This window comes from Takifugu rubripes, chromosome 15 (assembly GCF_901000725.2).
Source record: "Takifugu rubripes chromosome 15, fTakRub1.2, whole genome shotgun sequence".
Lineage (NCBI taxonomy): Eukaryota > Metazoa > Chordata > Actinopteri > Tetraodontiformes > Tetraodontidae > Takifugu > Takifugu rubripes.
This window is the reverse complement of record NC_042299.1, coordinates 1,360,317-1,496,017: the sequence shown is the minus strand read 5'-3', so window position 1 is coordinate 1,496,017 and position 135,701 is coordinate 1,360,317. Positions and strand designations below refer to the sequence as shown.

At 47.4% G+C, this 135,701-nt stretch overlaps 10 protein-coding genes and 2 long non-coding RNA genes across 19 annotated transcripts; 9 read left to right on the top strand and 3 right to left on the bottom strand.

Moving 5' to 3' along the window:
• Nucleotides 1–1,423: 1,423 nt before the first annotated feature.
• LOC115252691 (uncharacterized) lies at nucleotides 1,424–2,493 on the top strand. Its single transcript, XR_003891012.1, has 2 exons — nucleotides 1,424–1,559; nucleotides 2,036–2,493. It is a non-coding gene; the product is annotated as an uncharacterized lncRNA (long non-coding RNA).
• Nucleotides 2,494–40,130: 37,637 nt separating this feature from the next.
• prdm15 (PR domain containing 15) lies at nucleotides 40,131–48,595 on the top strand. Its single transcript, XM_011617546.2, has 24 exons — nucleotides 40,131–40,382; nucleotides 40,901–40,940; nucleotides 41,025–41,118; nucleotides 41,230–41,383; nucleotides 41,754–41,906; nucleotides 42,006–42,120; nucleotides 42,203–42,286; nucleotides 42,447–42,644; nucleotides 42,797–42,985; nucleotides 43,091–43,185; nucleotides 43,262–43,349; nucleotides 43,626–43,793; nucleotides 43,865–43,959; nucleotides 44,033–44,164; nucleotides 44,586–44,726; nucleotides 44,833–44,996; nucleotides 45,155–45,234; nucleotides 45,472–45,591; nucleotides 45,659–45,790; nucleotides 45,861–45,944; nucleotides 46,045–46,220; nucleotides 46,310–46,390; nucleotides 46,636–46,842; nucleotides 47,131–48,595. Exons 1-24 carry the CDS (start codon nucleotides 40,170–40,172, stop codon nucleotides 47,647–47,649), a joined length of 3,522 nt encoding a protein of 1,173 aa, XP_011615848.2. The 5' UTR covers nucleotides 40,131–40,169; the 3' UTR covers nucleotides 47,650–48,595.
• Nucleotides 48,596–49,851: 1,256 nt separating this feature from the next.
• ripk4 (receptor-interacting serine-threonine kinase 4) lies at nucleotides 49,852–57,909 on the top strand. 2 transcript variants are annotated; one of them, XM_003976582.3, is made up of 8 exons: nucleotides 49,852–50,435; nucleotides 52,525–52,816; nucleotides 54,775–54,923; nucleotides 55,110–55,159; nucleotides 55,279–55,437; nucleotides 55,530–55,636; nucleotides 55,958–56,198; nucleotides 56,286–57,909. In XM_003976582.3, exons 1-8 carry the CDS (start codon nucleotides 50,254–50,256, stop codon nucleotides 57,551–57,553), a joined length of 2,448 nt encoding a protein of 815 aa, XP_003976631.1. In that variant the 5' UTR covers nucleotides 49,852–50,253; the 3' UTR covers nucleotides 57,554–57,909. The 2 variants fall into 2 exon arrangements, with proteins under 2 accessions (XP_003976631.1, XP_029704405.1); XM_029848545.1 differs by having other exon boundaries at nucleotides 49,853–50,151.
• A 4,071-nt stretch (nucleotides 57,910–61,980) lies between these two features.
• Nucleotides 61,981–65,986, top strand: c15h21orf91 (chromosome 15 C21orf91 homolog). The gene is made up of 6 exons (XM_011617547.2): nucleotides 61,981–62,104; nucleotides 62,311–62,356; nucleotides 62,975–63,108; nucleotides 63,953–64,420; nucleotides 64,573–64,635; nucleotides 64,732–65,986. The coding sequence occupies exons 1-6, from the start codon at nucleotides 61,996–61,998 to the stop codon at nucleotides 64,944–64,946; spliced, it is 1,035 nt and encodes a 344-aa protein (XP_011615849.2). The 5' UTR covers nucleotides 61,981–61,995; the 3' UTR covers nucleotides 64,947–65,986.
• Nucleotides 65,987–66,300: 314 nt separating this feature from the next.
• c2cd2 (C2 calcium dependent domain containing 2) lies at nucleotides 66,301–74,122 on the bottom strand. Of its 2 annotated transcripts, none has more exons than XM_011617549.2 (13): nucleotides 73,297–74,122; nucleotides 73,130–73,225; nucleotides 72,197–72,316; nucleotides 70,510–70,611; nucleotides 70,287–70,403; nucleotides 70,042–70,150; nucleotides 69,636–69,744; nucleotides 69,484–69,548; nucleotides 69,277–69,395; nucleotides 69,002–69,170; nucleotides 68,404–68,645; nucleotides 68,037–68,301; nucleotides 66,301–67,430 (listed from the first exon to the last, which is right to left on the bottom strand). In XM_011617549.2, the coding sequence occupies exons 1-13, from the start codon at nucleotides 73,576–73,578 to the stop codon at nucleotides 67,210–67,212; spliced, it is 2,016 nt and encodes a 671-aa protein (XP_011615851.2). In that variant the 5' UTR covers nucleotides 73,579–74,122; the 3' UTR covers nucleotides 66,301–67,209. The 2 variants fall into 2 exon arrangements, with proteins under 2 accessions (XP_011615851.2, XP_011615853.2); XM_011617551.2 differs by having other exon boundaries at nucleotides 69,277–69,392; nucleotides 73,297–74,121.
• Nucleotides 74,123–74,152: 30 nt separating this feature from the next.
• atg101 (autophagy related 101) lies at nucleotides 74,153–75,502 on the top strand. Its single transcript, XM_003976580.3, has 2 exons — nucleotides 74,153–74,835; nucleotides 74,909–75,502. The coding sequence occupies exons 1-2, from the start codon at nucleotides 74,584–74,586 to the stop codon at nucleotides 75,311–75,313; spliced, it is 657 nt and encodes a 218-aa protein (XP_003976629.1). The 5' UTR covers nucleotides 74,153–74,583; the 3' UTR covers nucleotides 75,314–75,502.
• Nucleotides 75,503–75,854: 352 nt separating this feature from the next.
• On the bottom strand, nucleotides 75,855–82,168 carry zbtb21 (zinc finger and BTB domain containing 21). Of its 2 annotated transcripts, none has more exons than XM_003976585.3 (2): nucleotides 82,044–82,168; nucleotides 75,855–80,717 (listed from the first exon to the last, which is right to left on the bottom strand). In XM_003976585.3, the coding sequence occupies exon 2, from the start codon at nucleotides 80,713–80,715 to the stop codon at nucleotides 77,698–77,700; it is 3,018 nt and encodes a 1,005-aa protein (XP_003976634.2). In that variant the 5' UTR covers nucleotides 80,716–80,717; nucleotides 82,044–82,168; the 3' UTR covers nucleotides 75,855–77,697. The 2 variants fall into 2 exon arrangements, with proteins under 2 accessions (XP_003976634.2, XP_029704404.1); XM_029848544.1 differs by lacking the exon at nucleotides 82,044–82,168 and having other exon boundaries at nucleotides 75,855–80,426; nucleotides 80,597–80,707.
• On the top strand, nucleotides 81,478–92,095 carry umodl1 (uromodulin-like 1). Its single transcript, XM_029848543.1, has 18 exons — nucleotides 81,478–81,487; nucleotides 83,792–83,956; nucleotides 84,148–84,390; nucleotides 84,474–84,632; nucleotides 84,905–85,032; nucleotides 85,190–85,373; nucleotides 86,669–86,809; nucleotides 86,913–87,149; nucleotides 87,829–88,083; nucleotides 88,251–88,363; nucleotides 88,447–88,666; nucleotides 88,844–88,981; nucleotides 89,080–89,519; nucleotides 89,611–89,771; nucleotides 89,944–90,180; nucleotides 90,266–90,422; nucleotides 90,515–90,602; nucleotides 90,706–92,095. Exons 2-18 carry the CDS (start codon nucleotides 83,881–83,883, stop codon nucleotides 90,891–90,893), a joined length of 3,165 nt encoding a protein of 1,054 aa, XP_029704403.1. The 5' UTR covers nucleotides 81,478–81,487; nucleotides 83,792–83,880; the 3' UTR covers nucleotides 90,894–92,095.
• A 796-nt stretch (nucleotides 92,096–92,891) lies between these two features.
• Nucleotides 92,892–98,492, bottom strand: map6a (microtubule-associated protein 6a). Of its 3 annotated transcripts, XM_029848561.1 has the most exons (5): nucleotides 97,453–98,492; nucleotides 96,599–96,800; nucleotides 96,277–96,476; nucleotides 94,544–94,654; nucleotides 92,892–93,313 (listed from the first exon to the last, which is right to left on the bottom strand). In XM_029848561.1, the coding sequence occupies exons 1-5, from the start codon at nucleotides 98,127–98,129 to the stop codon at nucleotides 93,181–93,183; spliced, it is 1,323 nt and encodes a 440-aa protein (XP_029704421.1). In that variant the 5' UTR covers nucleotides 98,130–98,492; the 3' UTR covers nucleotides 92,892–93,180. The 3 variants fall into 3 exon arrangements, with proteins under 3 accessions (XP_029704421.1, XP_029704422.1, XP_029704423.1); XM_029848562.1 differs by lacking the exon at nucleotides 94,544–94,654; XM_029848563.1 differs by lacking the exon at nucleotides 92,892–93,313 and having other exon boundaries at nucleotides 94,544–95,055.
• Nucleotides 98,493–99,133: 641 nt separating this feature from the next.
• mogat2 (monoacylglycerol O-acyltransferase 2) lies at nucleotides 99,134–103,165 on the top strand. Of its 3 annotated transcripts, XM_029848569.1 has the most exons (7): nucleotides 99,213–99,331; nucleotides 99,408–99,473; nucleotides 100,196–100,374; nucleotides 101,388–101,592; nucleotides 101,686–101,860; nucleotides 102,391–102,590; nucleotides 102,668–103,165. In XM_029848569.1, the coding sequence occupies exons 3-7, from the start codon at nucleotides 100,351–100,353 to the stop codon at nucleotides 102,820–102,822; spliced, it is 759 nt and encodes a 252-aa protein (XP_029704429.1). In that variant the 5' UTR covers nucleotides 99,213–99,331; nucleotides 99,408–99,473; nucleotides 100,196–100,350; the 3' UTR covers nucleotides 102,823–103,165. The 3 variants fall into 3 exon arrangements, with proteins under 3 accessions (XP_029704428.1, XP_029704429.1, XP_003970757.2); XM_029848568.1 differs by lacking the exon at nucleotides 99,408–99,473 and having other exon boundaries at nucleotides 99,134–99,331; nucleotides 100,254–100,374; XM_003970708.3 differs by having other exon boundaries at nucleotides 99,216–99,473.
• A 5,464-nt stretch (nucleotides 103,166–108,629) lies between these two features.
• On the top strand, nucleotides 108,630–115,256 carry dgat2 (diacylglycerol O-acyltransferase 2). The gene is made up of 8 exons (XM_003970711.3): nucleotides 108,630–108,836; nucleotides 109,452–109,580; nucleotides 109,737–109,844; nucleotides 110,044–110,114; nucleotides 112,231–112,435; nucleotides 113,135–113,309; nucleotides 113,774–113,976; nucleotides 114,091–115,256. The coding sequence occupies exons 1-8, from the start codon at nucleotides 108,797–108,799 to the stop codon at nucleotides 114,243–114,245; spliced, it is 1,086 nt and encodes a 361-aa protein (XP_003970760.3). The 5' UTR covers nucleotides 108,630–108,796; the 3' UTR covers nucleotides 114,246–115,256.
• Nucleotides 115,257–121,778: 6,522 nt separating this feature from the next.
• On the top strand, nucleotides 121,779–123,547 carry LOC115252702 (uncharacterized). The gene is made up of 3 exons (XR_003891023.1): nucleotides 121,779–121,806; nucleotides 123,122–123,223; nucleotides 123,494–123,547. It is a non-coding gene; the product is annotated as an uncharacterized lncRNA (long non-coding RNA).
• Nucleotides 123,548–135,701: the final 12,154 nt, after the last annotated feature.

Genomic DNA, 135,701 nt, shown 5'->3' with positions numbered 1-135,701 from the left:
CAGTCACATGTTCATATATCCTGATGTTCATCTGTTCAACAAAGGGACAACAGGATGTGTGTCTTACCTGTTTGGTCCACTCAGACATGACGTGCGTGCTCGGCGTCCTGAAGTGGAGGTTGAGGACGACCACACAGTTCAGCACCACCACCGTCACCACCACCATGATGAACATCAAATATCTTCAACACACAAACACACTCAGATGTTTTCCATTTTTTAAATCTCAGCCGGTTGTCACCTGGTTCTGCAGCCCTAATGTATATATAGTTTGGAGAAGCAGAATATATCTGATTCAGAGTTAAAGTGATGTGGAGTAAATGGTGCGTTTACCTACTTCACAATAAGAGGAACGGACGTGGATGTTTCTGGAGCCTTTGAGAGATCAAGAGTAGGAAGACAGACTGAGCGAGCAGCACCGAGATGGACAGTGTCATCTTCTCACCACCTACACACACACACACACATTTTTATTATCCTTTTTAAAATATATTCTGGACCTGAGTGGGAACCAGCTGAAGGATTCAGGAGTGAAGCTGCTGTCTGATCTTGTAGAGAATCCACACTATGGGCTGGAGACATTGAGTCAGTAGCTGGTTGAAGCCAGTCACCTCCCGCTCATCTGCTGCATCACTCACTGACCACTGGTGAAGAGCATCTGTGGAAACATCTGCCGTCTACTCCCTCCATAGATGAAAAATTCCGTTTTTAAAAAGCGCTGGTGGACTTTCAGGAGATCAGTCGATGGTCGACAAAGCAGAAGCAGCTTCGCCTTGAAGTTAAATTAGTTCCTGGTATCACACAATGCATCTTTATAAAGTTCTAAATGGCTCCTCGGGCACTCTTAGAAGCATGGAAACATTCTCTTAATTGTCTCTTCAAATGTCTGTATTATACGTTACTATTTATCCTCTTTCATGTTATTAAGTGATATATTCATATATCCTCTTTCGTGTTAAGTCATATGTTCATATATTCTCTTTCATATGTTATTAAGTCATAGGTTCATATATCCTCTTTCATATGTTATTAAGTCATATGTTTATATATCCTCTTTCATGTTATTAAGTCATATGTTTATATATCCTCTTTCATGTTATTAAGTCATATGTTCATATATCCTCTTTCATGTTATTAAGTCATATGTTTATATATCCTCTTTCATGTTATTAAGTCATATGTTCATATATCCTCTTTCATGTTATTAAGTCATATGTTCATATATCCTCTTTCATATGTTATTAAGTCACATGTTCATATATCCTCTTTCATGTTATTAAGTCATAGGTTCATATATCCTCTTTCATATGTTATTAAGTCATAGGTTCATATATCCTCTTTCATATGTTATTCAGTCACATGTTCATATATCCTGATGTTCATCTGTTCAACAAAGGGACAACAGGATGTGTGTGTCTTACCTGTTTGGTCCACTCAGACATGACGTGCGTGCTCGGCGTCCTGAAGTGGAGGTTGAGGACGACCACACAGTTCAGCACCACCACCGTCACCACCACCATGATGAACATCAAATATCTTCAACACACAAACACACTCAGGTGTTTTCCATTTTTTAAATCTCAGCCGGTTGTCACCTGGTTCTGCAGCCCTAATGTATATATAGTTTGGAGAAGCAGAATATATCTGATTCAGAGTTAAAGTGATGTGGAGTAAATGGTGCGTTTACCTACTTCACAATAAGAGGAACGGACGTGGATGTTTCTGGAGCCTTTGAGAGATCAAGAGTAGGAAGACAGACTGAGCGAGCAGCACCGAGATGGACAGTGTCATCTTCTCACCACCTACACACACACACACACATTTTTATTATCCTTTTTAAAATATATTCAAAAATCTGTTGGGGAGCTAATTAATGTTTCTCAATTAATGGCGGCCCCTCAGCTCCGCCCACTACCGATGTTTGCTGCTTTATTAGCTGTGTTGTCCCGTGCTGACGTGATATTCAGCTATAATGTCTGATTCTTTGGGTGCTGTTGAAGGTTAACTCAGTTCATGTAGTTGTGATTCTGAAAAGGTCCCAGACTGTTCATCTGCCTGACGCTGGCTTCAGTACGTTCTGTGACTCTGCACTGACTGTCTGCGGGCAGGTAGTAGACCAGCGAGGGAGGAGGAGATGAGCACGCAGGGGATGATGATGTTGACCACGTAGAAGAGAGGTTTGCGTCTGATGACCAGGTAGAAGGTGATGTCCTGATGCTTGTTGCTCTCCATGGGAATGTGTTTGTAGGTGTTTCTCTTGGCGGGTCGGTGGATGATCTCCCACTCACCATTCTCTGTTGGTCAAAGCCAGAGTTCAGACACAAGTGATGAAGTTATGACTGTCAGTCTGGTTGGAGCTGCAGCCAGTCTGAAGGCTCAGGCTCTGGGGAAAACAACTTCTCTGCATGTATCAACAGCATCCAGTACACTGAAAGTCCCCAACAAGCTCCAGGACTGTATGCAGTAAAAAAAATAAATTACTTGTGAAGAGAATTGTCTTTATTTTATTAGCATGTGTTGTACCATATGTTTCTGTTTTCTGTTATAAGCACTTTAGAAGTTAGGAATAGTAGAATGTTTAATCAGTGGAATAAAGATAAGTAGTCAGTTGACCCTTCCTTGACATGAATGTTGTTTAGACAGTTGGAGCCAGGAGGAGACAGTCAGAAGGAAAGTGGTAGACCCCCATCGTAAAACGTGACAGAATTGTTTACTGGTGTTGATAAGTTCCTCGGCAGGAATGACCTCTGACCTGGCTATCTGGGAAGACAATGGAGAAGAAGGACTGCACCAACACCAAATGAGGCGGGAAGAAGAAGATGAGGTCATCCAAGAAGAAGGACTGGATTGGAGTGAATTAGCATCAATAATTTACATATATTGTTCTATAAAAGACTGGGCCAAGGGATAGTTAGGCGGTCAGACTTCATGCCCTGACAATTGACTCTGTTGTTTATAGGGTTATGAACTGGCCCAGAGCTCTGTAATATTTGTATCTTGAAATAATTTTATTGTAAATACATTTTGAAATTGGCATTTGTTTACTTGAAGTCTTCATTTAAAGAACACGCGGATTGGCAGTGACACACAAGAGGTATTGCAATCCAACATTTGGTTACCTGTAAAGCTTGCAGGATCAATAATGATCCATTCAACCGTCCACTTGGTTTCAATGACTATGTCTTCCTTCAGGAGCAACCTGATCTCTTTGGCATTGTACGTTAGAGAGCTGCAAGGCAACATGGGAAATGCAGTTCAGAATTTAAAAAGCCTTTTTTCCTACTGGGAGAGTTTAGCTGCACCGTGCATTTTATTTTTGCACCTTTTTCTCCTCTCATGTGTTTAGATTCTATAAAATCTTGACTCAGCTCAGTTTAAAACATCATGTCAGAGTTTGTCTGCGTTTCAAACAACAATGAAAAATCCTGCCCGTGCATACGTGAATTTGAGCGTGCAGTCCTGCCAGTCAAAGGGGAAATATTTGACGCTGATGGAGCAGGACGATGTGAAGATGGCGGGTGGTGACCAGTAGCAGAGACCTGCTGAATCCACCAGAACGTTGCAGTAGTAGGCCACGTTGAATTGGGCATCGTTGCTGAGGAGGTGGTTGTACACACACGGAAATGTATTAAACATAACGAATTCAAGTATAAATAACAGGACACGTGATACTTGTTCATTGTTATGACTATTTGATCATGTTAAAGGGGTTGAAACCATATTTTGAAAGATGCAGGCGGTGTGTGATTAGAAACTCTTTCTGAACTCTGGTGCTCTGAAACATCTCCGCTTCCATTTTCAGCGGTATTGATAATAAAAACATTATCAACAACGTCAAATCATTCATCCATCCAAATCGTTGTCCTGTTGGACCACCAATGGACAAACACTTTCCATTTAGCACGGACAAAAAACCCCAAATCCTGTTTAGCAATAAAGCTCGGCTCCATTCTCAGGTTTGTAGGTGTAGCATGAAGTCAGGCCCACTGCTGCTTTCTGCAGCTTTAGGAGAACAAGAATAGATTTATCAGCAGACTGTGAGAATAAACAAGTGGAGTTTGTTCCTGATTGTAGCAGGAACCTCTGCGCAGGTAAAGCTAACACAACCAGCTGGATCAAATTAGAAACACAACAGACAGTAGATGGGGCCAAAGAGTAAAGATGCTTTTTGTAAAAATAATAATAAAAATAAATAAATAAACGATACAGCTGAGGCTGAAAGTGTCTGAAATAGTCTAATAGTTTAATTATTTATCCCTCTTCACATTAAACAAGACTTTAAAATTCCTCTTCTGTGATTAAGAAGCTCACCCATTTTCCACATGTCAAGCTTTGCCTCCGTTCAGAGGTTCTGGCTTCAACCATAAACTATTCTAAAAACAGAATAATTCAAATAAGAAAAAGAATAATCTTAGAATAAGCAAGGGATTGCGAAGTACACAGTCACAGATTCTCAATTTAATTTTTATGCCTATTTTTGTGAATATATTTTAGATTTGATATTTTTTTAAATTTGAAACTTTACTGTGTTTCCTTATGTGTTTATCTGCTTTGTGTTATGTGACTGAGGATCAAAACATTTTTACATGTACATTTTGGCATAAGTTAAAAATACATTTGTGTAATTCTAATAGTTTAATATCATACTGTCGAAATATTTGCATGAGGAAGTTTATGTAGAGACAGAAACTACATTTTGGGTATAAATAAAGTTAATGATTCTTTATATTTTCTGTTAAGTTTAAATGTATTTTTTATTTGACTCTTTATTTGCATATTTGAATGAAACTTGAACGCAAAGTTGTCTGCTCCTTTGTTTACTTCCGGTTCCTGTCGCTAGTTTCCGGTCTCGTGAGCTCACTCTCGCTAGCTTGTCACTGACGGTGGTTGTCAGCGCAGCATCAGCGAGTCTCCAGCCCGGACGCGGCTCCTTCGTGCGTCCACAGAGGCTCCGTCTGTCTCCTACTGACTTGTATCTCTACATTTTGTCGTCGCTGCTGGTTGTCAAACGTTTGCTGGAACTTGTGGCGCTCGGCTGCCGGCGACGGCAACTATATCTGTTTTAAAGAAGCGGAGGAGACCGCGGAGGAGGTTCCGAGGATGAACCCTCAGTGCGCCCGCTGTGGGAAGATCGTCTACCCGACAGAGGAAGTGAGCTGCCTGGACACCGTGAGCTGGATGACCCGGAGAAGCGTCCTTTTAGTCCGTTTTTGCGAGGATGACAGAAACGGGAACCTTTGGGCAGGTCCTGTGAAGTTGGACACGTCGGTGATTGAGAAGTGGAAGGAAAACGACCCTTAAATAGCTTTTTAGGACTTAAATGGCAAATATCACAGAAAAAGAGCTCATCAATAACTGTAAATGAGCCAGACTTGCTGGTCAAACCAGGCTTTTGGAGGAAATCTGGCCTCCTTTTAAGTTTTTTAAATGCATTTCTTTAAACTCTTAGAACACAGAGGAACTCTTTTATTGGGGGCAGAAAAGGTACATTTTTACCTGGTAAAATTCAGTCAAAAGAGCACTAAAAGCATGAATAAACTCAATCATGTAGATTCTAATGACATAAGCTGGAGCTCCTACAGTTACAGCCCATAATGAGACTGCAACTGTTTCTGTGAAAGGTAACTTTTATACAGTTTACATTCTGCAGATTTCTGTCCAATTTCAATGCAAACATTCAGGTTAATCGATATAATAGAAATCTGTTACACATCATGGATCAGTCAGTAATCTTGGACAACAGCAACGTTTAATCCTGGATCACTGCTCCATATATTTAAATGAACAAAGACGGCTGATACTGATTTAAGACAGAATTTGTGCATTTTGATGATCACATTCATCGGATTTTTAACCACTGATGGAAACATCCTGATTCATTTAAATCAGGGGTGTCAAAGTCAAGTGGACGGAGGGCCAAATAAAAAATGTAGCTCCAAGCCGAGGGCCAGACTGATCCAATGTTCATTGAAACATTTTAAAATGACTGCATGTAGTCTAGTGCAGGGGTCACCAACCTTTGTGAGACGGAGAGCTACTTCCTGGGTACTGAATCATGTGAAGGGCTACCAGTTTGATACACACTTCTGAAATAGCCAATTTGCTCAATTTATCTTTAACTAAATGTCATTATTAATAGTTAATGATATTCATCTCTGCAAAGACACTGATCATGTTAATGATTCCTCACAATCAATATCAACAATGATTTAACAAGATCAGGAACAGATAAATATCAATATGCAACACTTTATTTCTATATTTTGTCTTAGTGCAAGTGTTTTTCAAATAGAAATAAATGTTCAAACCATTTTAAAATGATCACTTCTACAACAGTCCTAGGAAATCACAATGTCCCATTTTTACCAGCCACTGACATTTTTTAACAAATCATGAATTACTTTGCACCACGTTTGTACAAATAATAAATCATGTAAAATACAAAAATAAACTTTCAGATTTTAAAATAAATCTGATTACGTTTTGAACTTCACACTTCAGTCTGCAGATTTTTTCACATGAACATTTTAACATGAACAATTGTTCCATTTTACAAACACATTTAACAAATTCTGAAGGAGACACCAAATCTGGTGTCCGTTTCTTTGTCCGTTGGGGGGAAGCCTGGCGTTGCTGCGGTTACCAGTGTGTTGTCCTCTGGTGGGGAACTTGACAGTGCAGCTCTGAGTGAGTCTGGCAGATGTGCATCAGGGAGGCGTCTTCTGTGTTGGTTCTTGATGAAGTTCCTGTCAGAAAAGGCTGATTCACAAAGAGAGGTCGAACCAAAAAGGCTTGCAACCTTCATAGCTGCTGTACATACACCACTGTACTTTTCTGTGTCAACAAGGCACCAAAAGTTTGGTGCAGCCTGAGAGGCTTTGAGCTGCAGCTCATTTCACAATGTTCCAATTTCAATTAGCATCTGTGCAGCATCCAGGCTGAAGGTTGCACTGAACTGCTGAGCAATGCCTGATATGTCCACGTTCATGAAAGGGTTAGAAATGAAGGACACACATGGCTCAAGCTGATCCAGGTCCCAAAACCTGTTCTCAAACTCTTGCCCAAGTCTTTTTATGAGCTGAGAGCACTTTTCTGCGCTTTAGTCCAAAGCCTCACATGCAGAAGCGTTGTCTCTCAGCACCATCTGCACAGAGGGGAAGTGCAGCACCTTTTGTCTGTAAATGCACAGAGAAAATGTTCATCTTGGCTTTAGATGCATTTACAGCACTGATCCTATCAGCAACAGTCTCACCTTTGCCTTGCAGCTCCCAGTTCAAACTGTTCCGTTTCCCAGTAATGTCCGTTAAAAATGCAAGGTCCAGTGTCCAGCCAGTGTCCTCCAGCAGGGCGGCGTCTTCCCCTCTGGACTGCATGAACTCTTTTATTTCACTCAAAAGGGACAAAAAAGGAAGCAAAATCCGTCCCCTGCTGAGCCATCGGATTTCTGTGTGTAGCAGCAGGTCACCATATTCAGTTGGCAGCTCCACTGGGGACACTGGGGAACAATTTGAAAATATCCTGTTGAAATTATTCTAAATTATTCTGATTAAAAATCAAATTGGCACGCTGATTCCAAAATTACAGTCATTTCCCCCCCAGCCCGTCAAGTTTTGAAAGCTTCTCCTCCAGATCAGCAAATTTCCCCTAATGAGCTGGAGTCAGACTGGCCAGCTGATGACAACTGGATCAGCTCCGTTGGTGCCGTCACCATTAAGAGGTGTGTGCAGCCCCCAAAAGGTCAGTACTGTTAATATCCTATAGGGGGCACTTTGAACCAGAGGGGATCCTATAGATCAAAAAGTTGACCCAGTTTGATTCCGCACCCAAAAACGAACATCTGTCAGACGAACTCCAGTTGTTTCCCAGTATTTCAGTTCAAACGTGGACCAAATTGTTCTGAAGAGAGGCGCTTGTGCTGGATATGACGCGATCCAACCACAAACACGTGACGTGTAGAGGACGAAGAAGCGAAAGTGAAAGTTCTCAACTTCGGGCTCCATCTTGAGTGACCGAGCCCTGATGGAAAACCTCTAATATTCAGGTAGCATTTGGTTCTTTCACTGCTGTCGTCTCGAATCAATGTTCCGCTGCGAGATGCGGCTTAATAAGCTGCGTGTGCGCAATGAGCGTGCGCGTGTTTCGGACGCACATTGCGGCTGGTCGACGGGAATGTTGTGACGGATGATCAAACTTTGTAGCGTGTTTCCTCTAACTGCGTTTTCCGCTAACCCTGAGCCAACATTTTAGAGGTTGAGGAAGCACATTTTAATACTCACAATAAGTCACAATATTATTTGTTCGTGGAAAAATCCACGGAAAGAGGGACACAAACGCGGAAGTTTTAGCCTCCTCTCTTTGTCCCTCCACCAGGGGGACAATCAATCCTTTATTTAAAAAAGGAGAGTATGGAAAGAGGGAGAGATCAAGGCATTCCATTTTATTGTTTTAACAACTGGTTCTTTGTGGAATATGAATTTGTTATTATGGATTTATGAAATGTGTTCTGTTTTGAATGAAGCAGTCAAGAAAACGAAAGGAAACCTAAACCCATGGTGTTTTGATATTTTTGGTCCTGTACATGTGGTCAGATCAGATCAGTCTGAGCAGAATTGGGTGTTTTTTGCCCTTTGCTGTGTGTCATCTATTCTATTCAGCATGTTGGGTTGCTTGACTTCTGTTGGGTCGTGGCAACTTGATCATCACTTCTGAGATATTGACACACCTTTTTCCTGAGGCTGGCTCCAATGCTGCCAACACACCTGGCCATGGATATGGTGGGACTTCTGTGATGAGTGGGGTCAGAGGTGGTGGACAAGCTCTGCTCCAAAACAAGCTTGCTAGATATGTTTGGGATCTCCTCCACCACAACCAGCAGCTGCAACTAGTAGCTGTGCACGCCATGCAGAGTTTTGACCTCTAGGTCAGGCTACAAATGTTTTTTCCAGCACCATCATGTGTTCGTGAGAAACATGATGCGCCTGATCAAAAAAAGCTGCTTGTAATCTGACAGACGAGCCATGATGAGATGTCAAGGTGCGTTGTTGAAAATGAAGATCCTCTTCTTGGAATCCTGTCTGAGAGCACAGAAGATGATGCTGCATTTGACCCACTTTGATGATGTGATGACGTATTTCTGTTTAGTTTTGAATGCATTCTCATCTTATTTGTTGAATTTAATGTTGAGAACTGACATCTTGAAAGAATTTAGGTTTTCTTGTAAACCATAACCAGATAAAAAATGATTTAATTTGTATTTGTGTGCGTCCGTCTGATGCCACCGCACCTTGTGAAACACCCAGGAGAAACATTTTTTCCACAACTATTTTATATTTAACATGGTGTAAACTTTTAAGATGTCCCAAAACTTTTTTCCAATATATATGTGGCCTGTATGATGTACAGGGTGACATCATATAATAGATTTGGATGTGAATGAGCCGACAACACGTCATTGGACAGACCTCTGCTTGTCTTCATGCTGAGAATCATGTTCTTTAATCTTCTTTTCTGTGTCAGCAGACTGTTCCTGCTCAACCATTTAGACTCACATTTAAAAATGAGCGAATGTGTGATGGAAGAGGAAGAGAGAGCAGAGTCCACAGTGCCCAGCTGTGTGTCCATGAAGAGCGACAGGTCCAAAAGGGAACCCTTAAACTTCGGTATCAGACCTCAAGGCTCACCTTCAAAGTAAGGTTTTCTGAACCACATAACTCTGCCTTAGAACATTTCACAACCATACAAAACATCATTTTGTAGGGTATTAGCCTCCACTATCGTGAAAAATGAAATTCATCAGCTCTTTAAAATGAAACGGTGCACGGTCCTTTCACCATGTTGGCCTGTGGAAAACCAGTGTTGTGGGCCCGATGGACCAGCGTCCCCGTCGTTGCCGGACCACCGTTGGCCACCAGTTGGGTTTTGGGATCAAAGTGGGGGCGTTTCCTGTATCCGGTTCTCCTCACGGATCCATGACTACAACATGTTGCTGCAAGTGCAGAGACGTTTGCTCTGGAAAGAACTTTAGAGCACATTCAGTGCTGCAGGATGAGGGGCTGGAAAAGGTGCCAGTTCTTTTCTCACTGCAGGGAACAGTTAAAAAAGCAGCTTAAACTCTGAAAACATGAAAATTATACAGATACATCATTGATTTATTGATTCAGTTGTTATCCAGAATGTATTAGAAATGTTCCTGTTTGATAAAAATGCAGTGAATTGGGATTTTTAACTCCAACCTCTACAGATTATTTACCTTCATCACAGTCTCATCACTATTTCTGATGTTTCCTCAGGATGGACGAGGACAGAGCAGAGTCCACAGTGCCCAGCTGTGTGTCCCTGAAGAGTGACTGGTCCAAAGGTGGAATGATAGACTTCAGAAGTTCAGAGGAAATGTAAGAAAACTAAAGCGTGATGATGTGTTTGTGTGGCAGCTGTTAGTCACATTAACAGCAGCAGGTTGTGAGTTTATTATTGGAGATGTTTAACACTTAAACCTCAGACAGTCATATAGTTACAGACTTAATGTGAATATTGTTGATTAGAAACAAGAATCATGTTTAAACTGAAAGATGAATTCAGACATAAATGCTGGAACAATATTGAGTCTTGATCAGGTTCTTTCATCCTATAAATCAAAGGACTAATAGAGATGTGTTTCATAGTGAGAGGGGGGAGCACATCCTATCAAACTGGGACCAGTCAGCTCCACCAGGAGAGTCCTCTTGTTCACAATCTGGAAGCAGATCTGGAGATGCTGAAATGAAGCCCAAACAAAGTAAAACTGTTCAATATGAGATTTAATTTGTGATGTCATGAATTTGTAGTTGTGTTGATGATTTATTATAGATGGAAATCATTGGTTCACTTGTGTTCAGGAGGTGATCTGCAGGAGGTGATAGAAGGTCATAAGATCAGTCTGAAGAGAAGATGTGAACATGTGACTGAAGGAACTCATGAAGCAGGAAGTGGAACCCTGCTGAACAAGATCTACACTGAGCTCTACATCACTGAGGGACAAAGTGAGGAGGTGGACACACAACATGAGGTGAGACAGCTTGAGAGAACCTCCAAGAAGAACATCCAGGACACTCCAATCAAGTGCCAGGACATCTTCAAAGTCTTATCTGAGCAACAGAGACACATCAGAGTGGTTCTGACCAACGGTGTCGCCGGCGTTGGAAAACCTTCTCAGTGCAGAAGTTCAGTCTGGACTGGGCAGAAGGTTTGGAGAACCAAGACATCAGTCTGGTGCTTCCGCTCTCATGCAGGGAGCTGAACTTGATCAGAGATGAGCAGCACAGTCTTCTCTCACTGCTTCATGTTTTCCATCCAACATTACAGAAGATCAGAGCAGAAGATCTGAAGACTGTCTGGAAACTTCTGTTCATCTTTGATGGCCTGGATGAAAGCAGATTTTCACTGGGTTTCAACAAGCATCAGGTCATCTCTGATGTCACACAAGTATCGTCAGTTGAGGTGCTCCTGGTGAACCTCATCCAGGGGAACCTGCTTCCCTCAGCTCTCATCTGGATCACCTCCAGACCTGCAGCAGCCTATCAGATTCCTCCCTCGTGTGTTGACAGGATCACAGAAGTACGAGGCTTCACTGACTCCCAGAAGGAGGAGTACTTCAGGAGGAGGTTCAGTGATGAAGATCTGTCCAAGAGAATCATCTCACACATCAAGGCCTCCAGGAGCCTCCACATCATGTGCCTGATCCCAGTTTTCTGCTGGATCACTGCTATAGTTCTGGAGGACATGATGACCAGAGACCAGAGAGGAGAGCTGCCCAAACCCTGACTGACCTCTACTCACACTTCCTGAGGGTTCAGATAAAGAGGAAGAAGCAGAAATATGGAGGAAAGCAGAGACCAGGGAAACTGACTGAGGATGATAAAGATCTCCTTCTGAAGTTGGGTCGGCTGGCGTTTGAACATCTGGAGAAAGGAAACATCATGTTCTACTCAGAAGACCTGGAGCGATGTGGACTGGACGTCTCCGAGGTGTCGGTGTTCTCAGGAGTTTGTACAGAGATCTTCAAGAGAGAGAGTGTGATCTTCCAGAAATCAGTCTACTGCTTTGTTCATCTGAGCATTCAGGAGTTTCTGGCTGCCGTCTACATGTTCCACCGTTACACCAGGAAAGACACAGCGGTTATAAATCAGTTCCTAAAATATTCTGAACCAGTCACATCTCTTGATGACTTCCTCAGGCGAGCACTAATGAAATCTCTCACAAGTGAAAATGGCCACCTGGACTTGTTTGTTCGCTTCCTTCATGGTCTCTCTCTGGAGTCCAATCAGAGGATCTTGGGTGGACTGTTGGATCAGACGGAGAACCACCCAGAAACCATCCAGAAGGTCCTCTACAACCTGAAGGAGGAGAACAGTGATGAAATCTCCCCAGACAGAAGCATCAACATCTTCCACTGTCTGATGGAGATGAAGGATCAGTCAGTCCATCAGGAGATCCAAGAGTTCCTGAAGTCAGAGAAGAAATCAGAGAGGGAACTGTCAGAGATCCACTGTTCAGCTCTGGCCTACCTGCTGCAGATGTCAGAGGAGGTTCTGGATGAGCTGAACCTGTGGCAGTACAACACCTCAGAGGAGGGACGACGTCGCCTGATTCCAGCTGTGAGGAACTGCAGGAAGGTCGAGTAAGTACAGATTTCTGGGGCCGGACATCGGCGTTTAAATCAAGCGAGTGGATCATGTCAGGTAGCAATACCCCCTCCAGTGGTCATTCCTTCAATTCTTTATCTCCATTGCAGCGTCCATAAATTAAAAACAACAACAATTCATCCAGAAATGTTCAACACTGGCTGGATATAAGTTCAAAGGTCAATCCAGACAAACCAACATAAGGCAGGAATAATAGGAGCCACAAGTTAACTGACTATCATGAAATTACTGTCATGTCATTAAATAACTTTTGTTTGTTTGTATACATCGTATTCTAACGACAGAAAAACACATTTTAACTAATGACACGTGACTATTTTGCTTCATTTGTTCAACGTAAAAACAGCCGGCCTCGTTGGTTTAAATGGGTGTTTTAGGTCTTTGTGGCGGCTCCGTTTGGAGCCTTTATGTGACCCACAAAGTTGTTTGACCCTTTCCACACCCGTTAGGTGGCAACTTCATCACTAGCAACAAAAGGTGCAGTGAAAATGATTTGAAGGGAAACAGGCAGATAAAACAGAAGCTGAGGGCAATCGATGCAACCAGAGACTCTGATGTCATCGATTGGATCGCTGAATTAAGACTTGACGCACGATCGTACAAATTGGATGAAATGCAAAATATCCAAAGAGCCGATAGACAGATAAAAAGATGCACGTTTCTTTAAACCATTTGCTACAATCATTTTAAATATTGAGTAATTATGAGCTGTTCTAAAATAAGACAAATGTTGAGAATAATTCAGTTGCATTTCAGATCTGATGGTCGTTCAAACTGTTGCTCTATGGTGTTGAATTTAGCTTTTCCAGGAAATGAGCTACATTTGTGTTGAGGTAGATTCTCAGATAAGTTGATGAGAAATCCCAAAGTTTGACTCACTATTTTTGTTTCATACACAACAGACTGCCTGGTAGTTTTCTTTCAACGAGTCATTGGGAAGTTGTGGCCTCAGCAATGACGTCAAACCCTTCTCATCTACGGGAGCTGGACTTAAGAGAGAACAAAAGCCTGACAGATGCCGTAGTAAAGTTACTGTCTTCTGCAATGATGCATCCAAACTGCAGACTGGAGACGCTCAGGTCAGGAGGCCTCTGTTGGTCTTTTCTAAATTTCTTTACATTTTCTGCTTTTCTCTTCATTTTCAGATTTAGAAATGTGTTTTTATTTGCCTCATTTATTCCTTTTCCAGGCTGTGGGACTGCAGCTTATCAGAGATCAGCTGTGACTCTCTGGCCTCAGTGCTGAGGTCCAATCCCTCCCATCTGAGGGTTCTGGAGCTGAGTAGGAACCAGCTGCAGGATCCAGCAGTGAAGCTGCTCTGTGGTTTTCTCCAGGATCCTCTCTGTGAGCTGGAGACTCTCAGGTCAGTCAGAGATGATCCAGTACTTTCCCAGGTGTAACTAGTTAGACAATAAATGTTTCCATGTTTGATCTTTGTTATAAACGTAGTGTTACAGTTCTCAGAAAAAAGACCACACAGGACAGATTTGCAGTATTAAATTGGTTGTGGAAATCTGTCCCATGTGAGGATGGTCATCAATGACTAGAAAGGAAGTATCAGTTGTAGATTTGTCTTGTTTTATTTTAGGCTGGCCACAAAACCGCCCCAAACATTCAGACCAATCAAAAATGGTTCTTCCTGTCTTTTAAAGATCAGAAGGAAAACTAGCAAACCCCAAAAAGAAAGCTGCTGCAGTGTGCCATGCCCCTTCTCTACTGAGAAAAGCCATCCCAAAAAGAGAAAAGCCCAAGTGTGAAGTGAGCACCCTGTTAAACCTTGGGACCGAAAGCCTGCAGTCATTCTCATCTTAGGTGGCTTCATTCCAGCCAGAAGCCCCAAACCTGCCTCCCTCTTAAAGGGGCAGCAGGTCAGTCCAACCACAGAAACCTTCATGAAGATCTGAAGCTTTCAGCATCCACAATTGTTGCACCTCACTTCCATTGGAGTCCAAATCAGAAGTCAACAAGTTGATTCTACACCGATTCTACACAATGCAACCATTTTAAAAAGGTTTCCATCCATAAGTTTTCACAAATATTTAGATAAATCTGTTTGTTCATCGCCTCCTTCTGTTGTAATGGTCATTAAAGAAAATAACCTTATTGGAGTTTTCTCCTCACAAATATGACTTTCTATGAACGATGCAATAAATGCAGCTTGCAATCTAAGACAATATGGAAGTATGTGTATATAATAGTAGTGGAAGTAGCTCATAAAATAATACATTTGCTCTTCTCATCGAATCTTTGTGTTATTAAAGAAAAACCTGCTCTTAGTCAACAACATCTAAGACATCAACCAAAAATCCTAATTTTATACAATCTAATATAAAACAGTAGAGAAGAGTCTTTCTGCAGAGACACTGGTGGCAGGAATGCAGAAGTATCACCTGCTCAACTTGGAAGGTGGAGCAGAAACCACCAGCTGAGAAGGTCCTCAGCGAGAGGAAGTGGTGGAGAACCATGAAACTTGCTAAGCTCCACCTCAGCTCCAGAGACGGGCTGAGCTGGAGCTGTGGCACCAGGTATCGCCCAGAAGAGCCTCCAACAAACAAGCTCTTCTCTTGGGAGGAGAGGGCTTTGAATCTCAGCTCAGTGTGCTTGTCTCTAGTAGGTGGCAGCTGCAGCTTTTCCTGAGCTCCTTGTTGATGCCCTGAGGTTAGTATGAATTTAAATGAGCTATTGAAAGTCAATTTTATAGATACTTTTTAACTATGTTGTGCTGTACTATCCAGTTCATCAGTGGGGGGCCAGAGCACTAACCCTAACCCTAGCCCACAAGCTATCAGGAGGGGTCGCTTTGGTCCAACTCCTGACAAGAGTTGAGTGCTATTGAGAATGTGGTCTCACAAACTTGGAAGGTATTTTGACCTACACACACTTACATACGGTGTAGATCTTGTCCCAACCGCCCTGAAAGAACCCAAAATATGAACATACAGCAGATAAGCGGTGCAGGACCAGAGGTTTTGTTGCTTGTAAGCTGTGTTTTGCTCTGGTACATGTTGATTTTTATTTGACTTCTCTCAAAATAATTGTTATTTTAGACTAAAGTACTGCAGTTTATCAGAGACCAGCTGTGATTCTGTGGCCTCAGCTCTGAAGTCCAACCACTCCCATCTCAGAGAACTGGACCTGGGTCAGAACCAGCTGCAGGATTCAGGAGTGAAGCTGCTCTGTGGTTTTCTCCACTTTCCAAACTGCCGACTGGAAACTCTGAGGTAAACACCATTCTCAAAAATGTCCATTATTCCATCCGAGGGTCCTCACACTTTCTGAGTGTGTGTGTTGTGCCCAGTTCCTTCAGGAGGGAGGGCCACACGGGGACCACTTATTCATGATAAACTGATTTAAGGACAATGAAAAAGCCGACAGATGGTAACCAAAATTAGACAAAACTAGGTGAGGGTGCCTGGTAGACACCAGCCAACGAGGAGGGAGATGGTGAGGGGGACAGGAAGTCATCTAAGACAGGTTGTGCCTTTAAAGATGAGCCACAGGTGAGATGGATCTCCATGATGAGATGGGAGGGAAAGAGGTGGGAGAACCTGGGAAGAGTGAGGGCCAGAACAATATATATTCTCCTCTGGAACAGTGCAAACCTGAGAGGTTGGAATTGTGGTAATTACATATTACTATCATTTTTTAACCTGTAACTAAATTCAATATTTACAGATCATGCCTTTGATTAACCTTTCAGATTAATACTGGTTTCACTTATAACCTTATAAAAGTTTCCCTTCTTTATTTAGATTAAGGGGCTGCAGCTTATCAGAGATCAGCTGTGGCTCTCTGGCCTCGGCGCTGAGGTCCAATCCCTCCCATCTCAGAGAACTGGACCTGAGTAAGAACCAGCTGCAGGATTCAGGAGTGAAGCTGCTCTGTGGTTTTCTCCAGGATCCAAACTGCCGACTGGAAACTCTGAGGTAAACACCATTCTCAAAAATGTCCATTCTTCCATCCGAGGGTCCTCACACTTTCTGAGTGTGTGTGTTGTGCCCAGTTCCTTCAGGAGGGGGGGCCACACGGGGACCACTTATTCATGATAAATTGATTTAAGGACAATGAAAAAGCCCACAGATGGTAACCAAAATTAGACAAAACTAGGTGAGGGTGCCTGGTAGACACCAGCCAACGAGGAGGGAGATGGTGAGGGAGACAGGAAGTCATCTAAGACAGGTTGTGCCTTTAAAGATGAGCCACAGGTGAGATGGATCTCCATGATGAGATGGGAGGGAAAGAGGTGGGAGAACCTGGGAAGAGTGAGGGCCAGAACAATATAGATTCCCCTTTGGAACAGTGCAAACCTGAGAGGTTGGAATTGTGGTAATTACATATTACTATCATTTTTTGACCTGTAACTAAATTAAATATTTACACATAATGCCTGTCGCAAGGATGAACGGCAGTGGAGGAGACAGAGGGAGATGGGAGATTCTTTCCTCCAAAAATGTATTTTAATTTACCAAAAATAAAGCGGCGTCAGAAGATGCCAGGCTAAATCCATACAATACATACCGACCCTGCACACTCTTACACCCCACCACTTTAACTTTTTTCCAACAATTTTCTTTTTCCTCCAAAACAATGACCAACCAACTCAACAACCAACAAGAATACATTTACAAACTCAAAATTACAACCGAAAAGAAATACAAAAAGATGCGTAAAACTTCCAAAACAAATTTCCACCACCAACAACCACCCAGTGCACAGTAAAATACATGTTCAATTTACCCCAATAAAACACCCCCGCTAAAATAGATTGTGCCGTAGCACCTCGCGAAACCCCTCCATATATACAATCATGGACCAGTCCTTCGGTTTCCCCAAACGAGGAAGTATGTCCTGCTGGTGAGCTATGGTAAAAAGTGGTGTGTATGAAATGCTTAAACCGAGTAACCCTAGACGGAACAGAATGGAAATGAAATGTTTGTGTGTGCGTATGAAGTGTGTGCGTAAGGGGCACGGCTCACTCCGTGACAATGCCTTTGATTAACCTTTCAGATTAATACTGGTTTCACTTATAACCTTATAAAAGTTTCCCTTCTTTATTTAGATTATGGAGCTGCAGTTTATCAGAGATCAGCTGTGGCTCGCGCTGAGGTCCAATCCCTCCCATCTCAGAAAACTGGACCTGGGTCAGAACCAGCTGAAGGATTCAGAGCTGAAGCTGCTGTCTGATCTCGTAGAGAATCCACACTATGGGCTGGAGACATTGAGTCAGTAGCTGGTTGAAGCCAGTCAACTCCCGCTGATCTGCTGCATCACTCACTGACCACTGGTGAAGAGCATCTGTGGAAACATCTGCCGTCTACTCCCTCCATAGATGAAAAATTCAGTTTTTAAAAAGCGCTGGTGGACTTTCAGGAGATCAGTCGATGGTCGACAAAGCAGAAGCAGCTTCGCCTTGAAGTTAAATTAGTTCCTGGTATCACACAATGCTTCTTTATAAAGTTCTAAATGGCTCCTCGGCCACTCTTAGAAGCATGGAAACATTCTCTTAATTGTCTCTTCAAATGTCTGTATTATACGTTACTATTTTACATCATGCCTTCAGAATCTTTAGGGTTTAGTATTTACTGTCTCTGTGACATGGAGCATTGGAATATTTCAGCTGCAGCCAGCAAAAACCCATCAGAATGACGGCTATCGGTGGGAACCGCAGGTCATTTGACTTTAGTCAGTCTGTTCAATGTTATAGGATTTATTTATTTATTTATAATCTAATAAAAACTATGAATAAATGTGGGAAATAGGAAATAAAAAGAAGCAAAATGACCAAATAAAACTCCCATGAATACTGTAAATTTAAAGATGTCAAGAATGGAATATCATCTTAAATTTAATCAAACATAAAGTGAAAAGGCCTCCTTTAAGTTTACTGCAAAAATAAACACAAAATCAAGAGCGACACGCGCCAAAAACGTCTCATTCTCTCTTCTGTCTTCTCTCATTCTTTTATATTCTCTTAAGATAATGGGGACGGGGTCGTGTGATAACAAAACAACCTAATTGGGGACTATATTTTTGTTGCAAGAACTTTGGCTCTTCAGAAGTTTCTATGTTGGCTTCCACAGATTGTGCATCCACTAGAAACCCAGTGTTTTTGAGGAACTACCAGGAGTGGCTGGAGTGGAGGCCAATGACGCTATAGCTACATATAGCTACATATAGATCACCGTTTGTCACAGCTCCATTTCCCCAGTTCCCTCCTGTCCCCCTGCCTCTGCTCCACTCTACCTGCCAGCCACTCCCACCTCAACTCCACTCACCCTGCAGCACAGCTGCAGCTCATTCCCAATCAGCCCTGCTATCAGCCTCCCCTGCACTCTCACTCTTTGCCAGATTGTTTCTTCTGCCTTGATGCGATACTTTCCAGCGTTATTTCCCTGCCGGATTACGTGTTACCGACCCTGCCTGTCTTCGTTCTGCCTGCCTCGCCTGTTCCCTGGACAACCTACCTGCTTTCTGCCCCTGACTACGACTTCTGCCTCAGCATTTCTGGTTCCTGTCTGCTCACCTGGTTTTGACTTCTCCGCCTGGCCCCGACTTCGCTGCTGCTCGTCCCCAGTCTGCTCCGCTACATCGTGAGCCTCCTCTCCTGTAAGACCCTTTCTGTCACTCCTGCCCACTGTCAGCAGAACTGCACGGTTCCGAGGATTTACGTCCTTCCCCCTTGGTTCCGCATTCCATCTCTGCTCGACCCATTCCCCGAGCCTGCAACCCATAGACTTTGTGTGGGCCCTGAGCCTGAAGAACGGACTATTTCCTGTGTTTCCTTTGTGTCTGCCTGAGTTCCTGTTTGCCCGTGTGCTAATAAGTCATTACCAGAGGAACTCTTTTATTGGGGGCAGAAAAGGTACATTTTTATCTGGTAAAATCCAGTCAAAAGAGCACTAAAAGCATGAATAAACTGAATCATGTAGATTCTAATGACATAAGCTGGAGCTCCTACAGTTACAGCCCATAATGAGACTGCAACTGTTTCTGTGATAGTGAACTTTTATACAGTTTACATTCTGCAGATTTCTGTCCAATTCCAATGCAAATATTCACGTTAATCGATATAATAGAAATCTGTTACACATCATGGATCAGTCAGTAATCTTGGACAACAGCAACGTTTAATCCTGGATCACTGCTCCATATATTTAAATGAACAAAGGCGGCTGATACTGATTTAAGACAGAATTTGTGCATTTTGATGATCACATTCATCGGATTTTTAACCACTGATGGAAACATCCTGATTCATTTAAATCAGGGGTGTCAAAGTCAAGTGGACGGACGGCCAAATAAAAAATGTAGCTCCAAGCCGAGGGCCAGACTGATCCAATGTTCATTGAAACATTTTAAAATGACCGCATGTAGTCTAGTGCAGGGGTCACCGACCTTTTTGAGACGGAGAGCTACTTCCTGGGTACTGAATCATGTGAAGGGCCACCAGTTTGATACACACTTCTGAAATAGCCAATTTGCTCAATTTATCTTTAACTAAATGTCATTATTAATAGTTAATGATATTCATCTCTGCAAAGACACTGATCATGTTAATGATTCCTCACAATCAATATCAACAATGATTTAACAAGATCGGGAACAGATAAATATCAATATGCAACACTTTATTTCTAGATTTTGTCTTAGTGCAAGTGTTTTCAATTGAAATAAATGTTCAAACCATTTTAAATGATCACTTCTCCAACAGTCCTAGGAAATCACAATGTCCCATTTTTACCAGCCACTGACATTTTTTAACAAATCATGAATTACTTTGCACCACGTTTGTACAAATAATAAATCATGTAAAATACAAAAATAAACTTTCAGATTTTAAAATAAATCTGATTACGTTTTGAACTTCACACTTCAGTCTGCAGATTTTCACATGAACATTTTAACCTAAACAATTGTTCCATTTTACAAACACATTTAACAAATTCTGAAGGAGACACCAAATCTGGTGTCCGTTTCTTTGTCCGTTGGGGGGAAGCCTGGCGTTGCTGCTGTTACCAGTGTGTTGTCCTCTGGTGGGAACTTGACAGTGCAGCTCTGAGTGAGTCTGGCAGATGTGCATCAGGGAGGCGTCTTCTGTGTTGGTTCTTGATGAAGTTCCTGTCAGAAAAGGCTGATTCACAAAGAGAGGTTGAACCAAAAAGGCTTGCAACCTTCATAGCTGCTGTACATACACCACTGTACTTTTCTGTGTCAACAAGGCACCAAAAGTTTGGTGCAGCCTGAGAGGCTTTGAGCTGCAGCTCATTTCACAATGTTCCAATTTCAATTTGCATCTGTGCAGCATCCAGGCTGAAGGTTGCACTGAACTGCTGAGCAATGCCTGATATGTCCACGTTCATGAAAGGGTTAGAAATGAAGGACACACATGGCTCAAGCTGATCCAGGTCCCAAAACCTGTTCTCAAACTCTTGCCCAAGTCTTTTTATGAGCTGAGAGCACTTTTCTGCGCTTTAGTCCAAAGCCTCACATGCAGGAGCGTTTTCTCTCAGCACCATCTGCACAGAGGGGAAGTGCAGCACCTTTTGTCTGTAAATGCACAGAGAAAATGTTCATCTTGGCTTTAGATGCATTTACAGCACTGATCCTATCAGCAACAGTCTCACCTTTGCCTTGCAGCTCCCAGTTCAAACTGTTCCGTTTCCCAGTAATGTCCGTTAAAAATGCAAGGTCCAGTGTCCAGCCAGTGTCCTCCAGCAGCGCGGCGTCTTCCCCTCTGGACTGCATGAACTCTTTTATTTCACTCAAAAGGGACAAAAAAGGAAGCAAAATCCGTCCCCAGCTGAGCCATCGGATTTCTGTGTGTAGGAGCAGGTCACCATATTTAGTTGGCAGCTCCTCCAACAGAACCAAAAGAATCTTTATTTTATTCGGGCAGTGCCTGGGCAGCTGGGGAGGTCCTCGGGCCCTATAAATAGGTTTGGCGGCCATTGTTTCTTCTTCTTGGTCTGTTGTATTGTGAACTTTTGAAGAAGGCAGCCAGCGATGCGTTGATGCCCATGCGGCATGCAAGTAATTTCCTTTGAGTTCAGATGGTGATTTGTTTGCATTAAATGTATAATTTAACCATTCTGTAAACCTGAATCTACATTCTTTGATATCTCAGATACCCAAACTTGACTGCCTTTGTTATTGAATAAAGCCACTGAGTGCACTCTCCTGCTGTCCTGTCACTCTCTGACCGGAGCGCCCACTGCAGATGAGGAGACTGGCAAATTATTGGAGGGATTCTCATCATTTGCACTAAATCCCTCACAGGTAAAGCAGGAGCCCCGTCTGTAGTGGGCCGCTCTTAGCGGGAGCCCCGTCTGTAGTGGGCCGCTCATAGCGGGAGCCCCGTCTGTAGTGGGCCGCTCATAGCGGGAGCCCCGTCTGTAGTGGGCCGCTCATAGCGGGAGCCCCGTCTGTAGTGGCCGTAAGGGCGTGCGCGCTAGTTGGCACTGGGCAGGTAAGGCGCAGCAATGCGCGTCACTGACTCCCCCACTCACTTAGTTGATAAATGGTAATGGGGCTGTTCTCGCTGCAGTTGGCTGCCGGCTGGTGTCAGTGGGTCGCGATGCCCCAGCGGGAACCCCTCATGGAGTAGATTACCTCGCTTACTGGACCCACTGCTGCTTTGGCTCAGTCCCGCTTTAGGGACTCTCTCCTGTTCGCTCTCGCGCTCTCTCTCTCTCGCCCCCCTTCGCTCGGGGGACGGCGCTGAGACGTAGTGGTGCCGCCGAGGCGACCACGGAGCGATTGCTTTCATTTTTAGACTCTTAACAGTGTGTGTAAATCGTATCAACTGGCATTTACTCTTTTAGGTTTTGTTCTGTTCGTTTCTTGTTTGATGTGGTGGTCTTGTTGGTCACAATTTATTTGCCTGTCTGTGTGAGGTGTGTGTGCGTGTGTGCTCGTCGCGTCAATTGTTACCGCTGGAAATTTAATTGTTCTCTTTTCTTTGTGGACAGGTGCTGCGGGCCACGGCGGGGACCCAACCCCTGGTGCAGGGCGTTTTCCTCACCCCTCGTGTGTAGTTTTGTTTGCAGTAGCACGGGTGTTTTTAGTTTGGTTATCTCCCCTAATTGCGTTTTACCTGCCGGTGGGGCCCCAGCCCTGTCCACCCCCTTTTGTTTGACTTTTGTACAGCCGAGTTATTTTTGTGTTGAGTTGGATTTAATAAAATTGTAGTGCCTAACCCTCAATCCTGTCTCTGCCTCTGGAACCGAACCTTATCTGCGCGTGCCTGTTTTCCAGTTAATTCCTGGGGTGAAATTCCCCAGGTGGCGTTGTCGTTGACCGTTCCACCTCTCTCCACCCCGCCACATCTGCAAAGTAATGAAAGGAAAAGATGTGACCATCTACACAGACAGCCAATATGCATTTGCTACAGTGCACGTCTTTGCTCAGCACTGGAAAAACAGAGGAACGGTGACCTCAACAGGTCAACCAGTAACTCATGCAGCTCCTTTAACTAATCTGTTAAATGCAGTACAGCTGCCGAGACCAATAGCTGTCTGTAAATGTGCAGCACATACATCAGAAACAGACAATGTTTCACTAGGCAACGCATTTGCTGACAAAACTGCAAAAGTAGCAGCAGCAGGACAAGTTAAAGTCCTGCTCTCAGATCAAACCTCAGTGAACACGCTTAAAGAAATGCAACAACAAAGTCCACCTGCCGAAATAGATCTATGGATTAAAAACGGAGCAGCCTTAAAAGAAGACATCTATGTATGACCAGCAGGAAAACCTATCCTACCAAAACATCTGTATAAATGGGCTGCTATATTGAGCCATGGTGTAACACATGTCTCAACAGGAGGGACGGTAGGACAGATACAGCAGCATTATACAACCTATGGATTTACCGTATTGGCCCGAATATAAGACGGTGTTTTTTGCATTGAAATAAGACTGAAAAAGTGGGGGTCGTCTTACATTCGGGGTCTAGACATTATACCCATTCACAACGCTAGATGGCGCCAGATATCTTTGCTGCTGTTTATGATCTTCACCACAGGAGTCATCACGTGCGAATGCTGAACTTAACTCCCCAGGCCAAAGCGAACCCCTGTCACGAAGAATAAAAATAAAAATAGCGGTAGCACGAAGAAGAAAAATAAAAAATAGCGGTAAGAAAGAAAAGAGAAGAAAATGAGAAGAGATAACAGAAAATAGAGAAACGTAGCGACAATCTGGAGAAGTGTGTCGAAGATCGGCCAGGTTAACCGGCAGCTGAGGAGAAGTTATGATGCAAACTTCAAGATTTTGGTGATAAATGAGGCAGAGTCTTCAAACAATTGCAAAGCGGCTGTGAAATATGGTGTCAGAGTGTAATGTACGGAGATGGAGAGCTCAAAAAGATGGCCTAAAAAATGCTCACAGTCAGAGAAAAGCTTTCCGTGGTCCTCAGAGCGGCCGCTTCCAAGAGCTCGACAGGAGGGTGTGCGCGTACGTGGACGAGAAACGAAAGGACGGGATGCCCATCAGCAGAGCTGTCATTCAGCTCAAGGTCGTGGAAATAGCCAAAGAGCTAAACATACCCACGGCTGAGTTCAGAGCGAGCCTCGACTGGTGGAAAAGAATGATGCGGCGTAACGGACTAACGCTGCGACGGAGAACAAGTCTAGCCCAGCGCCTGCCCTCTGACTCTGGAGAGCTGTTGTCTCCTCTCAGCGCTATGTGATCAACTTAAGGAAAAGCACTCTTACCCACTGGATCAGGTTGGCAATGCTGATCAGACACCTGTGTTTTTTGACATGCCAACACCTGTCACTGTACACAAGAAAGGTGAGAAATCTGTTATTATAAAATCCACTGGAAATGAGAAGAGCCGTGTTACCGTCATGTTAGCCTGCCTCGCAGACGGAACCAAGCTCCCTCCGTATGTGGTTTTAAAACGTAAGACAGTACCTAAGGAGGCGATGCCAGCTGGCATTATTGTACGTGCCCAGGAAAAGGGCTGGATGGAGACCGAGCTTGTAGTGGACTGGCTCAAGGTTGTGTGGGGCAGACGGCGTGGGGGACTCAGAAAAAAGAGCAACATGCTGATTTTGGATGCATTTTGTGGACACTTGTCTCATCCAGTCAAAAAACAAGTGAAGGCGATGAACGGCGACTTGGTGATCATTCCGGGGGGGATGACAAGTCAGCTGCAGGTGTTGGATGTTGTGGTCAACAAACCATTCAAAGACAATCTGCCAAAGAAATACACAGAGTGGCTCCTGTCTGGTGATCACGCACTCACACCGACAGGAAAGATTCAGATCCTCACTCTGAGATTGAACAAGCTGAAGAATTGGATAAATTTGTATGCGTGGTGGAACCAATAGAAGAAGCTGCAGTTTCTCTTGAAAAACATCTAGACAGCTATGCACCCCCGTCGGTGGTTGGAGTGGAACCACAGGAAATTAAGGAAGTGGAGTCAATGAGAGCATTTGTCCAGTTTTTAATTGAAACGATTCTTAATCACATTCACCAAAAAGCAAACATTGTACCTCAGTACAATGATGAAGTCCTCGGTGCTCTCCTTGCACAGGTCTGGCCCCAAGTCTGGGATAATAATGTAAATCTAAGTCTGACAGAGGAATCATTTAACAAGATGGACAAAACAATCAAATGATCCGTATTGCCAAAAAACTCTTGGGACCACCCAGAAAACCAAACATCTTCCAGAGATTCTGCTCTTTCCTGGGCTGAGTTCTGTGGCGCTCCTCATGTTGGAACAGAGGGCTGAAGGACTGCGACAACAGGAAGAGTTCCCCAAGATTTAGCACATTTGTATTTCCTGGTTTCCTGAAAACAAGTGCCAAGATATCTTAATAAAATGAGTCATTTGGGCCAGTAGACTCTGGGTCAATTCCTAAAATAAACTAGTTTGGACCTGAATGCATGCATAAATTCTCATTCTTAAATGCTTTGACTTGTTGAAGTGTTAAAGTAGTCCCTGAAAAATGACTCGCTAAGGTTTTTTAAATTTCAAAAATATCGCTCGACGAGGCGCAAACTTTAGCTTCTGACAAGCGCCTGGGCCTCGGTAACAGTACCAGCCGCTTCTCTGTGAGCCATAACAACAGGAGAAGCCATCGCAACCTTTATTTGCAAAGATTTAGCCTGTACTCGCTAGTGAAATACGAAGGCTTTGAAATCAAAACGGAAGACGCATCTATTCAAATTTAACTTTACATTTAAATTGAACTGAACATCAATGCTGCCTTTTATTCTGACCATCTGTTTATCTATATATGCTGTAAAATTCCTTTTAATCCTTTTTACTTATTTCACTTGTAGTGAGGTGCAGCATTTAGCACATTTCTGTAGTGATTTAATTGGGTGTGCCTCCTAGGCGCACCTGTAACTATCCTACAAGCTCCTGCACAAAAAGTGGAATCATTTGGGAACCGCAGGTCGCACGCTCATGAACCAAACACCGAAATGTGCACAGCGGATTTTACTCTAGGGAATCAAGACCGTAACTACAACGACGCCGAGCAATCCTCAAAAAACCTCAACTTCCTCCATTCTTACACCTAAAAGTGGCTTTTTAATTGGGTGTGCCTCCCTAGAGGAGGCCACCCTTTGTTATCCTCTTTTTTTCCCATCAAAAAGTTTGGCATATATCTTTTCTTGTAATTAGTCCTGGGGAGGAGGCGCAACAGGCAATATGAAAGTGGGGGCAGGGACCGGCCAGAGGGTGAGGCACACCCTCACAACTTCCGTGGAATTGTCTAGTTACTGACGCTAAGACGGGCAATACCAGCAGTGTGTATAGCTGCAAGAGCCCTGTTGTCACTTGTGACCTGGGAAAGGGTCCTTGGATGTGGGAGGCACCTGTAGAGGTCTGTGATGTTGGGCTCAAATGGATAAAGGGTGAAAATAGAAGGCTGGGCTTTTGTCTAAGAAATGGGTGCAGGTGTAACACTCTTGTAATGCAGATTCCACTGAATCCCACCCTGTTAGACTCTCTGACTGAGCTTCCCTCACTCTTGCAGGACTCCATATGCTCTACATGTTACCAAGTCATCCAGGTCACTGTTGATATACTTGTGCAATGTATATGAGATGGAACATCCAGCCTTGTGGTAAGAAGAAATGAAAGGGAAGTCAGAATTCTGAATTTCTATGGTTCCAGGCCAGCCCCTTATGATTTGTTGCTTTGATAGTAATATCAAGGACAGTTCTGCATGCTGGTAATATTTGCTTGGCTGACAACTATCAAAGACAGGTGACATGTTGGTAATATTTGCTTTGTTGCTTGAATGATAATTTTATATTAAATACACTTTGAATATTTATTTTATTGACTTATGTGCAGTTATTTGACCTATGAGTAAAACTTTAACCTGAAGACTCAGTATAGAATCTAAAAGACAAGAACAAAACCCCCCAAACATGCAGAGATACACGTTGACAGCGGACACTCTTCGTCCATCAATTAATTTATTTTTTGAGAAAATTACAAAGGAACTGGGGAACTCGTTGAACACCTAACCCTAACCCTTTAAACACTAAGACAATACATATACAGTACAAGAAATGGAATCACAAATATTCCTTGAATATCTACTTTCTGAACATCAGAATCTTCTTTTCAGATACAAACATAAGAAAAGTGTCTTGTTTTACTATCTGAAAAGACTAATGGAGCGGATGGACAAAGAGGAGTTAAATCATTTCTACAAAAATATTTCCATGAAGTATGATGAGCGTCCTCCACAAATAAACACTGACCAAACTAAAACTCCCTCTCAGGCCATTCAGGACCTGCAGGAGGCCAATAGTCAGATTCATGCATTGAATAGCCACATACAGGAAGACATTGTGACCCTGGAGGAACATTTCAAGGATCTGAATAAAACAGTACCTTCAAACCTTCAAAATATATTTGCTTGTCAGAATGAGAAGAACCTCCTCCCCAATATTGCACTGGATACTGAAACCCAGAAACTTCTGGAGAGCCACAATAAAATAAAAGAGCAGCTACAGTTTACGCAAAACCATCAACGCATCAATGAGAACCTCATTGAAGAACTTGCAGAGGACGTGGATAAGCTACGTGAAAGAGTCAAAATCCTTCAGGAAAGGGAAGCGTGCAGTACTCCATTAGAGCAAGTTGAAAAGGAGAACAAACTTGTTTTGGAAACTGAAGTTTGGGAAGAAAACATCAATGGTATTAACCAGCAGTTGTCTGAAGACATCAACAGGGGCGATGACTTAAATGGACAGCTGAAAAAGACCCAACGCCTGTTCTTTATTTACAAGAACATCATTAGGAATTACTGTAAAGAAACATTTGCCCTCCGTAGCACTGTGAAAAAGCTTGTGGAAAAATTAGAGGATAATCAGACCTCAGAATACAAAAGTAATTTCAAGTTCTTCAGTCCAAAGTGGAAGAAGCATCAAGCAGAGATCAGTCTTCTAATTAGCCAGAGGCGTTTGGCACGGGACAGCATTGAAGACCTCAAAGAGCAGCTGGACAGGGCAAAATACATCTATAGTATCTTTAGGATCATGTTTGAGAAGATTCAGCTAGAGGTTGATGAACTTGAGGAAATAATAAAGTGGCTTGATGACAGGCTGCTGAAAATTAGTCCTTCGTTGAGCCAAAGAATGTGTAGATGGTTGGGGCTAGCACCAGCAAAAGAAGAAATGGAGATGGCCATCCTCAGAATACAGAAACGTGAGGCTAAGTGCAGACTGAAGGATCTTCGAAAGCAGCTTTTGGATGTCAAACGCTTTTATTCTCGATATGAACACATCACAGGGAAGATTAAGGAGGACAAGAATATCCTTCAGAAACGACTGAGAACTTTTGAGGAGAAGCTGAAGAGTACGATTCAGGAAGAAAGAATCAGAACAAAGACATTCGAACATTGGAATTGAATATTTACCACTGTCCAAATGTCACAATTGAACAACTTATGATTGTACAACTGTTGCTTGAACATGGAGTCGTTGTGTTTTAAGGAAATATATGACATTCTGTATAAAACTTGTCAAGTTAACATACATCATTGTGACTATGATAAAGAAGCTCTTCATGCCTCTTCATATAAAAAAATCTTTTGACATAATCTGCAATCTCTGTCAAGATTAATATTAAACTAGAAAACAATCACTTGGAGAGCTCAGTCCTCCACCAAGGAGGTAATTTCCTGACATATAGAATATTCGGGCATTAGTAATAATGTTACATGACTTACATGGCCGTCTGGCGGCGAGGATTTGGCCTCCAATCCTTGGTTGGGTGGGAGGGTTACGGTCCCCAAGAGTGGTTGTGGGTTCCTTGTTGTCACATCCTCAATGATGAAGTGTTCAGAGACTTTTATCGGAATCATCCAAAAAAGCCGGGTAAGGCAAAAGGAGGCGCCCGTTGAGGGGGAATTCTCACGATCCTGTGTTAACTGCTTCTCTAGTAATTGCTCTTTGCTCTTTCTTTAGAAGAAGCCCATTAAAGATAGGATCAGGTTTTCTTTCATAGGAAGAGTTCTATTGAAATATTCTGTAGCTGTAGATAGATGTAGATACTGTAGAGAACAAGAATTAGAGACCACATCCACACTGGCAGACATCCAGAAGTTGCTGAACCACGTAGGGAGAACCACCCTCAATGACCGGGGGGCAATGCAGGGACTAGATCCGACTCAGCTACTGGCTTCACACAAGAGACGATTTCAACGGGTCCAACAAAATGAGAAGCCAGTTTCTGAGAGTCCACTTGTAAGGGAAAGTCCTTTGTTGAGAGCCAGACCTTCTCAATCAATCAATCAATCAATCAATCACTCTTTATTTATATAGCATCTTTTACAATCAAAATTGTTTCAATGTGCTTTCCAGAATCCCAGGGCCTAACCCCAGACAAGCAACAGTGGCAAGGAAAAACTCCCCTTTAACAGGAAGAAACCTTGAGCAGGACCAGACTCATGTAGGCGGACGCTCCTGCTGATCGCCGGCTGGGTAAAGAGAGAGAGGAGAGGGAGAAGGAGAAGGAGAGGGAGAGGAGGAGAGAAGAGAAGAGGGAGAGGAGAGGGAGAGAAGAGGAGGGGAGAAGGGAGGAGAGGAGAGAAGAGGGAGAAGGAGAGGGAGAGGAGAGGAGAAGAGGAAAGGAAAGGAGAGGAGAGGAGAGGAAACCATGACCCAGTGGGGTGACAGAGGCCTGTTTGGACACCCTGATAATAAAGAATTACAATAATCCAGCCTGGAAGTCACAAAAGCATGAATTAATTTTTCAGCATCATGCTGCGTCAGTAGTTTCCTGATCTTTGAGATGTTCCTCAGGTGAAAAAAGGCACTTCTAGAGACTAATTTAATGTGTGAGTTGAAGGAGAGATTTTGATCAAAAGTTACTCCTAGATTCCTCACAGAGAGACTAGATGTTAGTGAGATACCATCCATCTAGAGTGATCATGTGATCTAATCTATCCCAGAGAGGTTCAGGACCAAACACCATGACCTCAGTTTTTCCTGAGTTAAGGAGGAGGAAATTTGAAGACATCCAGGACTTTATGTCTTTAAGACGGGTCTGAAGCTTCACTAACTTCTCTGTCTCCTCTGGTTTCATGGATAAATAAAGCTGAGTGTCATCAGCATAACATGAAAATTTATCCCATGCTGCCGAATAATGTTCCCTAACGGAAGCATGTACAAGGTGAAGAGGATTGGTCCAAGTACAGAACCTTGAGGAACTCCATGGCTAACCCTACTGTATGAGGAGGGAACACCATGGACATGAGCAAACTGGTATCTATCAGATAAGTATGATCTAAACCAGTCTAGTGCTGTCCCTTTAATCCCAATCACATGTTCCAGTCTATGTAACAGGATGCTGTGATCAACTGTATCAAAAGCAGCACTGAGGTCCAGCAGAACCAGCATAGAGACCAGTCCATGATCGGAAGCTATGAGAAGATCATTAGTGACTTTAAGAAGTGCTGTTTCCGTGCTGTGGTGAGCTCTAAAGCCTCACTGAAACATCTCAAACAGGCTGTTCCTCTGCAGGTGCTCCAGTAACTGAGTCACCACCACCTTCTCTAGAACTTTAGAGATAAAAGGAAGGTTGGATATTAGCCTATAATTTGCTCAGACATCAGGATCCAGTGATGGTTTTTTAAGCAACGGCTTAATCACTGCCACCTTGTAGGACCAGGGTACATAACCTGACACTAAAGAAGCATTGATCTGGTCCAGGATAGAACTGCCTATCAATGGTAAAACATCCTTCAACAGGTGTGTTGTGATGGGATCTAAAAGACACATGGTGGTCTTGGATTTCTGAATTAGCGATGACGCCTCAGAAAAATATATAGGGCTGAACGAGTTTAAGGGCTTGTTGGAGAACCTGTATGTTCCCACAGTCGGCACATCTGGTGATGGTCCAGTTGTTGGGATGGCCTGGTTAGCTTTCTCTCTGATAGCTAGAACTTTATCAGTGAAGAAGCTCATGAAGTCTTCACCACTAAGGGAAGAAGGGATACGTGGATCTAAAACACCGTGACTCTTAGTTAATTTGGCCACAGTGCTGAAAAGAAACCTGGGGTTGCTCTTATTTTCCTCAATTAAAGAAGAAAAATAAGCTGTTCTAGCCTTGCGAGGGGCCTTTTTGTAAACTAATAGACAGTCTTTCCAGGCTACATGATAGCTGTCTATTTTACAAGAATGCCACTTCCTTTCCAGTCTTCACACTTTCTGCTTGAGGGTCCTGATATGTGAATTATACCAGGGGGCACACCTCCTCTGATTTACTATTTTCTTTTTCAGGGGGGCAACTGAATCAAGCGTGATTCTCAGTGAGGTTGCTGCACCTTCAGCAACAGAGTCAACCTCAGCAGGGCTAAGATTATAATGATTGATCCCTGGGGAAACACACGGTGGTCCTGGGATCAGCACAGGGAGCTTAAAGGAGCTGCTGTAGCTCAACTTAGCTACAGCATTATCTGAGAGACATCTGCTATAGTAAGACTTTGTTCTGAGGATAGAAGAATCCTTAATCACAAATGTAAAAGTGATCAAAGAATGGTCTGACAGGACTGGGTTCTGAGGGAACACTGACACATGTTCTACCTCAACACCATAAGTCAGAACTAGATCTAGGGTGTGGTTAAAGCTATGAGTTGGTTGCTGCTGGAGGAAACCAACTGACTCAAGTAATGAAATGAAGCCATTTCTAAAGCTGTCATTTACAACGTCTACATGGATATTAAAGTCTCCAATGATAATGACTTTGTCCGTTCTAAGGACCAAGTCAGATAAGAAATCAGAGAACTCAGATAGGAACTCTGAATGTGGCCCAGCAGGGGGGCCGATATACAACTACAAACAGAAGTGGCTTTTCTGCCTTCCAGTTCAGATGAGTGATGCCAAGAGTCAGGCTTTCAAATGAACTGAAGCCATGTTTTGGTCTGGGATTAATTAATAACTTGGAGTGATAGATTGCTGCCACTCCCCCTCCTCGACCAGTAACATGAGGAATATGATCATTAAGATGGGTAGGAGGAGTAGATTCATTTAAGCTAACATACTCCTCCTCCTGAAGCCAGGTCTCAGTAAGACAAAATAAATCAATGTGATGATCCGCTATCAGGTCGTGTACTAACAGGGATTTACACAAATGAGATCTAATATTTAACAGTCCACACTTAATTGTGATATTAGTTTCCCCAACTTGTGCTTTAGTATTAATTTTAATAAGATTACGGTGATTGACCGCTCCCCTGCTCTGTGCTTGGTGAACTTTTAACCGTGGAACAGAGACTACCTCTATAGTGTTAAATGTGTTATTGTTGGCAGATGAGGGTTATAAGGAAGCAGCAGAGATGTGTGTAAGACTACAGCTCTGCATCCTGGTCTGGACCCTCGATTGTCAGGTCACTTTGGGTCTAATAAAATTTGCCAAATTACTAGAAATGAGAGAAGCACCATCTCGTGTGGGATGGACACCGTCTCTCCAAATCAGACCAGGTTTTCCCCAAAAAGTGCTCCAATTGTCTATAAAGGCTACCTGGTTATCGGGGCACCACCGTGACAGCCAGCGACGAAGCGATGACATGCGGCTAAACATCTCATCGCTGGCCAGATTGGGGAGGGGACCAGAGAATGCTACGGAGTCCGACATCGCTTTTGCGTAGTTACACACCGACTCCAAGTTAATTTTGGTGACCTCCGACTGACGAAGCCGGGTGTCAACCCTAGAAGAGATGTTTGGCTGGTATCACGTTTTTTCAGGAACAAGCTCTTCGTCCATCGTCATGATTTTGACAAACGATTTTTAAAACAACGTTTCAGTCACATGGTGTCTCAGGAGGATAAACAGCCACCTTTCAGCCTTTCAACAACTTGTCATCAATGATTTTCATCTTTTTGTCCAGTTCTTCCTGCTTCTCTTGAATACTCGCGATGAAGCTGCTGTAGCAGTTTTGTGAGCCCTGCACCTCTGCCAGCTTCTTTCTGAGCCCCTTAAGCCTTAATTTGACCTCACGCTCCTGTTTCTTCGAAGAATAGCAACGTCGTCTTCAGTTTCCTTATTTCTTTTGAAGAGGGAACTCTCATCTTTCCGCAACCATTCTTTCAAATCATTCAGTTTACTTTCCAGCTGTTCAATCTCCTGACTTAGGTGGTTTACAGAGCCCTCATGGATGTTGTAGAAATGGGTTGCATATTCCAGTTGCTCTTTGAGGTCCAGGGACTTTGCTTTGATCTCGTTCTTCTTTCTGATGAGTAGGTTGATGTCCTCTTTATGCCACTTCGACTTGGGCCAGAAAATCCTGTAGAAGCATCGTGAAAGTTTGGACCTAGTACTGTTGATCCTAACCATCAGGATCTTCTTCCTTCCAGAAAGGGTGTCTCTGTCCTCCAGGATTTTGTTGATGATGGTCTTGAAGAAGTTGCTCGTCCATTTTGTCAAATGGAGCTGCTCCTCGAGAAAATCCGCCCTGTCTTTGGCCTCACACATCTGCCTGTTCAGGAAGGTGCAGTTTTGATCTTGGGTTTGGTGTTGTTCTGCCGCATCTCTATCATCTTCACTTTCTCCTGGAGGGCTTCTTTCTGCTCTTGAAGTTCTTCTATGGTGGTGATACTAAAGCATTTGAGGTTTTCTGTCACGGACGGGTTGATTAGGACCCGAACGCAGGCCAGGACACAGTGGTAAAATGGTCAAACAAGCTTTATTTACAGGGAGGAGGGGGCACACAAAGAACACGAGGAACACGGAGCACACGAGGAACACGAGGGCAGCCCTCCAGGGCTACGGAGCTCACGGGGAACACGAGGGCAGCCCTCCAGGGCTGCGGAGCACACGAGGGACACGAGGGCAGCCCTCCAGGGCTGCGGAGCACACGAGGCACACGAGGACAGCCCTCCAGGGCTGCGGAGCACACGGGGGACACGAGGGCAGCCCTCCAGGGCTGCGGAGCACACGGGGAACACGAAGGCAGCCCTCCAGGGCTGCGGAGCACATGAGGGACACGAGGGCAGCCCTCCAGGACTGCGGAGGGCGCAGGGAACAGGGGCGGCCCTCCAGGGTGCAAGGAACAGGGGCGGCCCTCCAGGGCGCAGGGAACAGGGGCGGCCCTCCAGGAGACATGAAGCTGGAGCGGCCTTTCAGGAGACACGAAGCTGGAGCGGCCCTCCAGGGCACAGGGAACAGGGGCGGCCCTCCAGGAGACATGAAGCTGGAGCGGCCCTTCAGGAGACACTAAGCTGGAGCGGCCCTCCAGGGCACAGGGAACAGGGGCGGCCCTCCAGGGCGCAGGGAACAGGGGCGGCCCTCCAGGAGACATGAAGCTGGAGTGGCCCTCCAGGAGACACGAAGCTGGAGCGGCCCTCCAGGAAACACAGAACACCAGCACACGACGAGGAAGACGCACAGACACGCTGACAAGACAAACAGACAACCTCACAACACAAACAGACACCCTGGCACTGACAGGCAGGCGCAACCTGCTTAAATAGGCAGCCCGATGTAAATTGCCTACAGGTGCGCCTGCCAGCAGTGCCAGCTGCCACCAATTGTGCCCCACGCCTCCCCCTGTAGAACAACGACCGACACAACCCAGAAACCCTGACATTACCTCCCCCTCAACGGGCACCTCCTGGTGCCCTACAAGGACCATCAAGGTGGGCACAACAGAAGCGACGGGGAAGGTTACGGTCAAGGGAAGGGGAAGGGAGGGGAGGGGTTGTGTCCTTAGCTCCACTGCGTCCTGACCCGCCGGGTCCACACTGGCCAGGGTGTTCTGTCACGGACGGGTTGATTAGGACCCGAACGCAGGCCAGGACACAGTGGTAAAATGGTCAAACAAGCTTTATTTACAGGGAGGAGGGGGCACACAAAGAACACGAGGAACACGGAGCACACGAGGAACACGAGGGCAGCCCTCCAGGGCTGCGGAGCACACAAAGAACACGAGGGCAGCCCTCCAGGGCTGCGGGGCACATGAGGAACACGAGGGCAGCCCTCCAGGGCTGCGGAGCACACGAGGGACACGAGGGAAGCCCTCCAGGGCTGCGGAGGGCGCAGGGAACAGGGGCGGCCCTCCAGGGCTGTGGGGAACAGGGGCGGCCCTCCAGGGCGCAGGGAACAGGGGCGGCCCTCCAGGGCGCAGGGAAAAGGGGCGGCCCTCAGGGAGACATGAAGCTGGAGCGGCCCTCCAGGGCGAAGGGAACAGGGGCGGCCCTCCAGGAGACACGAAGCTGGAGTGGCCCTCCAGGGCGCAGGGAACAGGGGCGGCCCTCCAGGGTGCAGGGTACGGGGGCGGCCCTCCAGGGTACGGGAGCGGCCCTCCAGGGCGCAGGGTACGGGGGCGGCCCTCCAGGGCACAGGGAACAGGGGCGGCCCTCCAGGAGACACGAAGCTGGAGTGGCCCTCGGTTTTACAAGAAAGTTTGTGTTACATTTACATTGCAACATTGTTAATATAATGTATGTGCAAAACATACAGAGCCCTCATGGATGTTGTAGAAATGGGAGCACACGAGGAACACAAGGGCAGCCCTCCAGGGCTGCGGAGCATACGGGGAACACGAGGGCAGCCCTCCAGGACTGCGGAGGGCGCAGGGAACAGGGGCGGCCCTCCAGGGCACAGGGAACAGGGGCGGCCCTCCAGGAGACACGAAGCTGGAGCGGCCCTCCAGGGCACAGGGAACATGGGCGGCCCTCCAGGGCGCAGGGAACAGGGGTGGCCCTCCAGGGCGCAACAAAAGACCATTCCTTCCAGAATGGCTATCTCTGTCCTCCAGGATTTTGTCAATGATGGTGTTGAAGAAGTCGCTCGTCCATTTTGTCAAATTGAGCTGCTCCTCGAGAAAATCCGCCCTGTCTTTGGCCTCACACATCTGCCTGCTCAGGAAGGTGCAGTGCTCTTTCCACTCTTCCTGCTCCAGAAGTTTAACGGTCTGTTCTCTGCGTTGCTTCCCCGTCTGCATTTTGATCTTGGGTTTGGTGTTGTTCTGCCGCATCTCGATCATCTTCACTTTCTCCTGGAGGGCTTCTTTCTGCTCTTGAAGTTCTTCTATGGTGGTGATACTAAAGCATTTGAGGTTTTCTGTCACGGACGGGTTGATTAGGACCCAAACGCAGGCCAGGACACAGTGGTAAAATGGTCAAAGAAGCTTTATTTACAGGGAAGAGGGGGCACACAAAGAACACGAGGAACACGGAGCACACGAGGAACACGAGGGCAGCCCTCCAGGGCTGCGGAGCATACGGGGAACACGAGGTCAGCCCTCCTGGGCTGCGGATCAAATCAATCTTTATTTATATAGCGTCTTATACAATCAAAATTGTTTCAAGGCACTTTCCAGAATCCCAGGGCCTGACCCCAGACAAGCAACAGTGGCAAGGAAAAACTCCCCTTTAACAGGAAGAAACCTTGAGCAGGACCAGGCTCATGTAGGGGGACCCTCCTGCTGATGGCCGGCTGGGTAAAGAGAGAGGAGAAGGGGGAGGACAGGTAGAGGATAGGATAGGTAGGAGAGGAGAGGAGAGGAGAGGAGAAGTAGAGTGAAGGGGATCATACGGGCAACACGAGGGCAGCCCTCCAGGGCTGCGGAGGGCGCAGGGAACAGGGAACATGGGCGGCCCTCCAGGAGACACAAAGCTGGAGTGGCCCTCCAGGGCACAGGGAACAGGGGCGGCCCTCCACAGCTTGATGTCATCCATGTAGAGGAAGTGGCTGACAGTTGTTCCACTTCGGAACTGGTACCCATAGCCACTCTTGGTGATGATCTGGCTGAGGGGCTTTAGGCCTATGCAGAACAGCAGGGGGGAACAGGGCATCTCCTTGATATATGCCACATCTGATGCTCACCCGCGCAATTTGCTTTGAGTTGGCCTCCAGATTTGTGTTCCACAGCTTCATGGAGTTCATGATGAACTCTCTTAGTGTCCCGTTGATGTTATACAGCTTTAGGCACTCCAGTATCCATGTGTGCGGCATTGAGTCATAGGCTTTCTTGTAATCAATCCAGGCACTGCACAGGTTGGTGTGCTGCGTCCTACAGTCTTGGGCAATTACCCTGTTGACCAGTAGCTGGTGCTTGGCACCTCTGCTGTTGTTCCCTATGCCTTTCTGTCCTCTGCACCTTTCACCCTTTCAACAACTTTTCTTCAATGATTTTCATCTTTTTGTCCAGTTCTTCCTGCTTCTCTTGAATACTCGTGATGAAGCTGCTGTAGCAGTTTTGTGAGCCCTGCACCTCTGCCAGCTTCTTTCTGAGCCCCTTAAGCCTTAATTTGACCTCACGCTCCTGTTTTTGAAGGATAGCAACGTCGTCTTCAGTTTCCTTTTTTCTTTTGAAGAGGGAACTCTCATCTTTCCGCAACCATTCTTTCAAATCATTCAGTTTACTTTCCAGCTGTTCAATGTCCTGACTTAGGCAGTTTACGGAGCCCTCATGGATGTTGTAGAAATGGGTTGCATATTCCAGTTGCTCTCTGAGGTCCAGGGACTTTGCCTTGATCTCGTTCTTCTTTCTAATGAGTAAGTTGATGTCCTCTTTATGCCACTTCTCCTTGGGCCAGAAAATCCTGTTGAAGCATCGTGAAAGTTTGGACCTAGTACTGTTGATCCTAACCATCAGGATCTTCTTCCTTCCAGAAAGGCTGTCTCTGTCCTCCAGGATTTTGTCGATGATGGTCTTGAAGAAGTCGTTCGTCCATTTTGTCAAATTGAGCTGCTCCTCGAGAAAATCCACCCTGTCTTTGGCCTCACACATCTGCCTGTTCAGGAAGGTGCAGTGCTCTTTCCACTCTTCCTGCTCCAGAAGTTTAACGGTCTGTTCTCTGCGTTGCTTCCCCGTCTGCATTTTCATCTTGGGTTTGGTGTTGTTCTGCCGCATCTCTATCATCTTCACTTTCTCCTGGAGGGCTTCTTTCTGCTCTTGAAGTTCTTCTATGGTGGTGATACTAAAGCATTTGAGGTTTTCTGCCCTGTCCAGTTGTTCCTTGAGGGAATCCATCTTCTTGTGAAGGTTCTGCATCCAGATAATCTCTTCACCGTTGTCCTGCAGAACCTCTTTCTCCCTGTACTCACCCCTGTCTTTACTTTGGAAAGTCATGTCTTCCTTACCGCTCCCATATCCTCTCTCTGGCCCAGGGCTGAGGAGGTAGTTGTCTGTGTTGGACAATGGAGAGGAATGGCTTCTCTTGGGTAGATTTTGAGAGAAGACTTCAGTGAACCTCTCCTCAAGCATTGCAGTGTCTTGAGAAATACCATTATTCAAATTCTGAAGCATGGTGTTGACGTCTAAGAGCTCATTGACCTGGAAAGGACTCTGGTCACCGTGTTCCTCCAGGATTGGTGGGTGAGAATACTTGTGGACAATATTGTTATATAAAGCCTCGAGTTCCTCAGTGTTTTTGAGTTCCATTAGTCTTGTCTGAAAATGAATCAAATGAAGCTTTGCTTCATTATATTCCTTGAGAAGCCTCGTGTTGCTCTCTTGTAGATAACATTGCATTTTCTCCATTGTTGGCACTTATATTTTTAGTCCTCAAATGTTTGGCAGTAATTTAGATAGTAAATAGTTGAAGATAATATTATATTTAAAACCTTTATGTCAAAGCTAAATCACAGTTCAAAGAGTTTAGTAAAATAAATGCTGTGATTTAAAAAAAATTAAAAAAACACACACACACATGAAGGAGCCAGGGGCTTTGATCAGGAAGCAACCTAATGTGGAGTGTCCTGCTTGTTTTATCTGGCTTTGAACTGAAGTTGTCAACACTCAATTTTTATATGTGAATTTGCTGGTGTATCGCAATTTTAAATGTCAAAACCCAAAAGTGTGTGAGAGAGAGAGGGAAGCAGCATCCCAATTTAATTTTAATGAGTCCACACATACAGATTTATGCACACACTTACTTAGGCTCCTTCCTGAAGATTCATTAACAACCACTTCTACCAGAGCAGAAGGTTCATTCCAAAGGTTCTCAATGGGCCCCCCAGCTGGGTGCAGGAGGGACACCACATGGACAAGCTGCCGACTCACTGCAGATCAAAGCAAGAACAAAGAGTTTAATTGCTGATGGTCACGAAACACGTTTGGGACGATCACATTTGACCCAACTTGCCAGGATCCTCCGTACCTGAGAGTGTAGATTCAGGATGACGACAGTAAAGGTGGAGGTTGCTCCCCTGCGCTAACCGAGCTCCAAGAACCATGGAATGAACATGAGCTCAGAGTAGCAGAGTGGGGTGTAAAATTCAAAGTAATTATTTTGGTCTTTAATCATTTATTGAACTTAAATTGTACGCTGGTTCAACACAACATGGACCACAGTTCCTTTGTATGATTAGACACAACATAAAAGAATAATTAAAATGTAGCTTTAAAATGCATTCTAGAAATGCATCATTTCGATGTGCTCTTAAAAATGGGACAAATCAAATAAATATTTATTTTTCATATAATTGTATTGTTGATTGATTTGTGTGTGTAAAAATTTAAGACCAGTTTTCTATCAGACCTGTCTGATAAATTGGGAAGCAGAAACTACTGTCACCAAGCTGGGGATCAGAGCCTATTTCCCAGGATGCTGTTCAACACAACCTCAGAATGATACGAATAATTATATAATATTAAATAGTATTGTGTTACAGTTTGTGTTACATTTACATAGTAACATTGTTAATATAATGTATGTGAAAAACATACTAAACCTAATGAGGACATTTTTTAGAGGGTTGTTTTTGTTTGTTTGTTTGTTTTAAAAAACAACCTACAAAACTTACATCCTAATTACTCCAGGATATGGTGCACTACCAATTATAAAATAATATTTTAAATGAACATTTTAGAAATATATGTATACAGTATATATTTTTTATTAGTTTTAAACAGACTATAAAATATATGCATGTATAAATTAGTCTTCCTGTGGGGAATTTCGGTTGTTTAAGCTAAAGCAGCTTATAATATGAGTAATTCTGTTCATGATCTCAGGTTTTGATTAAGGTTTGTCGATTGATGGATTAATTGTCTATCATGCATCTTCATGAGCCTGATCGTTTTTATCGGCATTATTCTATTTTCCAAACATTTAAACAACCCGAGGCGACGGTTGCCTCGAATTTCTAGCGAGAGTAAAACAAAAACTACAGTTCCCACAATGCACTCCGGGCACATCGCTTCCGGTCTTGCGCCGTTTCTGGAGCGGATTGGAACCCGGAGTCAGGATTCGATAAATGAAGGGTCGATTACAGAAAAGGTAACTCGATTTACTGCAAATTTACAGCAGTTATCCAAAAAATAGCTACACCGTTACACAGTAAAGGTGCTAGCGCTTTGTCCTGTTCGCTCTTGAGGGTCTCCAGGCGTCCCCAGTGTGGATTGCTTGGCGCCAAAGATCATCGACTCCGGTTTAGTGATTCGCGTCTCCGGTCCATCCGCCATGCCAACTGTTCTTTGTTACATTTTACTGAAGATTAGTCGGTTAGATCGGAGTTAAAACCCGGCTAAAGCTGCGGAGCGACTCACCCTGGATCCCAGCTCAGACTGCACTCCATGTAACCAAAACATGTTTCCGAATCCGGACGCTTTAATTAATGAAAGGGAACGAGTCCCTGCAAACAGGCTGAGGACAGTAGATCTCATACACTTGACACAGCAGTTTGGTGCGTGACATAAAGAATGTAAATAAAGTGGTTCCTTCATGTGCACCTGCATTAAACTGTAATAAAACCCGGGTCATTTGTGTTATTAATATTAATGCTGTTTCTGTTTCAGGTTGAGATGATGGCTGAGCAAACTCCAGATGAGTTCATCTGTGAGTATGAAATTAATGCACTTAATGCCTGAAGTATGTGACGAGCCTCTAACAACAGGTGTGTGTGTGTGTGTGTGTGTGTAGGGTGTGAGGACTGTGGCCAGTACCATAACTCAGAATGTCCTGAGTTGGGGCCTGTGGTGACAGTCCACGACTCCTTTGTCCTGAGCCGTGCACGGTGAGTGACACCTGACCCGACTGGGTCGGGACCTCTTTCTGTTTGACTCACACGTTGAATTGATTGAAAGATTTCCGAGACAGAATATTCTAATTTGCAAATTTCCACCAGGTCGTCTTTGCCGAGCAGCCTGGAGATCAGGCAGCTGACCAACGGAGAGGAGGGCGTGTTTGTTCTGCACCGGCTGGTCAAGAGAACCCGGTTTGGGCCGTTTGAGGCAAAGAGGCTCCCTCACCTAGAAAATGAAGGAGCGTTCCCACTCAAGGTGCCACCACATGAATCCACTGAATGGTCCTGTCCAACGAAGGGTGGTGGAGCGGCGTTCATTTTTATTGATGAATATCAGCGGTGGTTGTTGTTAATGCCCTACTGTGGCTTTCATAATTACCCTATTAATTAATAAGTGAAGCTTCGTCTAGGGGCCGTAAGGGACGATGCTCTATGTTGCCCGGACAGGCTCCAATGGCTGTGCTAACAAGATTCTGTTCTATCAGCTGGGAGATTGAACGTTTGAATCAACGTTAGGCCATTAAAGACATTTTTAAATGTGTTAAAAAGGTGGCTGTCGTCGTGAGAATCAGAGGTGGTCATCGTTGACTGTGATTATTGTTGTTATCTTATTCATTAACTGACAGATCTTCCGGAGAGACGGGAGTGTGGCGTGTTTAGACACCAGCAGTGAAGACGATTGCAACTGGATGATGCTGGTGCGGCCTGCCGATGACCATCAGCACCAGAACCTGACTGCTTACCAGCTGGAGGAGGACTTGTTCTTCAACACCTCCCAGGTACATCAGGTCCACCGCGCAGAAAAGAAACCACCTCAACGCCGCGTCGCCATCTTAACGAGGGCGTCGCCCTCATTTTCCTGCTGCTGTTTGTTTCAGGACGTGCTTCCAGGAGCAGAGTTGAGGGTCTGGTATGGCGCTTTCTATGCCAAAAAATTGAACAAGCCCACGCTCAAACGCCTCATTCAGGCCCCTTTACCTCCACCTCAACCAGGTAGTTTAGTTGTTGGTTGTTTTTTATCTTGGGCGCCACAGCAACAGCACATTTTACATCATTTAACAAGTGTTTTACGCAGACGTGACGCCTTTGCTCACTAAAACGGACATCTGTGAGAACGCTGGAGCCCACCCGCGTCCTGGGGCTGAACAAAACGCTGCCGGTACGTTTCTCGATCCCTCCGTCCCCTCAGACTGGGTTCTTTTGGCGCCCATGTTGTCCCCGCAGCACGAATGTCGTGGTGGTTTTACACACAAAAACTGCAAAGTATTTCCTGCTAAGAGCAGGTTTCAACACTTAAGCTCCTCCCCTGTTGGTCCCAGGCAACATGCTGATCCACCTGGATGAGGAGAAGACGGTCACGGTGCATCCAGTCGACCTGCTGCTGCCCTTAGATGTGGGTCCCAGCCAGAACGTTGCAGCTCCTTCAGCTCCACTGGGCGCTAGGAAGGCACACAGACAGGGGAGGAAAGCCCGGGCACGCAGGCCGGGCATGTTAGCCGCTGCAGCCAGAAGCATCGGTGAGGAGAAACCTTCAGGCGTCCTCAAAGAGAGGAGACTCGTCTTAGGAGAATAGTGCTGGGCGGTGGGGTTAAATGTTGATTAAAGTATCGGCTTTCAGGCAGTTATTAATGGGTGGGTAAATGGTGGACTCATCATTTTGAATGTGCAGATCTGAAGCTCCCAGTGGAGAGGGCCCAGCTGCTGGCAGCAGCAGAGGACGCCCTGCTGAGTGGTCCAGAGGGGTTCGCCATCCTGAAGAGACACAAAGTCCGAGAGCACAAGCGGGTGTACCGCTGCTCGCTGTGCAACAAGGTCTTCCAGAACAGCAGCAACCTGAACCGGCACATCCGCTCCCACGGTCTCCGGAGATCAGCCTGTTTGCAGGCTCCTTTCAGCATTTAGAGGCGCGACGCCTCATTGAAATCGGGGTTTTGTTTGAGCGAAATGTCTCGTTTCATTGCAGGAGACAAGCTGTTCAAATGTGACGAATGTGACAAGTTATTCAGCCGGAAGGAGAGTTTAAAGCAGCACATATCCTACAAGCACAGCAAGAACATCGTAAGTGACGGCGAAGCTTCGGGAGGGTTTGGGCGACGCCGCTCATTCTCGTTCCCTCTCTTTGTGTCTCCAACAGCCGGACCAGGAGTACAAGTACAAGTGCAACACCTGTGACAAGTCCTTTCGCCTCGAAAACGCCTTGAAGTTCCATAACTGTCGGACAGGTATTGGCACCTTCCTTCGCCTCGCTGGCAAATAATGACGTGAGGACTGAACATCAGACGCCTGCATGGTCCAGTTTTGGTGATCCACAAGTGCCACGAGCGACCATCATCGCCAATATCTGGACCACTATATGACCCGTCAAAGGCACTGACAGGCTTTGTGCTGCAGCATTAGGCTACGCCTTTAACCTTTGACCTTTCACAGCCAGAGTCATTCGGAGGACTAATGTCTGTGCAGTTTGACCGGTGCTGACGTGCCGCGTCTTCTCCCCACAGATGACAAGACCTTCCAGTGTGATATCTGCTCCCGCTTCTTCTCCACCAACAGCAACCTGTCCAAGCATAAGAAGAAGCACGGCGAGAAGCTGTATTCCTGCGAGATCTGCAACAAGATGTTCTACCGTAAAGACGTCATGCAGGAACACCACAGGAGGCACGGCGTGGGTGAGTTCCCCTGGAGAACAGGTGGGCGTTTCTGGAGTGAAAGACTGTGAACACACGCTGCCTTTCTTTAGGACCCAAGCATATGAAAAGGGAGGAGATTGAGGCCAACGGAGATGAAGGGACCAAGTACAGGAAGGAGCCGTCGCCCTGCCCCATCTGCAACAAGGTGAGCTCTCTCGACACCAGCGAGGTCAGAATCGAGTCCACGCAAGCCCCACGAGCGCTCTACGTGTGCACAGGTGTTCTCCTGCAGGAGTAACATGAACAAGCATCTTTTGACCCACGGGGACAAGAAGTACACCTGTGAGATCTGCGCGCGCAAATTCTTCCGAGTGGACGTCCTTCGAGATCACATTCACGTCCACTTTAAGGTAAAGTAGCACGGCGACGTCAAATGAGCCCGGTCCAAGGATGTCATCGGGTCTGGACCGGGTCCTCTGCCTGGGTTCTGATCTCTGGGTCCTTCTGCCGGGTAGGAGACCTGTGAGCTTTAGTCGTTTGTGCAGTGGGAACAGTGTCGTTCACCTCGAACGCCGTATCTAAATTCCCACGCTAAGCTTCATCTGCAGTTGTGAGCGAAGGGAACGTCTGCTGTCTGGCGCTTAGCGCTAAATGTTGTCAAAGGAACGTCGGATTTTCCACAGCGTGCATGTCAAATGGTGCAGCTAACCCTAACAGCCGGCTGCAGCTTCCCGCTCACGCTAACACCCCGAATGAGGACGTGTTGAGTGGACGTAGCCGCTGCCGTGAATGGGACGTTACATAAAATGAAAGTACTGGTCTTCCGCTCAGGACATCGCCTTGATGAACGAGCAGGAGAGGGACGGCTTCATCAGGAAGATTGGCATCTCGGCGGGCGACAGCGACGACATGGACGACGACGAAGACGAAAACGATCATGGACACCACAAGTACAACTGCAAAAAATGCCAAGTAAGTTTTGGCGTGCGGCAGGAGGGCGTCAGTCATTCACACGTTACCATAGCTACCGCGGCTGGAGCGCAACGTGAGCGTGACTTTTCCATGTCCATGTCTGCAGTTGTCTTTTGCCAAAGGCCGCGAGTACCTGAAGCACATCCTGGAGCAGCACAAGGAGAAAGGCCACGGCTGTGGCATCTGTAACCGCCGCTTTGCCCTGAAGGCCACGTACAACGCTCACCTGGTCATCCACAGGGAGCAGCTGCCCGACCCCGCCGTGCAGAAGTAAGACCCAAACCTCGGGTGTTTGGACCAAGAAAGCTGCCTTATTTGTGAATATCAGCCCTGCTGAGAACTATTAATATAGCTCCATCAGCAGATCTCTCTCAGCTAATCAAGACTTTAAAGCTAAATGAGGCTAACGGCTCCTGTCTGTGGCCCAGATACATCCATCCATGTGAAATCTGTGGGCGAATCTTCAACAGCATCGGTAACCTAGAACGGCACAAGATCATCCACACCGGTAGGTCTTCCTTCTTCCCAGGGCTCATTCCAGACATGTGGCCTGCAGCGTGTTGGGGGGGGTTGGTGGCTCTGGTGGGTTTAACTCAGGTGGGCTCAGGTTTTCCTCTCGTTCTTGCTCCGCTGGTTCTCGTTTTCTTCTCTTTCCGTGGTTGTTGTCTGAGGAAAGCCACGGCCCAAAGTGGTTTATAACCTTCTGACTCACCTGAATGTTGCTTGTGATTGTGGGACGACTCAGGCGTGAAGAGCCATCGCTGTGATAAGTGTAACAAGTCCTTCGCGAGGAAGGACATGCTGAAGGAGCACCTCAGGGTCCACGACGATATCAGAGACTTCCTGTGTGCCGAATGTGGCAAAGGTGAGTGGAATTCCGTTAGTAGCGCGACCTCCCGTTCCAGGTGATTTCTGCAGCGCTTCTTCTACAGGAATGAAGACAAAACACGCTCTGAGGCACCACATGAAGCTTCACAAAGGAATCAAAGAGTACGAGTGTAAAGAGTGCAACCGCAAGTTTGCCCAGAAGGTCAACATGCTGAAGCACTATAAGAGGCACACAGGTAGCACACACACACACACACACACACACACACACACACGGGCAGTGGACTCATGCAGCTCCTCCTGCAGGTATAAAGGACTTTATGTGCGAGCTGTGTGGGAAGACCTTCAGCGAGAGGACAACTCTGGAGACGCACAAGCTGATTCACACAGGCAAGACTCTCCCCTCGCAGCCAAACATCTGCTGAACCTTCACAACCGCGTTTCCTCCGTTGGCAAATCAGATAAATCTCTGTTTGCATCACCGCCGCAGTGGGGAAGACGTGGACATGCGCGACCTGTGACAAGAAGTACCTGACGGAGTACATGCTGCAGAAGCACGTCCACCTGACTCACGAGAAGGTGGAAGCCCAGTCGTGCCACCTCTGTGGGACTAAGGTGTCCACCCGCGCCTCCATGAACCGCCACCTGCGTCGCAAGCACCCCGAGGTGAGCGGAGGCCGTCGTGGGGCAGTAGTGTGATGGCCCTGCTGCGTGATGCAGTGGCACCTCAATGTTGTTCTCCTTCGCCCCTGCAGGTGGCGTCGGCCAGACTGGACGAGTTTGAGGATCTGAGGGAACCGCCAGCGGTCAGCGAGGCGTCCGTCAACGCTGTCCAGGTGTTTACGCTGATGCAGCCTCACAATCAGGAGGCCTCCTCATGTTGAGCAGATAAAGCAGCTTTAAACCACAGAAGTGGTGGAAAAACCCATTTCAACCAGCTCTGTCATTAATTGTAACCTCAAACTTGGCGTGCGTGCGCGTCACAACGGATGTTGACTTATTCCACGTAAATACAGACTTTCTGATATCCTGGAGAGTAAATTAGTGACGTCAGTCAACTGTGACCTTTCATCCTGTCCAGCCTTCTTTGACCATGGACAAGGACGGAATGAGTCAAGACCGCCACGGTCGAGCGTCCCGGCAGTCCAGAAAGAAGCAGAGGGTTGAGAGCGACACGGAACTGTCGGACTCGGACGAATACGCCGATTTCGGCTCCGCGGGAGAGATCAACACAGTTATTGTTGGCGAGGAGACGGAGACGAGCTCAGCTGTTCAGAGCATCCAGCAGGTAAATCCCAGACAGATCCAAACACCTTCAACAGTCACATAAACGCTCATTTTAAGGGGCGAATGTGCACGTTTGTGCACGTACATACACGTGAAAGAGGGCCGGAGCGTTGGACACAGTATCGCGTTGCCATGGAAGCGCAGCAGATGGAAGAACGCCTTTAATGATCCCAGAAACGTGTTCAGAACAAATGAATGAAGCCAATGTTTGTGTTGAGCTGTGTGGAACTATGAGGTCGTCTCGTGCACGTGCCGAGGTCTTGCATTGTTGTTTTCCCCCCCATTTCAGGTGGTGGTCCTGGCTGACCCAAGCGCCCCGTCGGCCCCCTCCCCCAACACGCTCAGCAACATCACCGTCACACCCATCAGCACCAGTTCAGCCTCCCAGTTCACCAGCCTGCAGCCCGTGGCCGTGGGTCACCTGACCACCAACGACCGGCCCCTCACCCTGGACAACTCCATCCTCACTGTGACCTTTGACACCGTCAGCGGCTCTGCTATGCTGCATAACAGGCAGCCCGAACTGATCCCAGAGACGGTGGGCCCCAGTGGCGCCGCCGCCACGCCCCAGTCGGTCGCCCACTTCATCAACGTGACCACGCTGGTCAACCCCATGGCTCACCAGCTGGAGACGCCAGCTCTGGCCTGGAGGCCAGTGATGGCGGCCGAAGGCCCCGCCATGGTGGAAGGCGCTCAGGAGGGTCAGGACATGCAGCCTCAGGGTCAGGAGCCGGGCCGGGCCGTCCAGAACCAGCCAGCGAACCTGCAGCAGCAGAGCGGCTCCGCGCAGCAGATGTTCACTTACTGAAGCCCAGACAGAAGGTGCTGGTAACCTGTCATGCTCCTCAGACACCTTCGGGAAACGGACCAGAATCATTTGTGCATGATGAACTTTTGGTTATTTTTAAACAGGACATTTTACAAAATCGAGACTCATCCGCAAGTCCGGTCGTACCAAAGCCACATGTGATCATTGAGATGCCTTAAAACGTGTCGTTTAAGGTAAAACCGTAGCTTCCAAATGAAAACCGCAACTTAGAACCATAGACAGTCGCTTGATGCTTCAAACGGAAATAATGTATTTTTACCAGGTAAAAATGATGAAAACGAGAAATATTTTTGAGCTTTGTGGGCGATACTGGAAGAGTTTTGTCTTATTTTGTACAAAATACATATTTTTCTTCATGTTGGTAGTTTTGTTTCCCTTGTTGACACTGTTATCAGGACACGTCTCACACACACACATGCGTGTGTGTTTTTCTCCCCCTCACCTAAACCTGACCTGGCACGGGTGCACGTATCGCTGCATCGGTGGGTCAACATTGACCCTGGTTGGCCTCTTGGTGCGTCGAGCTGAGGCTAAAGGAAGCTTTACTTCAGGGGACGGGAAACTGGCGTCCAGCTCACACAACAACCTTCACCTGTGACTTTTAACGGTTCCGAATGGTTCCCTTCGCCGGGGGGGACCTGACCTCACACAGGCTATTACACATTTCTCACTGTGAGCTCGTATTTTAAGGTGGAATCCAGCGTTTTGTTTTGGGGTTTCTTTTTAACATTGATCTTCGCTCCTTTTTTGTATTTGATTTTGCATTAATCTGGGCCTGAGCTGAGCCTCGGACTTTGATACTTGTACGTTAAATGTGCCAGTCACGCATTGCTAGATTCTGTACCCCAAAATAAAGCTGCGCTCTTTACTCCGATGATCGTAATGCTGCCTGGACTTTGTGAGCATTAAAAGCATAAAACCATAATGTTGGAGATTACGAGCTGCATAATGAGACATGAAAACAAGCTTAGATTGACGCACCGCTGCTTTTACAGGAAATGTCCAGTAGGCGGCAGCAGAGCCAACATCATCAATACAATAAAGGTTTATGAAGAATACAAAATACCTTTAAAGATGCAGCATTGGGATTATCTGCAATAACAGCACACATATTGGTGGACAATTACATCTGGTTAAAAACGATTAAAAAATCTATTATTAACTGAGTATAGGGAAGAGGAAGCATGTTAACCACATGTGTGATGGGGGAGAAGAATCATTAAAATGATCATTTGATTGGTGTCTGCTATTTAGTTGTATGTATAGATATAAATATTAGATATATATGGATAGTTATCTAGTACATACAATATATGTGTACGTGTGGATAGGGACATATATGTGTATAATATATATTATATAGATGAAGCAGTAATAAGAGCTGAAAAAATAAGTTTATTTCTTTCTACTTTTTCAAAAAAAATTACATTTTATAATTTTTTTCTATTTTGTTTTCTTTTTATACAATCAATCAAAATCCATCATTTTTATGTCACGCTAAACGAATATTTAACGAATATTAAACACATTTAAATAATGTTTTTTTTTTCTTTTCATTCTTCCTTTTTGCTGGTGCCTTTCTTGTTTGTATCACAATAAAATATCACTTTTACACCATTAGAGGGCTGTGATGTGTATTTGAAGGCTCCGTTCATTAAATATGTGGTAAGAAGAGACTTTGTTTGATTAATTCAACAATGACAGAAATGTCATTATCTGTAGATTAACGAGTGTGTTGACAGGAAGACATTTGCACATAAATCAGGGCTGAGCAGCACTTTCAAAAGGCTTTTGTTGGTGGCGGTGACCAGCTCTCACCTTTAACCTGAATAATTCATGCCCCCCTCGCCAGCATATTTACACGGGGCAACTCGTCCTTCCAGTTTCCTCCTGGAGTCTGGAGAGCAGGAAGTGATATAAAGTGGCTTTAGGAAGTTTAGGGAGGACGTTCAGCTCCCAGCAGATTCCCTCAGGTGTAATTCAATGATCCATCTGTGTGATCGCTGGCAGGTTTTCAGGTTCTGCAGCTCTTACGTTCCAGCTTCCCACAACATTCCTGTTTTATCAGCCCCCCCCAGGCAGGTGGGCAGGCGGAGATAGAGCGGATCTGACCTTGGAAGCACTCACGTGAATCATTGACCAAGAACAAACAGACATTTCTGTCTCATTTCACGTCCCAGTAAAGCTCAACTGGAACCAGAACCTTCTAGAACCCCTCTGTGTTCGTGCCTCCGACCAGGGTCTCATCTAACTGGAGCTGGTTCTGCCTGCAGGGGTCGAGTGGGGGAGGCACAGCAGGACTAAGGGCTGTTCTGGTGGGGTGGCTAACAGTTTCCATCTTCTCTCTACCTGCGCGCAAAAGCAGGAAGTGACATCACCGCAGCAAGCCAGCCCAACCCCAGCTTTTTACCTGAGGAGAGGGAGGGGCCACACTGAGCCTGACAGGGAAGAAAAAACAAGGAAGGGCTCACAAGCAGACAGGTGTGTGCGTGTGTGTGTGTGTGTGTGTTCAGGTGTCTAGGTTTTATTCTGAAGACTGTTAAAAGAGGAGTTTGTCCTGCTGGTGGACCTTCTGGACCAGACATGGAGGTCCTGGATTCTCCGCATGGGAATATGGGACTACTGAGGACTTTTGATTGCTCTGAGTTTGGCAGCTGGGAGAAGATAGGTTCAGGCGGATTTGGACAAGTATACAAAGTCCGACATGTCCGCTGGAAAACGTGGCTGGCCATCAAATGTCCTCCCTGCCTTCACATGGACGAAAAGTAAGTGACAGCCGTGGAGCTGGGGGTTGTCTTTGATGGGTGACGGGTTAAATGGGCTCAGGTCCGAGCTTGAAGCAGGGAAGGTTCCAACATAAAAAGGTGGTTCTGGACCTTTCCAGCTGCTCCAGCTACCTTCCTCATTCTAACTGATATGTAGCCTAGTAGAAGCTTGGACTCAGGCCAAGCCGTGAGAACCCGTCTGAAGTTCTGAATCAATAATCCCCAGGAACTGTGACTCAGCAGACAGAGGCCACGCAGGTGAGCCTGTGTTACGCATCTGTAGGCCGAGCCGGGCCGAGCCGGGCCGAGCCGGGCCCGCAGGAAGGGTTTAGCCTCCCGCCGACGTCTCGCGAGCAGGTTTGGATTTCAACACAGGCCGTCTCGCTGGTCTGTCCTGACGATTGCGCAACATGCGTGTTGATATGTGCAAACACATGATGACTCCATGTGAATAACACAACCAAGCAAACGAGTTTATGTGTGTGTTTTGGGTGCGTGAGCGTGAACACACACACACACAAATATACAAAGTGTGTCTGTGTCGCCGTGTGTGTGTGTGTGTGTGTGTGTGTGTGGGTGGGTTGGGGGCTGATATAATCTCAGAAACCTGTGTTGTGGGTTGAAGCTGCAGCAGAGATGTTATCATCTCCAGAGAGGAGCAGCTTTTGACCCACTCATGACATCCAGCAGGGCCTCAAAGCCACCTTTGTTTGCTGCTCTGCTGCTGCTGCTGCTCTGCTGCTGCTGGTGCTGCTGTGTGGCACCAACCCACAATAAAGAAGCTGTCAAACCGGTCCTACGGGCCGCTGGGTTAAAGCAGGGCCACCACTCCGTCCTGCGCTGCTTTAACTGAATTTATTACCTCTGATTATGTTTCCCAGAACTGTTGACAGTGGAAAAGAATATGCTTTAATTATTAACCCACAACACACAATGGGCAGAGCTACAGCAGAAAAAGGGTCTAAACCAACGCTCCAGAGCTGCATTTATAGTATTTTAAGGAGGTTTTGTTCTTTCCTCTGCTTCCTCCTTCTGGTTTTGGGTTTTGAAGCAGGTTTCCTCCAGTTTGAGCCCAAAGATCTGACTGGTCTGAGAGCTGTGTGGAGGTTGAGCAACGGAGAACAAGAGCTGGGGTTAATGCTCTCCTCAACATTCCTGCCCTGGCTGGAATGTGCAGTTTTAGACCAGCTTCCGACTCCTTAACGACACCTTCTGCCTGAAAACCGCTGTATTGAGGCTTGTTTAGCTGCCTGTGCTGTAGCCACACACTGTCTCAGACAACTGGACTTGGTATTTCTTTTGAACCTTTAAACAAGTGGCTTCAGTTGTCCAGGTGTGTCTGGATGTGTGCTGGCCCTAGTCACTGGCCCTGGTCACTGGCCCTGGTCACCGGCCCTGGTCACTGGCCCTGATCACTGGCCCCGATCACTGGCCCCGATCACCTGTCCTGATCACTGGCCCCGATCACCTGTCCTGATCAGTGGCCCCGGTCACTGGCCCCGGTCACTGGCCCCGGTCACCGGCCCCGATCACTGGCCCCGATCACCTGTCCTGATCACTGGCCCCGATCACTGGCCCCGATCACCTGCCCCGATCACCTGTCCTGATCACTGGCCCCGATCAGTGGCCCCGATCAGTGGCCCTGATCACTGGCCCCGATCACCTGTCCTGATCAGTGGCCCCGATCACTGGCCCCGATCACCTGTCCTGATCAGTGGCCCTGATCACCTGTCCTGATCAGTGGCCCTGATCACCTGTCCTGATCACTGGCCCCGATCACCTGTCCTGATCACTGGCCCCGATCACCTGTCCTGATCAGTGGCCCCGATCACCTGTCCTGATCACTGGCCCTGATCACCTGTCCTGATCACTGGCCCCGCTCACTGGCCCCGGTCACTGGCCCCGATCACTGGCCCCGATCACTGGCCCCGATCACTGGCCCCGATCACTGGCCCCGATCACTGGCCCCGATCAGTGGCCCTGATCACTGGCCCTGATCACCTGTCCTGATCACTGAACATCGCATGGTGTTGCGTGTTGATGCCGACCCAGAGAGAATATGCTGAGCTTTTCCAATTTCTGTTCCCAGGGAACGTTTGGAGCTGCTGGAGGAGGCTAAGAAGATGGAAGCTGCCAAGTTCCGTTATATCTTGCCCGTGTATGGAATCTGCGGGGACCCTCAGGGCCTTGTCATGGAATACATGGAGACAGGTTCCCTGGAGAACCTGCTGGCCAGCGAACCGCTACCCTGGGAGCTCCGATTCCGCATCATCCACGAGACCGCGGTGGGAATGAACTTCCTGCACTGTATGAAACCCCCCCTGCTCCACCTGGACCTGAAGCCAGCCAATATTCTTCTGGATGCCCATTATCATGTCAAGGTGGAGACTTTGTTCACTTCCAATCTGTGAAGAACTTAAAGTACATGTGTCCAGTACTACCAGTGGTACTACTGGAGAGCACCACTAGCAGTAGCACCAGTGGTAGTAGCACCACCAGTAGTATTAGCACTGGTAGTAGCACCACTGATAGTAGCACCACCACCAGTAGTATATGATTGTTAAGAGGAGGAGGTGTTGGCAGGAACAGTGCCACCACTGAGTCCAGGATAATCTCAGGAATGTGCTGTATAGGTCTCATGACACTCATCACTTATAGTGGTACTACTACTGGTGGTACTACTACTGGTGGTACTACTACTGGTGGTACTACTACTGGTGGGACTACTACTGGTGGGACTACTACTAGTGGAACTACTACTGGTGGAACTACTACTGGTGGGACTACTACTGGTGGGACTACTACTGGTGGAACTACTACTGGTGGGACTACTACTGGTGGGACTACTACTGGTGGAACTACTACTGGTGGGACTACTACTGGTGGGACTACTCCTGGTGGAACTACTACTGGTGGAACTACTTCTAGTGGAACTACTACTGGTGGAACTACTACTAGTGGAACTACTACTGGTGGGACTACTACTAGTGGAACTACTACTGGTGGTACTACTACTAGTGGGACTACTACTGGTGGGACTACTACTAGTGGTACTACTGGTGGTACTACTACTACTGGTGGGACTACTACTGGTGGGACTACTAGTGGTGGGACTAGTGGTGGGACTACTACTGGTGGGACTACTACTGGGACTACTACTGGTGGGACTACTACTGGGACTACTACTGGTGTGACTACTGGTGGGACTACTACTAGTGGGACTACTACTGGTGGGACTACTGGTGGGACTACTACTAGTGGGACTACTACTAGTGGGACTACTACTGGTGGGACTACTGGTGGGACTACTACTAGTGGGACTACTACTGGTGTGACTACTAGTGGGACTACTACTAGTGGGACTACTACTGGTGGGACTACTGGTGGGACTACTACTAGTGGGACTACTACTAGTGGGACTACTACTAGTGGGACTACTACTAGTGGGACTACTACTGGTGGGACTACTACTAGTGGGACTACTACTAGTGGGACTACTACTGGTGGGACTACTGGTGGGACTACTACTAGTGGGACTACTACTGGTGTGACTACTAGTGGGACTACTACTGGTGGGACTACTGGTGGGACTACTACTAGTGGGACTACTACTAGTGGGACTACTACTGGTGGGACTACTACTAGTGGGACTACTACTAGTGGGACTACTACTAGTGGGACTACTACTGGTGGGACTACTACTGGTGGGACTACTACTGGTGGGACTACTACTAGTGGGACTACTACTAGTGGGACTACTGCTGGTGGTACCTCCAGTTGTACTACTTATTCTTCTACACATTCTTGCTTTCTGCACTTTTGTTTTAAAGCTGACAAGTGTTGTAGTGAAAGGTGGTTTTATCATTTTCAGGTGTAATGTCAGAGGTCTTTTGCTCAGGAAGAGAGTTTAAAAATGGCAGCACCGTGCACGTGGCTTCACCCTCTGTTGTTTCTTTGCCTGCCTTGACCTTGTGAATAGTTCAGCTGCACTGAGAGTGAAGGGTGGGAATAGATTAAAACTTGGATCTAAAAGGTTCAGCGAGGCCTGTCCTGACAGGCCTCATTTAAGTCCTGGTGTGTGTGTGTGTGTGTGTGTGTGTGTGTGTGTGTGTGTGTGTGTGTGTGTGTGTGTGTGTGTGTGTGTGTGTGTAGGCGTGCACTAATGTGAAGGGCCTCTCCTCTCCTGCAGGCTGGGACATGGCTGTGTTGTGTTGCCGTCATCATATAATTGCTAGACTATAATAAGATGCTTATAAACCAGCAGTCAGGAGACCAAGTCAGCCAGTGGAATGTTGTAGCTTGTTGTTGGAACGTAATCTAATCTGATCTCTCTCCCCAGATATCTGATTTTGGGTTAGCCCGGTGGAACGGCCTCTCCAGGGCTGATGACATCAGTAGAGATGGCTTCTGTGGTACCATTGCCTACCTGCCCCCAGAGAGCATCATTGAAAAGGACCGAGTGTCGGACCCCAAGCACGACGTGTACAGGTGGCTGTTGTCTACATGTGCTCGTTAGGACGTTAGGAAGTCTTGTCTTTTTATCGTCATATGCAGGATAATTACAGCAGCGACTGCTGGCAGTGGAGTTCTCAGGCCTGAGGCTTCATGATCATCATCATCTTCAATCATCAGAATTTCCCTCTCTTTCTAACCACTCTGTTTCTTCCTCTCTAGTTTCTCCATTGTCATCTGGGGTATTCTCACACAGAAAAAGCCCTACCAAGGTAAGACCACGACTCCATGCCTATGTGGCTCTGTTGTCGAGGATAGGCAGAGAGACTACAAAACCACAGGAGAGTCCAAGAGCGACCGGGTAATGCTGTTGTGACTGTGTTATCTTTAGGAGAGAATAATATCCTTCAGATCATGGTGAAGGTGGTGAAGGGTGTGCGTCCAGATCCAGGGGCTGTCCCGCGCTGTCGACCTCCAGCCTGCGCTGGGTTCCTGAGCCTCATGCAGCGCTGCTGGGCCACAGACCCCAACGCACGACCCAGCTTTCAGGGTAAAATGGCTTTTGATTAAAAACATGACGTTCTCGTGATATTCAGGTAGTAACCTGTGATTGAACCTGACCTGTCGCCGTTGTCCGCTCAGAAATCACGTCGGAAGCTGAAGAGCTCTGTGTTAAACCTCAAGAGGAGCAAAAGAACACAACGGTATCAGCACCGGGGCCCTCACCCCCTAAAACCCCCAGTGAGCAGGTACGTGACTGACGTTGGTCCTCGGATGCTCCTGTTGTGGAAACACATTCTCAATAACTGCCGTTACATCAGAAAGATGGAATGTTGACCGATGAGATCATCCTGTTTTTGTACGGCTGGAGGGAAACATCCTGGGTATTTTTTGGACTGACTGACTTCCTGTAAGAGGGTTGGAATTTACAGCGGTGGAATGTTGTGTGTTTCCAAACCATTTTGACTGTCGGTGGCTTTGCGCTGTCCTGTCAGTGCCAGGATGGTGGTCTGGGAACCAGTCAGGCTGGTTCAAATGTACTTCTCTGATTCCCTCCTTTCTTTTTCCAGGTTAAAGACAACAAGCTGATGCGTCCAAAGTCGGCCATGTTGCCAGAGAAAGATTGCAGCCTATCGGAGCTGCTGAGCCAGGTGGACTCTGGGATCTCCAGGAGTTTTGATCGTGTAAAGGAGAACAGCTGCCACAGCAAAGAAAACACTTGTAAAAGACTGTCTGGGATCTCCTCGGCTGATTCGGCCTTTTCCTCCCAGGACTCCATCACACTGTCGTTTGAGAAAGAAAACGCTTGCGGTGAGAATTCTATTGGTATCATTCATGGAGTTATGTTCTGGTGCTTGTTGGGGCTTTGACCCTAAACTCTTTCTTTCTTCCGCTCAGACTCTGCAGAGGTGCAGAAGCGTAAACTCTGTGACGCCATCCGGACCAAAGACACTGCAAAGTTGATGAAGATCCTACAGCCTCAGGACGTAGATCTTCTCCTAGATGGAGGCGACAGTTTGCTACACCATGCCGTCATGCTGGCAAATGAAGAAGCCGTTAAGTTCCTCCTCCTGAATAATGCAAACCCCAACCTTGCAAATACCCGTGGTTCAACAGCACTGCATGTAGCCACGGAGCAGCACCTCAAGCCCCTCGTAGAACTTCTGCTTGGTCGACGCAGCACCAATGTCAATGCCAAGGACGAGGACCAGTACACAGCTTTACACTGGGCCGCCCAGAATGGTGATGAGGCCATCACACGCCTGCTGCTGGATCGAGGGGCGGCCATCAATGAGACCGATGGTCGAGGGCGCACGCCAGCTCACATTGCCTGTCAGCACGGCCAGGAAAACGTAATCCGCGTGTTGCTGAGTCGCGGGGCAGATGTCCAAGTCAAGGGTAAGGACAACTGGACTGCGCTTCACTTTGCTGCCTGGCAGGGACATCTGGGCATCGTCAAACTACTCGTCAAACAGGCAGGTGCGGATGTGGACGGGCAGACGACGGACGGTCGCACGCCACTGCACCTGGCCTCCCAGAGGGGGCAGTACAGAGTAGCACGAATCCTGATTGAACTTGGGGCAAATGTTCACGTGACATCTGCCGGGTTAAACACGCCGCTGCACATGGCGGCAGACACGGGCCACACCAGCACCTCTCGTCTCCTGATCAAACACCAGGCAGATGTGCACGCCCAGAACACCCTCGGACTAACCCCTCTTCACCTGGCCGCACAGCGAGGCCATTTGGCAACAGTCAAGATGTTGATAGAAGAGGGGGCGGACCCCTTCAGATCCAACCGGGGCCTCTGCACGCCCTTCCACCTGGCAGCAGAGAACGGTCACGGCGAAGTCTTGAAAGAGCTGCTCCTTCACTGTCCAGACGGCAGCGCTCTCAGTGTCCAGGCTCCGTCGGACAGCGGTGTCCTGAGCCCGTTCCATCTCGCAGTAGAGCAGGGATACTCAAACATCATCACCATGCTGCTGCAACACGACCCGCCGGACTCTGAGGCTGCTGAGAGCTCAGAACCACCGGCAGCGGAACAACCTGCACCGCCGGAGGCTAAACAGCTCCAGAGGAAGGTGGTTATTCTCAAACTAACAGAACGCAATGACAAAAACTTTCCACAGTCGGCCGGCTCACAGTGCACTTCAGCACTGTGCTAACATGAATAACCACACTCCCAGAACCGAACTCTGTCCCACTCAGGGGGGACCCCCCAGCCCCTTTTTTTACTTGTCTGACAATGCTTTCATGTAAATATATATACAATGTAAATAGTTTGTAAAATGTTGGATTTTTTGACAACAGGTACCTTTTTTACCTTTAGCTTTCCTTCTGCTGAACTTCACTGCAGCTCCGACGCACGTGAGATAATGATAAAGTACGAAGATTTGTCACTGGCCTTATTGGGTGAATGGTGTAGATCATCAGAAACAAAAGCGTTAATAGGACCCTGACCTACAGTCTTCTGTACCTGTTACATTAGCAGTGCCAGATCATTAAAACACTTCAAACTGTTCCCTCTGTTTGGACGTATTTTCTTTCACATTTGCTGTGACCTGGCATGTCTGCATCTATCTGCATGTCTGCATCTGCAGAGTTCTAATCATTTACCTTCAGCTCCCAGACCCCACAGATAAAGCTGCACTTGGCAGGGCCCATGAGAACGGCCCCTGAGGGAGATCACATGCTGAAGGAATGTGGATGAGTAAGACGGGGGCCAATGTTCTGCTTCTAATCCCAGCCATCCAGCTAAATCCTGAGACCACTTCACCTGTTAATCACTCACTAAGATAAACAATCCACACAGTACCTGATGCCTGGAGGGCCCGAGTGGAGGAAGGTGAGCAAGAGAGTGCCCCTGGCTGCTGCTGTTACTGTTTTATCTTGTTACATTTCCAAGGTAATCTATGCAAATAATCTTAAGTAATCTTCCAAATATCTCTTAAATCTGTTTTCTGTTTCTCTGTCCATCCATCCATTCAGACAGATGTTTGTCAGAGGGAACATAATAACCACTGGAATAATGTTGGAGTTGGTTTGTTTGTAGAAATAAGACTGAAATTATGGACTAAAATTAGGGATTACGTGGAGACCAGGACAGCATTTGCAGAAAACGTGTTGTAGGAATCGAAGCTCATCCCCATTGTGAATGATGGAGGTGGAGATCGTGGTGTGGGGGGGCTCTGCTGCTGGTCCTGGCCAGCTCACAGAATCCATCATGAGGTTCCAGGGGGTGCTGGAGGAACACATGAGACCATCCGTGATAAATTAGAGCTGAAAGCTGAACGGGGCCCAACAACACGACCATAATCCCAGTGAACCCACCAGGGGCTGTCTGAAAGTACTGGAGCGTCCTACAATGGTTGATCTTCACGCCACTGAGATGCTGTCAGGTGACCTAAAACGAGCTGGACATGCAGAAACTCCTGTGAACATCTGAGAGCTTTGGTCATGGTTCATTTTGGAGCTCTTCCACATGCTTGAGTGTTGGTCAAAGGCGGCTCTCATCAGTCATCGTCTCCGGGTGAAGCGCCCACGCTCGGCATCCTGGGAGGCACCCACTCGGCAGCCCCGCAGACAGGGTGAGAGGACTGGTGCAGGGACCTGGAGGCCAGCGGGCAGACTGGTCAGGCCCCGTCAGGTGGAGAACAGATCTACGTAGGTTCACATGCCTGCTTTGGTTCCACTTTAAATAAAAATCTCTTTATATTCAGGACAGAGCGGGAGGTTGTGTTACACTGTTTAAGAGAATGAAGCAGACGTTCAGAGCTCTGCCTTGTTTTCTGTCTCGCTTGCAGATGATCGTGGAACACTCAGACATGTTGGGTGAGAGGAGCCTTTACAGTTGCTGCAGGCTGTTTTTCTTTCTACTCCCTACTTTTCTTTCTTTCTCCCCTATTTGAAAGCCACAGAACCTGCTCAACAAGGTCTGAGCTCACAACACAAGCTGCAACATGCGCCTGTCGATGTCAGATGAAAACAGCTGTGGGTGCATCCAGCAACTCAACCTCTTTGCAGTGTGAATATTCCTCTGAACATTTATAGTGGTGGAAAAGAGTAATAACTGTATCTGTTAGCAACCAGAGAAACAGCTGAGTTTGTCTTTCAGCTGTTGGGTCTAAATCTTATTCTCCGCATACATTTTGACACGTAACGCCTCCATTCTGTCCAGTTCTTGTCTTTATGGGACCTTGATGGCTGAAGTTTCCTACTAAGCTTCTACAACAAAAAGCAGTTCGGTTTATAAATGATAAATCTTGCACTGCTTCTTCGGTGCAGCTGGTAGACCGTTACATGCTGTCCACTCCGTCTCTGTCCTCTGCACGCAAAGATTGAATAAAAGACACAAAGACGATACTGAAATTGGTTTTAAGAGAGATGCTGCAACAATCTTGGGGTCAGTAGTGCATTTCGTGGTCCCTCTTCATCGCAGGGATGCTGGCTGATCCTCCAGGACGTCTCTGAAGCGTCCTGCCTCTAACTCACATCTGGTTTTGGACGGGAGGGCCGACTGGCCGAGGACGGGTGCTGCCATCGTGCGCATATCCTGATCAAATCCACAAAGTGCTAAAAACAAATTCTAATTCTTAATAAATAAGAATCATTTCCTGAGAACTCCGAGAGTGACTCCGGCTTCTGCCTTAGAAAAGGCAGAAAAGTGACGCTTGAAAGATGACTGAAGAAAAATTCTCGACGTCTCGGGGTCAAGCAGTCGTAGGGACACTTGGGTGACCTTGAATTGGAAGGATGAAGGATGAGGAAACGTTATGGGGAAGCTTATGTGTTCTGTCCTGGTTCAAGATCCCAAAATAAAAGTGAATGTTTAGCTGAGAAAGAGAAAACAGGTCAAGACTAAAACTCTTGAAGAGACAGAATAACTCAAAGGCCACTGGGCCAAAGACCGTCCTGAACCACCAGAGAGGTATGGACAAACATCAGGGGACCCATGTCCAGCATGTTTGTCCTGCAGTAATGAGGGATAATGAGGGATAATGAGAGATAATGAGGGATACGGGAAAAGTCCACAACACATCACCCTCCAATCACCACAGAGGATGCTCGGCGCTGACACACCGGCTCCCCACCATGAAGACCTGCTCTGCTGGATTCAGGGAAAGAGATCAGAGTTAGAAGGTCCAACTAAATTCCCGATCGATTCCTGACTCCTGTTGCAGCCTTCCTTGGGTCGACCTTTGACATTCACCTTCTCTTGACGGTTAGAGTTCCTCTATTTCTGTCGGCCATCCATGGGTGATGACCTAAGAACAGAAACGCCGGCTTCCCTCCATCAGACAGCAGACTTGTGTGTTCCCTCCTTCCACTCACAAGGAAGCTGTGTTAAAAGGACTGGCTGTCCCCCGTGAGGATGCTAGAGTGTTTGTGCGAGTCGTTCAGCTCTCAACGCAGCATTAAACAAACGGTAACTTAGACTGTGAGGGCCGCATGACATCTGTCCCAATAGCACCGCTCGCAAGCTCCGCCCAGTCGGCGCCTTCTCTCGCCTCCTTGACCCTGTGGTTAGGTGACTTCCTGTCTGCCTGCAGCTGCAGCACGTGAACCGGCTGTTTTAGCTGCCACAGACATTGTGTGCTTCTTTCCTTTGACTCATTCTGTCCCAGGTTGTTGTGTGGAAGTGTGCAGCTCACACACTCACGACGCTCTTTCTCAATGCACGAGCGGATGTTGCTAAAGCAGCTGCTTGCTCTCCTGGCTGTTCCTCCCTCTCATGTGATGCTGTCTGGTTCAACATCTGGGTCGGCCATTGTCTGGAGGAGTAAAACCTCAGTCTGGACCTGCCGCACGTCCACCTCCACACAGACCTTCCAACCGTGGTTTCACTCATCGTACTCCTAGCGGAGGAGAGCGCTACTGCCTGGAAACGAGGGACGTGTTTTTCCAACCAAACATGCCAGGGGGAGTTGAAAGCCAAAATGGAACGATCAGATCAAAGCTCCTCAGTTGTTCTTCTGAGACTCTTGTTGCAGTTGTGCGATTACTCGGAGGCGAACGTCTGCGGGCCCACCAAGACCGTTGTTGTTCATGGTTGTAACGTTGTCCTTTAACTGTTGCGTCATCCTGCTGCTGAAGCGTCGTGTGTCTCCTGTTAAATCGAGCTTTTTCTCCTGGGGGATGAGATGAGCATCACACAATCACTTTGTTTTCATCCTCTGGTCTCATCTTTGACAGAAGTACAAAAACAAAAGTCAAAGAATGCTGAAACTAAATATGACGGTCACAATAAAATTGCATATATTGCTGTGGAAGTGCACAGAACCCTGCTGTGTGCTCACCAAACAGCCAAAGATCTGGTCTGACTCTCGGTTCTGGCCTCCTCAGTGCCCACTGCAAAGTAGCTGCATGAGCATATGAAGTGTAACAAGATTATTCTGATTTTTATACCTTCTACTGTTGCAATGATACAAATCTATGACTTTATGAATCCTGTGCACAAGAGAAGAGATATTATACAGCAGTTTGCATGCAGCCCTTTGTGTGTGTGTGTGTGTGTGTGTGTGTGGGTGTGTGTACATGAACAGAATTAGACCCAGAACCGGTCCCCGGTCACTACTCAGGAACTTCTCGAACTTTTGTCCTTGATGCGATGCAACAAAAGCGGCAACATCAGACGCTGAAGACGACCGGAGCACTCGATTACATCAGAGGGGTGTTTGAAAATGATGGCTGTTTAAAGTTGGCACGAGTGGCGAAAGGTATCATATTTAATCGAAAAACAAAGCATTGCTAAGATAATTTGAGCCATTTAATGGTTAAAACGAGTTGTCTTAAACCTCTACGGGGACATTAATTCAACTCTGTCCGCCTCCACCCCTCCTCATAAACTAGTAGCTCATTCCAATGTGAAGCGAAAGAAGTTTATCTATCTTCCATGATTTTGTGTCCGTGTTTGTGCGTCCAGTTGGGGCCAAAGCGACGGGGAGCCGGAGGTACCTGAAACCCCCACGGTAAGTCTCTGTAAATCCTGCCGGGATAAGAGGGATGGAGCCGGTTTGTTGTTGTTTTGCTGCCGTAAAAGGAGAGCGAGTAACGGTCTGAGCGCTAGCAGCCGGATGCTAGCTTCACCTGGACTTAGCAGGCGTTCGTTAGCAGCACCATTTAAAACCACTCCGGTGTTTCGAGTGTTAAAGTTCCATCCAGGAACAAGACGCTTCTGGGAAGGGCGACGCTTCCATCCTTGGAAGCATATTTGGACCTTGTTATCTGGCGACGGTCGCGTTTGTATTCCAGATTCCAACCTTGAAGCCCAAAACGAGCCCAGATTAAAGCCTCTCAACATGCTGATAAAGCAGAACAAAAGATGTTTTAAGGCCCTCAAAGGTGCGAGGAGGGTCTTATTTAAACCGAACCTAGAGAACGTGAAACTGGTTTGTTGCCTTAATGTTCATAATTTCACTTTCACGTTGATGATTCCAGTTGACAGGTGGGCAAATGTGTCTCCTCCATGGGAACCAAAGAGCTCCTGTGCATCAACCATCTTCCACTTCCTACAGATCAATCTGTATTTTTCTGTTCCTCACTGCAAATATCTGTGATGTGTCCTTCTCTTCTCCTCTGGGTGGCAGGTCCAACATGGAGGAAGAGGAGCAGTTTGAGAACATTGATCTGAACGACGATAATATCTGCAGCGTCTGTAAACTGGAGACAGAAACAGGAACTTTGTCCTTCTGCCACGTTTGCTTTGAGCTCAACCTCGAAGGTAAAGAACGCCAGCGTAAAAACCAGGGTCCTGGTCCAGTGCCGTCCATAAAAACACGTCCAAGTTGTCCCTGAAGAGGTTCTTTAATTATAATACAAATAAAGTTTTATCTTAAACCCACAATGTACAAACGATTTCCATTTGAAGAGGCAGTCGATCTTAACTAAACCAACTGAAGACGTCTCTAAAGTCAAATATCTGACAAATCCGCCGCCTGGCTCGGCCTCCTTGTGCAGGTGGAGGACCGGCTCCGCTGTGTCGTGCACGTCCCCCCCCCCCCAGTGCACGGAACCCCCATTTTTGCAGGCATTGTGTTGCTGTAGCGCTTTAAAACATTTCCAAAGGTTGGACATTTTATTCACAGCTGCTCATCACAGGACCAGAATGTGGAGCAGAGAGCCTTAAAGAGGCCAGCAGACCCCCCAGACCTAGCAGACCCCAACCCCCGACCCTGCTGCTCTACTATGGGTGAGGGCTGGTGTTGGAGCCTGATCCAGATGTTCTGCCAGTGTGCTCAGCGTTAGCGCCGGGGCTATTATTAGCCCTTCTAGCCCTGCTATTTCCACCCCGCTGACATTAAGGCGCTTTAGAGAGACGTCACTCTTCCAGCGTCCGCCACCTTCCAGGCGGGTCGGTTCACATCCATATATCTGAACTCACAAAGATTCTGTGGTGCCGGTGGGTCAGTGTGAGCACCACAGACGCACCCTGGTCAGGAACCGCGGCGTTTGGACCGTGCGAGCGCGGCCTAGCTGGACACTGACCCGACGTGTGCTAGTTTCCTGTGCTCTGCTCAGCAGCATGGACGCATCTCCGCTCACCGTTTCTCTCTGTGTGAACGCAGGCGTCTCCGCCGCGGCGCTGCTGCACTCCCGGTCTCTCCGGGGCCACCGAGACTGCTTCGAGAAATGTCACGTCATTGCCAACCAGAAGCTGTCCTGTTCCGGGGGGGGCCGGAGCACGTACCAGGGCCTGAAGCTGGCAGTGAGTCAGAGACTGAACCAGATCATTCAGTACACGCAGAACTCCGTCTCCCTCGGCGGTCCCAGCAGACAAGCAGCCAACCAGCACTGTTCCAGCCAGCAGGGCAACAAACAGCCCCCCCAGGCAGGTTCGCAGGTGCCTCGGTACACACGCTGCTGGGAGCTGAGCAACGCCGCAGGGCACACGGGAAAGGAGCTGGGCCTGCTGCCGGAGCCCCCCTCGGAGGCCTGGCCCAGTGGCGGAGTGGGGGGGGCGCAGAGGCGGAAGCAGTCCACACCAGGAAACAAGGCGGACCGCCGCACGTGGCCCAACCCCAGCAGAGAAGAGCGTAAGTTACAGCACTGTTGCTAGAAGCACGCGGCCTTCACGCTGCTCCCAGAACTAGTGTGGCCCAGGAGGTCCCAGGACCCGGAGGCGCTGCACTAGTGAGCTGGCCTGGCTGGATCTGTGGTGGCTAATAGAGGCCTGTTTGGTTTTCAGTGTGTGCCATGAGCCTGGAGGAGGTGCACCAGGTCAGAGCCCAGCTGCTGCTGCAGACCCAGAGTAAGTGGGCTGGGCCCGGGTGGCTGCTGTGCTGGACCCTGAGCTGACCCATGTGCTGGATCCTGAGCTGACCCATGTGCTCCTCTCCCCCGACAGAGGTGTTCGAGGAGCTGACTGAGGCCGTGCAGGAGAAGGACTCGCTGCTGTCGGAGCTGCACGTGCGCCACATCGCCATCGAGCAGCTCTTTAAGAACTGCGCCAAGCTGCCGTGGCTGCACATCAGCAGGGCTGGGGTCAAGGCCAGCAGCAGGGGCGGGGACGGCGAGGGCGGGGCGGCGGCGGCGGTCCTGCAGCGATCGGGCCTCACCTGAGCTCACGCCGCTGGAGAAGCCACGTCCAAACTGGTAGATTCAGCTCCATCTGGATCATCGACTTCTTTTGATGCTTTTAAAGATGCTTTTTTCTAAAGATGTTGACTACTGGAAGCCTGGTGGTGGTTGGATTAGACGGAGGTCATGACGAAGGTCATGACGAAGGTCATGAAGACGTAACCGTCAGCTGGTCCTGGCTGTGATGATGTCACAGTTTGGACCAGCTGTTACGCTTCAGACAGCTGCAGCAGGTTGTATCATAACGGCTTTAAAAGCACAATTCGCTCTTTCTTTTGATGTAGTCATTTTCTGTCAGCATGTTTTAATGCTCAGGTCTGTGTGACACCAGGTGTGTGTGTGTGTGTGTGTGTGATGATCCTGAGGTTAAAGGTCAGGCAGGTGCTGTCAGTTATATCCAGGAATCTTGTAGTTGGAGGGAGCTGATTTAAACGCACCTCAGCGTTGCTGGTTCTCCTCTCTGGGTCAGCAGGAGCGAGAGGCTTCATCAGGAAAGTTAGTTAGTTATGGATAGTTAGTAGGTTAGTTAGAGTTATGAATCTGAGCTGAGAAACCCAAAGAGAAACACTCAAAGTGTCACAGAATGGAAGCGTTCCAAGCAATCGGCAGCCTGGGAGCCCCGGGGCTCCTGGACTGGGTCTGTTCTGAACCAGAACATGAGATCAGTCAGAACCTGAGCAACACTTGAACAGAACCTGTGTGAAATCATGTGGCGCTCCTATTCTTTCTATGAGAGATCCGAATGATTTGACCCAATTGATGGTCTGAAACAACCACGTTAAACTTTCGTCCTGTTTGAATGAGTTCAGAATCAGAGTTCTGGACCGGCAGAGTCCATCAGAAATGCTGTTTATGTGTGCAGGAAGTGTTCTTTTATATCTTGTGCTGTTTCTGCTCAACCTCTTTGATTTTCATCAATTGTTTTGTGTGACTTTATTTATTCTGCGTGTTCCGATGTTGCTGTTTTAGTGAGCTTGTAACGTTTTACAGAAGATTAATAAAGAACATTTTGCTATACGACAGATGTGATGAATGAAGTGGTTTCCATCAGCACGGCCTCGCCGCTGGGCTGTGGGCTGACGCCAGTGACCAGTAACAACCCCCATCCAGCCCAGAACACCTGGGACTTTACTGTAGAGTAAATCCAGATGTTCATCTTTCCCCGCACCACATCCCTGATGCTTCCAGGCGTGTGGTCGCCGGTTTACAGGCATCTGAAGGCCCTTTTCCTCATCACGTGACTGCTGTGCTGTTAGTTACCAGTTATCGTTGCGACGCCACCTGCTGGACATTCATGGTATTACACGCTCCAAACCAGAGCGGTCAGTATTGAAATGTCATGGACAACTAAAGAAACGACTCAGTCATGGAGTATGAAAGGTTTCTCTTAAAGGAAAACATTCTGGGTTTCACTCAGGCGAATATGGGATTGAAATCAGTGTACTTTCAAATTTAATGACATGAGTAAAATGAGTAAAAGATCATTGTCCCTGCATAAAAGCTCATTCAGCTCCTTTCTGACAACACCTTGATGCCAGCAGTAGTGTAGAGGGATTAGGAGGACAGATATTGCATCTTAAGCATAACTGCCTTTGTCTTTTAGGTCCGTTTCCTATATGACCATGTAGATCTTGACTTGTTATGCATGCACATTACATATAGCTGTTTTGTTTTTTAAGCTGAAGTAAGTCGCAACAGGATTAGTGTAAGACTCACACCAATGATTTGCTCCCTTTTTAGACGTTTGAAACGTGAATCCTACTCACAAGAGCAGCTCCTGTCATTGCACTACACGAGAGGTATTACTGTTGTGCAATTCATACAAACACCACTCTTCCTCTTTGGTCCTGACGATGCACCGCAGGGGGTCCGCAGCAGGGAGGCAACTCTTTACCCCCGCTATCCGCCAGGGAAAGGCTGAGCCCTTTCTGTGCGTGACAAGGCCACAAAGAGCGCTGGAAGGTTTCAAACACGCTGCGTAAAATCAAATAAAACATGCTAGGACAGCAAGTCCGGCCTCTGAAATGCCACTCGTTAAAAACAAGAGTTGCAGCCATACATGCACAAACATCCGCAGCCACCTCTAGACGTCAGTAAAGACGAGACTTCCCCCTCTCAACGCCCGAGTCCGAGTCCTGTGGGGCAGCTCAGACGTGGCCAGACCATGTCAACGTGTGTGCTAGTGCAAATCTGAAGTGGGCAGCGGTGGCGACTGTGAGAGGGACTGGCGACAGGAAGGGGGCGTTCACATATGCGGCTCCTCCGCGGAGACAGAACCATTAGCTTTGCTCTTCGTCTTGCTCCTGCGGTGCAGCAGGCGGTTGATGGTGGCCGTTCGGCCGGCCCGCTCCACGGCGGCCGGAGACTCCAGGTACACCAGGTCGTTGTGGGACTGGCTCATCCCGGGGTCTTTGCGCTGGTGGCGCCTCCGGAAGAAGAACTTGGCACTCTTCTGGAGGAAGCTGCCTGGAGTGAGGAAGCAGGAGGAAAGAATGGTTGACAGGGAATCACCACTTTACGTCTGAGGCACGGTAGCATGGACGGGAACCCCTGAAAGAACACCACACATCTAAGAATGGATGAAAACGTTTAAAAAGGAGGAACATCCCAAAACTGTCACGTATTGTGCAAATGGTGGTGCTTGAAGCTACAGGACAGCACGTTTCTTCATTCTTCCTCCCTATCGGGGTGAAGGCGGGCCCAGCATGTAAATGGAGCACAAGAATACCAAAAATCTTTCACCAGCATTAATGTGCTCCAGCACGTAAACCAGGGGAGTATGCTGCGCACGTTACTGGGCTCCTTCCCAAATGCTACAGCTCACTCAGCTAACAGGCGCTATTAGACTAGTGGAGGCTAAAAATGCTACAAACAACTGGTGAAATCACTTACTCCTCTGGACATAATGTGTGCTTAGCACTGTTCTCTTCTCAGATGGCAGTGAGGATAGTTCAGAAAGGAAACGATTAGGAAGGAGAAGAGAGAACACAGGAAGGTCAGACATGGCTGCACAAACGGCTCCGTCACTGAGGAGATGGATCAGGGTTAGCGCAGATGACGGCGACCTCTCACCTCTGCTCTTCCTGCAGCTCCCCTCAGACACACACATGGACAGCGAGCTATGGTTCACTTCATCCGTTTGGCTCTCCCAGTCCTCCGGAGCCACGTCAGGTCCACCGGCGCCTTCTCGGGACGCGGACTCCTCCGGAGGAGCGGCGGCGCCCGTCTCCAGCAGGGTGGTCACATCCTGGCTAGAGCTGCCTCCCATCATGGAGGCATCCATGGCGGCGGCGTAGCCCGCCATCAGAGCCAGCTCCTCATCCTGAGACAGAGGCGTCTGCAGAAGAAAGCATGACGGCATTTCTGACCCGATGTGTCCGACAGGTTCCGCTGCCCCCCCAGACACGAGCAGTAGTGGAACAGAGTGGCTCATGGTTACCTTGGCGATGCCTGAAATGATGATGGTGCTCTTCTTCACGGGGGACTTGAGCTTCTGCTTGGCGGACTGGTGGAGCTGCCTGATGGCAGCCTCGGCCACCGGGTCGGCGCCGTTGAGCATCAACAGCTCGGTGTCAGAGGAGGACAGGGCTTTGCTGACGCTGGTCCCCAGCATGGACGCCTGCTCGGAAACTCGCCGCCCTGACAGTTTGGACTTGGCGGGAACCACTTTCTGCACAGAATCTGAGAGCACCCGGTGATTTAAATGACTGCTGTCTAAAGGAAGATAAATGCATTTTAAAAATGTGACCCTGCTCAGTGAAATGCCTTTCGTCTGACCTGTGGACCCCCCCAGGCACTTGTAACGGAGGCCCAGGCGCTGCCAGGGGCGGCGTGGGTGATCTTAACTTACTCTTGGCTATTTGTGACCAGAATGACTTCATTACAAAGTGCCATCCTGCTACTTTACGTCCCCACAGACTCCTGGGTCTGGTTTGATAGCACCAGGCTGTGAGGTGTGCTTAAAATAGTCCGCTACAACGTTGAGATGCAGGACATGTTAATCAGCAGCTGCGTGCTCTTCTCCTCTGGCTTTGTACCTAAGATGGGTCCAGGAGGAAGCGGTCGGCCCGGCTTGCTCTTCACCGCGGTGACCGTGGTCACCACGGTGCCGCAGGGCATCACTGTGCGATCCATCTCCACCCTCTTATTGTAGGCTGGGGTGGGAGGGTGCCAGGACCTCACCTCGCTGGGTTCCAGGTAGGTAAACTGGGGGGCACAATGTCAAAGTGGACGTGTGAAAACCCCAAACATTTCACCTAGGTGTGTGTGTGTGTGTGTGTGTGTGTGTGTCTGCTGTTGGGAGACGTCTTACTTCAGTGGTCAGTGATCCACTCACTCCATCTTTGGTCACGAGTGCAAATGTTTGCTGTCCGTTGGGCTGCTTCTTCACCAGGTCAAAGGTCACCGACACCTGACCGAGTGAGACACCTGCTGAAGACAAAACGGGCTTGATTGTCCTGCGGGAGCTGGTGGAGGTGGTGGATGAGCTGACAGGAAGTCAGGCCCAACGGGCCCTCACCTTCTTCAGTTTGACTATTGCTGATCAGGTCAATGTTGAGCTCTTTGGAAAGTCCATTTAGTTCGCTGATGGGACACAGAAGACATCATCTAAACACTAACAAGCGCACGTGTGATATATTCCTGAAACATTTAACCACAAACTCCACTCACAAGATAAAGGGCTGCTCCCAGGCAAGATGGCTGGTGTTCACCAAAACCGAGGTATTAAACTTCTGTGGAGGATCATCGAGTTGTAGCACACAGAAGGGGCTGATGCTGCCTACAAGCAGAGCGGACCGTCACACAATGACTCGAAATGCCTGTTGTTTCAGACAAATCCTGCTATTTTAGCATCTCGCTGCTGTATTTTCCTGCTGGGCTTGTTTCGCCTGGAGAGGATGAAGGTGTGGATGAGTTCCTCTTTTATTCTAGTGAGTTCTCACAGCTGGATGAAGCATGGTTTGACTGTCCAGCATTACAACACCCACCTGACCCAACTAAAGGGGTCGCGGCTCAGCCCCACGTAGACACGTTCGATGTCAGATCAAAGGGTGCGGTTATCTAAGACGTGTCGTACCTGCAGCATCTTCCTGCTGGTTCAAGGTCACCTGGATGTTCTTCACCAGCAGCTTCCAGTCGTGGGCCCGGGGGGGTTTTGGGGGACAAAGGACGTTGTTATGGACTTCCTGTTAGAGAAACTGTCAGTAAATAACAATAGTGGAACATATCCAAACAGAATCTTCTCTTCTTTTACATGGTTACAGCAGCAGACACAGTCTCGTTTAGCCTTGCTGCACACCGTTGCTGTGACCTTGTCCTCACCTTGACCTCTGAGGCCTGAGCGGAGCGATGGCTCAGCACGACGGAGGGGCGGACGGCACACAGCAGCTGCCTCAGCAGCGTCCTGACGGCTGCTGGGCTGGCAGCGCTGGGATGGTCCTGAGGCACAGACGCCACAAACCCGACGTTAGCGGAGTCATTTAGGCTTTCTTCTCAAAGCTCTGGCCGGAGCCTGACCTCTAACCCCAGACTCATCAAAATGTACCTGAGTGAACGTGGGGGACACCTCCAGCTCGCCTGTGTCCAGGTGAGACACTCCCCAGCTTACTTTGATGTCATCCACACCTGCTTCCATGGAAAGATCGAGCTGGAGGGATGAAAAAGCAGAATAACTGTCCTGTACTTCACAAACATCATCACAATCACACTGAAATGCACCATCCCAAACCCTGAACCACCACCTTCATGAAGACTGGATCAGAGTGGAGAACTAGCCAGAACTTATGGCTCAGGTGACAGGACGCTCTCTTACATCATTTTTACTGTAGGCTGGTCCTATATGTCAACATAATAATAGCAGGGGTGGGCAAATCCAGTCCTCCAGGGCCGGATCCAAGCCGGACTTTCTGTCCTACAGGTAAACACGTTCACCTGGGGTTCCATTTACCTTGGTGAAAGTGGTTTCTCCCTGGTAGGATGCAAAACCTGGCTGGATTCCAGCCTTCATGGATTGGACTTGCCCATGAGAGGAAGTCAAATCCATTCCTCAAGGGTTGGATTCGAGCCGGGATTTGCATCCTACCAGGCAGGAAATACTTTCACCAGGTAAATGGAACCCCAGGTGAACGTGTTTACCTGTAGGACAGAAAGTCCGGCTTGGATCCGGCCCTCGATGCCCACCCCTGAATAATAACACAATATTTATTCCCTCCATGTGAGGGAGCGTGGGGGGGGGGGGGTCATGCTGAGACCAGGAACGCGTCCTGACCAGCTCCCAGCAGAGCGGAGCCCCTTCCATCAGTGTTGGGATGTTACCTCCCCTCCGCCATTTTAAATTTCCCATTTCCCAGTTTTGAGAGTCGTCATCGTGTGTACTTTGCATAGAAGGGTGTTGCTGCAAGAACAAAACTGAAAGCGTCAGTCGCTGTTGGGAGTTGTGTGAGATTGTGAGTCCTTGAGGGACGCCTGAGAGGACTCGGGCCCAATATGGAGAAGAGGGCGAGGACAAAGAATTGTATCAGCGGAAGGATCCGACCCGCAGGTAGCGGTACAAATCTGATGATGGCCCCAGAAGCTTCTGGAAGCTTCTGCTCCAGTATTCTGTTATAAATACACACGTCAATCGTTCAGAATTGATGGGTTGTGCTTCTTCCTGTGAGAACGAACAGGGCCAGGAACGTTGCCCTGTTGGTGTGTGTGACGCAGCAACAGTGTTAAAGCAGAACACACCCTGCAGGTCGGCCCGGTTGTTTACCAGAACCCTTTAGTACCAGGCCCCTGAGCCTGTGTGGTATTGTGTCCACGGCATCGGCTTCACATGTGCTAACACTCATAACAAGACCCACACTGACAGTTCCAGCACAAACAAGCGAAGCTCCGGTGTGTTCCAGGCAACGCTAAAACAATGACAATGCAAAGGTGACGCTTCTTTTATTCTACTGGAACAAAGAGCTCGGAGCCGCGGTCCAATCAGCTTAATGGTTTAAAAACAGCAGTAAGTGGTGGGCGAAAATGAGACATTAAACACACGCCACGAAAACAACTCTAAGAGCGCATCGATCGCAATTTTTGGGCCGAGTCTGGACAACAAGGAGCTGGATTATTTTAGCAATCACCCATTTTTCCATTTGAAAGGAAATTAAAATCTCCTACTGACAAAAGGAAGCATAAACGAAATTATTCCAAAATGCCTGTATAGTTAAAGGACTGTGTGTAGGTTCAATCTGCAGTACCTGAAGTGTCAGTGGAGCTACACACACAGTGTATGTACAAGGATCCCCCGGAGTCCCGGAGGTCAGGGCTGCACCCACAGAGAACCGAAGCTTCTCCCCAGTCACACGACAGGAAAACGCCTGTTGGGAAGATGAAGTGCGGCCTTAGTGCCATCACGGCCCCGAGACAGTCCGACAAGCTTCTCAGAGTCAAAACGTTCAATAAATGAAAACAGCGGCAAATGAGCACACGCCTTTGTGATTGTGCATGTTTCCTTCACTCCTCTTATTCAGACTAAAGACGTGAGCATGTGGCCGTGTACCACAGCAGAAACACGGGTGCACACGGGTGCACACGGGTTTCACTGCTCCAGGCCTGAGAACCAGATAAGCTTCTTAAAGCTTACACACAGGTAGAAGTAAAGCCTCTCTCCATTAAAGCCTTTGAAAGAGCACCTGCTATTTTGGTCCAAATCATAATGGTCACCATGGGCCGGGTTTGCCTCGGACACATGTCAAAGCTGAGCAGACGAGCCGTAGAGCTCCCGACCAGACAGGAGGAACGACTGTCTACAATCTATCCCGGCTGTAGTCTGCACAGAGCTATTTGCACGTGTGATGTATGACTGACAATATGTGCAATGTGCTGCCCCCCCCCCCTCATACTCTCAACATTAAGGTGAGAAAAGCCAAGCAGATGGATTCAGACTTAAAATTCATAAAGGAAATCTTCAAATTGGATGCAGGAGAGTCAGAGCAGGTGGAATCCAGTAGGTAAATATAGCTGAATGAATGGGAGGACTGATCTGTGAGCCCTGTCAATAACGTGCATTAGCAAGTAGAAGGTTTCTCTCGTTACAACACAAATGGACGGAGACGCTGCAGGACAAAATGAAAATGAAGATGTGCTTTGAGGCAGCGTTACGTCTTCGTAGCGGGATGTTACAGCGGTACCGTGTTTGTGGCAGACTTGTGGAAGCTGTGGACCTGGCTGACCACCAGCTCGGTGGCCTCCAGACCGTTCTCCTCAAATGTCAACACAACAGGACCCTGGAAGAAAGAAGCAGCGTTGTCAGATGAATCTGGGCTCTCATGCCTCATGCAGCAGTGCCGGGACTCACCCCGAGCTTCCTGGACTCGGCAGACAAAGCCCCTCTCCAGGCTTCTCTCCATTTACTTTTCCAGCTTTTCCGTGACAGCGCCCATCCCAGCAGAGAGGCGGCTTCCTCGTTGGCCCCATGGTCCTGGGCTCTGGGCTCAAGACCAGCGGCCCTTTGTTGGAAATACTGGAGCAAGTACAGTCCCAGGGTCCCCAGGGACGCGATGAAGAGGGTGACCAGGAGGAGCCACTGCGGATCCTCGGGACCCAAATAGGATGAGCTGGAACTTTCGATGTCAGGCATGGTTTGTGAATAAAAACGACGATTAGTTCGGCTCCTCTGATAGCTTTGTTGGCAACATCATAGAATATAGTTGAAGGGCGCCGGGAGCCCAATAAAGCCGCCGCCGTTCGCAACCATACCCAGCCAATTATGCATTTTCGAATATACCCTGCGGCTCTATGCGCTACCTTTCGAAAGCTATACGGGGATTTGACGTCTCCAGCTAAGGTATTTTCACCCCTGTCTGTCCGTTAAGGAAGTGTTTTGATTAATAAAAACGGAGCAACGGCGTTTTCGCTTGGCTAAAGAGAGTAAGGTTGTTAGCCTGTTCAGCTAATCTTCTACACACTTGCTTTACTCCCGACTGGCCGAGTAGTCGCCAAAGTTGCCCAAATCTAAATTACTTCCATTGTCTGCGCCGCGTGGTCCAAATGCGAGGCGAGATTCCAGGGAAAAGCTCGTAAAAGCGCAGTTATTCCTGCTCCGAACTTGGTTTAGAGCGCGGTGTGACTTAACAAAGTTAGTATTTGCGAAGGGTAGGTGGCACAAACTGTAACTCCCAGAATGCACCGCGGCCGGTGGGACAGGACGTTCAGGTCCAGAGGCTTCGTGTTAACCAAGCCGGTTCTAACGTATAAACTATGTGTTGAGCTTTGCCTAAGGCGACAACTTTTGTGCTACATTTTTAAGAAGGTAAATACAAATTCAAAGGATATAGTCCACGGAATTCGTAAGACCTTTTGGACCTCGCTGGTTGCCGTAGTTTCTACTGTACCGTACGCACCACTTCCTGTTTTGTTGCAGCAAATGATACGCATCTAGCAGTTCGTGCGTTATTAGTCCTTCCGCACCGTTTTTGATACACCCGCAGCTTTTAACTCGTTCTTTAGCCATCGTTCTACAATATGTCACACGTGACAGGCTCCGTCTACGTGTAGACGCGACGTTCTTAGCCTGCCTGCTCCCACTGTTTTGGCGTGATCGTAATCGAGCCATTGCCTCCTGGTGTAAACAGCTTATTCCGTAATGAATTGCCGCTCAGAAGTGCTGGAAGTAACCGTGGAGACGAGGCAGGTTGAAGAAGCCACGCTGGCTGTGCTGCACACCATTTTACTGCATCGCAGTACTGGGAAATTCCATTACAAGAAAGAGGGCACCTACTCGATCGGTACCGTGGGGACCGTAGACATCGACTGCGATTTCATCGACTTCACATTTGTCCGGGTGTCCTCAGAGGAGCTGGACAGAGTGCTCAGGAAAGCTGTGTCTGAATTCAAGGTGCTTGCAGGTTTTCGTGTGACGTCAGCCGCCGCACCAAGGTGCAACATCTGATCATGCGTGTCGTTCACAGGACGCATTAAACAGCTCTGGCAACGATGGCATGGGGCAGATTTCGCTGGAGTTCTACCAGAAGAAGAAGTCTCGGTGGCCCTTCTCCGACGAGTGCATCCCCTGGGAGGTGTGGAACCTGAAGGTTAACGTTGTCGGCCTGGCAAATGAGCAAGAACGGCAAATATGCAGGGAAAAAGTCGGGGAGAAGCTGGGCGAGAAGGTGATCAACGTTGTTGAGGTAATAAACCGCCACGAATACCTGCCAAAGATGCCCACCCAGTCCGAAGTGGACAACGTCTTTGACACCAGCCTTAAAGATGTGCAGCCATACCTGTACAAAATCACCTTCCAGATCACTGACACTCTGGGCACCTCCGTCAGCACCACGATGAGGAGGCTGATTAAAGACACTCTGGCTCTGTGAGAAGCCCTCAGCTCATCACTGCAGCTTTGCTCACAATTCACACGCCTCCACCTTCAGTTTTCAACCCTCCCCTCCTGATGTTGTGTCGGCCCGTTTCCTTTTTAAAAATGTATGTATGTAGTAAGAACGTTGAGCTGTGTTATAACTGTAAATGCTTGTAAATCTCAATAAATCCTGATTGTAATGAAAGCCTTCTTCACTCCCTCCTGCCAGCGTGAGCTCTCGCCGTCGGTTTCCCATCAGAAACGGTTCCTACCAGCCCTCGTCCTCCAAACGGGCCTCAAGGATGATCGGGATGTGTTTGGTTCCGGGATTCATTAACGAGCCCGTATTTCTCTTGTTGGGCAATGATCACCAGGTGGCTTCAATACAAAAAATTGAAAATTTAGCTCACAAATAGTCTCTAGCTGTAATTTCTGCTTTTTTGGGATAAAAAGCTAAACAGAGACTCCAGCTTTAACTAAATAATACTTGTTTTGGACTTTAATAAAGTGTGAGGGATGTTATTGCAAAGACAAATCCATTTAAATCCCAGCAGTAGTTGCATTTGTGTTCCACTGTTGTTCTTTATTATGGAAAAGAAGCACAAAAACTGTAGAAAACTAAACACGGTGCACCTGCAATCCTTCCAAGAGCAACACTAGCAGAACCAGAGCAGATACAAATATTAGTTATTGCAGTCAGACCACAGGGATACTAAAAAGATAAAACTTTAACAAGATTTGTAGAAAAAAGATACAAATACTACAATATACACAACTGATAACTTCGGTGCCACTTTCAAAGTTTGTGTCACAAGAATTTAAGAGCACTATTTTCAACACGGAATTCCTCTAAAGCATTTAAAGTCACACTTGGGTTCAATTTTCATTTAGTGGAAAACAAAGTCCCACAGTTGGTGTTGAGCACTCGTTATAAACAGCATCTCCCACGAGTTCGAACCATAAATATTCTTCATTAGAGCTCTATTCCACTAAACAAGCGACAGCAGAATACCTTGGATAATAGCACGCGTGAAACGACAGAAATACAATCAAAAGCATTTTAAGAAGAAATGTTTAGGAAGCAGAAACACTTTGACCATTCATTAAATTAAAGATTTCGGGACATTATCCTTTTGAGAAGCCTGAGTCATTATTCAGAAACTCTTGTGCTTTAATGTAAAACGATATTTACAGAAATCTCACGTTGCATAAGGCCATCAAAACATCATAAAGCCTAATTACAAAACAGCTCCAACTGCAAGTAACTGGAATAGCTGAGTATTAGCACAACATGTTCAGCTCGCTAGCAAGTGTCAGTGCGTTAGAAACAATATATCCACCAGTCCGAACGCGTGTCAGGTTGTGTTTTCCTCTATTGCTTTGGATCGATGACGGGTGACTGAACTAAAAGTGCTCCCGGAAAACCCAGAAAATGAAGCTAATCCCAAATGGGAGACACTGAGTGAGTGACACTGTTTGCAGCCAATACTATGAAATTACACTTTAGTTGAAGCCAATGAAGTGAGCGATAAGGGGGGAAAGAGGAGAAAGTAAAAACTTTCAGAGTAAACTTTACGCTCACTACTTGGTTGATGCCACCAAAATGATCTTCAAGGGTATCGATAGTGTCAAGCAACCGACGCGATGCGAAAGCAAATCGCCGTTTTGTTCTAACGCAGCAGGACGAGGAACAACAACGTACGTTGTGTTGTGGTTCAGGGGCCATTTAGTCAAAACTGTTCCAGCTCAAGCAACCAGGGTCAGAGATGGGACCACAATATTGTTTCCAACCTTTATCTCAAGACTGTGCAATGTTTGCTAAAGCTCCAGTTCCCGGACTCGTTTCTCTAATCCCCAAGGTTAGCGTTAGCACGCGCGGCGGCGGGAGAGCGTGGCTGAGGGGAAAATAATTAATTATTAAAAAAGAAAAAGACCCTCAAATCCTTAATGAATATGGTTGTTCCCATACTAAACTGTGTTTAGTAATAACAGATAGTCTAGAAATAAATAAAATATCAGTTTTGGCAAACCTGTAATTGTGACTAAATCAAATCCCATGGAAAGTTTTGTGGCGTCAACTTTGAACTTTTATTAAAGTCTGGCACTGAAAAAGACCGTCGTCCGAGCCTGATTCAGGGGCGTGAATCTGCTGTCTCGTCCTATCTGAACTACAGACAGACGCAGGAAAATATAGCTCATTTGGTAAGAAAAATAAACGGAAGGGAAATAACTGGATAATGGAGTCTCTCAGATGATGATTGCACATTCAGGTTTTCCACGCCTCCACCTCACTCTTCCAATAGACATTTGAAGCAGGGGATCGATCTATACATTCAAAGTCTTCCTTCTGAAGGCTTGGGTGTGTACACATAATGCAATACTAAATTTGGCGCTCGCTCTCTATATGTGACTGTGGCTCTGCTCGTGGCTCCACAGGCTGAAGGCCGTCTTAAATGTCCTGTGGCAGATCTTGCACATGTACTGCCTCTTGAACGCCAGGGCGGACAGGGAGGACGCGTGGTAGAAGAGTGTGTCTGATTCCTGATTCTCCGTGCTGTCCGACCTCGACAGCAGGCCGTGACCGCTGGGCTGCTGCTCTGCTTCGGGCCGCATCATCTTGCTCGCCGGTACGCCGCAGGGCTCCGGGCTGCTGGGCTCCTCGGACGCCGCCGCGGCAACGGCCGCCGCCTGGCCGGATTTGAGCACAGAGGCCTGCGGGGAGGGACGCTGGGAGTTGTGCAGGGTCAAGGGGGGGGAGGGGGACAGGGGCGGGGCCTGGCTGTGGAACTCACCCAGACCCGGTTCAGTCGAGAGGTGTGACTGAAAGTGGCTCCAGAGACGGAAGTTGGTCCTGAAGGCCTTCTTACAGATGTGGCAGATGAAGGGTTTGATGTGGCACAGGAGCTCCTGGTGGCGTTCCAGGTCTTTCCGCGCGCTGAAGAGGCTTCCGCATTTCTCACACGGCCACACGCCGGGCTCTTCCAGCACCGAGCCGGCGCTTTCCGAGTTCTCCCTCTCGCTCACGGACTCTTCTATCGGCTCTTCCTTGACCAACAGCCGGCCGGTGCTCAGGTCCTCGGGCACAAAGGACGGAGAGTTTTCGGACTCGTACGCGGGCGGACACGTGGACTCGCTGTAGCTGTTCAGTCTGGAGCTGCCCACTGCCAGAGGGCCATCGCCGAAGAACTCGTCGTTGACGTTTTCCGACGCCACGTTGCCTTCTTGCTGCTTCGGATGATTCAGGTCTTTCGCGGTCATTATGTTCTGGTTGTGGACCTCCACCTGGTGGCGCCAGATGCTGAAGGAGGACTTGAAGGACCGCATGCACTCCAGACAAGTCAGTTTCTTGTACTTGCAATGCGCCTCGTGGTCCTTCTTGACCGCGGCGGTGGAGAAGCGGAGGCCGCAGTAAGGGCACACGGTGGCGTGCCGGCAGCCCCGCTCGTGGTCGCCCTGCTCGAAGAGCGAAGACAGCTTCACGTTGCAGAGTCTGCAGGAGTAAACCTCGTCGTCCGAGTCCTTCTTCTGGACCATCTCGTGATCCTCCGGGTAAAGCACGACGTCCCGGTCAGCGTTCTCCGCTGGATGCGTCCTCAGATGTTGCCTGTAGTGGGAGTGGAACACAAAAGCTTTGCCACAGTAGGGGCAGATGAAGCCGGGCCGCGCCCTCTTCTTGGTGAGCGCGGGAGATTGCAAACCATGCTTGTTTCTCTTGAGCTTCCAAAGCAGGGCTTTCTTTATCTCCCTCTCTCGCACGATGTCTATCAGTTTCTTTTGAAATTTGTCGTCGAAGGTGGCGTTGCTGGAGGAGGACGCCGGGTTTTGCACCACGCCGTGCTGCGTCTGGCAGTGCGTCCACACTTTGAAGTTGGTGTGGAAGCGCTTGTGGCAGATGTCACAGGCGTACGGCTTCTCGGGGTTGTGGTACATGTTCACGTGGCGGTGCAGTCCAGCGCTAGACCTGAAAACCTTTAAACAGTTCCAGCATTTGAAAACCCTGTGCTGGGGCAGCTCCGCGCTCCTCTCGTTGGAACCGCCGCCAACGCCGTGAGGTGAGGTGTTTGACATCTTGCCTTCAGCCGAGAGGGGCTGCTCCTTATTCGCTTTGCTCTTTTTTAGTGGGTACCTTCTGTTATTCGGCCTGTGGTACCTTTTTCCATAGGGACCAACCTGCGGCCTTGAGTCCTGGTTGTAATTCGCTTGCAGGTCTTTGAGATTGACCGGCAGAGTTTCTCCGACAGTGATGCGAACGATGTCCATGGGGTCAGCGAGTGGGCTGCTGGGCTCGGCCTTGATGCTGACTTGGCTGTCTACCTGAGGTTCTTCGGCATACCTGCCTTGGTATTTCGACCTGAGCGTCAAGGGAGGAGTGCTGGGACTGTCTTTGTGAGCCGAGGTTTCTGGAACAGATGCTTTGGAGGCCAGTTTTACGACCGACTGCTCTCGACTTTGCAGCTCCTTGAGCTCCAGCGTTGGAGAGAAGACTGGAACGGGACTGTCCATGGACAAGGATCTCCGGAGTAAGCTCTTTATGAGCGGCCCACTCCTGTCAATGTTCTGGCTGGAGTCCCCGGCCTGACCCTGAAATGGACCTTTGGTGTGATAGGGGGGTGCCTCCCCATTCTCCTTTCTCGTGTCCTGTTTAGTGCTGGACTGCAGTTGAATGGGCTCCACTTCGGTCTCGCTGAAAGACACTGACGACGTCAGCTGAGGCCTAACGGGCGTGATCTTTGATGAACTCCCCTTCAATATAGAGGCGTAAGAGTACGTCGACTTGCTTTCAACGGCTTCCGACTCCTCGGGGGAGTTCCGATACGTGGACCCTGAGTATTTGACTGACGGGCGCGAGTTGTGTCGTGACTCGGACTGAGATGACTCTCGGGCATAATGGGGGGGTAAAGATGCTAACTCTGACTTTTTGGGATATTTACAGGGAGGGACGTGGGCGGCATCGTTCTGGACTCGATACACAATAACACTCCTGGTCTGGGTGTCGTTCTCCTCCCCTTCAGAGAAGGAGAGCCTTTTCCTGGACACACAGTAGGATGCATTTGGTCTCGTCGACACAATGTTAGTGAGAAAGGGGATTCCGAGGCTGTAGCCTAGTTCCTGAATGGCTGCCAGGCTGCCTTTGTCAATGAAAAGGGAGCAAGTGTACATGTAATTTAGAACCGTCTCGAAGGAATCGGGCTCACAGAAGTCCAAGTTCACCGCTTTCAGAGACTCCTCATCCATCTGCGTGAAGAGGGACTGGAAATACTCACTACTGGCAGCCAAAACACTCTTATGGGCCCGATACCTCTGATCCGCCACAACCAGGACAACATCGCACATCTGGCCCCGCAGACGCTGCTCATTAAGGATCGCCAACACCGAAGGCGCATGGGAGGGATTGCTGTAATGCACGAGGCTCTCCATCGCTGGAAGGCAAGAGCAAGGCCGTCAGAAACACAAAAAGGGGACCACAAAATTAATGTTATCGCTCAAAAAACAGTTCAAGAGTGGCCTAAACTCTTTTCAATGTCTGTTATTGTTGCTTTCTTTAGCGTGCGGCAGACACGACGGGGGTGAAAACAAGGAAGAGAAGGGAAGGAAGATGACAAATTATAAGAAACAGCACAAACGCGGTGACACACTTTAGCCTTAAACTCTTCCCTCTAAAATACGGCCAGCTCAACCAGCTCTGCGGAGTCTGACACTTCTTCCATTTCAGAATGAGGGAGGCAACTGAGCCCTTCTTCACGTTTAGGAACCTTGGAATTGAATTATGAATTATTATTCATAGTTAGGTGTGAGGCCAGATCTACAGGCAGGAACATGTCTTTATAAATCATATAGTAAATCTAAATCTCCAAGGGGTCAAACTTGGCACAGCTAGACTTCATAAATGGGCAGATACATCTTTACAGGATACAGGAGAAGTGGAAGACCCAGTTCAGCATGAGGTCTAATTATTTCTTTTTAAATACATAAGAGTTTCTAACATTTGGGATTTACCTTTGTCAGTCTGGGTGACCGTTATATTTGTACGTATTTTTAATAGGTATGTCTGTACTTAAGTAAACGTACCTTCAGAACACTGATTTTTATTTTGCACCTTTATTTGACACAGCTTTATGGACCCTTACAGCGTTTATTTTGAAAACTATTACCGGAAAACAATGAGAAGGTTATCGACACACTCGCTATGGTGAGTTCATTCATTTCTCCGTGTAAATCTCGAAAGAAATCAGCCGCGGCCGGACCGTCGCGACGGGGGTCCGGGACCGTCGCGACGGGGGTCCGAGCCCGTCCGTCCAGGCGGAAGCGGCGGCGCGCTCGGCGGCGGGTCGCGGCTGAGACGTGGCTGCTCGCGTCCGCTAACTTATCCGCAAGAACCCCCCAATGTTCGCGGAGAGGAACATGGCGGAGCGGACGGCGCTGCCGCCATGTGCGATTAACGTCAATTACACGGCAAAGTTGTGCGCCTTGATCAAAGCAGCCGCCGAGCCTGTCAACACAGGCGCGTGCCACGCCGGAGAGCGCGTTCTGACCGGGGAACGTGACGCTGGTCCGCCGGACTGGCTCCGTGTCACCGTGGACTTTCCGAACAGCCTCGGTCTGCTCGGCTGTTCAGCGGCACAACGTCTTCCTCCCGAGTTACGTCAGGGGGGGAATGAAAAGCTCCCGTTTGTTTGAGTCTCCGCGCGAGTTTTGAGGTTTTTTTTTACCCTTGTTGGTAAGTTCGGGGCTCCGTCCACACTTACCGGGACCTCGTTAGTATTCTGTCCTCCACGCAGCGCGCACTTTATCCACTGTTATGTCGATTTCTACGCGGCGGTCGTGATTCCATCCATCTTGAATTTGACGTCATCCCACACCAGGGATGAGGTCATTGCGAAGACCGCTCGTCACGTGCAATGTGCGTTAATAGGCTAGTAAAGAGCCGGGGGGCGGGGCCAATTTAAAGGGACAGGACATATTTTTCCACTTCAGAGTGAGGTTTTTACTTTTTTGTTCATTTATTATTTTTTTTATATATTCCAGCAGACTAGCAAGTTCCAAAACACATGTGCGCGCGCCCGCACCCACACACGGAGGAAGCTTTTTGAGCTTCCTGACCAAAAAAAGAAATAGATTCAAAGCTTTAATCCTCAAAAACAAGTTGCTTTATTTTTGTACCATTTGTCATAACAGGAGTGAAACAGAAAGAGAGAATAAACCAAAATATGCAGACTGTATATGACTATGAACAAAAAGCATCCTGACACACGTGTTCGGGAGTTCCTACCGTGTGAGAGCCGCGTGAGAGCCGTGTGTAGTGCCATGGAGATGGTGGTGTCTGTGCATCTGGTGGTCATCTATCTATCTATCTATCTATCTATCTATCTATCTATCTATCTATCTATCTATCTATCTATCTATCTATCTATCTATCTATCTATCTATCTAACTAGCTAGCTAGCTATCTAGACTAACTAGACTATTCATGTAAAAGCCTCGTTCCCATGAAACTAATTAGCTGTGTGACTAGGTTAGCGTTGCTAAGGTGGAGCAGCTTAGAGTCATTACTGGCATCCAGTTGGGAATTTCTGCACACGCTGTCACCTCTGTATCTGACTGTAGTCTCATGAGCAAGGCAGTGGTGAAGAGGAGAAGAATGACATGTGCATGGCAAGGAAGAAAAAGCCGTTTTTCATACATTTGGGGATATTAAGGTGTGTTTTGATGTTGTTTTTCTAACTGCTGCTTCCTAACGAGGGCCCCAGGGTGCTGTAGCCTAACCACGGCAACAGGCCAGAGGAACAAGAACATACACAGATTTATTTATTTCTCTACATCTGAGTTTCAGCATGTCAGCATGAAACTTTCATGATCAACTGACAATTTAAATCAGATTCTCACACTTCGGTACAGTTACAAATAGCTGCATTAAAGGAGTGTCCCTATAATATAAGGTTGGTCGATGGCGTAATTTTGAGACATTTACAACACTGTCCAAAGACAGTTGACGTCTTTCTCCCACTGTACTGAAAATGAAGAAGGATTGGGAAATGACAGAAATTCCCACTTCTCTTTTCTTGAAACTAATGGTGGATACAGGTTGTTAATGTCAGCAGCAATGCAGGCGCTGCCATGGTTACCAGCGAACAAAGCCACCAGGGACTTTAGCTCCTCCTCCTCATCAACTCAGGCTCTTGCATCATAAACATGTTTACTGACACTGACCTGCTGAATAAACTGAGAAAATATAGGTTTTATTAGCACAAAGAGAGAAATTTCTTTTTTTTTAAAAGAAGCTTTGAGTGTATTTCTTGATGAATCAGCTTGATACAGCTTGCTTCATCTGGTAAACAGGAGATATTCAATTAAAAAGAAATCTCCAGAATAATCAACTAAGGTGTATTTATGGCTCACTGGACATTTTTAGCCCCCAATATTAATACAAACTGTCCATGTTAATCTGGCCCTCTGCTCTGATGGTGTGGTCCTTTGGGGACCTCTGCAATGAGAGGAGGAGGAAGGCAGAGCCACAGAGGTCTTGGATTAATATACACTCTGGCAGTCAGTAAATGTGTATTGGAGCTTGTGATCCATGAAAAGATGAGTTGGATGTTCTCCATCTGGGCAGCTGGAGCCCTGCTGACTGTCTGTAGGGGACAAGATGCTGTGCATGCAGGTAGGTCTTCATCCACGTTGAGATGATTTACATTCCTCTCAGAACCTATACGCGTGTCTCCGCTGGACTGAATTTATTTGGGTCACATTTTAATAGACGCAGACAAGTTTAAGGTGACGATGTTAAAACTGAGGAATGTGTCCTTATTAAAGTAAGAAGTCCTGGTGAGAATGGGGTGCACTTTATTCCAGGACCTAGCTTGTCTGCATCCGGATACCATCTATGTGTTAGGAATACAACGAGGACAGTGACGTTCCTGGCAGTGCATAAGGTGCCTTTCAGTGTGACCAAGCCCTGTGGGGGGTGGCTGCTCTGGAAGACATGCACAGTCACAGAGTACAGGATGAGCCATCAAACTGAGTACAAGACGGTGACCGAGCAGGAGACCAGCTGCTGCCAGGGCTACGTCCGGGTTGGTCGATACTGCACCGCCTGTGAGTCTACTGAGGCGCAATGCTGTGTAAAATAGAAAAGAACTCGCCTCCAAATGTCGACTAATACAAATGTTTTAATGAAGCTTCAGACGGGAATGGCGATCTCTGTGCACGGCCAGGATCATGCCCAGCTACAAATGGATCGTATCCAGGATCTAAAGGATGCCGGTGGGACGGTGACTGTCCAGGCTGGCAAAAATGTTGCCAGGGAGCAAATCACTCTCTCTGTAGTGAACCTACCAGTGAGTGTGCACGTCAAAATAATGTTGGTATATTCTCCCCATAGCAGTTAAAGAGTTGTTCCATGCAACTATGACCACGACCCACAGGTACGGCCAAAAAAAACCTAAATGCAAATATTCAGTTCACCCCAGTGAGCTTAAATTCAAACTTTCATCGGGGTTTTAGAATGCAGTGAGTTGTCCTGACCCTGTAATGTTGCCATAGCAACCTGACAATCTCATCTAACTTCTTTTCTTTGAATTTTGGCGACTGAACCTGATCAATCTTTCAGGGCCGACAGATCACTTTGGTCGTGGCAGGAACCGTTTTAACGCGACAGTCATAGTGAAGACGGATTATAAGCAGCTGGTATCCGAGGACGGAGGACTTCTGAACCACACACGGCTACTACAAACAATGGTAACGCTAACGCCACCGTTGTAAACACACCTGCTGTCAACTAAGCCACCAGCAGCCAGCTGCTCCGCTAATTTGGTTCATCGCAAATGTAAAGTGTTCATCCACAAACTTCCTGTTCTGATTTGTATAAGGAGCTTCATGCCTCTGTTGTTAACAGGTTTGGGGAGCTCTGCAGTCTAACATTTCCATTCATTACCTGGACTCCTGGCCTGTGTACCCCTACAGAACAGCCACTGCGCTGCTCCTCCACTGCCCCTTTGATCTTTTGCTGCACAATGTTACATCAAAGCTGCATCTGCTCCTCAAAGACATACAGGAGGTGTTGTCTGTGACTGTGGAAGGTCAGCAAACGTGCTAATGGTGCCGCAGTAGCATCTTTCTGTTTGTTTCACTAGAGAAATGTCGCGTTAGTGGAGCTCTGATTCATCTAGCAGAGAACAGGGTGACTCAACCAGAACACACTTCACCCACATCTTAGAGATGAGTGACAGACGTCTGTGGGATGTTTCCTGTAACAACAGCAAATAGTTCCACAGCCAGAGCACACAATGCGTGCACGTGCATGTGCACACACCAACGCACACACATGCACATGAGCTTGACCAAAAATAAGACTGAGCCTTACAGATGCCTGATGTTTGACAATCATGAACTGAAATGTTGCGTTTCCTTAGCTGCACTGAGTGTGAGGGGTTATATTCCTTTATTATAATAGCAACAGGAGACGTGGTAGTAGTTATAGTACTAGTACTAGTAGTAGCAGTAACAGTAGTAGCGGTAGTAGTAGTAGTACTAGTAGTAGTACTAGTGCTAGTAGTAGTAGCAGCAGCAATAGTAGAAGTAGCAGTACCGGTAGTTGCTGCAGTACTAGTAGTAGTCATAGTGGTAGTAGTAGTAGTGGTAGTTATAGTAGTAGTGGTAGTAGTAGCAGTAGTAGTAGTAGCAGTAGCTGTAGTAGCAGCAGCAGCAGTAGCAGTAGTAGCAGTAGCAGCAGCATTAGTAGTAGTAGTAGCAGCAGTAGTAGCAGTAGCAGCAGCAGTAGCAGTAGTAGTAGCAGCAGTAGTAGCAGTAGTAGTAGCAGCAGTAGTAGTAGTAGCAGTAGTAGCAGTAGTAGCAGCAGTAGCAGTAGTAGCAGCAGCAGGAGCAGCAGTAGTAGTAGTAGCAGTAGTAGTAGCAGCAGCAGTAGTAGTAGCAGCAGCAGGAGTAGCAGTAGTAGTAGCAGCAGCAGCAGCAGTAGCAGTAGTAGTAGTAGCAGCAGTAGCAGCAGCAGTAGTAGTAGGAGCAGCAGTAGCAGTAGCAGCAGTAGTAGTAGCAGCAGTAGCAGTAGTAGCAGCAGCAGTAGTAGTAGGAGCAGCAGTAGCAGTAGCAGCAGCAGCAGCAGTAGCAGTAGTAGTAGTAGCAGCAGTAGCAGCAGCAGTAGTAGTAGCAGCAGCAGGAGTAGCAGTAGTAGTAGCAGCAGCAGCAGTAGCAGTAGTAGTAGCAGCAGTAGCAGCAGCAGTAGTAGTAGTAGCAGCAGTAGCAGCAGCAGTAGTAGTAGTAGCAGCAGTAGCAGTAGCAGCAGCAGCAGAAGTAGTAGTAGTATTAGTAGTAGCAGTAGTACATGTGCTACCACTAACTGTGGATTCTGTGTTTGCAGACATAGATGAATGTGAATTGCCGATCCTCCATCGTTGCCCCCCTTTAGCAGGTTGCAACAACACACTGGGGTCCTACCAATGCATTTGTCCCCAGGGGTTCATTGATATTGACCCCAGCAATCCAGGAACCAGCTGTAAAGGTCAGATTCATCATAAAAATCAGATATTTGTACTGAACATCTAAATCAACAAGCTTGACCACCAATTTGCACCAGACTTCGATTGTGGCTTCTCTCTTCTCAGCAGAAGACAGAACCGGGGCCAGCACAGAGCCCCCGACTCTCTTGGTGCCAACCATGAACACAAACGACAGCTCTACTACCTACACCGTGGAGGAGCCTCAGGGTAGCAACACTACTGACAACAGAACGACTGCAGCTCCGAGTCCCACAGGCCCCGTCTTAAACAAGTCGTCTCAGGTTCCAACAGGATCCACACAGGCCTCAACCACAGAGCCCAGTCCGCAAACAGCAGTGTGCTGTAAGAACCTTCTTTATTAAGTCTCAAGCTTGGTTCGGATCTTAGTGAGCGATCCTGAAAGCGATTCTGAGGTGAAGAACTGTGTTCTGGGTCCATGTTTGGCCAGATTGTACAGTCACGGGCAGAAGCAGGACCCTGATGCCGCACACAAACAATGGAGGAGCACCTAGCGAATTTTATCAAGAACAGTTTCATATCACCAAAGAATACAGCGTCCGAATAATCCAGGAAATAATCCCACAGGTTGATAATTCTCAAAGAAGAACTCGTACAAGGACGTGAAGAACTCAGGCGCACGGTATCAGGCAGGGGAACAGGACAGCCACATCAGGAAGAGGCGGGGTCAAAACCAGGAAATCAGTCCGAAGAGTAGCGCTGGAGAGTCGGGCAGGAGCACACAAACAATCTGGCAAAGAGTGAAGGCCAGGTAGGGGGTTTAGATAGCCGAGACCCAGACAGGTGCCAGAGAGGCTGGTGAGCAAAGAAAAGACACAGGTGTTGAGGGGTGTCCTGAGTAGGATGGAGCAGACTGGCACAACATGACCATTCTGTTATTGCTCTGTCAGAGCTTTGATCTTATTCTTTAATGGAAAATAGTTATTTTTCGTGACTGAGGGATCAAATGAGGGAACTCACCAGTACCTATAGACTATAACATGATTCTCTTCTCCTCCTCCAGCACCTCCCAGCATACTGAGGTTATGGTCAGCCAACGTGACTGGGTCCTCCTTCTCCATCTGCTGGTCCAGCCAATTTCACACCAACCAGATGTATGTTGTTGAGGTTTTGAAGGAGACAGAGGTCCATGTCTGGCAGACACATGAGGAGATGATGGTGGTACTGGGACGGGATCCTGGGGAGCTCTACACCGTCATTGTGACACCATGTGCCTGTGGAAGTCAGGGAAGCCCTCTTCGTATAGCAGTGAGGACAGGTTAGACCCGTGTTATTACAGTTAAGAGGACATTATGTCAATGACACTTTTAAATGGTGTTAATATGAGTGGCTTTGATTTTTGATTCTATATTTACTATGTGGCCACTTTTCACCCCTGTGGGAAAATGGATTCTAAATCTGCTAAATTCCTTTTTCTCTCCGTAGACGCTTTGACTCTTGGCGCCACAGCTCGCCTCACCAACATCCAGTTCAACGTGGAGCTGCAGGACGCCAGCACCCAAGCTTACACAAACCTGACGGGGAGCATTTTAGCAGAGGTTAGAGGGTGTTAATGAAAATGTACATCAAACTGTCAGGAACATCACAGGCCTTTAGCATTCTCTTCCTCCTGCGACACCAGATCCACCAGGCTCTGCCTCTAGAGGTCAAAGCCATGTGGGAGTCAGAGCAGGTGAGGGTCGAAGTCAGAGGGTTTTCCCCCGGCAGCGTGGTAGCACACCTCACCATCGTCTTCACCCCAAGTCAGAGCCAGGACGTTATTAACGTGTCTGCAGCTGTTCTCCAGTCTCTGATGAACTCCACCAAATACAGCGTGGACCCACACAGCATAAATGTGACAGGTACCTCTTTCTCTGTCCTCCAGCGTGAAAGACATTTCTTTACCGTTCCGGCCTTCAACACTATTCACTCAAATCTCAATTTATACAAAGTGAGAGGGGGATAGCATCACCCTAGTGACCAAGCTGGATGTTCCTCACAAAGTCCTCATTTGTGAGCAGAATATTGTGCTGTTTTAGATTTTGATGAATGTTCTTCGGGGGACAATGACTGTTCCCTTTGGGCCACGTGCACAAACACATGGGCCTCGTACACGTGTGTTTGTCTGAGAGGCTTTAAAGACACCGACCCAGAAAGGCCCGGACGAGCCTGTCAAGGTGCAGTTCTGTATTCGGTGTGTGTGTGTGTGTGTGTGTGCATTTTAATTGCAAATACTCTGTTGTTGGAACACTGAGACTCACACTGTGTTTTCCAGCTGCCAACACAACCTTCTCACCTCCAACATCCTCAACCGATAATCCTGCATCAGCCCATTCAACAGCTACCAGAGTTGCCGAGGTCACCGCGGCAACGGCTGCAATCCCAGCTACCTCAGCGATTTCAGTTACCTCCAGCAGGCCTTCTTCCCCTGCAGCTGACACTCCTTCACAGTCCACCACTGTGACCCCAACAGGCACCAAAGCTGCCACCACAACGGGCCCCACTGGCCCAGAACGTGCCAGCACCGGGGCCATCTCGGTCCAGTGCAGGGGGGCTGCCATCACTGTCTCGGTGGTCCGAGACTTTCTTCTGCGCGCCTCTATAAGAGAGAACGCTCTCTATCTTGGCTCGCTGGAATGTGGCATCAATGGAGGCAACGCTACTCATGTCCAGCTGACTGTGGGTTGGAATGAATGCGACACTAAAATTGTGCATGTGAGTTTCTCGCTTCCTTCCTGGCTAAAAAAGTTTGGAATTGAACGAATGTGTGCGAAGCTGACATACAGTGTAATATTTGGTATTTTAGAATGAAAGCCACTATATGGCATCGGTTACCCTCTTCAACACCATGGATCAGAAGGTCTTACCCAGTGGAGCGGTGGAGGCCCCTAAAGTCCACCTGAAGGTTCCCATCGTCTGTGCTTATGTGAAGAGCATGCTCATTTCTGCTGACTTCAGCTCCACGGGGTACCTTCTGTTTGTTTCTGGACAACTTAAAAGTTGTGACGCATCCACCATTCCCATTCTGTGCCAGCGCATTGTTAGCTTAGCGTAGCGCAAAGTTTCCTTCAACTTCACCCACGGTAACAAATAAATACAACCGATGTCGTGAGGGACTTTTGCTCATGTGTTGCCGCAGATATGAAATGTTGAAGGACGTCATCCTGGGCTCGGGCTCCTTCCTGGTGAGAGTGCAGCTGATGAATGGCACCGATCCTCTTCCTCACAACTACAGCGTGTCCTCTGATGAGGTTGTGGTGGTGGACGTGAGTCTCAACACCTCCCTGGATCAAATTAAAGTCGTCATTAATAGATGCTGGGCCACCTCCACCCAAAATCCTGGAGACACTTATAGCTACATCTTCTTGGAGAACAGGTCTGCAAGGTCTTCCTGCTCTCATTGCTGCTACCTTTTAACTGTTGCAGAAAGAGGTGAAGCTCTCTGTTGAATCTCTCCACAGCTGCTCCTTAAATAAGTACACCAAAGTGCTCTCCAACGGGAACTCCAGCACATCTCGTGTGTCGGTGCAGATCTTCTCCTTCGTCGACCTGAGTGTGATCTATCTGCATTGCCAGGTGCAGATTTGTGCACAGATTGGCTCCGACAGCTGTGTGCCGGTGAGTACGCCCACCACCTCACTGGTGGTGAGGTCCTCCTTCCTTCATGGTCCACAGCTCTGCTCAACGCTGGACTGTGTCCTTCTCTTTAGGACTGCTTACAACGAACATCTCGATCTTCAGACAACACGATCGCAACCACTTTTGGTTCTTCGGGGCCTCTGCTGAAGTCCAATGAAGGTACCTTCTTTATTACAGTGAAACTTGGTGCTTGTGTACGTGCAGCAGGGATTTCCTCTCAATGCTGTGTTGTACTGATTATAACGCTAACATGTTCTCACAGAAACCTTAGTGGAGGACGTCAGTGCTCTTCAAGTAATTGGTTTGTCTTGCCTGGGAGTTGGACTTTGCCTCTTCTTCATCATCGGCTTCATATGCCTGTTCTACTACCAGAGGAATCGTATCGGCCACTACAACTTCAGCACCAATCCCAAAGAGGAGAACTTCACCTCTCTGGCCACGAATACGTAGAGGAGCAGATCAAAAGAGGACCTCTCCAATGGACTTTCCATGAGACACATTTGATGTGGACAGACGTCTGCACTGAGGCGTAGCTTTAGCAAACATCTGTAGCAACCGCAGAGGTTACAGTCGGACGTGAAAGGTTTTCATGATCACGCCGAAGACACTCCCGATAACTAGAATTTCATTTAGCTGCCATTTTCTACATTATCATTTAGTCTGGTGTGGGTGGAAGTTAAAGATGGTGTCTGGACATAAAGCCATGCTGTCATTTTTGATGGCATATAATATGAATATTTGATATATAATATTTATATATGGTATAATAATATAACATTTACAGAAGAGCCTTTGTATCGTATATTGACACTGGTGGGGCATCATCCATGATATAAAACTGAAAAAATGTAATTTTATCACGCTTGTTCTTTGAACTGATCAAACCAACTACCCTCCCCGACAACAGTATACCAAGCAAAATATAAAAAAATTGAAATATGGCGGTATAATGGTGCTTTGGTCCTGCAGATTTTTACAGTAAGAGAGCTCCCCAGTGGCTAGAACAAAACCAGACTTACAAATGCAAACATGTTAAATCAAATCAACACCGTCAAATATAAAAATTTGCAAAGCCCAGAGTTAAACTTGTCTCAGGGTTAGAGGTAACAACAATGTAAGCTGAACTCAGAAGAGAGGATAAAAGAAACCGTGTTTTGTTGTCTGAAATCGTGTGAAAACCTCACAGAGATCAGTATTTTAGCTCTGAAGGTCAAAACCAGAAGCTCGAGAATGGTGTTATGGCGAGAGACGGCCTCTAGGTGGCAGTGTGGCCCGAGTCAGGGTGGTATCGCTATTAGTCCAGCGTTGCAAAATTTGAGCCTCAGCTGAGTTCTACTTGATTAGAAATGGGCCTTGTTGTGTTATTATGTTATCAGCCACAAATTAACTCCCTTGACCCTCTATTTTTATAATATTGAAGGATATTTCAATGACAAAGAGCCCAGACTCAAGCTGCTTTAGATGAACTTCCTGTCTGCATGTACTGTTGCATCCTAATGACACAGAAAAATGCACTTCTATTTACTCATAACTGATGTTCACAGTTGCAATATAGAAATATGTTGCTTGTTTAATGTATGTGTTCTGTTTTCCACTTTGGTCAGCAAAAAGTGTTTTTTCAGTCTGCTGTATGAACAAATAAAGCTAAAGGTAGTGGCTCAGATGATCCATGTTGAAGGACAGAACCAGGAGGGAGGCAGAAACACACACTCTTCCCCCAATGCTGCGGCACTGACGAGCAGCTTTAACACTCAGAGGCGCTGCATTGATCTTTGAGCTCTTTGATCAATATCATATCATTAATGTTTAACACCTGGTTTAGGTCAAAAACACACAGAATATCACTGGTATAAATCAAGATGCACCTCTGTCCTTTGTGTGTGTGTGTGTGTGTGTGTGTGTGTGTGTGTGCACGTGCGTGTGCACGTGCGTGTGTTTATCTTCGGGTAAAGGTTTGGGTTATGGAGTCAGTTGGTAGCAAATGCCCCACCTCCAAATTAACCCATTCAGTCCTGCCACTGGAACCCTAGCAACCTGTCTCCATGGCAACACCACAGCCACAAAGAGACTGATGGGAAGAAGAACAAGAGTGCAGAGAGGAAGGAGGGATGTCTCATGATAATTCACACATCCATACACACTGGTGGAATATACTACAGACTTCTCCCTACAAAAGTGCAGTTCTAGACAGGGAAATTATGGTCTGTTAAACTGAGATTGAAGAGAACTACGTTATAACAAAACTTAAGCCTTGAGATTCTTCGGATGGAACAAAAAACAAAAGGCCGTTTTATTGATAGGGACACTTTGGAATTCCAAAATAATGGTTTCCTTTTCCTCGTGTTCCTTCGCGTGACGCCTCACCCTAAAGAAATGTAAAGATGCGTATCATTCCTGCACAGCACACACTGCATGCACTCTATTAAATGCATTAGCAGACTAATACAATATGATTTAATGTGCTTGTTTATTTACAGGAAGACCATTTACATACAGTACAGATATAATTGTACATGTGCTGTTGTGTTAGAAGCATCTTTTCAATAATATTGACATGTTGTTATAAATGTAATTGCATTTAACCTGCAATGAAACATGTAGCACCTTTGTGTCAAGATCCGAGTCAAAGGTTTTCATCCGTGTCCCGAAGGTTTGGACCCCCTCTTCAGTCCCACCATGGCTTTTCAGCTACCAGCTATTTACTGGAACTGGAGCTGCTTCTGCAGATCTACTCAGTTCAGCTCTTATCTAGAACAAAGCGTACGACCCCGCCACTCCTGCGAGGTCTCTCTACTGGTGGCTGTGGTTCTCCTCCATCAGCACCCTGGGAATAATGATGACCGGGTCGGAGAGGCTCATCTTCAGCATCTCTGGGGGACAGGACAGCACAGGGTGAAGACACAAAAGAGAAGGAAGCAGACAGAGACAGGTGAGACAATTCAAGGATCAGAGACCAACCAACGAATGGATGGACCCCCCCCCCTTCCCTCCTGGGGCCACTAATTTCAGAGGGCCCTTTCAGACATGCAGAAACAGGCAGCATGCGCTTCAGGGTCATTCATCTGTTGTCCACACTCCCTCCATGCCTCCCCTCATCTCACACACACCAACACTCCAGGTGAGCAGAGAAGAGGCAGCATGCTTCTGAAGACAACCAACCAACCAATCGACCGACCAACCAATCAACCAACCAACCAACCAACCACCCACCCAACCAACAACCAACCAGCCAACCACCCAACCACCCAACCAACCAACCAACCAACCAACCAACCAACCAACCACCCACCCAACCAACAACCAACCAGCCAAACACCCACCCAACCAACAACCAACCAGCCAACCACCCACCCAACCAACAACCAACCAGCCAACCACCCAACCAACCAACCAAACACCCAGCCAACCAGCCAACCACCCACCCAACCAAACACCCAACCAGCCAACCAATCAACCAACCACCCACCCACCCACCCAACCAACAACCACCCAGCTAACCAACCAACCAACCAACCAACCAACCAATCAACCAGCCAACCACCCACCCAACCAAACACACAACCAGCCAACCACCCACCCAGCCAACCAACCACCCACCCAACCAATCAACCAACCAATCAACCAACCACCCACCCACCCAACCAACAACCAACCAGCCAACCACCCAACCAACCACCCACCCACCCAACCAACCAACCAACCAACCAACCAACCAACCAGCCAACCAACCAACCAACCAACCAGCCAACCAGCCAACCAACCAATCAATGGTTTTGAACATTCAGGTAGTGTGAACACGTCTTCTTCTTCCCTAGATAAACGTGCAGCTTGATTTTTTTAACAAGCTTTGCAGATGTTGGAAGCAGCTGGTTGAGAGAAAAGAAAGAGGCAAAAAGCAAATGAGGATGAGGAGGTGACACCCGTGGACACGTGTGGTCCACTGTTAGTCCACTGTCCATATGGAAGAGAAAGACAGAGGACGTGATGCGGCGCCAAAACAACCACAAACATTGCTGCAACAGAAGGAGGTCGAGGTCGTGTGTATGAACTGAATGAGCGGCGCTGGTGGCCTGTGGAGCGTAGCCATGGTGACAGGTTACCTGGGATCGGCCCGTGCACACCCCCACATGTGCTGCTTTAGAGTCTGCACCCAGCCAATGTCTCGGATTGGCTGGAAGAGCTGAATGTAGTGGTGCTGTTTTAGCACGGTCCTTCAAATGAATCAGAACGTTACTCATTAGCACACAATGAACTGGAGACAGCATCATCTCTAGCAGAGCCACTTCTAAACCAGCAGTCTAAGCAGCAGAACCAGGACTAGCGCGCGGCCACCATTGGGCCCTAAAGCCTTGGATGCATCTGCTCTGCTAAATCGTGTCGAAATCCTTTGATGTGCATGTTGCTCCGACAAACAATGAGGACAAAAAAAGATGTTTATGGAGCCACGTTCTAGCAGGGGCCCCGACTCGCCTGCAGAGCTCCTCAGAGCTCCTGCTAGAATGTGACCGTAGTCTGGAGGAAGCAATCAAAGGAGAGCAAACTTCTCTTCCATGTGGATTTTTGTTGTGCGTTCCAGAGACCGTGACAAGAAAGATGCGGGTAAATACGGAATCTGCCAAAAAAAAAGCAAGAAGACGCTGCTTTTTTTCTGCTTTTTACATTTATTTGCAATGTTTCATTAAATTAGAGCAGGCAAATATAAACACAAGCACATTACAGTCAGTGTATTTAATCTAGATTTAACTGCCTAACACCCCCAGACCCCAACCACCCCACCCCCACCCAATTCAGTGGAAAGAGTCACTTTATCAAAGGCTGCAAAATGCTAATGAGTCAGGCTGTCGTGCCTCATCTGCATGGAAACGAGTGGAACTGAGCACAGGAAGTGATGTGAGGTGAGGAGGTGGGGTGGGGGGGGCAATTACTGGTGGACCAAGGGAAAAACAGACCTAATCTATAATGTACCTATAGAATATTCATATCTATTGTGAGTAGCTCCGCGGGACACCGTCAGGCATGTTTGCATTATTTAGCAAATGTTTTCTTGGGCAGGTTCCGCCTGGATGGTGAAACAAACGTGGTCTGAAAATGGATTTCGGAGGAGAACTCGAGGCTTCATCCAGGTCAAATATGTGGGCCGCCAGTCTGGTAACCCAGTGGCTGGCTGGCTCATCCAACTGGTTAGGTTTACCCGCGTGACCCGGTCTGGTCAGTGGGCACCTGCTCTCTACGTGACAGCATTAGACGCGTAATCACCACCAATATCAACATCAAACAGGAGAACAACTCTTCAAAGTGACCATAAAAGCCATCCAATAAATGGCTGGGATGTGGGCCTGCACAGGCCCAGGACCTGCGGGTTCTTCCCCAAGCACGGACCCATCAGCAGAACTGGACTCAGCATGAAGCAAGTCTGCCATTTAGCTTCTGAGCTGCTGGTGTCCATGTAGGAGGAGAAGAAACTTTCCGAAATGTCAACTTATATTTTAAGATATGAAACAAAGCGTTTGAAAACAGAACAAAAGATTTGACTGGCTCAAAGTAAAGAAAAGCTCTTTAGATTTACAACAGCCAGCCAGTGACAGCAGTTGCTATGGCAACCTGGGGGGGGGCATCAAATGCAAAGAGGCTGTCGACCACTTGGCTGTGGCGTTGTAATATAGCGTTAGCGGCTTCTTCTCATGGGTCCACCATGGGTGAAGGAGAGGACGAAGGAATGAAGACGAGGGGAGGGAATCACAGGTGACGACACAGATGAAGCTCATTTTGCAGCCTCTGCTTTGCTCCCCCAAAGATAAGAAATGAAAGGAAAAGTAGTGCTTAATGCGTTTACTCTTTTGCCTCAGCCAGTTTGTTGTTGATCTCTTTACTTTTCTCCTTGCTCCCCACCGGCTGCTTCTCCACGGCCATCTTCCTGGAGCCCCTCTGTGCTACCCCCTGCTTATCTTTGGCTCTCTTCACAGGCGTGCCCTGGCCTGATGCCGCCGCCCCGCTCTGTTTGGGTTTAGAACGAGGGAGGCTATACCTGTCCATCTGAGGAGGGCAGACAGTGGACATGATTGGCCTCAGCTCAGGTGCTTCACTCGGGGTCACAACGATGAGAGGAACATGGAAGCAGGAGCACGAGTGGGGATTCAAATCTGGATGAATCTGACCTGTTTGGAAGGGTCCGTGTACAAACTGCGTACCCGCCGCCGGTCCAGCGCCTTGTTGTCAGCAGGCGGGGCTGGGGCCTGGGCCTTGAAGGTGGCGCTGTAGCTGGTCTCTAGTCGGGTCTTCTCATCTGGAGGCAGGTACTGGGACTTAGCCCGTATCATTCTGGTTGGCTTCACATCAGCGTAAGCCTTGTACTCAGCCCTGTGGGAAGATCAGTTATTACGTCAGGTCACGTGCACGGAGCGCGTTCATTCATCGCCATAGCGACGGTAAACTCAGCAGAGTGAGGTCGCTCTTCGGGAGCACCGAGACGCGCTTTGTTAGGCTACCTGGGTTTGATTTGAAATGCATTCTGGGTAATGGTGTCAGCGAGCTGACAATGCTGCCCAACGATTCCAAGAATCCCGTCATTGACCCTTCCTGTGACGGCTCCGTTATTTCATTAGCAATCACAATCGGGCTCTCCGGGACTCTGCGGCAGTGACTCTATGTCTTCAGTAAGAGTTCTCACTCTTTCTGACCCTGACCCTGACCCTGAACCAGAAGACACAACCGTGACCTCGAGGTCCCGACCCTCTCTGTGTGGTGGGCGGGGCCAGCTGCTGCGTCCGTCAGCGCTGTAGTAGAGTTTAGGTCCAGCCAGTGTGGGAGGAGCTACAGGTAGCAGTAACATGTAGGCCCACGTGCACCCCAACAGGACCGGCGCTACTGTAACCTCATGTACGTCAGCAGAGTGCACGTGCATGGTTCTTATGAAGCTGTGGGGGAACGCGCCCACCTGTGACCTGCCTGTGACCTTCATAGTGGACCTCGTATGTGTAGCTACAGAGGGGTGTAAGCTCGAGCGAGTCACCTGTACGAGCTGCTGCCGGCGATCTCCTTGATCTGCCTGTTGACGGCATCTGTCGACCTCCGTCCTCGACCCTCTCCTTCGACCCGGAGCACCACCTTCTTCAGCTCGGCTTCTTTTCTGGAGGCCTTGCTGCGGCCGTGTCCCTGGAGAAGGTCTTTCTCTTGGACCCTGTCTGCCACCGCGCTCTTCTCCGCCTCACCGTCGGCGGCCGCCTGCTGCCGGGGCCTGTCCGGGACCCGGTTATCCACGCGGGGCGCCTTCTGTATCCAGGGGTGGTCGCACCTCTTGGGGATGGGCCAGGGCTTGAAATCCTTCTGGTACTGGGTTTCACTGTAAAACGGCGTCTCCGGTTCGTGATACTCGTTCTTGGGTTTGCAGCTCGGTTCGGGCCGCACGTTCCAGCGCTTGAAGTCCTCGCGCATCACCGAGTTGCACACGCGCTCTTCGGAGACGCATCGTCGCGGCGCGTGTGCCGCTGTCCGGGTGCGGGACTGTGCGCGGGGCGGCTGCGTTTCTATGGCGACCCGTGCCTGAGCAGACGGCTGCAGCTGGATGTGCTGCATCTCGGAAACATCCGTGTACTTGGTGAAGACCAGCGGCACCGCGATGTCCGCCTTGTCCAGCTGGTTCCAGAAGCGGGCCATGCAGCACGCCCGGCTGATGCAGGGCCAGGCCATGGCGAGGGCCCCGAATACCAGGCTCCTCTCCAACGGACGGACGGAAAACGCCTCCCCTCCGGGCTCTGCTAGGTGCTGAGAGGATGCAAGCAGGCTGTCCGAGGGTTCATCGAATAATCCTTCCGAATTTAGCTGGGATCCACGGATGCGGGTGCGTGTTTGGCGTCCTCCATCCGGTTATATCACATCACTGGACGGTAGCAAAGCTGCGAGGAAAAACAACCCCGCCCGCTGCTCAGCATCACAGCGGCACCAGCGGAGCCTCCTCGGAGAAAGAGGGTGAGTCAAGTTTCTGGGCCAACCGGGGAGGTTCCGGTTCAGCCGCCTGCGAATAAACCCGGATGCGTCGCCTGCTCGCCTGTGGGAGGTGCGGGCTGCTACGCCCCGCAGCTCACGCGCATTTGATAGTCGAAAATCCGCTTGTATTTTTAAATGTTTTCTGTCAGGTGACCTTGAGAGCCTCGGAAGGCGCCTGTCATGAATCCGTTTTGCAGCTGCACATCCGATGGGGAGAGATCTTTTAACATAGCTACCAAGTGTCTGCTGGTGTTTGTGGCCACCTGTGTTGATAGGGAGTGATAAAATAAAATAAAGTAGAATAAATCAACGCTAAAAACGCGCTTTAGGCCGTTCAACTGGGCTTTTATTTTGAAATCTAAACAACTATTTCCGGTGTGATGTTGCTACTCCCGTCACGGAAGGACGCGTAAATGGATGCAGGCTCCGTGAAAAACAGGAAGGGTCGTGTTGTAATTCTGGATTTTTATTCCGGTGGTGTAAAAAGGCACAACGAAGCCGAATGTAAACTGAATCCAAGTAAATATGCAGACAAATGTCACTGCGGTTCGAAAATAACCTTGATTTCTAACCTTGACACTGTCATGATTCCAGGAACATAATGGGGTTTTTAAAAAAAATGATTTTTAAAAACTAAAAGTGCACAATCATTGCCAGCCTCACACTAATTATCTGTAATTATCTGTAATCTCAAACCAAACTAATATTGGTGCTGCCACGAGGACCTAAACATTACACATTAATGCTGCTTTTACCTGCTGTGACTGCTCTTTAACTGTGCTCTAAAAGTCAGAAGAAACTCATGGATTGACCAATCAGACCTCCTGCTGAGTGTGTGAGATAAGGCCGAGGTGGATGATGGGTGAGACCGGCAGACTTTGGACCCGCTTCGCTCTTTCTTCTTGGTTAGCGACTGTAGCACAATTGTTTGTCTCTGTCCTCTTGTGTGAAATATGACAATCCATTTTGCCCCACTGGAAGTGCCTGTGCACAGGCGACTGCAGACAGCAGCAGTGGTGCAGTGGGTCTTCTCCTTCCTCGGCCTCGGTGAGTACGCCTCCAATCTAAACCGGTCCCCGGGATCATGGTGGCTATGGTGGGATGTGGGGGGTGTCTTTACATCAGGCCAAATTAATTGTGCTTGCACAGGTTGTTAGAAACCTTTCATAGAGCACAGGTATATTCTCTATCACAGAAATGTTGACACCTGCAGAAGGGGCGCGATGCGTGTGATGGCCAGCAGAGGGCGCATCAAACCACAGATTCGGTTTATTGTCGCTTGAGGCAACTATTTTATGACCTGAGGAAAAAATATTTTCAGATCAATGTCCAGCAGTCGAATGATTAAGGGTAAATAAAATAAAATAAAATAAAGTTGTGGGTCGATTCTTTCAGCTGAGGGTGTTTCCTGGCTTTCCAGGACGTCCAGCAAAATCCAGAAAATCATGCATTTAAGAAAAATAAATGAAAAAATATGAAACTGCTGCTTTATTTCGTCTGTATAAGAAGGAAGCAGTCAACCCACAAGGATCCAGCGTTTTATTTTGCATATTTAATTAAGCAGCCAAGAACACAAAGAGCAGCAGCAGCAAAAGAAGCTTATTACATCATAGTGACCTTCGTGATTCCAAAAACCTCACAATTATATCAGTAAAACCACAGAACACTGCTGCAGGCCCACGCTGATCCAGTAGAATTCCCTTCCTCTAGCTATTGATTAAAGGTGCACATCTGCTGCTTTTATCGGCGACTCTTCTTTCTCTCCTCAGCACCCACCTGCATCTTTTTGTTCTTTTACCTGTTGTTCACTCGCTTCTGGCTGCTCAGCGTGCTCTACGCCGTCTGGTGGTTCTTCGACTATGACACTCCCTCTCGCGGAGGCCGCAGGGTGCCCTACCTGTGTGGCCTCCGGGTCTGGGAACACATGAGGGATTACTTCCCCATCAAGGTAAGAGGCAGCCTTCAGCCAGGCCCTCCACATCAGCCACGTTCTCCTCCTGGACTGTGCGTGAGCAGCAATAAACTCCCCCTTAATTTAGATAATTAGGGCCTTGCTGTTCAAAGAAAGGCATATATCTAGTCATGAATGTTCTGTTTTGTTTTTTGATGTTTGCATTAGTTGGAACTTTTGTGTGTGGAGATGTTGAAATGTCTCCATGTGATGTTAATCTAAAGACGGTGTCTCTTGTCTGGTGGCTTTAATCTAATCACTGATCTGCATTCATAATGACCCTTGTCTTTGGAACGTAGCTGAACCCTGCCCGCTGGCATTGGCTCAGTGCAGAGCACCCCCCCCCCCCCCCCCCCCCACGACCACAGCAACGGCTTATTCCTCTGCTGCTGGAAGGGATCCTTCAGTCCTCTGAGCTGTTTTTGCTGTGCAGACACCCTTCTATGCTAAGCTAAGCTAACTTTGCCAAAATCCTCAATCAGTCATCCATCGTTTAAAAAGTACACACACTGCGTACATAGTGTAATATTCAATTTATAGCTGTAAATCTGTAAAATAAATTGAAATTCCGAATTTTTTAGTGGCTTCATGTGACTGCCGGCCCGATGGCGCAGGCTGTCTGTTATTTCCAGCCTCCACAACAAATCCAGTCTTTTCCCGGTTTGCCTCATATTCTGATATTAGGTGCAACTATTTCTGTTAGCATCTGACTGTATGCTCCATTAGTGCTGAAACAAAGCCTCAGTGTGAGAGCAAAGAGGACCAGTGTCTCCAGTCTGATTCATTTCCCACCATCTCTAATCACAGCATCGTCCTTTCAGCCTAAAACTGCAGCTGCTTCACAGAGGAGGATGATGGTGACCCTTTAAGGGTGTTCACTAGTGGCTCACTACTGTATCCATCCATCCATCCATCCATCCATCCAATTATGATATTGTGATTGCTACGATATATGCTATATGCTATGCTATATGGTATATATGGTGCTCTTCTTCCTTCTCCCGGTCCAGCTGGTGAAGACTGCTGACCTGGACCCCAGGAACAACTACATCGTTGGATTCCACCCCCATGGAGTGCTGGTGGCCGGAGCCTTCACGAACTTCTGCACTTACGCCACCGGCTTCAGGCAGCTGTTTCCTGGCCTCACCAGCTACCTGCTCATGTTGCCTCTTTGGTTTCGGGCCCCGTTTTTCAGAGACTACATCATGTGCGCAGGTGTGGAAGAGAAACCTCTGCATTCAGAGGCTCTTCACATGATCCCCTCCCTAAATTCTAACCAGTGAACCCAATAATGCTGTAACCCTGCAGGCCTGATTCCTTCAGACAAACAGAGTGCCAGCTATCCGCTCTTCAAACGTGAGGGTGGTAATGCTATTGTGATAGCAGTCGGCGGTGCCCCAGAGGCTCTTGACGCACATCCTGGGAGCTACGATGTAATGCTAGCCAGAAAGAAAGGCTTCATTAAGATGGCCATGGAGCACGGGTAAGAGGAACATCTCTCTATTCTACCTGTGTCTGCTAGTGCGCTGTATTTAAAAACAAGGCTGCCTGAACGTGGCATCGTGGGACAGAGAAATGACGAACGTCCCTGAGCTAGCATGTCCGTAACCGGCCAAGACCAGAGCAGGGAGACATCATCGGCCTCCAGGTGGACAGACCATGAGGAGGGAGATCTGAACATGCATTCTGGGCACACTAGAGGTCCAGAAATCTAAAAAGGGCTGGAGACTCTTGACCCCTGGAGGGACAAGAGTGTCTGGCAAGAAGTGTTGGTGATTGTCTTTGGGGTCAGGAAGGTAAGGTGGTGACATAGGGCCTGGCAGGGTGACAGGAAGGAGTCCCAGAACCACAGTGGGCACCAAACTTCAGCCTCCACACACTCACGAGAGATCGAGCAGCCCAAGAACCACGAGGGGGGGCCAAGAACCCTGTCCTCACTAACCAAGACTAGCTTAACATATCTCACACACGCCAATCATCAGCACACCTTAAAGCCACTAAAACTGTCTGCAGAGCTCATCTGGTTCCAGCCTTCTCTTTTGGGGAGAACGAAGTGTTTGACCAAGTGGGAAACCCCAGAGGAACGTGGCTGCGCTGGACGCAGGAGAAGCTGCAGAGCATCATGGGCATCTCCCTGCCCCTCTTCCACGCCCGCGGCATCTTCCAGTACTCCTTTGGCCTGATGCCCCACCGAAAACCCATCCACACCGTGGGCAAGTGAAGGCTTCCCTGGCACCCCTGGGGCTGATTTACCCACGGAGCCTCACGTCCTTCTGTCTCCTCTCTGCAGTCGGACGTCCGATTCGGGTGGAGAAGAAGGAGAAGCCGTCAGCGGAGGACCTGGACGCGCTGCACCAGCTGTACATGGACGAGCTCAGCCAGCTGTTTGAGGAGCACAAAGGCAACTATGGGGTGGACGCGGACACACACCTGAATTTTGTCTGAAGCGGAGCAAAGAAGAATGTCTATTTACTCTGGATGGAACATTGTGACTGGCTGGTCCAGACGGGCCTTAGTCACAGGTGGTCTGTTAATTACAGGTTAATTACAGTCCTATAAATCACAGTTATACATTCTGACAGGAGGAAATGAGGTCATCTGAATGAGTATGGCTGTTTATGAGAGAATAAACTCTATAGTGCACAATTCTATATCTGGACATCAGGTTTCCTCCGTTTTAATTCTGTTGACCACATCTGGAGTTGACCTTTTAAAGGCTTTAAACATGTTTAGCTAGATTACCCACCAATGATCCTTATACACCGTGTGAATAAACTGAAAAACAGTATTTCAGTTCATTTCTATTTATGTTCCCTCTAATCAAAGAGGATTTTAGTTTTGGTTTCTTTGTTGCTTTTCCAGAAAAGAGGTTTAAATGAGCATCATTCGGGAAAATGATTCGATGTTTGATGGGCTGAAACCAGCAAAAAGGAAAATTCAGAAGCTCAAAAAGGTGTAAATGATATTTAGGGAAGTCGGAATCAAAGAGCTGCTCATACAGCCGATATTTGGTGCTAATGCTACTGGGATCAATGGTGGTTCTGGACATTTCTGCTGGTGTTGGACTCTCAGAATACATAAAGCTGTGCGTGCCAAGCTGAGTCAGCCTTTTTCTATTTCTATTTTTTTTGGGCTCGCTCCAAATGATAAGACGATCGATGTGCTTTTATCATACATGCGACGGCTGATGCTTCCAGATGTGAGCGCTGGTGCCGGTCCAAGGCTTTCACCACAGCTCAAAGTGCTGACGACAGGAACACTCGATTGAGAAATGTGGAGCGCCACCAGGTCACCCTGCAGCTGCCGCGGCGTCCTCGGGGAGCGTGGACACATCTGGCAATAATGCAGAAAAGCAGGCGACAAAAGCCTGAATGTGAGTGGAAACGAGTGAGGGCAGAGGTCATCGGGTCGGCCCGGCAACAACAACACCACCCACAGATTCTGGAGGAGATGGTCAAAGTACACGAGAGTCAAGACGGCACAAGTCCAGGGTCTTATCTTATCTGGAAAGAGAGAAAAACAAAACCCACGGGGAGTCTTTAAGTGCGGGGCTGGCTCTCGTCGCTGGCGTCCTCATTAACAGGAGCTATAATCAGAATGATGAGATGATCATAGGAACAGAACCAGATCTGGACCTGCCACAGATGGAAATATTGTATAAGTGGACCGATGTCCCAGACTGTTGATATTGACATTTCTCAACAGGCAGCTCAGGTCAAGGGCTGATTTCATCAAGCTGTTCTGATCACTGGCAGCGCTCCAACGTACAGCTGCATCGCAGACAGAGGCACACACATACATACTGGATATGTCCTAGCATGTCTATCAATATAAATGCTTCTACAGATGGATAGATGCTCCTAGAGATGGATGTATGCTCCTAGAGATGGATAGATGCTCCTAGAGATGGATAGATGCTCCTAGAGATGGATAGATGCTCCTAGAGATGGATATATACTCCTAGAGATGGATAGATGCACCTAGAGATAGATAGATGCTCCTAGAGATGGATAGATGCTCCTAGAGATGGATGTATGCTCCTATAGATGGATAGATGCTCCTAGAGATGGATAGATGCACCTAGAGATGGATAGATGCACCTAGAGATGGATAGATGCTCCTAGAGATGGATAGATGCACCTAGAGATGGATAGATGCTCCTAGAGATGGATAGATGCACCTAGAGATGGATAGATGCTCCTAGAGATGGATAGATGCTCCTAGAGATGGATAGATGCACCTAGAGATGGATAGATGCTCCTAGAGATGGATGTATGCTCCTATAGATGGATATATACTCCTATAGATGGATAGATGCTCCTAGAGATGGATAGATGCTCCTAGAGATGGATAGATGCTCCTAGAGATGGATATATACTCCTATAGATGGATAGATGCACCTAGAGATGGATAGATGCTCCTAGAGATGGATATATACTCCTATAGATGGATAGATGCTCCTAGAGATGGATGTATGCTCCTATAGATGGATAGATGCTCCTAGAGATGGATGTATGCTCCTAGAGATGGATAGATGCTCCTAGAGATGGATAGATGCACCTAGAGATGGATAGATGCTCCTAGAGATGGATATATACTCCTATAGATGGATAGATGCTCCTAGAGATGGATGTATGCTCCTATAGATGGATAGATGCTCCTAGAGATGGATAGATGCTCCTAGAGATGGATATATACTACTATAGATGGATAGATGCACCTAGAGATGGATAGATGCTCCTAGAGATGGATAGATGCACCTAGAGATGGATAGATGCTCCTAGAGATGGATAGATGCACCTAGAGATGGATAGATGCTCCTAGAGATGGATAGATGCTCCTAGAGATGGATAGATGCTCCTAGAGATGGATAGATGCTCCTAGAGATGGATGTATGCTCCTATAGATGGATAGATGCTCCTAGAGATGGATAGATGCTCCTAGAGATGGATAGATGCTCCTAGAGATGGATAGATGCTCCTAGAGATGGATAGATGCACCTAGAGATGGATAGATGCTCCTAGAGATGGATATATACTCCTATAGATGGATAGATGCTCCTAGAGATGGATGTATGCTCCTATAGATGGATAGATGCTCCTAGAGATGGATAGATGCTCCTAGAGATGGATATATACTACTATAGATGGATAGATGCACCTAGAGATGGATAGATGCTCCTAGAGATGGATAGATGCACCTAGAGATGGATAGATGCTCCTAGAGATGGATAGATGCACCTAGAGATGGATAGATGCTCCTAGAGATGGATAGATGCACCTAGAGATGGATAGATGCTCCTAGAGATGGATAGATGCTCCTAGAGATGGATAGATGCTCCTAGAGATGGATGTATGCTCCTAGAGATGGATGTATGCTCCTATAGATGGATAGATGCTCCTAGAGATGGATAGATGCTCCTAGAGATGGATAGATGCTCCTAGAGATGGATAGATGCTCCTAGAGATGGATAGATGCACCTAGAGATGGATAGATGCTCCTAGAGATGGATATATACTCCTATAGATGGATAGATGCACCTAGAGATGGATAGATGCTCCTAGAGATGGATGTATGCTCCTAGAGATGGATAGATGCACCTAGAGATGGATGTATGCTCCTAGAGATGGATAGATGCTCCTAGAGATGGATGTATGCTCCTAGAGATGGATAGATGCTCCTAGAGATGGATAGATGCTCCTAGAGATGGATAGATGCTCCTAGAGATGGATAGATGCTCCTAGAGATGGATGTATGCTCCTATACATGGATAGATGCTCCTAGAGATGGATAGATGCTCCTAGAGATGGATAGATGCTCCTAGAGATGGATAGATGCTCCTAGAGATGGATATATACTCCTAGAGATGGATAGATGCACCTAGAGATGGATGTATGCTCCTATAGATGGATAGATGCTCCTAGAGATGGATAGATGCACCTAGAGATGGATGTATGCTCCTATAGATGGATAGATGCTCCTAGAGATGGATAGATGCTCCTAGAGATGGATAGATGCTCCTAGAGATGGATGTATGCTCCTATAGATGGATAGATGCTCCTAGAGATGGATAGATGCTCCTATAGATGGATAGATGCTCCTAGAGATGGATAGATGCTCCTAGAGATGGATGTATGCTCCTATAGATGGATAGATGCTCCTAGAGATGGATAGATGCTCCTATAGATGGATAGATGCTCCTAGAGATGGATGTATGCTCCTATAGATGGATAGATGCTCCTAGAGATGGATAGATGCTCCTAGAGATGGATAGATGCTCCTAGAGATGGATAGATGCTCCTAGAGATGGATAGATGCTCCTAGAGATGGATATATGCTCCTAGAGATGGATATATACTCCCATAGATGTAAATATGCTCCTAGAGATGGATAGATGCTCCTAGAGATGGATAGATGCTCCTAGAGATGGATATATACTCCCATAGATGTAAATATGCTCCTAGAGATGGATAGATGCACCTAGAGATGGATGTATGCTCCTATAGATGGATAGATGCTCCTAGAGATGGATAGATGCTCCTAGAGATGGATAGATGCTCCTAGAGATGTAAATATGCTCCTAGAGATGGATAGATGCATCTAGAGATGGATGTATGCTCCCATTGATGTAAATATGGACCCATAGATGTATATATGCTCCTAGATATGTATATATGCTCCTATAGATGGATAGATGCTCCTAGAGATGGATAGATGCTCCTAGAGATGGATAGATGCTCCTAGAGATGTAAATATGCTCCTAGAGATGGATAGATGCACCTAGAGATGGATGTATGCTCCCATAGATATAAATATGGACCCATAGATGTATAAATGCTCCTAGAGATGGATATATGCTCCTAGAGATGGATAAATGCTCCCAAAGATGGATAAATGCTTCTATAGATGGATGTATGCTCCTAGAGATGGATAGATGCACCTAGAGATGGATGTATGCTCCCATAGATATAAATATGGACCCATAGATGTATAAATGCTCCTAGAGATGGATATATGCTCCTAGAGATGGATAAATGCTCCCAAAGATGGATAAATGCTTCTATAGATGGATGTATGCTCCTAGAGATGGATATATGCTCCCATAGATGTACATATGTTCCTATAGATGGATAGATCCTCCTAAAGATGGATATATGCTCTCATAGATGTATATATGCTCCTAGAGATGGATATATGCTCTCATAGATTTATATATGCTCCCATAGATGTACATATACTCCTATAGATGTATATATGCTCCTAGATATGTATATATGCTCCCATAGATGTACATATGCTCCTAGAGATGTATATATGCTCCTATAGATGGATATATGCTCCTAGATATGTATATATGCTCCCATAGATGTACATATGCTCCTAGAGATGTATATATGCTCCTATAGATGGATATATGCTCCTAGAGATGGATATATGCTCCCATAGATGGATAGATGCTCCTATAGATGGATGTATGATCCCATAGATATAAATATGGACCCATAGATGTATATATGCTCATATAGATGGATATATGCTCCTATAGATGATATATGCTCCCATAGATGTACATATGCTCCTAGAGATGGATATATGCTCCTATAGATGGATATATGCTCCTAGAGATGGATATATGCTCCCATAGATGGATAGATGCTCCTAGAGATGGATGTATGCTCCCATAGATGTATATATGCTCCTAGAGATGGATATATGCTCCTATAGGTGGATATATACTCCTGCAGCCTCCTTGGGAGCCCGGCGGGATAAATTGCTCAAGAAAAAAGCAACAAGGAGAGTAAACTGCTTTGACAAATGCGAATGCGCTACTGAACGTTTGATTTCGACATTAACTTAATGTGTGAAAACTGTAGGAAGCAAAAATCTCAAAATAAAAGAGATCGTAGAAAAAAATGTTGCGAGGCAAGGTGGTGAAAATGTTGAGGTATATTTTAGGTGGAATGTGGACTCCTTGAGTCCGGAATCTCAGATCTTCTCGGACTTATTGGGTTTATTTGCGCAGTGAAATCCCAAAAACACGTAAATATGTGAAGAATGGTCGTGACGTCACCCACGGCCTTTTTTAAACGAGCACAAAAAGATGCAAAGTTTAAAGGAATAATCGGCTTCTGCACCACAAGTTGGAAAACAGCCTTTTGGGCGGAGGAAAGTTTGAAGGTGAGTTTGAGCGAGCAAACAACAGCGACGGTCAACGTGCGTGCGGCGCGCGGCCACGTGACGGCGTCCTTAAAAGGCGCCCAGCAGCGGCAGCCTCGGTGGATCAGCGCCTCTGGAGCCCCGCAGCGTTAGATGCTTCTGCTGCCTTCAGAAGCGCCTCACAGGGACGCGAGTGGACCTCCGCGACCGGCTGGACGCCCCCCCCAGCTCGCTGCCGGCCGCCTCTGCGCCCCCTCCAGCCATGAAGACCATCCTGGCCGCCTACTCCGGCGTCCTCAAAGGTACCGGTCAGCTGCCCGTTTGGGAAGAACTTTCAGAGGAATTAGACACTGGAGAAGGGATGAAAGGATCGAATAAATGACCGAATAAAGGCGGAGATGCTGCGCTTGACCTGGTTTAATAGTTGGAAATGAGAGCAGAATCAGAATTGTTGTCTTACCACCGAAGAAATGAAGTTCAAAGTGATTCAGCTGTGAAGTTTAATGATCGAAACACGTTCGATTCAACTTTGATGTTTAACTCTCTCCATCCGGACCTCTCTCCCTCTCTTTCTCACACCTCCCCCCTCTCTCTTTCTCTCTCTCTCCAGCCAGGCAACTGTTGCATCCATGATTAGCTCATTAGCAGTTTAGGCCTTTAAGGAGCCATAACATGATAGTTCACAGGTAAATCCTGCTCCTGGGCTATTTTAGTGCTGTAGATCTTTCTGCTGATTGGCTTCCAGCAGTGTGAGCCTGAGTAGCTTTAGTCGCCCCTGAGGTAGTCGCTCTGTGTGGCTGCTGCTGAGGAGGCTGTGAAGGGTCGTTTAGATCTTGGGACGTCTCTGTTTGATCAGCTCTAGCAGGGGCTGCTTTAGCACCATGGTTTCTACATGATTCCTCCTCTCTTGACTCCAGGCACTGGATCCGGCATCCTCTCTGCTCTGCAGAACCGGCCATCGGCGTTCTGGCCCCGCAGATCCAAGATGGAGAAACATCTTCAGGTCTTCTCTGTGCTGCAGTGGGTCATCACCTTCTTAGCCTTGGGTGAGGAGGGAGGTCTGACTGTGCTTTTCTCTTAAGCTGTAAAAAACCGAGAGTCCTCGAGGATGTAGCTCGTAGTCGAACACCTTCCTGGTCTGTCTCACAATATTCTAACTTGAGGCTGAAAGTGTTGACTGACCACATGACCTGTGACCACAGGCGCCGTTTGCAGCGTGCTGCTGCTTTACATCTTCTGCACCGACTGCTGGCTCATCGCTGCCATTTACACCACATGGCTCATCCTCGACTGGAACACACCAAAGCAAGGCAAGTGCAGCACAGGAAGTCCAACCTTTTCTCATGCTGGTTCCACTGGACCGGCTGGTTACTGGTTCCTTAGTGTTGGCTCAACCTACCATTGTGAATAATGCTTGTTGAAAAGTGTCATTAGTGTGGCAGCAGATGAATACGTACACACAGGCTCTGGGTGCCTTTTTACTAATGACTCTTCTGTAATTCTTCTCAGGGGGCAGGAGGTCCTCCTGGGTGAGAAGTTGGACTGTGTGGACTTATTTTAGAGACTACTTTCCAATCAGGGTAAGTTAAACTGCCAGCTTTCTGGGACAGTACGGCTGTGACGCTTGCATGCATTCATTGTTGTTAGAGACAGTTTCTGCTGGAGTTCCTGTCTAACATAGATGAGCTTTAGAAACTGAACCTGGTATGGAGTCCATACCATGTCCAAACCATTGGACAACACTCCATGGTTTTGTATTCTGGTCTCCTGCACCACATCCCTGGCTCAAAGGACAGTTATGTGACAGCAAAAGGCCCAAGGCTGTACCTCATACTGTTGGACAGCCATGCAGGGACAGCCAAGCTGGGAAAGACATGCAGGGACAAATGTGAGGACTGCCATGTGAGGACAGCCAAGCACAAACAGACATACAGGGACAAACATGTAGGGACAGATGTGGGGACAGTCGTGTGAGGACAGCCAAGCAGAAACCGACATACAGGGACAAACGTGAGGACTGCCATGTGTGGACAGCCAAGCAGGGACAGACATGCAGGGACAAACATGTGGGGACAGATGTGGGGACAGTCGTGTGAGGACAGCCAAGCAGAAACCGACATACAGGGACAAACGTGAGGACTGCCATGTGAGGACAGCCAAGCAGGGACAGACATGCAGGGACAAACATGTAGGGACAGATGTGGGGACAGTCGTGTGAGGACAGCCAAGCAGAAACAGACATACAGGGACAAACATGTAGGGACAGATGTGGGGACAGTCGTGTGAGGACAGCCAAGCAGAAACCGACATACAGGGACAAACGTGAGGACTGCCATGTGAGGACAGCCAAGCAGGGACAGACATGCAGGGACAAACATGTAGGGACAGATGTGGGGACAGTCGTGTGAGGACAGCCAAGCAGAAACAGACATACAGGGACAAACATGTAGGGACAGATGTGGGGACAGTCGTGTGAGGACAGCCAAGCAGAAACCGACATACAGGGACAAACGTGAGGACTGCCATGTGAGGACAGCCAAGCAGGGACAGACATGCAGGGACAAACATGTAGGGACAGATGTGAGGACAGTCGTGTGAGGACAGCCAAGCAGGGACAGACAGGCAGGTACAAACATGCAGGGACAAACATGTAGGGAAAGACACGTGAGGACAGTCGTGTGAGGACAGCCATGACAGAAACCAAGAGCAGAGCTGTTGGAGACAGGACTGAACATGTGTTTGCTTGTTTCCTTACAGTCCTCACAGCTGCCAGGTCAGTTACATTTGCGATGTCAAAGGTTTATTTACCGAGGACACAGCGAGGCCTGATGAGACGAGTGGTTCAGAAGAGCGCCTCACTGTCTGCAGCTGGACTTTGGTCCTGGTATCGACCTGCTGGTTGTTTGCGTTTGTGGGTTAAAGCCCTTGTTTGTGACACTTCAGCTGGCTCCCATGTCTGCTGTGTTCAGAAAGCAATCACACGTAAGATAACTGATGTATTTATTGGTGGACCTCAGCGGTGAGACGTTGTTGTAGTTTGAGCTCACGGTGGAACGTGGCGAAGAGAGTGAGCGTTTTGTTTTGTCCATCTTTGAGACGGTATCTGACAGGACATCAGCTGAGTGTGGTGCGTGGTTGTTCCCAACACGAGTTGGAAGCAGATTTGTCAAAGTCCAGTTGGAGGGTAATGACGGCTATGAAAAGAGCTGGATGAACGTTGACCTTGGGCAAGCGTTCATGCGTCAGGAGCGACGTGTGCGAGCCTTTAATGCAGGCAACACCCAGATGTGTCCACATCTGCCAGCGTAGCACGAGCAGAAGCTCCTTCTCTGAGAGCATTACGCAACTGGTGTGTTTGCAGGTGCCTGGAGGAGCCTTTGTGTGCACGCTGTGGTTTATCTCCAGTGCAGACTCCATCACAGGTTGAATATCTTCCAAGGTCAAACGGATCCCTTACTGTGGGGTGGAGGGGGGGTTGGGCATCAGGACCCGATCCTCACAGCCTCTTTTCTACCAGCAGAGCACAGAGGCTAGCGTTCAGCCAGAGCTCCACTCTTCTGCCTCCACTTTACACCTGAACTGAGCAGATCTCAGATCACTTGGTGGCTTGATTGTTGATGGTTTGATTGCTGGAGGAAGGAAGCAACATCATTTCCTTCCCTACAACCCCCTCAGTAGTACACTGCTCTCTTTCAGCTTATTAAAACCCACAACCTGCTGCCCAACCGGAACTACATATTTGGCTACCATCCCCACGGCATCTTTTGTTTTGGGGCATTTTGCAACTTTGGCACAGAGGCCACAGGCTTCTCCAAGAAGTTTCCGGGGATCAGGCCCTCCTTAGCAACGCTGGCAGGAAACTTCCGCCTGCCCGTCCTTCGGGACTACCTGATGTCTGGAGGTAAGGTCCACTGTCGGGCCGTGGAGTCTTGGTCCCTTTTGATAACGCTTTATCTGTAAGCAAGGTGGACTTTTGTCCTCTTGAACAGCGATACCGCTTTTGTTTACTTGCAGCTGCTGATTATACTGATTAAAGCAGATTTAACTGTCCTGTTGGCTGCAAGCTTTCTATTTTTTACTGAGTAATGAAAGTCTTTGTCCTGCTGTTTTGTAACCACCACTCCACGAGATAAGTTCCCCTCAAGCATATTAAGCTCCATCCTTTAATCAGACTTTGATCTGAGAAATGTAGCTCGTCTATATCAGATAAAAATGGGATCAAAATGATGGGAGCTTCTTTTAAAATGAGCCAAATGTGCAAACATTCTAAAAATATTTTGAAATAAGAGTCCAGTGAGTTAAAAATGGAGCAGTTTAGAAGGTTCAGTTGAGTGATTCTATACTTATACAGTATTTGAACAAATAGACAAAGTCCACCTTTCCAGTACACTGTAGGTACCCTGACTGACTGTTATTAGCTGCTTTAAACCTAATTACACTCGGAGGCTGCATCAGTTCCTTTACTCATATTAAGAGCAGGTGGTCTCTAGGGCCCAGGGCCCGACCCCCTAACCAGCTTGGTTTGGTTGCCAAGATCAGCTGCAGGATTCTGCAGGAGGTTCCTAATCAAATCCGTCCTTCACCCTTGTGCTGTCGTCAGGTATCTGCCCCGTCAACAAGAACTCTATTGACTACCTGCTGTCCCAGAATGGGACAGGAAACGCCGTGATCATTGTCATCGGCGGAGCGGCCGAGTCTCTTCAGTGTGCTCCGGGCATGAATTCCGTCACACTGAAAAACCGTAAAGGCTTCGTGAGGTTGGCCTTGCAGAAAGGGTGAGTAACCTTCACACGTTACGCTGAGGCTTTTCAGAAGCAGGAGCTAACGGTGACTCAGACAAACGGATCAATCCCAGATTATTACTACGGTAATAAGAGCAGAAAACAAAGAGCGCCTTAGCTAATCTTTTATTAAATATGTAGTTCTCTGAGGGAGGGCCTGAATGGGCCCCAGTTTGCTCTTTTAACAGACTTGAAATGAGCTTATAGCTTACTAGAAGAGACATGAAGGCATAACTTCCTTCATAACAGGTTTGCGTTCCATCAGAGCTGTTGTTTCAGCTCAAAAACCTCTTTGGATGTCAGGTTTACAGGGTTTTTATGCAGGTTTTAATAACTGTTTGGGAAATTGACTATCAACAGTATTATTGTTGCATGGCTTCAGCCTCCACTCCTCTGGTGTTTCCCATTCTAGGCAGCATGGGATGGGAAATGGGAGTAATGTCTGGCTCTGTCCTCAGGTCTGACCTGGTTCCAGTGTATTCGTTTGGAGAGAACGACGTCTACAAGCAGGTGATTTTTGAGGAGGGCAGCTACTGGAGGATGTGGCAAAAGCGGCTGCAGAAGATCTTAGGCTTCGCCCCCTGTCTGTTTCATGGCTGCGGCCTTTTCTGCAGCAGCTCCTGGGGCATCGTGCCTTTCTGCAAGCCCATCACAACCATAGGTGAGTTTGCCTTTTGGCCCACGTGCCCCGACACAGGAAGTCCTTTAGGGGGGAGAACCACTGGCCGGCAGATAGATGGCGCGTTGTTCCAAACTGTCTCCCTTTCTGTTTCAGTTGGAGAGCCAATCACAGTGCCAAAGATTGAGGATCCCACAGCGGAGATGGTCGATCTCTATCACGAGATGTACATCAAGTCCCTGCTGAGCCTCTTTGAGAAATACAAGGCCCGCTTTGGGCTGAAGGAGAGCGACATCTTGCATATCCAGTGAAAGGCTGATGGAACGTTCTAGACCGTGGCGTTCCCTGGATGCATTCATTCCTTTTCCCAGTGTCATTCTTCCCAAGTGCTCAGCTTTGCACTCTGCACAGTTACACATCACTACAGTAGTTTGAGGTTAGCCACGACTCCATTCCTGTCACGAGGTTTGTCCGTCACGCTTGGATGATGTCACATCCTAGCCTACGTTAAAACCCCGTGCCTGGTTCCTTTTTTTCCGGGTCTGGGATGGGCGTCGTGTTTGGACTGTCCCAGTGCGGAGGACAGTGGTTTCCATAGAGGGATGTGCAACACATCTTTAAGTAGCATTTAACAAAGTGCCAATGCTTTTCTAATTTCTTTGACATCCCATCATATTCCATGTGCACCAGCAATTCAACTGGTGTCCCGACAGGATCAGATACCCAAGGACACGTTAAACCAGAGGGCCCCAGGAGCACGGAGCCTGTGTGGGGCCAGATTCTGAATGGACCACCTTTTAAGCCATAAAGTATTACGTGTGATTGTTTTCCAGAGGAAGAAGCTGTGCCTGCCCATCAGTGAATATCTGTGATGCACTTTTTCGATGGTTAATTCCAGCCTGAGATTTAGCCTTTAATAGGAACGTTTACCTTATAAATGTGGCTTTGCTTCCCTTTTCCTCGCCCACCGGGCTTCATACTCTGGATCGGTGTGTTTTTGGACTAATAGAAACCGAGGAGATAAATGGTGATTGGAGAGCTTTGCTCGTCATGCCGCGGGTGATACGGGAGTGTATTTTAGAATACTCATTAATGGTATTCTCACAATCTTTGTGAGTATTGACATTCTCCAGACAATTAAGGGTTAAGTAAGTGTTTCAAATTGATGGAGGTTAATTAGCGAGATTGTTGCAGTTGGTTTCACCACTGTGGCCTCTTAACGTGTGATCCTGCACAATAAAATTTGCACGCTATAAGCTATTATAGGATAGCATGTTTTTCATGCTGATATTTAAATTAAACTTTTGTATATTTTCACAGGGTTTGTGCTGGAGTCATTATGGTGATAATTCCGATCATTGATACACACGTCTGCCTGTAGTTCAGACGATAATGATTAATAGTTCTATGACCTAGTTCAAATAATGCTACACCTCAATCATTTACTAGGTATTTTGCCCTGGAACTACAATTCATTCACACAGACATACAGGTTATCTATGCTTATTATTCCAATTGTCTTCCATGCCTGCACAGATACATTAAGGAGATTTCTGTCCTGGGACTGCTGCAGGTCCAGGTTCAGCCACATTATGGGTCCAAAGAATGAAGTCAACCTGAAGATACTTAAAGACCAGGTTCTTCCATCAGTGGAGGGTTTCTTCCCTGATGGCACGGGCATATTCTAAGAGGACAACTCCAGGGTTCAGCAGGGTCAGATTGTGGTTCAGAGATGATGAGACAGCATTTTCACACTTGGATCAGCCACCACAGAGTCCTGCCCTCAACCCCACTGAGGACCGTTGGTGTGTGCTGGAGAAGTTGGGCTTATTGGTCCAACTGCCCCATCATCAATACAAGATATTGGTGGGAAATTAATGCAACACCGGAAGAAAACAAATCTGTGACGTTGTTACAACGTTGTGTCTGTAATCAAAGCTAAAAGTGGTCCAGCAAAATATCAAAATGGGACCTTTCTCTGGCCAGGCAGAATAGAAAATATGAAAAAAGAGTAAATACCGGTAGTTAAAAGAAAATATAAATCAATATATAAGTACATGTAAAAACAAGAAAGAAAGAAAGTAAAGAGTACAGATGTAAGAATTAAGAGTTTTGTTGCTCTTTATACTCTACTACGTATGTATTGCTTATTTATGTATGTATTCATATTTCCCATGCAGGCGAGTCAGTGAAGCATGTTTTATTCTTTCTTTTATTGGTACATTGTTTCTATTGCATATTTGGGGGTTTTGTGTGTGTGTGTGTCGTATGATAACTACGAATTTATGAAAAACAGCTTATATGAAAATGCATTTAAATATCAGAAGAGAGCAGCGGCGGTCATAAATTTACAGTCGCGTGAATAAAAAATAAAAAATAAATGATAAAATAGTAACCGCACGCGCCAAGTGCTGCGGTCTCGTTATAAACGCAAGTACGTTCGCGCATGCGCAGAAGTGGGAGCTTAGATTCCCGGGAACGACACTTTCGCGCCATCTACTGGCCCTCAGCTGACGGTGTCCATAGTAACCAGGCGCGCTCCTGTCATTACTACGCTCTCCACCAGGAGGCGCGCTGCCAGGTTGAAAATAGCCGATTGCTGGTGGTTATTTAAAGTTTTCGCTTGAACAGATTCAGTGGATAATTTAGATATTATATATAATAGAATGTGGGCTGCTAGACGCTCAAGACTAGAAAAAATCTGCTGTTTTTTTAGAATAAAAATTGAAATAATTCCTCTTAAGATGAGACACATGCAAATTATATCTGTGCAGGTGATGGACAGGTGATCGACAGGTGGCTCTTCCTGGGCTCTGCCTGGGGGAAAGGAGTGTTTATCAAGAGGAAGATGGGTTAAGGTTAGGGTTAGGGTTAGCATTAGGGTTAGGGTTAGTATTAGGGTTAGGGTTGGAGTTAGGGTTAGGGTTAGCATTAGGGTTAGGGTTAGGGTTAGGGTTAGGGTTAGTATTAGGGTTAGGGTTGGAGTTGGGTTAGGGTTAGGGTTAGGGTTAGGGTTGGAGTTGGGTTAGGGTTGGAGTTAGGGTTAGGGTTAGGGTTAGTATTAGGGTTAGGGTTGGAGTTAGGGTTGGAGTTAGGGTTAGGGTTAGGGTTAGTATTAGGGTTAGGGTTTGGGTTAGGGTAAATCAATGGACAGTGTGGAGGGACTCGCCTCCTGAAGGAGTCAGTAAAGGCCACCTCAGGAGCCTTTTCTGGGCCCCCCAGTCAGGCTGGAGAACCTTCAAACAGCCCAAAATGAGCTGGATCTTTGCTGCCATCTCACCCTGCTGCACCTCAGTGCTCCACCTGAGCTGAGGGGCAGCTGGGAGAAGGTTCCCTGAGCCTCCCTGCTGAAGTAACCAGAAGGGTTAGGGTTGGGGTTGGAGTTAGGGTTAGGGTTAGGGTTAGGGTTTAGGGTTAGGGTTAGGGTTTACAGTTAGGGTTAGGGTTGGAGTTAGGGTTGGAGTTAGGGTTTAGAGTTGCAGTTAGGGTTAGCGTTGGAGTTAGGGTTAGCGTTGGGAGTTAGGGTTAGCGTTGGAGTTAGGGTTGGAGTTAGGGTTAGGGTTAGGGTTAGGGTTAGGGTTGGAGTTAGGGTTAAGGTTTGGGTTAGGGTTAGGGGTTGGAGTTAGGGTTAGGCTTAGGGTTGGAGTGAGGGTTAGGGTTAGGGTTAGCATCAAGGTTAACATTAGCATTAGGGTTGGGATTAGGGTCTGAGTTAGGGTTAGCATTAGCATCAAAGTTAGCATTAGCATTAGGGTTGGGATTAGGGTTGGAGTTAGGGTTAAGGTTAGCATTAGGTTTAGGGTTAGTATTAGGGTTATGGTTAGGGTTAGGGTTAGGGTTAGTATTAGGGTTAGGTTGGAGTTAGGGTTAAGGTTAGCATTAGGTTTAGGGTTAGTATTAGGGTTATGGTTAGGGTTATGGTTAGAGTTAGGGTTAGGGTTGCAGTTAGGGTTAGCGTTGGAGTTAGGGTTAGGGTTAGCATCAAGGTTAACATTAGCATTAGGGTTGGGATTAGGGTCTGAGTTAGGGTTTAGCTTTAGCATCAAAGTTAGCATTAGCATTAGGGTTGGGATTAGGGTTGGAGTTAGGGTTAAGGTTAGCATTAGGGTTAGGGTTGTATTAGGGTTAGTATTAGGGTTAGGGTTGGAGCTAGGGTTGGAGTTAGGGTTAGTATTAGGGTTAGGGTTGGAGTTAGGGTTCGGGTATGGGTTAGGGTAAATCAATGGACAGTGTGGAGGGACTCGCCTCCTGAAGGAGTCAGTAAAGGCCACCTCAGGAGCCTTCTCTGGGCCCCCCAGTCAGGCTGGAGAACCTTCAAACAGCCCCAAAATGAGCTGGATCTTTGCTGCCATCTCACCCTGCTGCACCTCAGTGCTCCACCTGAGCTGAGGGGCAGCTGGGAGAAGGTTCCCTGAGCCTCCCTGCTGAAGTAACCAGGACGGGTTAGGGTTAGGGTTAGGGTTAGGGTTGGAGTGAGGGTTAGGGTTGGGTTAGGGTTAGGATTCAGGGTTTGGGATAAAACTTTTTTTGCACTGGCCTACTGATCGGGGAAAGCAGGGGAGTGCGGAGGGTGAGGGCCCCCCCGGGGGGGGGGGGGGGGGGGGAGCTATTAGCCAGGGCTCGAGAAGTTCCGGACAGGATAGGGGAGAGAGTAGGATCGCCCAGTTAGAGAAGACTTTGGTGGAATGGCAAGTAGATATGTGGTTAGGATTGACCTTGGGGTTGGGGCAAGAATTAGGGTTGGGGTTAGGGTTAGGGTTGGGGGGAAGGTAGGGTTAGGGAGAGGGTTAGGGTTGGGGTTAGGGTTGGGGTTAGGGGTTAGGGGTTGGGGTTGGGTTAGGGTTAGGATTCAGGGTTTGGGATAAAACTTTTTTTGCACTGGCCTACTGATCGGGAAAGCAGGGGAGTGCGGAGGGTGAGGGCCCCCCCGGGGGGGGGGGGGGGGAAGCTATTAGCCAGGGCTCGAGAAGTTCCGGACAGGATAGGGGAGAGAGTTGGGTCGCCCAGTTAGAGAAGACTTTGGTGGAATGGCAAGTAGATATGTGGTTAGGATTGACCTTGGGGTTGGGGCAAGAATTAGGGTTGGGGCAAGAATTAGGGTTGGGGTTAGGGTTAGGGTTGGGGGGAAGGTAGGGAGAGGGTTAGGGTTGGGGTTAGGGGTTGGGGTTAGGGGTTAGGGGTTAGGGGTTAGGGGTTAGGGGTTAGGGGTTGGGGTTAGGGTTAGGGTTAGGGTAGGGTTGGAGATGGAGATTGGGTTAGGGTTTGAGATTAGAATCTGTGCTCAGTGCAAAATTAAATTACGGGGGTTTCAGGGAGAAGTTGTCCGCGCCAGCTAGCAAATATGAGTCTTGCTGTATAGGGGGTCCAAGTGATGTTGTCTTTTTCTGTAATGAAGAGGTGGTTTGGGATTTCCGGCAGTGTTTGGTAATGTGTTGTCATGGTTTCGTTGATAAGTTCCAAATTGTCCTGTTGTGTCTGTGTTAACTGGGATGAGTAGTTGAGGATGGGAAAGTAGGCTGCTGCATTGGGAAAGGTCCGCTTAGCAGCACGGAATAATCTCCTTAGTTGCTTGATTGTGGTTTTGCTTGGGTCCTGGTCTCTGTTGTTAATGCCTATGGCAAAGATTACGATCTCGGTATTCGGGTTGGGGGGGGGGAATTTTCACAGACTTTGAGGAAATGGTAAGCATTTGCTCCGGGGTAGCTGTCTATTTGTAAGTCTGGATTGGTGTGTTCGGGGAAGTGGTCAACGTTGGAGTCACCCAGGATGAGGAAACTGTGATTGCTTTTGAAGACCCAGTCCTGGATTTTGTGGTTGGGTCTAGCTAAATGGTAATTTGGCCTAAAGGTGGGAAGTGTTGAGGGTTGAGACGGGCTAGGAAATACAGATGGCCAACTGTCACTTGGCTCTGGAGAAGTAACTGAAGGGGATGAGGGGAACAGAGGGGAAGAAGGGTAAGTTAGGTTTGGGTCAATGGATGTGCTGGTGCTCTGGGGCTGATGAGCCAACAATGCAGACTCCCCCGATGTTTGTGGGGAGGTAGGAGGCTCAGATAGGGTGGTCTGGCAGTCAGCATCGACTTTTGGCACCCTGGTCATCATTTTGGCCTGCTTCGGCCTGCATTGTGATGGGATCCCTAGCTCAGTCAGATCCACCTGGGCACCAGCGGAAGGTAGCTGTGGGGAAGAGGGGAGGATCTTATCTGGGAGAGAGACAGAGACATTGGAGTGAAAACTATGTGTGATTAAATTGTGATCCTGTGTGGTCGGCTGGGTGATGGGGTGGTGGGTATCTGTAGCTATTGTGGGTAACTTGGGTGTGGTGGAAATAATTTTACCAGGTTGTTCAGTAGTGAGGGAACTTGTAGGGGGGACGGGTACAATGGCAGGAACTGGGTCTTCCTTAGGTGGAGGAGGCCCCCAGGTGACCCGCTTGGCCGTAAGGTTTAGGGTGGATGGGTCCGGAGAATCGTTATGGGAGAGTTCTGAAGGTGATGTCAGTGTGTCGGGAGGGATCTTAGGACGTGATGTAGGTTGCGCGGTGAATAGTGGAAAGAAGGCCGGTGTTTTCCTGGGGCCTTTACTGACTGTGTGGGTGGATGACGTTGCTATTTCAACAGTGTGTGGAGGGTGATGTGAAGGAATTGGTCGTGGTGAGAGGTTTTCTTCAACCACTTCCGGGATGGTGGCTAAGGCATGGGTTGGTGAGTTGTTGGTTGTAGCTTGGGGTTGTAGAGAAGTGGTGATGATGGTTGCTTCTTGGCTGTCCTGGCAAAGTGTATGAAATGTTTGTAATGAAGTGGCCGTGAGTCTTGGGCCATAGCGTTTATGGGCCCAACCGGTGGCTATTTGGGCTGCTATTGTGTTAAAAGGTGATAGAGATATGGACCTGATTGTGTTTGCGTAATGTTGATGGAGTATAGAAATGGTGTTTTTCATCCACTGGTTAGTGTTTTCCTGGATCTTGTTGCGTGTGTCTATTGTTGGAGTGGAAGGTTTGATGAAGTCTGTGAGTCTATGTACTTGTCTATTCATACCTAACGGGAGTGTGTCAGTAGTGAGTGCAATGTCCATGATTTCTTTGTGATGTATTGCTTGTATCAGTTTGAAATATTGTTTGCTAGTGTGTCTAGTGTCTGGGTCTGGTGGGTGATTGAGTGGGATGGAGTGTGTTGGGCGTTGTGTTCTGTCCTGTGGTGTCGTGGAGAGGGATGTATTGTGTGTGTACCTGTATGTGAAGGTGGAGCCAGTCTCAGGTCCATCCCTGCGTGTAGATGCTGTCCTGTGTGAATAAAACATGTGGTGGAGGGCTCTTACCTGCTGATGCTTGTGTTTGTAGCTTTCTTCCCAGGGTCGATCTTTTCGTTTTCGACGTGGGTGGGTGTCCTTGGTTTGCTTTGAGTTCCTAGGATCCTGGTTCAGTCCTAGTTGCCGTCGTAATTCTGTTTATAGTCCGCTGGAATAAAACTTCCAAAACAGTTAGTGGCGCCACTTGGAGTTTAAAAATGTTTCCAGGGGAGTCATTTAATCGAGTCCAGTTCGGTCCGCGTTCACAGAGACGCGGAGAGACCTCGACTGAGTCCAAAACAAGTCCGCGAGGAAAACTCTCAAAAATAGTCAAGCCACAGAAGTCAGGGTTTGGTGATGAGGCCGAAAACACTCCGCCGCTGGCAGACGGGAGTTCTGTCCTTAAATCTAACGGGAGATTGAAGAGAGACCGCAGGTGCGTGTGTCTGCGGGGCCAGCTGTGGCTGATGAGCGGCTCCTCCACGCCCCCTGCAGGTAGACACCAGCAACAACGGTCCCAGAAACTGGGAACCCAACAAACCAGAAAGTATTCCTTTCAGACTAAGGAAGACTGAAGACCGACAAGGTGAGTGGAAACGAAGAGCATTATTGAAAAGAATTGACAGTTGTGTTTGGAGATAAAATCAAGATTTGAATCAATGAGACTTCATATTTAGTTTTAAAACATCATTTTCAAAACATCATTATGCATTATAAATGAAGAGGTCTTATTTAACTTTCTCATAGTCTGGCTTTAGTTATAGTCTAATCGTCTTTCTAAGTGAAGTTTAGTTTATTTTTCTGCTCTTTGCTACTGATCCTAAAAGAACTTTAAACCCTCCCAGAATGCTTTAATGGTAGTAATATATACGCCATAAAGCTGTTGATTAGGTTTTAAAAGTGAAAGTATTCTGTTCAGACGAAGCAGGAAGAGCGACAAGGTGAGTGTAAAGTGAGTATTGTGCTGTTAACGTTGTTAGAGAGTCTTAACAGGTATTAACAACATTTTAAAACTTTTTTGTGACAGGTGAAAAGCTCTTAGAGTTATTAGAGCTGTTCAACAGTCCAGGTTACAGCTGGATATTTTGGTATTACCTGTCAAACAACATCTAATCGTGGGCAAGTTAGCATCTCTCAGCCGGACCAATTTAAGACAATAAACTAAATAACTAAATCCACACAGGATCACAGGACACCAACAGGATTTTGGGTTCATGTTGCACGTCTTCTCACAGTGGTTTATTGTTCTATGTTGTGGAACCACTGTGAAAGAAATGCAGGAGTGGGTGTCATTTCTTTCATCTATTTTAAATAGAGCAGTGATCTTTGAGGACTTGGATCATAGAAATAATTGAAGAGGGGAACAAAGGAGGGAAGTTAAAAAGTCCTGACTAGTATGTTTATGTAGCACCAGATAATTTAGTGGCTGAGCTGAAGACAGTCCTTTCACCATGTTGGCCTGTGGAAAACCAGTGTTGTGGGCCCGATGGACCAGCGTCCCCGTCGTTGCCGGACCACCGTTGGCCACCAGTTGGGTTTTTGGCATCAAAGTCGGGGCGTTTCCTGTATCCGGTTCTCCTCACGGATCCATGACTACAACATGTTGCTGCAAGTGCAGAGACGTTTGCTCTGGAAAGAACTTTAGAGAACATTCCGTGCTGCAGGATGAGGGGCTGGAAAAGGTGCCAGTTCTTTTCTCACTGCAGGGAACAGTTAAAAAAAGCAGCTTAAACTCTGAAAACATGAAAATTATACAGAGACATCATTGATTTATTGATTCAGTTGTTATCCAGAATGTTCCTGTTTGATAAAAATGCAGTGAATTGGGATTATTGAACTCCAACCTCTACAGATTATTTACCTTCATCACAGTCTCATCACTATTTCTGATGTTTCCTCAGGATGGACGAGGACAGAGCAGAGTCCACAGTGCCCAGCTGGGTGTCCCTGAAGAGCGACCACTCCAAAGATAAAGGAATAAACTTCAGAAGTTCAGAGGAAATGTAAGAAAACTAAAGCGTGATGATGTGTTTGTGTGCCAGCTGTTAGTCACATTAACAGCAGCAGGTTGTGAGTTTATTATTGGAGATGTTTAACACTTAAACCTCAGACAGTCATATAGTTACAGACTTAATGTGAATATTGTTGATTAGAAACAAGAATCATGTTTAAACTGAAAGATGAATTCAGACATAAATGCTGGAACAATATTGAGTCTTGATCAGGTTCTTTCATCCTATAAATCAAAGGACTAATAGAGATGTGTTTCATAGTGAGAGGGGGGAGCACATCCTATCAAACTGGGACCAGTCAGCTCCACCAGGAGAGTCCTCTTGTTCACAATCTGGAAGCAGATCTGGAGATGCTGAAATGAAGCCCAAACAAAGTAAAACTGTTCAATATGAGATTTAATTTGTGATGTCATGAATTTGGAGTTGTGTTGATGATTTATTATAGATGGAAATCATTGGTTTACTTATGTTCAGGAAGTGATCTGCAGGAGGTGATAGAAGGTCATAAGATGAGTCTGAAGAGAAGATGTGAACATGTGACTGAAGGAACTCATGAAGCAGGAAGTGGAACCCTGCTGAACAAGATCTACACTGAGCTCTACATCACTGAGGGACAAAGTGAGGAGGTGGACACACAACATGAGGTGAGACAGCTTGAGAGAACCTCCAAGAAGAACATCCAGGACACTCCAATCAAGTGCCAGGACATCTTCAAAGTCTTATCTGAGCAACAGAGACACATCAGAGTGGTTCTGACCAACGGTGTCGCCGGCGTTGGAAAAACCTTCTCAGTGCAGAAGTTCAGTCTGGACTGGGCAGAAGGTTTGGAGAACCAAGACATCAGTCTGGTGCTTCCGCTCTCATGCAGGGAGCTGAACTTGATCAGAGATGAGCAGCACAGTCTTCTCTCACTGCTTCATGTTTTCCATCCAACATTACAGAAGATCAGAGCAGAAGATCTGACTGTCTGGAAACTTCTGTTCATCTTTGATGGCCTGGATGAAAGCAGATTTTCACTGGGTTTCAACAAGCATCAGCTCATCTCTGATGTCACACAAGTATCGTCCGTTGACGTGCTCCTGGTGAACCTCATCCAGGGGAACCTGCTTCCCTCAGCTCTCATCTGGATCACCTCCAGACCTGCAGCAGCCTATCAGATTCCTCCCTCGTGTGTTGACAGGATCACAGAAGTACGAGGCTTCACTGACTCCCAGAAGGAGGAGTACTTCAGGAGGAGGTTCAGTGATGAAGATCTGTCCAAGAGAATCATCTCACACATCAAGGCCTCCAGGAGCCTTCACATCATGTGTCTGATCCCAGTTTTCTGCTGGATCACTGCTATAGTTCTGGAGGACATGATGACCAGAAACCAGAGAGGAGAGCTGCCCCAAACCCTGACTGACCTCTACTCACACTTCCTGAGGGTTCAGATAAAGAGGAAGAAGCAGAAGTATGGAGGAAAGCAGAGACCAGGGAAACTGACTAAGGCTGATAAAGAACTCCTTCTGAAGTTGGGTCGGCTGGCGTTTGAACATCTGGAGAAAGGAAACATCATGTTCTACTCAGAAGACCTGGAGCGATGTGGACTGGACGTCTCCGAGGTGTCGGTGTACTCAGGAGTTTGTACAGAGATCTTCAAGAGAGAGAGTGTGATCTTCCAGAAATCAGTCTACTGCTTTGTTCATCTGAGCGTTCAGGAGTTTCTGGCTGCCGTCTACATGTTCCACCTTTACACCAGGAAAGACACAGCGGTTCTTAGTCAGTTCCTAGAATATTCTGATCCAGCCAAATCTCTTGATGACTTCCTCAGGAGAGCACTAATGAAATCTCTTGAAAGTGAAAATGGCCACCTGGACTTGTTTGCTCGCTTCCTTCATGGTCTCTCTCTGGAGTCCAATCAGAGGATCTTGGGTGGACTGTTAGATCAGAGGAACAGCCACCCAGAAACCATCCAGAAGGTCCTCAACAACCTGAAGGAGGTGAACAGTGGTGAATTCTCCCCAGACAGAAGCATCAACATCTTCCACTGTCTGATGGAGATGAAGGATCAGTCAGTCCATCAGGAGATCCAAGAGTTCCTGAAGTCAGAGAAGAAATCAAAGAGGAGACTGTCAGAGATCCACTGTTCAGCTCTGGCCTACCTGCTGCAGATGTCAGAGGAGGTTCTGGATGAGCTGAACATGTGGCAGTACAACACCTCAGATGAGGGACGACGTCGCCTGATTCCAGCTGTGAGGAACTGCAGGAAGGTCATGTAAGTAAAGATTTTTGGGGCCGGACATCGGTGTTTAAATCAAGCGAGTGGATCATGTCAGGTAGCAATACCCCCTCCAGTGGTCATTCCTTCAATTCTTTATCTCCATTGCAGCGTCCATAAATTAAAAACAACAACAATTCATCCAGAAATGTTCAACACTGGCTGGATATAAGTTCAAAGGTCAATCCAGACAAACCAACATAAGGCAGGAATAATAGGAGCCACAAGTTAACTGACTATCATGAAATTACTGTCACGTAATTAAATAACTTTTGTTTGTTTGTATACATCGGATTCTAACGACAGAAAAACACATTTTAACTAATGACACGTGACTATTTTGCTTCATTTGTTCAACGTAAAAACAGCCGGCCTCATTGGTTTAAATGGGTGTTTTAGGTCTTTGTGGCGGTTCCGTTTGGAGCCTTTATGTGACCCACAAAGTTGTTTGAGCCTTTCCACACCCGTTAGGTGGCAACTTCATCACTAGCAACAAAAGGTGCAGTGAAAATGATTTGAAGGGAAACAGGCCGATAGAACAGAAGCTGAGGGCAATCGATGCAACCAGAGACTCTGATGTCATCGATCGGATCGCTGAATTAAGACTTGACGCACCATCGTACAAATTGGATGAAATGTAAAATATCCAAAGAGCCGATAGACAGATAAAAAGATGCACGTTTCTTTAAACCATTTGCTACAATCATTTTAAATATTGAGTAATTATGAGCTGTTCTAAAATAAGACAAATGTTGAGAATAATTCAGTTGCATTTCAGATCTGATGGTCGTTCAAACTGTTGCTCTACGGTGTTGAATTTAGCTTTTCCAGGAAATGAGCTACATTTGTGTTGAGGTAGATTCTCAGATAAGTTGATTAGAAATCCCAAAGTTTGACTCACTATTTTTGTTTCATACACAACAGACTGTCTGATAGTTTTCTTCCAAAGAGTGATTGGGAAGTTGTGGCCTCAGCAATGACGTCAAACCCTTCTCATCTACGGGAGGTGGACTTAATCTGGAACCAAAGCCTGACAGATGCCAGAGTAAAGTTACTGTCTTCTGCAATGATGCATCCAAACTGCAGACTGGAGACGCTCAGGTCAGTCAGAGATGATCCAGTACTTTCCCAGGTGTAATTAGTTAGACAATAAATGTTTCCATGTTTGATCTTTGTTATAAACGTAGTGTTACAGTTCTCAGAAAAAAGACCACACAGGACAGATTTGCAGTATTAAATTGGTTGTGGAAATCTGTCCCATGTGAGGATGGTCATCAATGACTAGAAAGGAAGTATCAGTTGTAGATTTGTCTTGTTTTATTTTAGGCTGGCCACAAAACCGCCCAAACATTCAGACCAATCAAAAATGGTTCTTCCTGTCTTTTAAAGATCAGAAGGAAAACTAGAAACCCCAAAAGAAAGCTGCTGCAGTGTGCCATGCCCCTTCTCTCCTGAGAAAAGCCATCCCAAAAAAGAGAAAAGCCCAAGTGTGAAGTGAGCACCCTGTTAAACCTTGGTACCGAAAGCCTGCAGTCATTCTCATCTTAGGTGGCTTCATTCCAGCCAGAAGCCCAAACCTGCCTCCCTCTTAAAGGGGCAGCAGGTCAGTCCAACCACAGAAACCTTCATGAAGATCTGAAGCTTTCAGCATCCACAATTGTTGCACCTCACTTCCATTGGAGTCCAAATCAGAAGTCAACAAGTTGATTCTACACCGATTCTACACAATGCAACCGTTTTAAAAAGGTTTCCATCCATAAGTTTTCACACATTTTTATATAAATCTGTTTGTTCATCGCCTCCTTCTGTTGTAATGGTCATGAAACAAAATTACCTTATTTGAGTTTTTCTCCTTACAAATATGACTTTCTATGAACGATGCAATAAATGCAGCTTGCAATCTAAGACAATATGGAAGTATGTGTATATAATAGTAGTGGAAGTAGCTCATAAAATAATACATTTGCTCTTCTCATCGAATCTTTCTTTGTTATTAAAGAAAAACCTGCTCTTAGTCAACAACATCTAAGACATCAGCCAAAAATCGTAATTTTCTACAATATAATATAAAACAGTAGAGAAGACTCTTTCTGCAGAGACACTGGTGGCAGGAATGCAGAAGTATCACCTGCTCAACTTGGAAGGTGGAGCAGAAACCACCAGCTGAGAAGGTCCTCAGCGAGAGGAAGTGGTGGAGAACCATGAAACTTGCTAAGCTCCACCTCAGCTCCAGAGACGGGCTGAGCTGGAGCTGTGGCACCAGGTATCGCCCAGAAGAGCCTCCAACAAACAAGCTCTTCTCTTGGGAGGAGAGGGCTTTGAATCTCAGCTCAGTGTGCTTCTCTCTAGTAGGTGGCAGCTGCACCTTTTCCTGAGGTCCTTGTTGATGCCCTGAGGGGAATTGATGCTCCTGCAATGTTTTCTGGCAGCATTGAGCTTGCAGTGGGGCAATCAAACACACTGTGGGGGGGCTCTCTTTCCTTCTCTCATCTGGAGAACAAGTGACACCAGCTGCCAATCATTGTTGGAGAAATGTGCAGTCAGGGGAACTATGGGTCCAGACTATAGCCACCCTTCCAGCATCCAGCAGTGTCTAAAACCTTTGATTTGGTTTCACCAGAGAGTGTAGGGATTGCAGGGTCGCTGCAGCATCGCCCACAAGCTATCAGGAGGGGGTCGCTTTGTCCCAACTCCTGACAAGAGTTGAGTGCTATTGAGAAATGTGGTCTCACAAACTTGGAAGGTATTTTGACCCACACACACTTTACATACGCTGGAGATCTTGTCCAACCGTCCTGAAAGAACCCAAAATAGGAACATACGGCAGATAAGCCGGTGCAGGACCAGAGGTTTGTTGCTTGGAAGCTGTGTTTTGCTCTGGTATATGTTGATTTTTATTTGTCTTCTCTCAAAATAATTGTTATTTTAGCCTAAGAGGCTGCAGGTTATCAGAGACCAGCTGTGATTCTGTGGCCTCAGCTCTGAAGTCCAACCACTCGCATCTGAGGGTTCTGGACCTGAGTCAGAACCAGCTGCAGGATTCAGGAGTGAAGCGGCTCTGTTCTGGACTGGAGAGTCCAAACTGTAAACTGGAGTGGCTCAGGTCAGTCTTCATTTTTCTACCTATATACCAGCTGCTAAGATGGTGAAGTGAGGCTGTTCTCAACACTGCTGTGATGCACCACATTAAAAAAATTCCTTGTAATATCGTGAATTCAGATCTGACCCAACTAAGAACTAACGTAGGTTTAGTACTGACGCAGATAACATGCAGACCTGCACCGTATAACCTCATCCTGCATTTTTCAGATTGATTAAGTGCAGTTTATCAGAGATCAGCTGTGGCTCTCTGGCCTCGGCGCTGAGGTCCAATCCCTCCCATCTCAGAGAACTGGACCTGAGTTGGAACCAGCTGCAGGATTCAGGAGTGAAGCTGCTCTGTGGTTTTCTCCACTTTCCAAACTGCCGACTGGAAACTCTGAGGTAAACACCATTCTCAAAAATGTCCATTATTCCATCCGAGGGTCCTCACACTTTCTGAGTGTGTGTGTTGTGCCCAGTTCCTTCAGGAGGGAGGGCCACACGGGGACCACTTATTCACGATAAATTGATTTAAGGACAATGAAAAAGCCGACAGATGGTAACCAAAATTAGACAAAACTAGGTGAGGGTGCCTGGTAGACACCAGCCAACGAGGAGGGAGATGGTGAGGGAGACAGGAAGTCATCTAAGACAGGTTGTGCCTTTAAAGATGAGCCACAGGTGAGATGGATCTCCATGATGAGATGGGAGGGAAAGAGGTGGGAGAACCTGGGAAGAGTGAGGGCCAGAACAATATATATTCTCCTTTGGAACAGTGCAAACCTGAGAGGTTGGAATTGTGGTAATTACATATTACTATCATTTTTTAACCTGGAACTAAATTAAATATTTACAGATCATGCCTTTGATTAACCTTTCAGATTAATACTGGTTTCACTTATAACCTTATAAAACTTTCCCTTCTTTATTTAGATTGATTAACTGCAGTTTATCAGAGATCAGCTATGACTCTCTGGCCTCGGCGCTGAGGTCCAATCCCTCCCATCTCAGAGAACTGGACCTGAGTGGGAACCATCTGCAGGGTTCAGGAGTGAAGCTGCTGTCTGATCTCGTAGAGAATCCACACTATGGGCTGGAGACATTGAGACAGTAGCTGGTTGAAGCCAGTCAACTCCCGCTCATCTGCTGCATCACTCACTGACCACTGGTGAAGAGCATCTGTGGAAACATCTGCCGTCTACTCCCTCCATAGATGAAAAATTCAGTTTTTAAAAAGCGCTGGTGGACTTTCAGGAGAGTTACCCGCAGTCTTGTGTTGCCCCCCGAAATAAAACTCATTTGGACCTTCTTACCACCGCGCTCTGGTCTGCTCTCGGGTCCTTTCTAAAATCCATATGGTAACAATGGGCCAGATTCACGAAGCGTTCTTACGAACAAATTTGTTCTTAAGTCCCACTTACGAACAGTTGACGAAGATTGTGGCATTCACCAATTTCTTCTTATCCTGGATTTATTCGTAGGTAAGAACAAATCCTACGAACACTCAGGAGTACTCTTGCGCACATTTCAGTGCCGACATGTTGGTATGGTTGGGTTTTCTTCTCTTGTGCAGTTCAATAAAATTCAATATTACAATGATAATTCTGTCATATTTATTTATTTATTTGTTTATTTCCTATTTTTGGTGATTTAGGGAGAATTTTAAAATTACGTAAATGTGCCAATGACTTAACATTAATCAACCAAATTGGAAACCATGCCAAAACTGTCTTTTTATTTGATTTGATCTTGATTTATTTTATTAGGGGATCGAGGATATGCCCTGGTTGTTGACACCACTGACCAACCCTCAGACTCCACAGGAGTTTTATTCAATCAGATGCATGCGCGCAGTCGCTCCACCATTGAACGCACCATCGGCATGTTAAAGGGCCCCTGGATGTGTTTGGACACAGAGCCACAACCCCGTGAGGATGTGCGTCCTGACGCAGTCTGGCCCCCCCAATGATGGGGCCAGACTGCAGGCACGCGGTTCACGTTCGAGCGCGATTAATTGCCCGTTTGTGAATAAAATGCATTATTGTCACAATCCGAGCACAGCTTTTACACGTTTATTTTTTTTTACATTCTTCTTTTTTTACATTCTCGTTGATTTCTTTAAGCGTGTTGGCTATAGTCATCAGGGTTGAGGCAATTTTATCAAGCGTGTTAGCCATCCTTTCTTGATTGTGCAACACGGCGTCAGAAATCAGGCGTGGAGAGGCAAGCTTTGGGCATTTCGCTTTGGGCATTTCGCTTTGGGCATTTTGCTTTGGGCATTTGGCTTTGGGCATTTGGCTTTGGGCATTTGGCTTTGGGCATTTTGCTTTGGGCATTTCGCTGCTTTTTGCTCTGTCTACATGGTCCTGCTGCAGTTCCTTTTATGGGCATTAGTGGGCGGTGACTTATGCTAATCGTATGTTAATTAGACTCACCTGGCACGCGCTTTCAACTTACGAACTGATGGCATTCATCAATCTAAGAACACAGCTGCGAACAATTCTGGGGCTTACGAACGCGTTGATGAATCCGACGTAGGGTTTTCTTAAAAAACTTCTTAAGGACAACTTAAGAAAGAATCTAAGAAGATTCGTAAGAACATATTGGTGAATCGGGCCCAATGTCTTTTGCTGACCGCCCAATAAAGTGCAGAGGAAAGTCCGCAGGTGAGGCAGGCAGTTGTCGTCGAAATCCTCAGAAGTGTACTCAGACAGGCGCACCAACAAAGTTCACCACAAGTTGAGACCAGACTTGGAAGACTTGTCCCCTGGCCAGGGGGGAGTGGCGCTCCGATCAGACACGAACTCTGCCGCGTCGTCCCGGAGACTCTCCTCCTCCTCCCCAGCGTTGTCTCTTTTATTAAAACAGGCATGATTACACAGCAGGAGGCGTATCTTCGTTACACAGACGGCATCAGCTACATTTCTCACACAGGCAGGGGAACGTTCATGCTCGCCGAGTCACATTGCTCATGTTTTGACCATATTGGAGCGGTTCTCAGCCTACGCACAGGTGCACGGGCCTGAGGACCCTAACCTAAGCAGATATCACACATTATTGTTTGGTCCTCCTTCTTACTAACACGCTCACATACACATCCGTTCCCACATTCCACTTTCCCACATTTTAATCCTTCTCGTATTACCTACGAAACTACTCTACTTTTATTAAAATAGCAATAACATAAAATGCAATTCACGATATTTCCCAACACAGTACTCGGCCTCACCTCAAGGGGGCGCACGCAGGCTGGCAGGTGCTTTCTCGCTGGTGCTTTAATAGGCAAACTTTATTCAAATTTATTGAAGCACCAGAATTTGTTTGAAAAATAACAGAAATTTTTGCTGTTGGTCAAAATTAAATTTGTGCTGCACACGTCTCTGCACTTTAATTTGTTTACAGTATAAATGAATTTCTTAAAACACAAGATGGAGCTCTATCCATAGCTATGAAAGAAAGTTCCTTATAGGACAAATATGGTCCTGTGTATATGTTTGTGTTGGTTTGTGAGTGTAATTGAAAGAGGAATGCTGATGGGATATGAAGCATTATCAGGAGTTGTATGCTGTTGGAAAAATGGTGAAATAAGATGCTTTTTTCAGTTGTTAAATCGTAAATCGGACTCTTGAGGAGCCAAAGCCTCACCAGCCATGAACCTCACCGCACGTCACTGGAGCAGATGATCAACTCAGCAACATGATCCGACACACCAACACGATGTCTGGAGGCTTCAGGTCAAAGGGACACCAGGAGACGACTGTTGCTTCTGCAGGCAGACTCCTGCCTGTGCTTCATTCCGGGCCTTCTCGGAGGAGCTGCGGGTCCAGATGGCACTTCGGACCTCCTCTCCATACGGCAGGGGAATCAGTCCGTGGCAGATTACTCCATTGACTTCCGGACCAAGGCTCGTCAGAGTGACTGGAACCTGGCTGCACTCCGGGATGCCTTTCTGCATGGTTTAGCAGAATATATCAAGGACGAACTGGTTTCTAACCCTTTACCTGCCACACTGGATGAACTCATCGAGCTCAGCACTCGACTGGATCTCCGTGTCAGGGCCCGGAGAAGAGAAAGGAGACAGAACCCCGCACCGTCCATGGCAGCTCACTGCCTGAATTTCCCCTCCGCTTCGGCCCCGGTTCCTGCTGACCCAGAACCGATGCAACTGGGTCGCACCAGACTCACACCAGAGGAGCGTCAGTGTCGCCAGATGGGGAACCTCTGTATGTACTGCGGGCAATATGGACATATTATCTCTCTGTCCATTAAAAGGCAGAGCTCCCCAGTGAATGGGGAAGTCCTGGTGAGTCATGTGGGAGTAAAATCTTCCTCTCAGATTAAACGCCCCCTCTTTCTAGCCAAGCTTCTTCTCGCCGATGACTCTCACACCCTGGCCACCTTCATTGACTCCGGTTCCGATGGCAATATTATGGACGAGGGGTTGGCCATGCACCTCCCGACAGGCACGATGGGCCCTCTTCTTCACCAGGTTTGATTTCTCCCTCTCCTACAGACCCGGCTCCCGCAATGTCAAACCAGACGCATTGTCACGCCAGTTTCAGAGGGAGGGGGATGAAGCCACCTCTGCAGACACCATTCTACCGTCTCCTTGTGTTGTCGCATCCCTGACGTGGGAGATCGAGGAGAAGGTGAGAACCTCTACAGAGGGGGAGGCTGGTCCCAGTGCTTGCCCCCCAGATCGCCTGCATGTGCCTGCATGTGCCCTAAGGTCAGAAGTGCTCCAGTGGGCTCATGCCTCTAGGGTTTCCTGTCATCCAGGGATCCAGAGAACCTGTGACATCCTCCAGCAACGCTTCTGGTGGCCCTCGTTAGAGGAGGACACCCGGGAATATGTCAATGCCTGCCCTACCTGCAACCGGAACAAGTCTTTTCGTCAGGCCCCGTCCGGTCTTCTACAGCCACTTCCTGTGCCGTATCGTCCCTGGTCACACATTTCTATAGACTTTGTCACTGGTCTGCCACCATCTGAGGGGAAGACGGCCATACTTACAATCGTGGATCGCTTCTCTAAGATGGCTCACTTCGTCCCCTTACCCAAGCTCCCATCAGCTAAAGAGACTGCCCAACTACTTCTCGACCATGTCTTTCGTCTCCATGGGATTCCTGTGGATGTGGTCTCAGACAGGGGACCCCAGTTCTCTTCCGTGTTCTGGCAGGAGTTCTGCAGATTGCTGGGAGCCACGCTGAGTCTGTCATCAGGGTTCCATCCTCAATCCAATGGCCAGACTGAAAGAGTGAACCAACAGATGGAGACAGCCCTTCGGTGTACTGTGTCCCAGAACCCATCTTCCTGGTCCCAGCAGCTGTTGTGGGTGGAATATGCTCACAACACTTTGACAACACTGTGCGCCGCATCATCCGCTCCCGTGTTCGTGGCAGAGGCCTTCAGTATCTTGTCGACTGGGAGGGTTATGGCCCAGAGGAAAGATCTTGGGTTCCTGCTCATCACATTTTGGACCGACAGCTCCTCCGTGACTTTCATCGGCAGCATCCAGATCAGCCCTCTCACAGCATGATCGGGGGCTTCCCTCGTCGAGGGGTGCGTGCTGTCGGCCCTACTGCTGCTCCTGAGCCAGAGGAGGATTCCTTGTCACAGACGGGAGATCTACAGGTGACCTTGTCCTCCTCTCAGGAATTCTAACCCGCCTTCCAGTTTCCCCCTCCTCCCACCCTGGCTCATGGGACTTTTTGGGGACGTTGGGAGCCGTCCCTTGAGGGGGGGGGGGGGGGGGTTCTGTCACACTCTGCTCCAGCCCATGGACTCAGTTCTTTTCCACTCCCCTGCTCACACCACACCCTCTGATCACACACCTGTTCTGCCTGACCCCCGGTAAATTAACTCTGTCTTGACCACGAGCTCAGCCAGTCTCCCTCTGGATTGTTTGCCTGGTTCTGCCTGCCTCCCGGTTACTGACTTTTTGCCTGCCTCGACCAAGTCCACTGCCCCGCTCTCGAACTGTCTGTTGTTTGCCAGATTGCAGTTAATAAACCAGTTGACTGATCATCAGTTCTTTGCCTGTTGTGTACTGCACTTGGGTCCATACCATACCCGGCACAGTAAGTACGGTTCGAGTCCGTAAATAAGTACGGTTCGAGTCCGTTAGTAAGTCGGTTCGAGTCCGTAAATAAGTACGGTTCGAGTCCGTTAGTAAGTGCGGTTCGAGTCCGTTAGTAAGTACGGTTCGAGTCCGTTAGTAAGTGCGGTTCGAGTCCGTTAGTAAGTGCGGTTCGAGTCCGTAAATAAGTGCGGTTCGAGTCCGTTACTAAGTGCGGTTCGAGTCCGTTAGTAAGTGCGGTTCGAGTCTGTTAGTAAGTGCGGTTCGAGTCCGTTAGTAAGTGCGGTTCGAGTCCGTAAATAAGTGCGGTTCGAGTCCGTTAGTAAGTGCGGTTCGAGTCCGTTAGTAAGAACGGTTCGAGTCCGTTAGTAAGAACGGTTAGAGTCCGTAAATAAGTACGGTTCGAGTCCGTTAGTAAGTGCGGTTCGAGTCCGTTAGTAAGTGCGGTTCGAGTCCGTTAGTAAGAGCGGTTCGAGTCCGTTAGTAAGTGCGGTTCGAGTCCGTTAGTAAGAGCGGTTCGAGTCCGTTAGTAAGTGCGGTTCGAGTCCGTTAGTAAGAACGGTTCGAGTCCGTAAATAAGTACGGTTCGAGTCCGTTAGTAAGTCGGTTCGAGTCCGTAAATAAGTACGGTTCGAGTCCGTTAGTAAGTGCGGTTCGAGTCCGTTAGTAAGTACGGTTCGAGTCCGTTAGTAAGTGCGGTTCGAGTCCGTTAGTAAGTGCGGTTCGAGTCCGTAAATAAGTGCGGTTCGAGTCCGTTACTAAGTGCGGTTCGAGTCTGTTAGTAAGTGCGGTTCGAGTCTGTTAGTAAGTGCGGTTCGAGTCCGTTAGTAAGTGCGGTTCGAGTCCGTAAATAAGTGCGGTTCGAGTCCGTTAGTAAGTGCGGTTCGAGTCCGTTAGTAAGAACGGTTCGAGTCCGTTAGTAAGAACGGTTAGAGTCCGTAAATAAGTACGGTTCGAGTCCGTTAGTAAGTGCGGTTCGAGTCCGTTAGTAAGAGCGGTTCGAGTCCGTTAGTAAGTGCGGTTCGAGTCCGTTAGTAAGAACGGTTCGAGTCCG

Excerpts from the sequence above, each read along its gene's own strand:
- zbtb21 (XM_003976585.3), bottom strand. The coding sequence starts at position 80,715 with ATGGAGAGCCTCGTGCATTACAGCAATCCCTCCCATGCGCCTTCGGTG.
- dgat2 (XM_003970711.3), top strand. The coding sequence starts at position 108,797 with ATGAAGACCATCCTGGCCGCCTACTCCGGCGTCCTCAAAG. Across the intron at positions 110,115-112,230 it reads GAGACTACTTTCCAATCAGG|CTTATTAAAACCCACAACCT; the intron begins GTAAGTTAAACT and ends GCTCTCTTTCAG. Across the intron at positions 112,436-113,134 it reads GGACTACCTGATGTCTGGAG|GTATCTGCCCCGTCAACAAG; the intron begins GTAAGGTCCACT and ends TGCTGTCGTCAG.
- atg101 (XM_003976580.3), top strand. The coding sequence starts at position 74,584 with ATGAATTGCCGCTCAGAAGTGCTGGAAGTAACCGTGGAGACGAGGCAG. Across the intron at positions 74,836-74,908 it reads AAGCTGTGTCTGAATTCAAG|GACGCATTAAACAGCTCTGG; the intron begins GTGCTTGCAGGT and ends TGTCGTTCACAG.
- c2cd2 (XM_011617549.2), bottom strand. The coding sequence starts at position 73,578 with ATGCCTGACATCGAAAGTTCCAGCTCATCCTATTTGGGTCCCGAGGAT. Across the intron at positions 70,404-70,509 it reads TGTCCCCCACGTTCACTCAG|GACCATCCCAGCGCTGCCAG; the intron begins GTACATTTTGAT and ends TCTGTGCCTCAG. Across the intron at positions 67,431-68,036 it reads GAGCTGCAGGAAGAGCAGAG|GCAGCTTCCTCCAGAAGAGT; the intron begins GTGAGAGGTCGC and ends TCCTCACTCCAG.
- umodl1 (XM_029848543.1), top strand. The coding sequence starts at position 83,881 with ATGAGTTGGATGTTCTCCATCTGGGCAGCTGGAGCCCTGCTGACTGTC. Across the intron at positions 86,810-86,912 it reads TCCAGGAACCAGCTGTAAAG|CAGAAGACAGAACCGGGGCC; the intron begins GTCAGATTCATC and ends CTCTCTTCTCAG. Across the intron at positions 88,982-89,079 it reads GCCCGGACGAGCCTGTCAAG|CTGCCAACACAACCTTCTCA; the intron begins GTGCAGTTCTGT and ends TGTGTTTTCCAG.
- ripk4 (XM_003976582.3), top strand. The coding sequence starts at position 50,254 with ATGGAGGTCCTGGATTCTCCGCATGGGAATATGGGACTACTGAGGACT. Across the intron at positions 52,817-54,774 it reads ATGCCCATTATCATGTCAAG|ATATCTGATTTTGGGTTAGC; the intron begins GTGGAGACTTTG and ends CTCTCTCCCCAG. Across the intron at positions 55,637-55,957 it reads CTAAAACCCCCAGTGAGCAG|GTTAAAGACAACAAGCTGAT; the intron begins GTACGTGACTGA and ends TTCTTTTTCCAG.
- c15h21orf91 (XM_011617547.2), top strand. The coding sequence starts at position 61,996 with ATGCAACAAAAGCGGCAACATCAGACGCTGAAGACGACCGGAGCACTC. Across the intron at positions 62,357-62,974 it reads AGGTACCTGAAACCCCCACG|GTCCAACATGGAGGAAGAGG; the intron begins GTAAGTCTCTGT and ends TCTGGGTGGCAG. Across the intron at positions 63,109-63,952 it reads CTTTGAGCTCAACCTCGAAG|GCGTCTCCGCCGCGGCGCTG; the intron begins GTAAAGAACGCC and ends GTGTGAACGCAG.
- map6a (XM_029848561.1), bottom strand. The coding sequence starts at position 98,129 with ATGGCCTGGCCCTGCATCAGCCGGGCGTGCTGCATGGCCCGCTTCTGG. Across the intron at positions 96,477-96,598 it reads ACACGGACCCTTCCAAACAG|ATGGACAGGTATAGCCTCCC; the intron begins GTCAGATTCATC and ends TGCCCTCCTCAG. Across the intron at positions 94,655-96,276 it reads AAACTGGCTGAGGCAAAAGA|GACCGTGCTAAAACAGCACC; the intron begins GTAAACGCATTA and ends ATTCATTTGAAG.
- mogat2 (XM_003970708.3), top strand. The coding sequence starts at position 99,380 with ATGACAATCCATTTTGCCCCACTGGAAGTGCCTGTGCACAGGCGACTG. Across the intron at positions 99,474-100,195 it reads CTTCTCCTTCCTCGGCCTCG|CACCCACCTGCATCTTTTTG; the intron begins GTGAGTACGCCT and ends TTCTCTCCTCAG. Across the intron at positions 102,591-102,667 it reads AAAACCCATCCACACCGTGG|TCGGACGTCCGATTCGGGTG; the intron begins GCAAGTGAAGGC and ends TCCTCTCTGCAG.
- prdm15 (XM_011617546.2), top strand. The coding sequence starts at position 40,170 with ATGAGCCTGATCGTTTTTATCGGCATTATTCTATTTTCCAAACATTTA. Across the intron at positions 43,794-43,864 it reads CCACAGGAGGCACGGCGTGG|GACCCAAGCATATGAAAAGG; the intron begins GTGAGTTCCCCT and ends GCCTTTCTTTAG. Across the intron at positions 46,391-46,635 it reads CGTCCGTCAACGCTGTCCAG|CCTTCTTTGACCATGGACAA; the intron begins GTGTTTACGCTG and ends CATCCTGTCCAG.